This window comes from Aquarana catesbeiana, linkage group LG03 (assembly GCF_042186555.1).
Source record: "Aquarana catesbeiana isolate 2022-GZ linkage group LG03, ASM4218655v1, whole genome shotgun sequence".
In the NCBI taxonomy this organism is placed as follows: Eukaryota; Metazoa; Chordata; class Amphibia; order Anura; family Ranidae; genus Aquarana; species Aquarana catesbeiana.
Genome location: NC_133326.1, coordinates 340535593 through 340679771, shown reverse-complemented (window position 1 = coordinate 340679771; position 144179 = coordinate 340535593). Strand labels below are relative to the sequence as shown.

Genomic DNA, 144179 nt, shown 5'->3' with positions numbered 1-144179 from the left:
ACAATTTATAATATCCTATAGCAGAGATGGCGAACCTTGGCACTCCAGATGTTTTGGAACTACATTTCCCATGGTGTTCAATTACACTGCAGCATGTGTAAGCATCATGGCAAATGTAGACAAAACATCTGGGGTGCCGAGGTTTGCCATCACTGTCCTATATGTTATATAATGTAGGGGGGTTTGGGCAAGTCTATAGCCATATACTGCCAATGTGTTTATCTACTTCCCATGTGATACCCTTTATGAATGCATATTCCATACTGGCTGTGTATAACTCATATATTATCAAATCTTATGCATATCCAAATCCACAAAGAAAGGAAAAAAAAACAAAACAAACACTTCCGTGTAGTCACCTTAAAATGCATGTGCATATGTAGTCACCTAAAAAAGGAAAAAAAAAAACACTTCCGTGTAGTCACCTTAAAATGCATGTGCAAGTGTAGTCACCTAAAAAAGAAAAACAAAAAAAAGAAAAAACACTTCCGTGTAGTCACCTTAAAATGCATGTGCATGTGTAGTCACCTAAAAAAAAATAAATAAAAAAAGAACACTTCAGTGTAGTCACCTAAAAAAGAAAAAAGAAAAAACACTTCCGTGTAGTCACCTTAAAATGTATGTGCATGTGTAGTCACCTTAAAAAAAAAAAAAAAGAAGAAGAAAGAGGGGATGTTTCAACCCTACCCCTCAATGTGCATTTCTTCAAAATACCAGAATCTTTTATCAATTGCACCATTTATCCCAAATTACATCAACAAAATTGCATTAATCACTATTGAAGGTTTAACTCTATAATGTGTGGTAATTATCATGATATATCATGATATATCATAATTAATCATTGTGTTCCAACCTTAATGGGCATGTCCTATACACCCCCCCCCCCCCCCCTCAAAAAACAAAAACAAAAAACAAAACAAAAGGAAAAAACACATCTCCCCCCCACCGTCTTTCATTAATTTATTATATAATCTCTATCAGTCCAGCACATAGCATTTCTCGTTAACTTCTGTCTCTATTTTCCAACAATCAAATTTTAGTCACTTCTCATCTCTACAGTTCATACTTATTGATCCATTTATTTGGTAGTTATCCTCATCCACTCTTGGGCTTGCTCTGGGGTGTTGAAAAAAAAAGTCTTTCCATCGTCCACCACTCTTAATCGAGCTGGATACATCATTGAGAATTAAACTTCTTTTTCCTGGTGTTTTCGTTTAATTTAATTAAATGTTGCACATCGCTTCTGTAGCTCCAGCGAAAAGTCTGGGAATATAGATACTTTGTTATTCCCAAACTGTATGTTTCCCTTTTGTCTTGCCTTCCGCAATACCAGAACTCGATCCTTACAATTTAGCAGTCTTGCTAATAATGGTCTTGCTGGTGCACCTGGTTGTGGTGATCTGGAACTCTATAAGCTCTCTCCACTCCAAATGCGATAGAAAACTCTGCATCCAGAAAGATCGTTTTTATCCATCTCTCCACAAATTGTTCCACATTCAATCCTTCTACTTTCTCTGGCATACCCACAATTCTTATATTATTTCTTCGCATGCGATTTTCCAAATCATCCATTTTTTGTTGCCACAGTACCATCTGTTTTTTCCATTTCTGCTGCTTTTTTACTACTGGGGGGAGTTCATCCTCTAAAGTTGATACTCTATTCTCCACTTCAGTCACTCTCCCCCCGCATATTTTGCAGATCTTGCCTAAGAAGTTCTATATCCTCCTTTAGTTCCTCGATTTTCCCCATTAACATGCCACTGCTCGACTGTATAGTAGCTTGTAATAGAGCATTCATCTGATCCATCGTGAGCTTTTTTGCATTTTGTCAGCCGGGGAGGGGGGGAAGTACTTGCTTTTAATGTTTCAGCTGCCAGCAGCCCGCCATTCCATGTCTGTGGAGGGCTGCGTCCATGCTGATTCTCGGTCCTTGCGTACTCCCGCAGCCGATCCGCCGCTGTTTGTCTGTTCATACCAGCCACCTCACGCCTTCAGCCTTAAGATGATGCCGTTTTAGGTCTCTCAGAGCTGCAATCCCATCACAGGATAATGCCGGATGTTAAAGGCTGGACACAGAGCTCACGCTAACCTCCTACACCTCCATCCTTGTCAGCAGAGCGGAAGCCATGCCCCCAGGATGAGTATTTTAGCTCCTACTTTGTCCAACTCTTTGGTGGTGTGGGATCGAGTGCGAAACAATTCTAAACTAGTTTCCCTATTTCATCCGCTGTCTCATTTGATGCTCAATCCTGCTTTTCCCCCTGGTCAGAATCCTGAGGCCTTTTGCTGGTGGCTTAACAAAGTCCTCTACAGAATTGGCCACTTCCTTACCTCACAAGGCCCTTTTATTCTGGCACACTGTCGGGTGAAGTTGAAAATACCTCCCTCTGAAATATCCAGATTTCATCAAATTTCCCATTTCCTTCATTCCCTGGGACAGTTAGTTACCAAGGGTTTCCAAAGTAACTCCCTATGAATCCTGGTGTACTCAAGTGGCGGGCCTTAGGGGGGATCTCGGCTATCTATAGGCTGCTGGTTGCCTCCCCTGACAAATTCCCTTGTATCATGGACGTACAGTCAGGGGTGGCAGGTGAGGCAGAGCCAGGAACATAAAAAAAAAAAACATAACCCCAAAAAAAATGATCGAGCTTTGAGGTTCGTAGCTTGATAGCTGAAGTCCTACCTCACCGCTGGTCAAAATTTGGGGCTCCTGCCACCTATGGTTCCCGAGATACGAGGTTCCTTGTGCAGCCTGTCAGAAGCTACATACAAAGCGGCCAGTTTAAAGTGGTTGTAAACTCAAAAACAAAAAAACCTGCAAGACAAATGCATAATGAGCTAGTGTGCATCGCATACTAGCTCATTATGAATTACTTACCTTAGATCGATGTTGTTGCAGCGGTCCCCGCACACCGCTAAGACCAGCGACATGTCTCCCAGAGTTATTTCTGGTTTTGCGGGCTCCTAAGCTGTGATTGGCCGGAGCTGCAAGGATGTCACTCCCACGCATGTGCCAGTCACGGCACGGGCCCTGAAGAAACGGCGCAAGCGTATACAGTAACTGTGCAAGTTTAGGAGATATTCACAGTACCTACAGGTAAGCCTTATTATAGGCTAACCTGTAGGTAAAAGTGGTGTAACTAGGTATACATCCACTTTAAATACAAGCTGCCACACTCTGTTTGCAGCAGACTGAGAGGATGACCTCACAGTGCCTCTCACTTCTTGTGAGAGGCACTGAGCTTAATGGACAGCTTGGAACCTTGAACCAATGTTAAAGTACCATTGGCCCCAGCTGTCCAATAAAAATGCTGCAGTGGAGGCTGTCCTCTCACTGCAGTGTCATGGAAGGGGGCATGTGTCTAAAAGACACATGCTCCCTTCCAGCCCAGCCCTCTTAACTAGAAGGAAAAAACATTGGTTTATCGGTATATGAGTTACCTACAAGCCCATGTTTTTCCCACACAGTTAAGAAGGAGAATTAGAATCTTACACTGCTGAAAAGGTACTGTTATAATCAAGCTAAATCATATATTATTATGCTATATGTTATAACATAATAATTTATTAGTTATCTATGTACTGTGAAATTACTGGTTGGAAGTTAAAACGTTAGTAATTTGTCCGTTAAGCCACTGCTTGAGTACAGTTTTTGAAAACATAGTAAATTACCTTAAAAACAATATATAATAGTTATTTGTATATTACTGTCTTATGGTAATTAAAGAAGTCCAGCCTGATCCCGTTTGGCTGGGCTTCTCCTCTGGGTCACAGGAGTGCAATCCGTTTTGCACTCCTGTGACACATTTTCAGTGTAGAGCGTTCTGAAGTCATCGCTCCAATGAGTGTGGAGGATCAGAGCAGGAGAGATGCTGACTGACAGGCAGCATTTCTCTGCTCTAGGGGGAGTGAGAACCGAGCCACCAAACATCGCCGATGGCTCGGTTCTCATTCCTCCTAGAGCAGAGAGATGATGCAGAGTGTAGAGACGCCAGGGGACAGCTGCAGCATCGGTCTGATGCTCCATCCACCTAGGTAAGTATGAATCTACAAAAAAACGAAAACCCATACTTCTTTTTTAAACCCTTGCCAACCAGGCCAATTCTGACACTTCTCTCCTACACGTAAAAATCATTCTTTCTTTGCTAGAAAATTACTCAGAACCCCCAAACATTATATATATATATTGTTTTAGCAGACACCCTGGGGAATAAAACTGTGGTCGTTGTAACTTTTTATGTTACACGGTATTTGCGCAGCAATTTTTCAAATGCTTTTTTTTTTGGAAAGAAACTGTTTCATGAATAAAAAATAAAACACTAAAGTTAGCCCGATTTTTTTGCATACTATGAAAGATGATGTTACGCCGAGTGAATAGATACTTAACATGTCACGCTTTAGAATTGAGCACACTTGTGGAATGGCACCAAACTTCAGTACTTAAAAATCTCCATAGGTGACGCTTTAAAATTTTTTACAGGTTACATGTTTAGAGTTACAGAGGAGGTTTAGTGCTAGAATTATTGCTTTTGCTCTAACGATCGTGGCGTATGTAACCTGTGTGTATCTGGCTCTGATACTAGCCAGTGCCTCACCGCATGTCCCTGCCTTATATGCAGGTGTGGGATACGGATTTGGCTTCTGATAAGGACTTGGAGTACTGGCACTCTTCCCTCCGCTTAGCATGTAAGGGCTTAATGAATGTCTCTCTTATGGAAGCAAATGTAAAGGTAATGACCAGGTGGTACATGGTTCCCTATCGTTTATCGCAGCTTTACCTGTCATCCTAGCCCCTGTGTTTTTTCCTGACTGTCACTCATTGGGTACTAAGTATCATATCTGGTGGGAGTGCCTGAAACTTCTGGGTTTTTGGAATAAGGTATTCGCCTTGATACGTAAAGTGTCGGGGATCCCCGTTTCTCAGCAACCTCATATTGCTCTTTTGAATGAATGTAGAAAACCTATCCTTGTCAAAGCGAAGATTATTCTTCTTTATGTTCCTAACTGCCAAACTTACCATAGCCTGGTCATGGAAGAAGTCTTCTGTGTCTATGTCTATGTATAGGTGGAAGGTATCTTGGATTATGCTAAATGAACAACTGACAAGTGTCGTTAATGATACCACTACGTTTTGAGGCCATTTGGAGTCCTTGGGCTGAGTATGTTCATGTCCAGCTCTAGGCCTCTTGGTTCTGTTATATTTGATCCCTCTGGAGCTGTATATGGCCCCCTTCTCTCCCCTGTCCTTTCTTTCTCTCCTCCGGCTCTTTGTTCTAAGTTTACTTCTTCTTCCTCCTTTTTTTTTCCTTCTTATTTTTCTTTTCTTCTTCCCTAGTGTTCTCGACTACAAGGGATTTACTTTGTGGTTTGATACAGCCTGACATTATTTGGTTTTACCGGTTTACGCTATGATTTATTTACCTAGAGTCAACCAGAGTCAACCAGAGAGGCTAGAGTCACGGGCAGGCAGCATGAGAGGCTTGAGTCAGCCAGAGCTTTGCATTTCTAAAATGTACAGGTATGTTAAGTTTATAATTTGCTTCAACTTTGGGCTACCTAGAGAATCGAAGGTTGGCCCTGGATTGTCATATGCACATGTTTATGTTCTAGTCATTTTACTGTGTCTCCATTAATATGTACTATGGCTCTGGCTATTGTTGTGCTTGCTCTGTTAATACTTTTCAATAAAAATGATTGAAAGTAGAATAAAAAGTACAAGGAATCTTCAAAAGGCATACAAAAAAAAAAAAAAACAGTACTTTATTTAGTAGGGCTTATGTACATGGTCACCTGTAAACCTTACAATGTAAATCATGGAGGTATTTTTACCCCTGGGAACTACAGATAATGCATGCAGCTGCCCAATAGACATACGCAAATGGCTGTACATGGCTGTGTTCACCCGGCAGAAACGGTTCCTTGCGCCCCCCCGCCTGGGACAACACAGTAGCTTCACCATCAATATTGACTGTAGATTTAAAATCCTTCTCTCCCTCCCGCAGCTTTCAGCTGCCTTATTGAAATCTATACAGGGGGTATCGATGCTTGTATCTCCCCCCGAGGCCCCACGATCACCCCTGGTTGTCCCCGTATCCTCCTCCAGGCCCCCTTTGTGTCCTCCGTGCTCCTCCAGGCACCTCCAGTCCCCCTCCGTGCTCTGTTCCTGTCCCCCTCTGTGCTCCGCTCCGGTCCCCCTCCATGCTCCACTCCTGTCCCCCTCTATGCTCCGCTCCTGTCCCCCTCCGTGCTCCGCTTCTGTCCCCCTTCATGTTTACTCTGCTCAGTTTATGAATGGACAGGAGCCTCTGTCTCCTCTACATTCATCTTCAGTGCAGATGAGGCTGCAGAGAAAGTAACTGGGGAATCTCTGTCCTCAGTCCCTTTTCTTTTCTCAAAAGGGAGATATCAGGGGTCTGTTAAGACCCCTGATATCTCACGAAAGCCCCCCAACCGCCCCCCCAACAGGGCTGATTAACTAGTTGCCTCCCACCGTCAAATGACGGCGGGGCGGTGCGGCTCTCATTCTGGAATGCCGTCGTATTATGTTGCTAGGACACAGCGCCTGATATCTTACGAAAGACCGCCAACCGGTCCCCAACGAGGCTGATTAACTAGTTGCCGCCCACTGTCAAATGACGACGGGGCGGTGCGGCTCTCGTTCTGGGATGCCATCATATTATGTTGCTAGGACACGGTGTGACCCTGATCTCTGTAAAGAGCCACGGCTCTTTAACCATGTGATCAGCTGTGTCCAATCACAACCGGTCACATGTAAACACTGAGATGCAGGTATCAGTGCCCACCAGTGCTGCCTATCAGTGCCCCCCAGTGCCGCCTATCAGTGCCCACCAGTGCCACCTAACAGTGCCCATCAGTGCCGCCTATCAGTGCTCATCAGTGCCACATATCAGTGCCACCTATCAGTGCCCATAAGTGTGGCATATTAGTGCCTCCTCATCAGTGCCCATAAGTGCCACCTCATCAGTACCCATAAGTGCCACCTCATCAATGCCCACTAGTTCAACCTATCAGTGCTCATCAGTACTGCCTCAACAGCGCACATCAGTGAAGGAGAAAAATTACTTAGTTACAAAATTTACTGACAGAAACTAAGTAAAAAAAAAAATTTTTTCAACATTTTTGGTCAAAAAAGAAAAAAAACAGCAGTGATTAAATACCACTAAAAGAAAGCTCTATTTGTGTGAAGAAAATGATAAAAAATGTGTTTGGGTACAGTGTAGCATGACCGCACAATTGTCATTCAAGTGCGACAGCGCCGAAAGCTGAAAAATGGCTTGGGCAGGAAGGGGGTGCAAGTGCCCTTTAGGCAAGTGGTTAAAAAAAAAAAAAAAAGAATTGAAATAAATATTTAAAATTTAACATTTTAAAAATAATAAAAAATTAATTAAAAAAACACCCTGACCCCCCCCCCCCCCCCCTCCAAAAAAAGAAAGCATTATAAATAAAAAAAAAATAGGAAAAAGTGATTGGCTGTAAATACTTTCTGGATGCACTGTACTTCCAATAGGAAATCATGTCTAAAGGGATGAAAGCACAGCAGCTTTCTGCATTAGAGCCCTGCAGATACAGCAGCTGATAATTATGAAACCACTCCCGTTAGATTCACTTACCACATGGACACAGACAAACACACAGGGATTTCCTCAGAATAACAAAAGGTAGGAATCTGCAATAAAGTTTGTTAAAATCCTTGTAATGCACATATATCACCCAGAGGGGAATGTTTTTTTTCTCAACAAAAGTGGAGTTACTCTTTAAGAATTGATGAGCTGCAATATATACTTTTTTGGGGTTTTAATACCACTTTACATGCTGGTAACACAATTATACTGTTTAAGATCTTCAGTGTGCTCTGAGCCTTATTCTCCAGGTTACAATGACTAAAGTGTAATCTCCACATTGTATTGCAGGCTTTTCCTTGTTACACAGTCGGTTGTGAGTGTTGGAACACAGGGTGTAGTGTGTGTCCCCAAATACAGGGTGTAGTGTGTGTCTCTATACACAGGATGTAGTGTGTGTCTCTATACACAGGGTGTAGTGTGTGTCTCTATACACAGGGTGTAGTGTGTGTCTCTATACACAGGGTGTAGTGTGTGTCTCTATACATAGGGTGTAGTGTGTGTCCCTATACACAGTGTGTAGTGTGTGTGTCCCCAAACACAGGGTGTAGTGTGTGTCTCTATACACAGGGTGTAGTGTGTGTCCCTATACACAGGGTGTAGTGTGTGTCCCCAAACACAGAGTGTAGTGTGTGTCTCTATATATAGTGTGTAGTGTGTGTCCCCAAACACAGGGTGTCGTGTGTATCTCTATACACAGGGTGTAGTGTGTGTCCCTATACACAGGGTGTAGTGTGTGTCCCCAAACACAGAGTGTAGTGTGTGTCTCTATACATAGTGTGTAGTGTGTGTCCCCAAACACAGGGTGTAGTGTGTGTCCCTATACACAGTGTGTAGTGTGTCCCCCCAAACACAGGTTGTAGTGTGTGTCTCTATACACAGTGTACAGTGTGTCCCCCCAAACACAGGTTATAGTGTGTGTCCCTATACACACCGTGTGTAGTGTGTGTCCCCAAACACAAGGTGTAGTGTGTGTCCTTATACACAGTGTGTAGTGTGTGTCCCTATACACAGTGTGTAGTGTGTGTCCCTATACACAGTGTGCAGTGTGTGTCCCCAAACACAATGTGTAGTGTGTGTCCCCATACACAGGGTATAGTGTGTAGCCCAGTGCAGTGTGTAGCCCATACACAGGGTGTAGTGTGTGTCCCTATACACAGTGTGTAGTGTGTGTCCCCTGTAACGAGCCCCTTGCTCGCTCGGTTCCACTCTCCCGACACTCCTCTGCAGCTATTGAATCAGATTGCAACGTCTGATGGTTCTGTCATCCAATGCTCCGGGATTAGAACTTCAGCTATGTGCCATTCTAACCCAGTTGTGATAGCTCAGAACAAACACCAGGCAGGCTGTATGTAGTTCAAACAGGACTCTATTTACAATACACATTCTAGCAGGCAACAGACAGACAGGTGCTGGAATTTACATCAGCATCTCCTAGCAGTTTCTGTCCCAGCATTTAACAGTAGGCGTCCCAACGGTATGAATCAGTCACTATTCCAATATGGCAAATCCAGGGTCCCCAGAGTCTGTGTATCCTGGGGGACCAGGACCCGAATCCACAGTAATACCACCTCAAGGGTCCCCAGGCATACAGCTCACAAAGAGCACCGTTCCCCCAAATGCAAGGGCCCACGATCGATCAGCAAGAGGCTAGCATACAGTCCCCTCCAAAAGTCTCTCTCCCGGCTAGGTCTGTCACATTTCTCCCCTTTCGGCAGGAGACTAACACAGGAGGAGACCCCAGACGGGTTGACTCCGAAGTTAGTTAGTAGTTCCAGTCCTCTAATGCCTGTACCCACACAGTACCCCAAACAAATTGTTCCAAACAAAGCATTACTCACCCAGCCAACCTCTGCCTCTCTCAGAGAACATATCTGCCGCTGGGGAGAGGCCTGGACTGACCCTTCTCCCTGGAGTCCTTTCTGCCGCTGGAGAGAAGACAGGGTGTCTGGGCTCACTCCGTCATGCTGTTGGGGATCTGGGCCGACTGCCCAGCATCCCTGGGGTATACAGGTGGAGACTGAAGTCCCATCCACCTTCACAGGAAATCCATCCTCTGTAAGTTGAGGGCAGAGCCCAGCAGTACTCGGCCCTGTTGCCAGCCCTTCTGCTGGAAACCCCACACCATCTGCTCCGGCTAACTGTTGGGGAGGGACGACGAACACCTCCTCTCCCTTCTCCCCCTGTATCCTGATCTGCTTCTGGGAAGTGACCACCTCCTTCTCACCCTGAGCCTCCGGAACCGACGCAGGTGTAGGGCAGAGATCTTGGATCCTCTGTCCGGTTGCCAGCGCTTCAGCTAGGGAAGTTCCTTGTAACTTCACAGATACTTCTGTTGGTGCTGGGCAGAGCACAGTGAAGTTTGGCCCTAATAACAGCTCTTCTTCTGCTGGAGGCTCACCAGGTTGTTCTTCCTCAGCAGAAAAGTCTATCAAATCCCCTGTCTCTGCAACTGGTGTCTGGGGATAAAGGTTCACCATCTCCTCTCCGTGGAACCCAGAAGATGCTATCAGTGCTGGGCAGAGCACAGTGAAGTTTGGCCCTGATAACAGCTCTTCTTCTGCTGGAGGTTCACGAGGTTGTTCTTCCTCAGCAGAAAAGTCTATCAAATCCCCTGTCTCTGCAACTGGTGTCTGGGGATAAAGGTTCACCATCTCCTCTCTGTGGAACCCAGAAGATGCTATCAGTGCTGGGCAGAGGTTAGCAGAGCTCTGCCCTGTTGTCAGCACTTCAGGTTTGGGAACGGCAATCTTCAGATTTTCCACTGCTGATTCTCTGGCATTCTGCTGGACAGGCACATTCCTCCATACAAGATCATCCAATGCAGAAACAGGTTCATCAAGGTCAGTCAGCACTTGCTGCATCCGCCATAAGACCTCCGCCTCCATAGCTGCGGGTGCAGGTTGGCAAAGCACACCGTTACTTTGCCACATTGTCAACTCTTCAGCCAGGATTTCAGAGTTGTCAACTGGTATTTTCTGATAGTCCCAGGCAAAGGGAGCACCACCCTGCTGCTGAGCAGAGTCTAACAGCTGTTTGTAGGCGATCTCCAGCTCCCATTCCTGAACGGCCAGAAACTCCAAATCTTCCTGTGCCCAGTGCACTTCTGAGACATTCAGTCTCCGCTCTCTGTGCTCCATTATTTCCTCCAAACGCCACTCCCGATCACTCCCAAAGTCAGGGTCCCTGGACAGCCTCCAGTACATCAATCCCAGGCCATCATAGTCAAAGCCTTCCGTGGGGCTGTCATCCACTGTCCACGGGCACACTTGGGCTACATACCACTGGAGGGCTCTGTAGCTCTCGTCCAACCGCATTTCTGCCCGGATCAGCCTGCTTAACTCGGCTGTCCACTCCTGGTTCGGCTGTTCCCCCAAAAACAGCAATTGTACTTCATACTGCGACCAGTACCTTACATGGATGGAGGGGAGAACTTTTCCCTGGTTTCGTGCTCACGGGCTAGCGCTTCCTTCCAGAGTTCGCAGCGGATAGAATCAAACCATCCTAGCAGGACCTGCTCTGATACTGGTCCTCTGTGCTGTATCTGCTTCTCTCGCAACCTCCTTCTGAATTCCTCATCCATGGTGGCTGGTATTTCTCCTCTCCTGCTATCCTGCTACCTTGGATCCAGGTGATGGTTTGGATGTGTTCACGGCAAAGAAAGCACGATCCCACCATTCCCTCCACGGCTCTCAAGTAAGTCTTTCAGCGTGGCTCTCCTGCAGGCTGCCAACCAATGTAACAAGCCCCTTGCTCGCTCGGTTCCACTCTCCCGACACTCCTCTGCAGCTATTGAATCAGATTGCAATGTCTGATGGTTCGGTCATCCAATCCTCCAGGATTAGAACTTCAGCTATGTGCCATTCTAACCCAGTTGTGATAGCTCAGAACAAACACCAGGCAGGCTGTATGTAAGTTCAAACAGGACTCTATTTACAATACACATTCTAGCAGGCAACAGACAGACAGGTGCTGGAATTTACATCAGCATCTCCTAGCAGTATCAGTCCCAGCATTTAACAGTAGGAGTCCTAACGGTATGATTCAGTCACTATTCCAATATGGCAAATCCAGGATCCCCAGAGTCTGTGTGTCCTGGGGGACCAGGACCCGAATCCACAATAATACCACCTCCAGGGTCCCCAGGCATACAGCTAACAAAGAGCATCGTTCCCCCAAATGCAAGGGCCCACGATCGATCGGCAAGAGGCTAGCATACAGTCCCCTCCAAAAGTCTCTCTCCCGGCTAGGTCTGTCACATCCCCAAACACAGGGTGTAGTGTGTAGCCCATACATAGTGTGTAGTGTGTGTCCCTATACACAGTGTGTAGTGTGCGTCCCCAAACACAGGGTGCAGTATGTGTCTCTATACACAGTGTGTAGTGTGCGTCCCCAAACACAGGGTGTAGTGTGTGTCCAAACACAATGTGTAGTGTGTGTCCCCATACACAGGGTGAAGTGTGTAGCCCATACACAGGGTATAGTGCAGGGATATGCAATTAGTGGACCTCCAGCTGTTGCAAAACAAGTCCCATCATGCCTCTGCCTCTGGGTGTCATGCTTGTGGCTGTCAGAGTCTTGCTATGCCTCATGGGACTTGTAGTTCTGCAACAGCTGGAGGTCCGCTAATTGCATATCCCTGGTGTAGTGTATAGAGGGTGTAGTGTGTGTCCCTATACACAGTGTGTAGTGTGTGTCCCATACATACTGTTTAGTGTGTGTCCCTATACACAGTGTGTAGTGTGTGTCTCCAAACACAGGGTGTAGTGGGTGTCTCTATACACAGTGTGTAGTGTGTGTCCCCATACACAGTGTGTAGTGTGTGTGCCCATACACAGGGTGTAGTGTGTAGCCCATACACAGTGTGTAGTGTGTGTGCCTATACACAGGGTGTACTGTGTTTCCCCATACACAGGGTGTAGTGTATAGCCCATACACAGGGTGTAGTGTGTGTCCACATACACAGGGTGTACTGTGTGGCCCATACACAGGGTGTACTGTGTGTCCCCATACACAGGGTGTAGTGTGTGTCCCATACATAGTGTGTAGTGTGTGTCCCCATATACAGGGTGTAATGTATAGAGGGTGTAGTGTGAGTCCCCATACACAGGGCGTACTGTGTGTCCCCATACACAGGGTGTAGTGTGTGTCCCATACATAGTGTGAAGTGTCATAGTGTGCTGTGTGTGTCCCCATACACAGGGTGTAGTGTGTGTCCCATACATAGTGTGTAGTGTGTGTGTCCCCATACACAGGGTGTAGTGTGTGTCCCATACATAGTGTGTAGTGTGTGTCCCCATACACAGTGTGTAGTGTGTGTCCCCATACACAGTGTGTAGTGTGTGTCTCTATACACAGGGTGTAGTGTGTAGCCCATACACAGGGTGTAGTGTGTGTCCCATACATTGTGTGTAGTGTGTGTCCTCATACACAGGGTGTAGTGTGTGTCCCATACATAGTGTGTAGTGTGTGTCTCTATACACAGGGTGTAGTGTGTGTCCCCATACACAGTGTGTAGTGTGTGTCCCCATACACAGTATGTAGTGTGTGTGTCCCCATACACAGTGTGTAGTGTGTGTCCCCATACACAGTGTGTAGTGTGTATCTCTATACACAGGGTGTAGTGTGTAGCCCATACACAGTGTGTAGTGTGTGTCTCTATACACAGGGTGTAGTGTGTGTCTCCAAACACAGGGTGTAGTGTGTGTCTCTATACACAGTGTGTAGTGTGTAGCCCATACATAGTGCGTAGTGTGTGTCCCCATACACAGGGTGTAGTGTGTGTCCCATACATAGTGTGTAGTGTCATAGTAAGCTGTGTGTGTCCCCATACAAAGGGTGTAGTGTGTGTCCCATACATAGTGTGTAGTGTGTGTCCCCATACACAGCGTGTAGTGTGTGTCCCATACATAGTATGTAGTGTGTGTCCCATACATAGTATGTAGTGTGTGTCCCCATACACAGGGTGTAATGTGTGTCCCATACATAGTGTGTAGTGTGTGTCCCCATACACAGGGTGTAGTGTGTGTCCAAACCCAATGTGTAGTGTGTGTCCCCATACACAGGGTGTAGTGTGTAGCCCATACACAGGGTATAGTGCAGGGATATGCAATTAGCGGACCTCCAGCTGTTGCAAAACTACAAGTCCCATCATGCCTCTGCCTCTGGGGGTCATGCTTGTGGCTGTCAGCGTCTCGCTATGCCTAATGGGACTTGTAGTTCTGCAACAGCTGGTGGTCCGCTAATTGCATATCCCTGGTGTAGTGTATAGAGGGTGTAGTGTGTGTCCCTATACACAGTGTGTAGTGTGTGTCCCCAAACACAGGGTGTAGTGTGTGTCCCATACATAGTGTGTCGTGTGTGTCCCTATACACAGTGTGTAGTGTGTGTCTCCAAACACAGGGTGTAGTGGGTGTCTCTATACACAGTGTGTAGTGTGTGTCCCATACATAGTGTGTAGTGTGTGTGTCTATACACAGGGTGTAGTGTGTAGCCCATACACAGTGTGTAGTGTGTGTCCCCATACACAGGGTGTACTGTGTTTCCCCATACACAGGGTGTAGTGTGTAGCCCATACACAGGGTGTAGTGTGTGTCCCCATACACAGGGTGTACTGTGTGTCCCCATACACAGGGTGTAGTGTGTGTCCCATACATATTGTGTAGTGTGTGTCCCCATACACAGGGTGTAGTGTATAGAGGGTGTAGTGTGTGTCCCCATACACAGGGTGTACTGTGTGTCCCCATACACAGGGTGTAGTGTGTGTCCCATACATAGTGTGTAGTATCATAGTGTGCTGTGTGTGTCCCCATACACAGGGTGTAGTGTGTGTCCCATACATAGTGTGTGTCCCCATACACAGGGTGTAGTGTGTGTCCCATACACAGTGTGTAGTGTGTGTCCCCATACACAGTGTGTAGTGTGTGTCCCCATACACAGTGTGTAGTGTGTGTCCCTATACACAGTGTGCAGTGTTTGTCCCCAAACACAATGTGTAGTGTGTGTCCCCATACACAGGGTATAGTGTGTAGCCCAGTGCAGTGTGTAGCCCATACACAGGGTGTAGTGTGTAGCCCATACACAGGGTGTAGCCCACACACAGGGTGTAGTGTATAGAGGGTGTAGTGTGTGTCCCTATACACAGTGTGTAGTGTGTGTCCCCTGTAACGAGCCCCTTGCTCGCTCGGTTCCACTCTCCCGACACTCCTCAGCAGCTATTGAATCAGATTGCAACGTCTGATGGTTCGGTCATCCAATGCTCCGGGATTAGAACTTCAGCTATGTGCTGTTCTAACGCAGTTGTGATAGCTCAGAACAAACACCAGGCAGGATGTATGTAGTTCAAACAGGACTCTATTTACAATACACATTCTAGCAGGCAACAGACAGACAGGTGCTGGAATTTACATCAGCATCTCCTAGCAGTATCTGTCCCAGCATTTAACAGTAGGAGTCCCAACGGTATGAATCAGTCACTATTCCAATATGGCAAATCCAGGGTCCCCAGAGTCTGTGTGTCCTGGGGGACCAGGACCCGAATCCACAGTAATACCACCTCAAGGGTCCCCAGGCATACAGCTCACAAAGAGCACCGTTCCCCCAAATGCAAGGGCCCACGATCGATCGGCAAGAGGCTAGCATACAGTCTCCTCCAAAAGTCTCTCTCCCGGCTAGGTCTGTCACATTTTTCCCCTTTAGGCAGGAGACTAACACAGGAGGAGACCCCAGACGGGTTGACTCCGAAGTTAGTCAGTAGTTCCAGTCCTCTAATGCCTGTACCCACACAGTACCCCAAACAAATTGTTCCAAACAAAGCATTACTCACCCAGCCAACCTCTGCCTCTCTCAGAGAACATATCTGCCGCTGGGGAGAGGCCTGGACTGACCCTTCTCCCTGGAGTCCTTTCTGCCGCTGGAGAGAAGACAGGGTGTCTGGGCTCACTCCGTCATGCTGTTGGGGATCTGGGCTGACTGCCCAGCATCCCTGGGGTATACAGGTGGAGACTGAAGTCCCATCCACCTTCACAGGAAATCCATCCTCTGTAAGTTGAGGGCAGAGCCCAGCAGTACTCGGCCCTGTTGCCAGCCCTTCTGCTGGAAACCCCACACCATCTGCTCCGGCTAACTGTTGGGGAGGGACGACGAACACCTCCTCTCCCTTCTCCCCCTGTATCCTGATCTGCTGCTGGGAAGTGACCACCTCCTTCTCACCCTGAGCCTCCGGAACCGACGCAGGTGTAGGGCAGAGATCTTGGATCCTCTGTCCAGTTGCCAGCGCTTCAGCTAGGGAAGTTCTTTGTAACTTCACAGATACTTCTGTTGGTGCTGGGCAGAGCACAGTGAAGTTTGGCCCTAATAACAGCTCTTCTTCTGCTGGAGGCTCACCAGGTTGTTCTTCCTCAGCAGAAAAGTCTATCAAATCCCCTGTCTCTGCAACTGGTGTCTGGGGATAAAGGTTCACCATCTCCTCTCCGTGGAACCCAGAAGATGCTATCAGTGCTGGGCAGAGGTTAGCAGAGCTCTGCCCTGTTGTCAGCACTTCAGGTTTGTGGACGGCAATCTTCAGATTTTCCACTGCCGATTCTCTGGCATTCTGCTGGACAGGCACATTCCTCCATACAAGATCATCCAATGCAGAAACAGGTTCATCAAGGTCAGTCAGCACTTGCTGCATCCGCCATAAGACCTCCGCCTCCATAGCTGCGGGTGCAGGTTGGCAAAGCACACCGTTACTTTGCCACATTGTCAACTCTTCAGCCAGGATTTCAGAGTTGTCAACTGGTATTTCCTGATAGTCCCAGGCAAAGGGAGCACCACCCTGCTGCTGAGCAGAGTCTAACAGCTGTTTGTAGGCGATCTCCAGCTCCCATTTCTGAACGGCCAGAAACTCCAAATCTTCCTGTGCCCAGTGCACTTCTGAGACATTCAGTCTCCGCTCTCTGTGCTCCATTATTTCCTCCAAACGCCTCTCACGATCACTCCCAAAGTCAGGGTCCCTGGACAGCCTCCAGTACAACAATCCCAGGCCATCATAGTCAAAGCCTTCCGTGGGGCTGTCATCCGCTGTTCACGGGCACACTTGGGCTACATACCACTGGAGGGCTCTGTAGCTCTCGTCCAACCGCATTTCTGCCCGGATCAGCCTGCTTAACTCGGCTGTCCACTCCTGGTTCGGCTGTTCCCCCAAAAACAGCAATTGTACTTCATACTGCGACCAGTACCTTACATGGATGGAGGGGAGAACTTTTCCCTGGTTTCGCTGCTCACGGGCTAGCGCTTCCTTCCAGAGTTCGCAGCGGATAGAATCAAACCATCCTAGCAGGACCTGCTCTGATACTGGTCCTCTGTGCTGTATCTGCTTCTCTCGCAACCTCCTTCTGAATTCCTCATCCGTGGTGGCTGGTATTTCTCCTCTCCTGCTATCCTGCTACCTTGGATCCAGGTGATGGTTTGGATGTGTTCACGGCAAGGAAGCACGATCCCACCATTCCCTTCACGGCTCTCAAGTAAGTCTTTCAGCGTGGCTCTCCTGCAGGCTGGTTTGGAGTGTCCCAGTAACTGGAGAGCAAATCCCACGGCTGCCAACCAATGTAACAAGCCCCGTGCTCGCTCGGTTCCACTCTCCTGACACTCCTCTGCAGCTATTGAATCAGATTGCAACGTCTGATGGTTCGGTCATCCAATGCTCCGGGATTAGAACTTTAGCTATGTGCCGTTCTAACCCAGTTGCGATAGCTCAGAACACACACCAGGCAGGCTGTATGTAAGTTCAAACAGGACTCTATTTACAATACACATTCTAGCAGGCAACAGACAGACAGGTGCTGGAATTTACATCAGCATCTCCTAGCAGTATCAGTCCCAGCATTTAACAGTAGGAGTCCCAACGGTATGATTCAGTCACTATTCCAATATGGCAAATCCAGGGTCCCCAGAGTCTGTGTGTCCTGGGGGACCAGGACCCTAATCCACAGTAATACCACCTCCAGGGTCCCCAGGCATACAGCTCACAAAGAGCACCGTTCCCACAAATGCAAGGGCCCACGATCGATCGGCAAGAGGCTAGCATACAGTCCCCTCCAAAAGTCTCTCTCCCGGCTAGGTCTGTCACATCCCCAAACACAGGGTGTAGTGTGTAGCCCATACATAGTGTGTAGTGTGTGTCCCTATACACAGTGTGTAGTGTGCGTCCCCAAGCACAGGGTGCAGTATGTGTCTCTATACACAGTGTGTAGTATGTGTCCCCAAACACAGGGTGTAGTGTGTGTCCAAACACAATGTGTAGTGTGTGTCCCCATACACAGGGTGTAGGGTGTAGTGTGTAGCCCATACACAGGGTATAGTGCAGGGATATGCAATTAGTGGACCTCCAGCTGTTGCAAAACAAGTCCCATCATCCCTCTGCCTCTGGGTGTCATGCTTGTGGCTGTCAAAGTCTTGCCATGCCTCATGGGACTTGTAGTTCTGCAACAGCTGGAGATCCGCTAATTGCATATCCCTGGTGTAGTGTATAGAGGGTGTAGTGTGTGTCACTATACACAGTGTGTAGTGTGCGTCCCCAAACACAGGGTGCAGTATGTGTCTCTATAAACAGTGTGTAGTGTGCGTCCCCAAACACAGGGTGTAGTGTGTGTCCCCATACACAGGGTGTAGGGTGTAGTGTGTAGCCCATACAAAGGGTATAGTGCATGGATATGCAATTAGTGGACCTCCAGCTGTTGCAAAACAAGTCCCATCATGCCTCTGCCTCTGGGTGTCATGCTTGTGGCTGTCAGAGTCTTGCCATGCCTCATGGGACTTGTAGTTCTGCAACAGCTGGAGGTCCGCTAATTGCATATCCCTGGTGTAGTGTATAGAGGGTGTAGTGTGTGTCCCTATACACAGTGTGTAGTGTGTGTCCCCAAACACAGGGTGTAGTGTGTGTCCCATACATAGTGTTTAGTGTGTGTCCCTATACACAGTGTGTAGTGTGTGTCTCCAAACACAGGGTGTAGTGGGTGTCTCTATACACAGTGTGTAGTGTGTGTCCCCATACACAGTGTGTAGTGTGTGTGCCTATACACAGGGTGTAGTGTGAAGCACATACACAGTATGTAGTGTGTGTCCCCATACACAGGGTGTACTGTGTTTCCCCATACACAGGGTGTAGTGTATAGCCCATACACAGGGTGTAGTGTGTGTCCCCATACACAGGGTGTACTGTGTGGCCCATAAACAGGGTGTAGTGTGTGTCCCATACATAGTGTGTAGTGTGTGTCCCCATACACAGGGTGTAGTGTATAGAGGGTGTAGTGTGTGTCCCCATACACAGGGTGTACTGTGTGTCCCCATACACAGGGTGTAGTGTGTGTCCCATACATAGTGTGTAGTGTGTGTCCCCATACACAGGGTGTAGTGTGTGTCCCATACATAGTGTGTAGTGTGTGTCCCCATACACAGTGTGTAGTTTGTGTCCCCATACACAGTGTGTAGTGTGTGTCTCTATACATAGTGTGTAGTGTGTGTCCCCATACACAGGGTGTAGTGTATAGAGGGTGTAGTGTGTGTCCCCATACACAGGGTGTACTGTGTGTCCCCATACACAGGGTGTAGTGTGTGTCCCATACATTGTGTGTAGTGTGTGTCCCCATACACAGGGTGTAGTGTGTGTCCTATACATAGTGTGTAGTGTGTGTCTCTATACACAGGGTGTAGTGTGTGTCCCCATACACAGTGTGTAGTGTGTGTCCCCATACACAGTATGTAGTGTGTGTCCCTATACACAGTGTGTAGTGTGTGTCCCCATACACAGTGTGTAGTGTGTATCTCTATACACAGGGTGTAGTGTGTAGCCCATACATAGTGTGTAGTGTGTATCCCCATACACAGGGTGTAGTGTGTGTCCCCATACACAGTGTGTAGTGTGTGTCTCTATACACAGGGTGTAGTGTGTGTCCCCATACACAAGGTGTAGTGTGTGTCCCATACATAGTGTGTAGTGTGTGTCCCATACATAGTGTGTAGTGTCATAGTGAGCTGTGTGTCTCCCCATACAAAGGGTGTAGTGTGTGTCCCATACATAGTGTGTAGTGTGTGTCCCCATACACAGGGTGTAGTGTGTGTCCCATACATAGTGTGTAGTGTGTGTCCCCATACACAGGGTGTAGTGTGTGTCCAAACCCAATGTGTAGTGTGTGTCCCCATACACAGGGTGTAGTGTGTAGCCCATACACAGGGTATAGTGCAGGGATATGCAATTAGCGGACCTCCAGCTGTTGCAAAACTACAAGTCCCATCATGCCTCTGCCTCTGGGGGTCATGCTTGTGGCTGTCAGAGTCTTGCTATGTCTAATGGAACTTGTAGTTCTGCAACAGCCGGAGGTCCGCTAATTGCATATCCCTGGTGTAGTGTATAGAGGGTGTAGTGTGTGTCCCTATACACAGTGTGTAGTGTGTGTCCCCAAACACAGGGTGTAGTGTGTGTCCCATACATAGTGTGTCGTGTGTGTCCCTATACACAGTGTGTAGTGTGTGTCTCCAAACACAGGGTGTAGTGGGTGTCTCTATACACAGTGTGTAGTGTGTGTCCCATACATAGTGTGTAGTGTGTGTGTCTATACACAGGGTGTAGTGTGTAGCCCATACACAGTGTGTAGTGTGTGTGCCCATACACAGGGTGTACTGTGTTTCCCCATACACAGGGTGTAGTGTGTAGCCCATACACAGTGTGTAGTGTGTGTCCCCAAACACAGGGTGTAGTGTGTGTCCCATACATAGTGTTTAGTGTGTGTCCCTATACACAGTGTGTAGTGTGTGTCTCCAAACACAGGGTGTAGTGGGTGTCTCTATACACAGTGTGTAGTGTGTGTCCCCATACACAGTGTGTAGTGTGTGTGTCTATACACAGGGTGTAGTGTGTAGCCCATACACAGTGTGTAGTGTGTGTACCCATACACAGGGTGTAGTGTGTAGCCCATACACAGTGTGTAGTGTGTGTCCCCATACACAGGGTGTACTGTGTTTCCCCATACACAGGGTGTAGTGTATAGCCCATACACAGGGTGTAGTGTGTGTCCCCATACACAGGGTGTACTGTGTGGCCCATAAACAGGGTGTAGTGTGTGTCCCATACATAGTGTGTAGTGTGTGTCCCCATACACAGGGTGTAGTGTATAGAGGGTGTAGTGTGTGTCCCCATACACAGGGTGTACTGTGTGTCCCCATACACAGGGTGTAGTGTGTGTCCCATACATAGTGTGAAGTGTCATAGTGTGCTGTGTGTGTCCCCATACACAGGGTGTAGTGTGTGTCCCATACATAGTGTGTAGTGTGTGTCCCCATACACAGGGTGTAGTGTGTGTCCCATACATAGTGTGTAGTGTGTGTCCCCATACACAGTGTGTAGTTTGTGTCCCCATACACAGTGTGTAGTGTGTGTCTCTATACACAGGATGTAGTGTGTAGCCCATACACAGGGTGTAGTGTGTGTCCCATACATTGTGTGTAGTGTGTGTCCCCATACACAGGGTGTAGTGTGTGTCCTATACATAGTGTGTAGTGTGTGTCTCTATACACAGGGTGTAGTGTGTGTCCCCATACACAGTGTGTAGTGTGTGTCCCCATACACAGTATGTAGTGTGTGTCCCCATACACAGTGTGTAGTGTGTGTCCCCATACACAGTGTGTAGTGTGTGTCTCTATACACAGGGTGTAGTGTGTGTCTCCAAACACAGGGTGTAGTGTGTGTCTCTATACACAGTGTGTAGTGTGTAGCCCATACATAGTGTGTAGTGTGTGTCCCCATACACAAGGTGTAGTGTGTGTCCCATACATAGTGTGTAGTGTCATAGTGAGCTGTGTGTCTCCCCATACAAAGGGTGTAGTGTGTGTCCCATACATAGTGTGTAGTGTGTGTCCCCATACACAGGGTGTAGTGTGTGTCCAATACATAGTATGTAGTGTGTGTCCCCATACACAGGGTGTAGTGTGTGTCCCATACATAGTGTGTAGTGTGTGTCCCCATACACAGGGTGTAGTGTGTAGCCCATACACAGGGTATAGTGCAGGGATATGCAATTAGCGGACCTCCAGCTGTTGCAAAACTACAAGTCCCATCATGCCTCTGCCTCTGGGGGTCATGCTTGTGGCTATCAGAGTCTTGCTATGCCTAATGGAACTTGTAGTTCTGCAACAGCCGGAGGTCCGCTAATTGCATATCCCTGGTGTAGTGTATAGAGGGTGTAGTGTTGTCCCTATACACAGTGTGTAGTGTGTGTCCCCAAACACAGGGTGTAGTGTGTGTCCCATACATAGTGTGTCGTGTGTGTCCCTATACACAGTGTGTAGTGTGTGTCTCCAAACACAGGGTGTAGTGGGTGTCTCTATACACAGTGTGTAGTGTGTGTCCCATACATAGTGTGTAGTGTGTGTGTCTATACACAGGGTGTAGTGTGTAGCCCATACACAGTGTGTAGTGTGTGTCCCCATACACAGGGTGTACTGTGTTTCCCCATACACAGGGTGTAGTGTGTAGCCCATACACAGGGTGTAGTGTGTGTCCCCATACACAGGGTGTACTGTGTGTCCCCATACACAGGGTGTAGTGTGTGTCCCATACATAGTGTGTAGTGTGTGTCCCCAATCCCATACACAGGGTGTAGTGTATAGAGGGTGTAGTGTGTGTCCCCATACACTGGGTGTACTGTGTGTCCCCATACACAGGGTGTAGTGTGTGTCCCATACATAGTATGTAGTATCATAGTGTGCTGTGTGTGTCCCCATACACAGGGTGTACTGTGTGTCCCCATACACAGGGTGTAGTGTGTGTCCCATACATAGTGTGTAGTGTGTGTCCCCATACACAGTGTGTAGTGTGTGTCTCTATACACAGGGTGTAGTGTGTAGCCCATACACAGGGTGTAGTGTGTGTCCCATACATTGTGTATAGTGTGTGTCCCCATACACAGGGTGTAGTGTGTGTCCCATACATAGTGTGTAGTGTGTGTCCCCATACACAGTGTGTAGTGTGTGTCCCCATACACAGTATGTAGTGTGTGTCCCCATACACAGTGTGTAGTGTGTGTCCCCATACACAGTGTGTAGTGTGCATCTCTATACACAGGGTGTAGTGTGTAGCCCATACATAGTGTGTAGTGTGTGTCCCCATACACAGGGTGTAGTGTGTGTCCCCATACACAGTGTGTAGTGTGTGTCTCTATACACAGTGTCTATTGTGTGTCTCCAAACACAGGGTGTAGTGTGTGTCTCTATACACAGTGTGTAGCCCATACATAATGCGTAGTGTCATAGTGTGCTGTTTGTCCCCCCATACACAGGGTGTAGTGTGTGTCCCATACATAGTGTGTGTAGTGTGTGCCCCCATACACAGGGTGTAGTGTGTGTCCCATACATAGTGTATAGTGTGTGTCCCCATACACAGTATGTAGTGTGTGTCCCCATACACAGTGTGTAGCATGTGTCCCCATACACAGGGTGTAGTGTGTGTCCCATACACAGGGTGTAGTGTGTGTCCCATACACAGGGTGTAGTGTGTGTCCCCATACACAGGGTGTAGCGTGTGTCCTCATACACAGGGTGTAGTGTGTGTCCCCGTACACAGGGTGTAGTGTCTATACACAGGGTTTAGTGTGTGTCCCATACATAGTGTGTAGCGTGTGTCCCCATACACATGGTGTAGTGTGTGTCCCATACACAGGGTGTAGCGTGTGTCCCCATACACAGGGTGTAGTGTGTGTCCCATACATAGTGTGTAGCGTGTGTCCCCATACACAGGGTGTAGTGTGTGTCCCATACATAGTGTGTAGCGTGTGTCCCCATACACAGGGTGTAGTGTGTGTCCCATACACAGGGTGTAGTGTGTGTCCCATACACAGGGTGTAGTGTGTGTCCCCGTACACAGGGTGTAGTGTCTATACACAGGGTTTAGTGTGTGTCCCATACATAGTGTGTAGCGTGTGTCCCCATACACATGGTGTAGTGTGTGTCCCATACACAGGGTGTAGTGTGTGTCCCATACACAGGGTGTAGTGTGTGTCCCATACACAGGGTGTAGTGTGTGTCCCATACACAGGGTGTAGTGTGTGTCCCCATACACAGGGTGTAGCGTGTGTCCCCATACACAGTGTGTAGTGTGTGTCCCATACATAGTGTGTAGTGTGTGTCCCCATACACAGGGTGTAGTGTGTGTCCCATACATAGTGTGTAGTGTGTGTCCCCATACACAGGGTGTAGTGTGTGTTCCATACATAGTGTGTAGTGTCATAGTGAGCTGTGTGTCTCCCCATACAAAGGGTGTAGTGTGTGTCCCATACATAGTGTGTAGTGTGTGTCCCCATACACAGGGTGTAGTGTGTGTCCAATACATAGTATGTAGTGTGTGTCCCCATACACAGGGTGTAGTGTGTGTCCCATACATAGTGTGTAGTGTGTGTCCCCATACACAGGGTGTAGTGTGTGTCCCATACACAGGGTGTAGTGTGTGTCCCCGTACACAGGGTGTAGTGTCTATACACAGGGTTTAGTGTGTGTCCCATACATAGTGTGTAGCGTGTGTCCCCATACACATGGTGTAGTGTGTGTCCCATACATAGTGTGTAGCGTGTGTCCCCATACACAGGGTGTAGTGTGTGTCCCATACATAGTGTGTAGCGTGTGTCCCCATACACAGGGTGTAGTGTGTGTCCCATACATAGTGTGTAGCGTGTGTCCCCATATACAGGGTGTAGTGTGTGTCCCATACACAGGGTGTAGTGTGTGTCCCATACACAGGGTGTAGTGTGTGTCCCCATACACAGGGTGTAGCGTGTGTCCCCATACACAGGGTGTAGTGTGTGTCCCATACATAGTGTGTAGTGTGTGTCCCCATACACAGGGTGTAGTGTGTGTCCCATACATAGTGTGTAGCGTGTGTCCCCATACACAGGGTGTAGTGTGTGTCCCATACACAGGGTGTAGTGTGTGTCCCCGTACACAGGGTGTAGTGTGTGTCCCATACATAGTGTGTAGTGTGTGTCCCCATACACAGGGTGTAGTGTGTGTCCCATACATAGTGTGTAGCGTGTGTCCCCATACACAGGGTGTAGTGTGTGTCCCATACATAGTGTGTAGCGTGTGTCCCCATACACAGGGTGTAGTGTGTGTCCCATACATAGTGTGTAGCGTGTGTCCCCATATACAGGGTGTAGTGTGTGTCCCATACACAGGGTGTAGTGTGTGTCCCATACACAGGGTGTAGTGTGTGTCCCCATACACAGGGTGTAGCGTGTGTCCCCATACACAGGGTGTAGTGTGTGTCCCATACATAGTGTGTAGTGTGTGTCCCCATACACAGGGTGTAGTGTGTGTCCCATACATAGTGTGTAGCGTGTGTCCCCATACACAGGGTGTAGTGTGTGTCCCATACACAGGGTGTAGTGTGTGTCCCCGTACACAGGGTGTAGTGTGTGTCCCATACATAGTGTGTAGTGTGTGTCCCCATACACAGGGTGTAGTGTGTGTCCCATACATAGTGTGTAGCGTGTGTCCCCATACACAGGGTGTAGTGTGTGTCCCATACATAGTGTGTAGCGTGTGTCCCCATACACAGGGTGTAGTGTGTGTCCCATACACAGGGTGTAGTGTGTGTCCCCGTACACAGGGTGTAGTGTGTGTCCCATACACAGGGTGTAGTGTGTGTCCCATACACAGGGTGTAGTGTGTGTCCCATACACAGGGTGTAGTGTGTGTCCCCATACACAGGGTGTAGCGTGTGTCCCCATACACAGGGTGTAGTGTGTGTCTAATACATAGTGTGTAGTGTGTGTCCCCATACACAGGGTGTAGTGTGTGTCCCATACACAGGGTGTAGTGTGTGTCTAATACATAGTGTGTAGTGTGTGTCCCCATACACAGGGTGTAGTGTGTGTCCCCGTACACAGGGTGTAGTGTCTATACACAGGGTTTAGTGTGTGTCCCATACATAGTGTGTAGCGTGTGTCCCCATACACATGGTGTAGTGTGTGTCCCATACATAGTGTGTAGCGTGTGTCCCCATACACAGGGTGTAGTGTGTGTCCCATACACAGGGTGTAGTGTGTGTCTAATACATAGTGTGTAGTGTGTGTCCCCATACACAGGGTGTAGTGTGTGTCCCATACATAGTGTGTAGTGTGTGTCCTCATACACAGGGTGTAGTGTGTGTCTAATACATAGTGTGTAGTGTGTGTCCCCATACACAGGGTGTAGTGTGTGTCCCATACATAGTGTGTGTCCTCATACACAGGGTGTAGTGTGTGTCTAATACATAGTGTGTAGTGTGTGTCCCCATACACAGGGTGTAGTGTGTGTCCCATACATAGTGTGTAGCGTGTGTCCCCATACACAGGGTGTAGTGTGTGTCCCCATACACAGGGTGTAGTGTGTGTCCCGATACACAGGGTGTAGTGTCTATACACAGTGAGTAGTGTGTGTCCCATACATAGTGTACACCTCCCAGTCGGAGTGGGAGTAGTTAGTCATCATCATCACTTGTTGCTCGGCTCTCCGCCTCCTGGCCGGCCCAATGACAGCTGATTGCTCCTTCCAGGGCCCTGGCAGCCCCCTCTGATCACTGTGCCCAGAGCGGGGAGCCCGGTGAGTAGCAGGGTCCGATCACTGCGGGGAGGTGAGGGGGGCATAGGGAGAGTGGAGGGGACAGGCTCAGTCCTGTGTGGGACTTGTCATTACCACTGTGCATACAACTTCCAGCAACTACTGCTGGAGGGGAGGACCAGATGACATCCAGTTCAGCACTTGTCTGCTCCGCACTGATGCCAGGCTCAGGGAAAAGTGGACTTGGCAACCTCCCTGGCAGTCTGATTTCCATAGATCGCTGGTGTGTGATCGCAGATATGGGGCTGCCTGGTGCTGCCAGGGAGGGGGCGAGGCTATACTCTGCTAAGTGACAGCTCAGCTGCACGACCACTGCACACTGTGATAGCTCATATACTCCCAGTCCCACTGATCACTGTACTAGCTTATATACTCACACTGATCACTGTACTAGCTCATATACCCACACTGATCACTGTACTAGCTCATATACCCACACTGATCACTGTACTAGCTCAAATACCCACACTTATCACTGTACTAGCTCATATACCCACACTGATCACTGTACTAGCTCATATACTCACACTGATCACTGTACTAGCTCATATACCCACACTGATCACTGTACTAGCTCATATACCCACACTGATCACTGTACTAGCTCAAATACCCACACTTATCACTGTACTAGCTCATATACCCACACTGATCACTGTACTAGCTCATATACTCACACTGATCACTGTACTAGCTCATATACTCCCACTGATCACTGTACTAGCTCATATACTCCCACTGATCACTGTACTAGCTCATATACTCACACTGATCGCTGTGACAACTCATATACCCACACTGATCACTGTACTAGCTCATATACCCACACTGATCGCTGTACCAACTCATATACTCACACTGATCACTGCGCCAGCTCATATACTCACACTGATCAATGTGACAACCATATACCCACACTAATTGCTGTACTAGCTCATATACTCTTGCTGATCGCTGTGCCAGCTCATATACTCACACTGATCGATGTGACAACCATATAACCACACTAATTGCTGTACTAGCTCATATACTCACACTGATTGCTGTGCCAGCTTATATACTCCCACTGATCGTTGTGCCAGCTCATATACTCACACTGATCGCTGTAATAGTTCATATATTCACACTGATCTCTGTGCCAGCTCATATACCCACACTGATCGCTGTACCAGCTCATATACTCACACTGATCGCTGTGACAACTCATATACCCACACTGATCGCTGTGCCAGCTCATATACTCACACTGATCGCTGTACTAGCTCATATACTCACACTGATTGCTGTACCAGCTCATATACTCACACTGATCGCTATACCAGCTCATATACTCACACTGATCGCTGTGCCAGCTCATATACTCTCACTGATCGCTGTGCCAGCTCATATACTCACACTGATCGCTGTGACAACTCATATACCCACACTGATCGCTTTACTAGCTCATATACTCACACTCATCGCTGTGCCATCTCATATACTCACACTCATTGCTGTACTAGCTCATGTACTCACACTAATCGCTGTGCCAGCTCATATACCCAAACTGATCGCTGCGCCAGCTCATATACTCACACTGATCGCTGCGCCAGCTCATATACCCACACTGATCGCTGTGCCAGCTAATATAGTCTCACTGATCACTGTACCAGCTTATATACTCACACTGATCGCTGTGATAGCTCATATACCCACACTGATCGCTGTGACAACTCATATACCCACACTGATCTCTGTGCCAGCTCATATACTCACACTGATCGCTGTGCCAGCTCATATACTCACACTGATCGCTGTGCCAGCTCATATACTCACACTGATCGCTGTGCCAGCTCATATACTCACACTGATCGCTGTGACAACCATATACCCACACTAATTGCTGTACTAGCTCATATACTCACACTGATCGCTGTGCCAGCTTATATACTCACATTCATCGCTGTACCATCTCATATACTCACACTTATCGCTGTACTAGCTCATGTACTCACACTAATCGCTGTGCCAGCTCATATACCCACACTGATCGCTGTGCCAGCTCATATACCCACCTGATCGCTGTACCAGCTCATATACTCACACTGATTGCTGTGCCAGCTCATATACCCACTCTGATTGCTGTGACAGCTCATATACTCTCACTGATCGCTGTGCCAGCTCATATACTCACACTGATCACTGCGCCAGCTCATATACTCACACTGATCGATGTGACAACCATATACCCACACTGATTGCTGTACTAGCTCATATATTCACACTGATCTCTGTGCCAGCTCATATACCCACACTGATCGCTGTACCAGCTCATATACTCACACTGATCGCTGTGCCAGCTCATATACTCACACTGATCGCTGTACTAGCTCATATACTCACATTGATTTCTGTACCAGCTCATATACTCACACTGATTGCTGTACCAGCTCATATACTCACACTGATCGCTGTGACAACTCATATACCCACACTGATCGCTGTACTAGCTCATATACTCACACTGATCGTTGTGCCAGCTTATATACTCACACTCATCGCTGTGCCATCTCATATACTCACACTGATCGCTGTACTAGCTCATGTACTCACACTAATCGCTGTGCCAGCTCATATACCCACACTGATTGCTGCGCCAGCTAATATAGTCTCACTGATCACTGTACCAGCTCATATACTCACACTGATCACTGTGATAGCTCATATACCCACACTGATCGCTGTGACAACTCATATACCCACACTGATCTCTGTGCCAGCTCATATACTCACACTGATCGCTGTGCCAGCTCATATACTCACACTGATCGCTGTGCCAGCTCATATACTCACACTGATCGCTGTGACAACCATATACCCACACTAATTGCTGTACTAGCTCATATACTCACACTGATCGCTGTGCCAGCTTATATACTCACACTCATCGCTGTGTCATCTCATATACTCACACTTATCGCTGTACTAGCTCATGTACTCACACTAATCGCTGTGCCAGCTCATATACCCACCTGATCGCTGTACCAGCTCATATACTCACACTGATCGCTGTGACAACTCATATACCCACACTGATCACTGTGACAGCTCATATACTCTCGCTGATCGCTGTGCCAGCTCATATACTCACACTGATCACTGCGCCAGCTCATATACTCACACTGATCGATGTGACAACCATATACCCACACTGATTGCTGTACTAGCTCATATACTCACACTGATCGCTGTGCCAGCTCATATACTCACACTGATCGCTGTACTAGTTCATATATTCACACTGATCTCTGTGCCAGCTCATATACCCACACTGATCGCTGTACCAGCTCATATACTCACACTGATCGCTGTGACAACTCATATACCCACACTGATCGCTGTGCCAGCTCATATACTCACACTGATCGCTGTACTAGCTCATATACTCACACTGATCGCTGTACTAGCTCATATACTCACACTGATTTCTGTACCAGCTCATATACTCACACTGATTGCTGTACCAGCTCATATACTCACACTGATTTCTGTACCAGCTCATATACTCACACTGATTGCTGTGACAACTCATATACCCACACTGATCGCTCTACTAGCTCATATACTCACACTGATCGTTGTGCCAGCTTATATACTCACATTCATCGCTGTGCCATCTCATATACTCACACTGATCGCTGTACTAGCTCATGTACTCACACTAATCGCTGTGCCAGCTCATATACTCACACTGATCGCTGCGCCAGCTCATATACTCACACTGATCGCTGCGCCAGCTCATATACCCACACTGATCGCTGTGCCAGCTAATATAGTCTCACTGATCACTGTACCAGCTCATATACTCACACTGATCACTGTGATAGCTCATATACCCACACTGATCACTGTGACAACTCATATACCCACACTGATCTCTGTGCCAGCTCATATACTCACACTGATCGCTGTGCCAGCTCATATACTCACACTGATTGCTGTGCCAGCTCATATACTCTCACTGATCGCTGTGCCAGCTCATATACTCTCACTGATCGCTGTGACAACCATATACCCACACTAATTGCTGTACTAGCTCATATACTCACACTGATCGCTGTACTAGCTCATATACTCACACTGATTGCTGTGACAGCTCATATACCCACACTGATCGCTGTGACAGCTCATATACTCACACTGATCGCTGTGACAACCATATACCCACACTGATTGCTGTACTAGCTCATATACTCACACTGATCACTGTGCCAGCTCATTTACCCACCCTGATCGCTGTGACAGCTCATATACTCACACTGATCGCTGTGCCAGCTCATATACTCACACTGATCGCTGTGCCAGCTCATATACTCACACTGATCCCTGTGACAACCATATACCCACAATGATTGCTGTACTAGCTCATATACCCACACTGATCGCTGTGATAGCTCATATACTCACACTGATCGCTGTGCCAGCTCATATACTCACACTGATCGCTGTGCCAGCTCATATACTCACACTGATCGCTGTGACAACCATATACCCACACTGATTGCTGTACTAGCTCATATACTCACACTGATCGCTGTGCCAGCTCATATACCCACACTGATCGCTGTGACAACTCATATACTCACACTGATCGCTGCACTAGCTCATATACTCACACTGATCGCTGTGACAACTTATATACCCACACTGATCGCTGTACTAGCTCATATACTCACACTGATCGCTGTGCCAGCTTATATACTCACACTGATTGTTGTGCCAGCTCATATACTCACACTGATTGCTGTACTAGCTCATATACTCACACTGATCGCTGTGCCAGCTCATATACCCACACTGATCGATGTGACAGCTCATATACTCTCACTGATCGCTGTGCCAGCTCATATACCCACACTGAACGCTGTGCCAGCTAACATAGTCTCACTGATCGCTGTACCAGCTCATATACTCACACTGATCGCTGTGACAACTCATATACCCACACTGCTCTATGTGCCAGCTCATATACTCACACTGATCGCTGTGCCAGCTCATATACTCACACTGATCCCTGTGACAACCATATACCCACAATGATTGCTGTACTAGCTCATATACCCACACTGATCGCTGTGATAGCTCATATACTCACACTGATCGCTGTGCCAGCTCATATACTCACACTGATCGCTGTGCCAGCTCATATACTCACACTGATCGCTGTGACAACCATATACCCACACTGATTGCTGTACTAGCTCATATACTCACACTGATCGCTGTGCCAGCTCATATACCCACACTGATCGCTGTGACAACTCATATACTCACACTGATCGCTGCACTAGCTCATATACTCACACTGATCGCTGTGACAACTTATATACCCACACTGATCGCTGTACTAGCTCATATACTCACACTGATCGCTGTGCCAGCTTATATACTCACACTGATTGTTGTGCCAGCTCATATACTCACACTGATTGCTGTACTAGCTCATATACTCACACTGATCGCTGTGCCAGCTCATATACCCACACTGATCGATGTGACAGCTCATATACTCTCACTGATCGCTGTGCCAGCTCATATACTCACACTGAAGGCTGTGCCAGCTCATATACTCACACTGATTGCTGCGCCAGCTCATATACCCACACTGAACGCTGTGCCAGCTAACATAGTCTCACTGATCGCTGTACCAGCTCATATACTCACACTGATCGCTGTGACAACTCATATACCCACACTGCTCTATGTGCCAGCTCATATACTCACACTGATCGCTGTGCCAGCTCATATACTCACACTGATCACTGCGCCAGCTCATATACTCACACTGATTGCTGTACTAGCTCATATACTCACACTGATCGCTGTGCCAGCTCATATACCCACACTGATCGATGTGACAGCTCATATACTCTCACTGATCGCTGTGCCAGCTCATATACTCACACTGAAGGCTGTGCCAGCTCATATACTCACACTGATTGCTGCGCCAGCTCATATACCCACACTGAACGCTGTGCCAGCTAATATAGTCTCACTGATCGCTGTACCAGCTCATATACTCACACTGATCGCTGTGACAACTCATATACCCACACTGCTCTATGTGCCAGCTCATATACTAACACTGATCACTGTGCCAGTTCGTATACCCACACTGATCACTGCGCCAGCTCATATACTCTCACTGATCGCTGTGCCAGCTCATATACTCACACTGATCGCTGTGCCAGCTTATATACTCACACTGATCACTGTGCCAGCTCATGTACTCACATTGGATCATTGATCATACTCCTCATCCAGCAACTTTCATCACAAACAGGATCATTGTTTTGTCATTTATACTTTGTATATTTACTATTTGCAGCTTCATCTAAGTTTTTCTTTTTTTTTTTTTTATGCACATGGGGTCTTATTATACCATACTTGATGTCTGTCATTATGCATATAAGTCTGATAAAATATGTTTTCTTACTACATCTACTAATTCTACTAAATTACTGATTTTTTCATACATAAAGGGGTTGATTTACTGAATCTAAAAAGAAAACAAAAAGAATTGCTAAGCTGCAAATTCATACATTTTGTTTTTGGGCTTAGAGTGCAAAATCTAGCGCAGCTCTGCATATAAACCAATGAACTTCCAGGTTTTTGTCAAAGCTTATTTGGACAAGCTGAAGTTAGAAGCTGATTGGCTACCATGCACAGCTGCACCAGATTTTGTGCCCTCTAGTTTTAGTAAATCAACCCCCTAAGTGTATTTAAGGGCCAGTTCACACCACATGCAGTCTAGTGCATTTTCTTTCTGCATCAAAAATGCATGGACAGTAGGTTGTATGGTTTTCAATGGTATGGTTCACACCAGTGCTTGCAGTTCCAGTGCGTTCCAGTTCCAGAAAATAAAGTAGTGCTGCATTTTTCATTCACTTGACTGTACTGGAACGCTGTAAAACACATCAAAAATACACTGAAATGCACCCAAATGCACCAAAAATGCACCGGAACACACCTGTCCCTATTTAAAGTTAATAAAAAAGAGAAGGGAAAAAAATGCACTGGACTGCATCAAAAACGCACTGGAACGCATCAGAAACACTCATGCAGAAAAGCATCTGAAACGCATCTGGACTGCGTTTTTATGGTGTAAACTGGTATATTGCAGCTTGCCAATTCTTAGATGTGACGGCTGCATTTGTTTTCTTTTTAGTTTTAGTAAATCAACCCCTTTATTTATGATCACGTCATATAGAAAACATTTGCTTTTTACGTGCCCTTGTGGAGATCGCCTTTATTTTAGTGTGAACAAGCCCTGATCATGGCTTTTTTTCTTTTATGTTTACTGGGTGATCTGACTTTGTCTGTTATTTTTCAACTTTTAAGTGGTTGTAAACCCCCCCTGCAAAAAAAAAAGACAAACAAACTCTGTTAGACAAAGGCATAATGCGCTAGTATTTATAGCATTCTAGCTGATTATGAAATACTTACCTTAGATCAAAGCTGTTGCAGTGGCCACCGCTGTGACCGGCAGTTATTTCCGGTTCACTGTGATTGGCCGGAGCCGTGATGACTTCACTCCCGCACTTACGCACGGGAGCCGCCGGTCACGGCACGGCTGCTGAAGAAACGTACGAGCAAGCCGTCTCTTGCATGATGACGTCGGCACAAGCGTATATGGTAAATATCTCCTAAACTGTGCAGGTTTAGGAGATATTTACAGTACCTACAGGTAAGCCTTAATATAGGCTCATTTGTAGGTACACGTGGTGTAACTAGGTTTACAATCACTTTAAGCTCTGCTTAACACTGAATGCAGCTTTATGCTACTTCAACGTGATTTCAAAGCCGCTGGTCAGTGCGATTTCATGTGTTGCCGCCATCTGTGCTATTTTGTGCACAGATATAAAGGCAAATCGCACTTGAAATTGCCACAAATTAGTGCAGGAACCTTTTTCAAATTGGTGCAAGTCAGAGTCGCATTGATTTGAATGGTTCCACAAGCACAAATAGGGTGCAAATTGTCATGCGATTTTGAACTGTCGAATTGCATGACAAGTCGCACCGCTGTGAACAGGGGCAAACTGAACCAACTGGCCAGACAAATTAGCAGTTAGAGGGTAGACACAAACCATTTACAACTGGCAGGGGTGCTTACAATGGTCAGCATGTTTTCATTTATAGAAAACCTTTATCCTAAAAGGAACGACATAGACTGTTTGCTGTAGCTGCTTATAGGGTACTGGCTCAAAGTACTGATTTTTGAACATCAGTATTCCTGGTCAAAACTTCTTGCATTTATTTTGCGTGTATTTGTGTGTATTTGCGCGTGTAGGAGTAAAATAAATTCTAGCTCTCAGAATGGAATTTTAACCTCTTTAAATCAACATTTTATGCACCTCTGTGCGTAAAATACTGACCAGCAACTCAGATTGCTGTATTATTTTTTATTGCATGTTACATGCCTGTGTGTACAGCCACATTGAAAACAATGGGCAGCACACTACCATCTGCCCATAACGACAACCAGCCGGAGTTCTAACCTCTCTATCCAAATCTAGGAAAAAAAATTGTTGCCTTTTTATACTTATCATAGCCAAGTAGGTCCCTGAAGTTATTATGTTACCATATGACCTTCTTTTTATTAGTGTTTAGCTACATTGTTTATTTGTTTATTCTGGAAGTTAGACATCATTCTCAATTGAGTGTACAGTATATTATACTTAAAGCGGTTGCATATCCGCAAAATTTTTTTTTTTTTTTTTTTTTTTACCCCTGTAAAGCAAAAGGCATAATGAGCTAGTATGCACCGCATACTAGCTCATTATGAAATACTTACCTTAGAACGAGGCGTCGGTATCTTACCTGGTCCACGCCGAGGGAGCTGTCATGTTGCTTCGGCGTGTCTTCCGGGTATCGCGGTTCCTGCGCTGTGAGTGGCTGGAGCCGTGATGTCATCACTCGCGCGCATGAGCGCGGGAGATTTCTTACCCGGCAAGGTCCGGCAGTTGCTGGGCCTTCAGCCGAGAATCCCCTGTGCGCATGTGCCGCTGCAGTCAGTGGCACATAGCGAGGGGAATATCTCCTAAACCGTACAGGTTTAGGAGATTTTTTTTTTACCTACAGGTAAGCCTTATTATAGGCTTACCTGTAGGTAAAAGTTACAAAAAACACTATACAACCGCTTTAATTGATAAGAGGGTATTGAAGAAAGGTGTGTTTATATACACTTCAATAGGCCAGAAAATGCATAGAAAAATTGGCATGCCACAATTTTAAAACCGCACCACAACACAACACACAGATCTGGTTTAAGGTGTTCCTATTACACATATTTTTTTTTTGCGTTCCGACATGTACGGTATGTTAAAATGCTAAAGTGTGAACCAGACCTACTTTTAAGCAGCTGTGCTGTTATCTTAAAGGTGTTTGTAATTTTAGCCACTTCAATACCGAGCACTCTCCCCCACTTCCTGCCCAGGCCAATTTTCAACTTTCAGCGCTGTCGCACTTTGAATGACAATTGCGCGGTCATGCAGCACCGTACCCAGATGAAATTTGTAGCATTTTTTTTCTTTCTTTCTTTTCCAATAATTTGTATTGAAAAAAGTTTTAGGCAAACAATGAGGTACAAAATAGTACAAGTACATATTAAACCAAGGTGTTACAGCAAAAATGATCGAAATCAACACAATCTTGTTGCGATAAAACGATACCATATCATAACTACCGTCTACAGCCCTCTACGCCCAAGGGGAATAGGTAAAAACATATAAAACGGCATTTCGACTCTGCCAAATTGCTCATTATTTACAGACATTATGTCGAAATCAGGGTGATATTACAACACCGACTTTTTATGAAAACAAATGTTTGCGTGTTTCAGGGGACACGTGGTAGCATATCAGAGTTGTATACAGGCAGTGCAACGGTCAAGCTGATCTGTACACTATAGGCATAATATGTTAAGTATCAACATATATGGCAATTTAGAAACAATATTCCTATCTGGTGCCTGTATCACTCCGACAAACACCACATTTCCAAACATGGGCCAGGATAAAATGATAAGCCCTTTCATACAGAAAAAAAAAAAAAAAAAAAAAGAACAGTTCAAAATTGTAACTCATGGTAGAAATCGAATGGAGGAGGATGAGAAAGAGGAGAAGAGAGAAGATTTACCACTGATCCCCACGCTCCAGACCACCAGCCCCACCACCCCTATGTGGACTGATCTAGGGGTTCCAGACCTTTTCAAAGGGATGTTGTTGGTCACAAAGGATACTAGCTAATGTCTCATTGATCATGATTAGGGATGAGCGAATTAACGTAAGTTAGACTTGAACATCGGATGTTTGTTTGTTCTAAAACTAACTGAACATATGGGGCGTTTGCGGGAAATTTGAGCACCGTGGAACGCCCCATAATGCACTGCGAGATCGCAGTGCATTGCTGTATGATGATTGACCAAAGCATGCACCTGACCTGCATGCTTTGGCCAATCACAGCACGCTCTGCTGAGAGAGCCATAATTGGCCAAAGGCAGGGTGCCTTTGGCCAATCATGGCTCAGGGGGACTAAGCCCACGTCCCACATTATATAAGGCTGCTTATATAGCGGCCGTGTATAGTGTGTGGACGGAGATAGATTGAGCTAGATTAGGCAGGCAGGTTAGTTAGTGGCAGTGTATTTGATATATATATATATATATATATATATATATACAGTCTAGTATATATACAGTATATGTACTTTGCATTTAGTGTATACTCTATATTCAGTCAATGCAGGCAGTGTAGTTTATATAACACAGTGTATTGAAGTGGTTAAGGGGAACCCTGCGCTAATTTTTTTTTTTTAAAGTGGCGTAGGGCCCAAAATCCATACCAGGCTTTTCAGAACTGAGGTGGATTTTAAGGGGAACCCCGTGCCAAAATGTAAAAAAAAGATGGCGTGAGGGTCCCTGATATCAGAGGGGGCCTATATACCAGCTGTCAAAGCTAAAAGACGGCAGTTGGCGGGACGCCTCGCATGGAAGCAGAGTTTTTCCATTTTTTTTTCTTCTCTGGACCGTCAGCACCGTGATTGACAATGGATTTACATTGCGGAACACTTTTTTTTTTTTTTTTTTTAACCTCCCTGGCGGTATGATTATTTCATATTTTTAATGCTGAAAGCGGTACCATTAGGCGTTTTATATTGTAGGCCTGTAATTCTTAGGAATAACTCACTTAAATCTGTCCAAACCAGAGTCTAGTAGACATCCCGGGTATGATAAAGTTTGAAACACGAAATCATAAATTATAATATAATAAATAACTATAAATAATTATACCAAATAATAATATAATAATAATAAAAATTATTCAATAATGTAATCAAATCAAAAACACTGAAATTTGCTCAGTTGCAGAATTGTCGCTGTCATTACTTTCAGTGTTTGTTGACGGATCTCCGCACAAATCACTATCACTTAATTCTGTGAGTGATTCTAATTTATTATCGCTGTTTTCTAGCTGGTCTAAAACCACTTTTGATGTAAAGGGACGGTTTTGGTTGCTATGGACAATCCCCAGTTTCCAGGCACTGGAGAAACCACTAGGGACAAAAGGGATGTGAAATAATTACATACAGTAATGTAATCAGTAAGATTACAGTGTACTGTATGTATTGTGTGTGTTTCACTTTTTGAATTTGGTGCCGTTCTCCATCCCCATGCGTCTCAACGCTCGCAGGGAATGGAGCCCGGCTCCGTGATGAATCGAGCGGAGGACGAGCCGCTCACACTGCGGGGAGACATCGCAGGATCCTGGGGACAAGGTAAGTAAGCTCTTCCTGGATCCTGCGATGCAATCCCGAGTCTGGTCCGGGGTTACCGCTTTTGGATCTGAAATTCCACCAAGAGCCAGACTCGGGAATACCGCCAGGGGGGTTAATAAAGGAATTGTCAAAAACTGTCTCCTGTCGTTTTTACTTTTTTGACATTTTTTGGTGAATGGGTAGGGGTACAATGTACCTGATACCCATTCACATAAGGGGGGCAGGATCTGGGGGTCCCCTTGTTAAAGGTGACTTCCAGATTCCGATAAGCCCCCCACCCACAGACCCCACAACCACCGGGCAAGGGTTGTGAGGATGAGGCCCTTGTCCCCATCAAAAGCACCCTCCATCAAAAGGGACCCCCAAAAGCACCCTCCACATGTTGAGGGACCCCCATGCCATTTTTTTATTTTGGCGTGGAGTTCCCCTAATATCCATACCAAACCCTGGGGGGGGGGGACCCACGCTGTTTTTTTCAATGATTTTTTATGTATATTGCCGGGAGCCGACAAAATATTACAGCTGCAAGCAATTTTCAATGACAGTTTTTCCTTTAGAAATGAAAATTTTCTGCGATACTGTTATAAACATGGGAAAGATGTGCTACTTTACAGGCAGACTAAGGGGACCTCTCAGGCACGATATTTAAAGGAATATTTAATTTTTATTGTTTCACTTTAAGCATTATTAAAATCACTGCTCCCGAAAAAACGTCCATTTTAAAAACTTTATTTGCATTGATACATGTCCCCTGGGGCAGTACCCAGGTTACCATATGCTTTTTATGGCAATAACTTGCAAATAAGCCTTTAAAATTAACACTTTTGATTTTTCATGTTATTGTCAAATAAACTTTAACGGTGTTCGCATGCTCGCACTAATTTTTTGTCTGTTCGCATTGTTTGCTGCGAACCGAACCAAGGCGTGTTCGGCTCATCCCTAATCATGATCCAGGAGATTTTGTTTTTCATTATGGTAATCTTAGCTGCCAGAAAGATAAAGAAGGCGAGAGTCCTGAGATTTTCAGGTAACTCACTTGATAGGTCAGAAAATAGTGCCGTCTTAACATTTTTAGGAATATTTAATCTGCTCACTGAATACACCAGGTTGAATATTCTTGTCCAGTACCGTTTTACTTTTGGGCATGTCCACCAAATGTGGAGCATGCTTCCTTCCTGACCACAGCCCCTGAAACAGAGGGTACATTTTTGCCAACCTTGTGGATACAAGGTACCATCGTGATAATACCTTATAATTACGCCTCCACCAGGGAAGTATTTAAAATTCCCCTGTGCACCATGATCGACCACCGGAACCAGATGTCCTCATCTATAGTTTCCCCCAGATCTGACTCCCAAGCTAGTTGGTAAGAGAAGACTTTAGAACCCTGTTCTGCAAACAGAGTATACAACTCTGATATGCTACCACGTGTCCCCGAACCACGCAAACATTTGTTTTCATAAAAAGTCTGTGTTGTAATATCACCCTGATCTCGACACAATGTCTGTATATAGTGAGTAGTTTGGCAGAGTCGAAATGTCTCCTATGGGGGCATTTTTAAGTCTCCAGAAAATACGAGGGATTTCTAATTCCTTTATGGTCTATAAAATGAGCTATTCTGTGGAGGCCTTTGTTAACCCACCATGTGAACTGTTGCGGATGTTGCCCAGTGGAAAATTGTGGATTTCTGAAAATGGGGACCACTAAGGTTTTTTTTTTTTCACCCAAATAGAGCTTTCTTTTGGTTGTATTTAATCACCACTAAGTTTTTTTATTTTTTGATAAATAAATGAAAAAAAGCCCAAAAATGTTGCAAATAAATAATCTTTCTACCTAAATTTAGGCCAGACTGTAATCTGCAACATTTCTTTGGTGAAAATAACCCAAATCAGTGTATGTTATTTAGTCTTTAGGAAAGTTATAGACAGTGGTGGCCTGTAATGCAGGGTACAGGGGCACCGCCCCCCTATCCATACGTCCAGCCCCCTAATCTACATGTGGGGCGCCGGACGCATGGATTCCAATGTTTTTTTTTTGTTTTTTTCTTGAAGCATGTGATTAGAGCCTGAGGTTTCAATAAAGGGTGGGCACAGGGCGGAAAGCACTGCACCGTGAGCCCACCAAGTTGTGTGACTATAGCAAATTACTATTTGCTAATGTCTTCTTGATTCTTCTCCCAGCCAATCAGAAAGTGGGTCCTGAGACCTGTCACCCGATTGGCCGAGAGGAGAAGTGATCCTATTGGCCGCCAAGGAGGAGGAAGGAGGAGACACGCGGCGGAAGCTGCCGTGATGCCGAGGAGACTCAGGGGAATCCTCCGGCTGTCACTCGGGGGGTTGCCTAGATGAGGTAGGTGCAAGGCCTGTGACCAATCGATTGCGGGGGTTGGGGGTGCATTGTTTGCCCCCATCCCCCCCAAAAAATATACCACCAGCCACCACTGGTTATAGAGTCCACAAACTACACTATATATCTGCAAATTGATCAATCCTGATGTACTGACGGCCTCATCTCATTTCTTGAGACCCGAAAACTCCAGGACAGTACCAAAACCCCCCAAATGACCCCTGTTTTGAAAGAAGACAGTCCAAGGTATTTAGCAAGAGGCAATGTAAGTTTTTTGAAGTTGTAATATGTTTTTTGGGCAAATGAAGAAATGTAAAAAAATATTTTTTTTCACATACTGTCACCAGTACAATACACCGTCATCATATAACTGGTGTGGCAGTGATCAGGGACACCGACTTGTGACAGTATGTAAAAATAAATACTATATATATTTTTTTCCCATTTTTGTTCTTTTTTACTATTTTTTTAATGATTTTTTAATACACTGTGACCAGAGCAATATAGTGTTACCATAGTATCACTATACTACTCTAGGGAAGTCATCAGGATTTTGTATTTTTTTTTTACACATTATGATGACTTATACCAGTGAACTTCACTGATATAAGCAACCATTTTTACTGAATGAAACCATTCATTCAGTGCTTACTATTTTCATTAGCTGTGATTGGCCGCAGCTAATCACATGATACAGATGAGCTCTGATTGGCCCCTTGTGTACCATGAGAGCACTGTGACCAATCACAGCTAGCAACACAAGTGTACACAATGAATGGCTTGAAAGGAAGCCATCCATTGTGTACAACTGTCATGTGCTCTGCTGTGATAGGTCACAGTGATCACATGGTACTAGCAGCTGGCTGGTACACTGGATCAGTGATCGGCTGTGTCAGATGGACCCAGCTGGTGACAGATTGTGCCAGAGTGTGGACCGTGGGACGCAAGCGACTACGTCATATGGCATCCACCCAAAACGATGAATGTCCTGCCCAGCCATCATATTAAAACAGGCTGGGCAAGAAGTGGTTAAGGGCTTGTTCAGACATGGGGGGTAGAAGCATGCAGTTGAGCCATGGTTTTACCGCCCCTCTACCACCCACCTAAACATGGGCATGAAGCTGTACACATGCCACGGCTGCAGGAAAAATTAAATCACGTGTTGCGTTCAGCAGGTGGTACCACAATTAAATGTGACCCAATTAAGTGAATGGGGCTGGGCAGCAATCGCCCCGGAAGTGGGTCGGCATTTTTAGGGTTAAAACAGAAAGTGAGTAGGTGAAATGCCGCCTTGTCTCCACCTGTCAAACTCCTCCGAAGAGCATGTCACTGCAGGCAGAGGGGGCGACAGGAAATGCTGCACTTAGGGATGAGTCCTATAGTTGTAGTATGACTTTCCGCAGTGTACAGTGTAGTATGACTTTACGCAGTGAACTATAAGAAGCTGGCAAGACATTAAAGAGGATGTAAACCCGAAATTTTTTTTTATCCACTTCCCTACCCGCTTATAGTCAAATGACGTCCACAGATGGGATCTCCCATCCTGGGTGGACGTCATATGAGGGCCTCGGGTTCCCGGCCGCCTAGGGGGTGCGCGCGCCCGCCGCGTTGCTCGGGACCCGGTGCGTGTGCCCGGCGGCCGCGATGTCCGCCGGGCACCCGCGATTGCCTGTTAACCGGGCCGGACCGTGGATCTCTGTGTGTAAACACACAGATCCACAGCCTGTCAGCTCAGAGGAGACCGATCTGTGTTCCCAGTACAGCGGAACACTGATCGGTCTCCTCCCCTTGTGTGTCCCCGCCCCCTACAGTTAGAAGCATTCCCTAGGAAACACATTTAACCCCTCCCCGCCCCCTAGTGGTTAACCCCTTCACTGCCTGTCACATTTACACAGTAATCAATGCAATTTTATAGCATTGATCGCTGTATAAATGTGAATGGTCCCAAAAATGTGTCAAAAGTGTCCGATGTGTCTGCCATAATGTCGCAGTCACAAAAAAAAATCGCGATCGCCGCTATTATTAGTAAAAAAAATAAATAAATAATTTTTTTAAAAAAATGCCATAAATCTATCCTGTATTTTATAGACGCTATAACTTTTGTGCAAACCAATCAATATACGCTTATTGCGATTTTTTTTACCAAAAATATGTAGAAGAATACGTATCGGCCGAAACTGAGGAAAAAATTTGTTTTTTTTTTTTTAAAATTGGGATATTTATTATAGCAAAAAGTAAAAAATATTGTGTTTTTTTCAGAATTGTCGCTCTTCTTTTGTTTATAGCGCAAAAAATAAAAACCGCAGAGGTGATCAAATACCACCAAAAGAAAGCTCTATTTGTGGGGAAAAAAGGACGTTAATTTTGTTTGGGTACAACGTCGCACGACCGCGCAATTGTCGTTTAAAGTGCGACAGCGCTGAAAACTAAAAATTGGTCTGGGAAGGAAGGGGGTGAAAAGGCCCGGTATTGAACCTGTCACGGGCATGGCCAGAGCGGAGGCTGTTGGAGAGGACTGTGTGCAAGCCTGTTGCCCACCGATTATGGGCCCTAGCATTTGAGGTGAATGAGAAATCCAGTCTGAACTGTATTAATCGGACTCAGTCATGTATATATTGTATGGGGACTCCTTACTGTATATTTGTGTCCCTGAAGAGGGAGGGGGCATTCCTCCAGCAGCCCCCTGCTGATAAGACTGATTCATTCTGCTGGGACACATCCTGTGAGGAGATGCTGGTGTTATCAACATGTGTTTATGTTAATTGAGAGAGCTGATCACATTAGCCACCAGCCCTGGCTAATAGACGAATGGTCTAGGCTGAGGAGGGGGGAGATTGTTGTTTGTATTGTTAATTGTATTAATGTGTGAAGCTCGGTGCCCACAAGACTGTCATCTGGTCTGGGTACATTTTGTAGTAAATTAGGTCATGTTAATTAGGTTAGCTTTGAGTCATCCCTGCTGTATAAAGGTCTGTGAGATCTCAAAATAAAGGTAGTTCTGATGTACTCCAAGACTGGTGTTGTCTAGTTCTTGGGGTTCCTATGGCCAGATCCATTGGACTCGTGTTCCAGAACTTAGGAAGCGGTATATGACGGAAACACTCAAGCGGAGTGTGGGGCGTTCCGTGACAGAACCCATCATACAGTAGAGTATAAGATTTCCTATCATTTGAGCCCAGTCTTGCCACAGAGAATTAATCCAGCTCTGAGCAATCCTATTTATTGTTCAGTGAGATAAATCTTGACAGAGAAAAACTTTGTCAAATCCTCCCCCTTGCTGTGAGTGACAGGTGATTTACATATCTCGTGCACCAGCCTAAGACACATGTATTATTTTTTAATTCCCTCCCCCACTCCTTTCTTCAGCAGCTCTGCAAGGATTGGCTGTTTCACACCTCAGCATGATTTGGCAACCAAGTCATATGGTTACTTTCCTGTCTTTTCACTGGATGTTAGAGATCATAGCAGAAGTTCAGTGTTAGAAATAAACAGGAGAAAATGCATATTGGCAAGGGGAGTGTAGAGGTGGGCGGTGAGTCTACTGACATCACAACTCCACCCACGAGCTCCAGACAACAGACCCACCCACAGAATCTGCAGTTTTTCGGGTTTAATAACAGACAGAGGGGAGACATTTGACAGGTAAAGATACATGCAGGAGGCATGTATATCCTATAGATAACCCCTATGGCAGTAGTTTGGAAAGGATGACATAGGGTTTACATCCACTTTAAGGCCCGGTTCACACTGATGCGACATGCACTCCGACTTTGAGAACACATGTCGCATGACAAGTCGCACCCCATTAAGTGCAATGGAACCGTTCTAATGGGAGCAACTTGGGTCGTGAGCAGGGGCGTTGCTAGGTCTAGGGCTAGAGCCCATAGCAGCGTAGTAAAGAAAGTCATACGCTTGGGCGGGCATACACATGCATGTACAGTAATATATGTGTGGGTGTATATATATCCCCAGAGAGCCCCCCGCTTACATCAGGGTCCCCAGAGAGCCCCCCTTACATCACCTTACATCAGGGTCCCCAGAGAGCCTCCTCCTTACATCATAGTCCTCAGAGAGCCTCCCCCTTCCATCAGGGTACCCAGAGGACCCCCCCACTTACATCAGGGTTTCCAGAGAGGCCCCCTTACATTAGGGTCCCCAGAGAGCCTCCCCCTTAAATCTGGGTCCCTAGAGAGCCTAGGCCTTAAAATCAGGGTCCCCAGAGAACCTCTCCCTTACATCAGGGTCCCCAGAGAGCCCTCCCACTTACATAAGGGTCCCCAGAGAGCCTCTCCTCCCCTTGGGGACCCCTGCAAAGACTCGGGGCTATTGGCCTCAGATTCTGGGCTATAGCCCCAAAAGCCACCCCCTAGCAACGCCCCTGGTCGTGAGGTTCCTTCACTACTTTTGGTGTGACTTCAGCACAACTTGCATTGACTTCTGTTAAAGAAGTCATATGCAAGTCGTGCTGAAGTTGCGCTAGGTTTTTGGCTTCAAAGTCGGGCAAAAGTCACATGACTTTGAAGTCCTGGCAGTGTGAACTGGGCCTCAAAGTGAACTATCATCAGATATGTTTTTTAAAGTAAATACCAAAATTTGTTTTAAGATTAGCCTCTGCTAATCCCTTGGACAGCAAAATGTAGACTAAAACTAGCCATGCACTAATAGATTTACTCACGTTCGTACAAATATTCTCATTAAGGGCTCTTTCACACAGGTGTTACATTTTAAAGCAGCCTAAAAGCACATTAACGCACCTATAACATTAATGAGCATTTAGGCTTAATGTACACAGGACGTTTTACAACCTCTCCTGTAACGATTTAACTTGACAGATAGTAACCGATGTTTAAAAACAGCAGTTTTGCCATGTTTACATGCCGTGTTTACCCGGGTTTGCGTTTAGAAGCGTTTTTTTTTTTCAAATAGTCAAAAATAAAAAAACGCCTGTAAACGAAATGCATCTAAACGTGAGTTAAAACTGTATTTTGTGTATCTTTTGGAAATGCCACTTGCCAGTAAATTTTTGTGTAACATGTCAGTAAATTTCTATCTGGTAGGTTGGCAACATGCAGGTCAGTAGAGCTTGAAGGGACTAACTTTATTTCATTGGTGGGAAGTCTATTAGATTTTGTAGACCTCATGTGTGCCTTCTTGAATCTTTTCAAGGCTGCATTCAACAGTTTTTATATTTTTTGAAGCCCAATGAGATACTGGTGCTATGGCCGCAATTTATCAGCACTGGACATTTCCACGAGGCCTGATGCACACACACAGTTTAAGGCTGAAAAAACTCACTAGGGTAAAATGCCAGTATTATTTTTCTGCACCCTGGGAGGCACTGGTCCTAGAAGTGAATGGCTGTAGGCACTTGTATTTGGTTATACACCAATGCTGGCCCTAGAAGTGAATGGCTGTAGGCACCTGTATTCGGTTATACACCAATGCTGGCCCTAGAAGTGAATGGCTGTAGGCACTTGTATTCGGTTTTACACCAATGCTGGCCCTAGAAGTGAATGGCTCTAGGCACTTGTATTCGGTTTTACACCAATGCTGGCCCTAGAAGTGAATGGCTGTAGGCACCTGTATTCGGTTTTACACCAATGCTGGCACTAGAAGTGAATGGCTGTAGGCACTTGTATTTGGTTATACACCAATGCTGGCACTAGAAGTGAATGGCTGTAGGCACCTGTATTCGGTTATACACCAATGCTGGCCCTAGAAGTGAATGGCTGTAGGCACCTGTATTCGGTTATACACCAATTCTGGCCCTAGAAGTGAATGGCTGTAGGCACCTGTATTCGGTTATACACCAATTCTGGCGCTAGAAGTGAATGGCTAGAAAAGTTCTAGAAAGTTCTCCTTTATTCAGTAGCAAAGGCACAGATTATGGAGGGGTATATTTAACCTAGACTGTGTGACATGATAACACAAGCAGCCATCACATGCACTTTGCAGTCCCTTCTTTCGTTTTTGTTCATGCTCTGGCTGACACATATTGCCATAAAAGAAATTCACGTCTTTTCCTTGTTCTGGAATTGTTTGTTATTGTTTGTAACCTGAATGTTAGGATTGTGCTTGCTGAATATGGACTTGTAATGGTGATTCAGCAACTTGTATTTCATAAATTTGTTTGCATTCAGTGACACTTGGTCACCAGAGTTCAGTGACATCTAGTCCATTGTTTGTTTCTAGGTTGCATGAGGGAATTAGAATAGAATGTGCAATTTCATCAGCTATGTACCTACTGCCTGTAGGTTTAGTGTTCTTTCTTTAATGAATGTTTTGCAAAACAAATTCTTCCATGTACTATAACAGAGCGGTCCCAGTTCCCAACATTTACACAATTCTTTGGGTTCCTGGACATGCCCAAGGAAGATACGTTTCTCTGCTTCCCTCTCTCATAGCTCACAGAGGCCACACCTGATGAGGCAGAGGTAGCTGGGTTAGTGATCTAGTGAGGGCCTCTTTTGTCAGAAAGAAGTGCCAGAGCGAGCGGGCCGGAGCCTAAAAGCGCTCATTTTCTTCAAAAGACCCATCTGCTGTGGAGAGGCCCTCTCCAGAGTATTGCAGTTCCAGTGGGGTGGGCTTTATCCTCACACCTCAGATCCCTCCAGCTGTTCCCCTGTGTTACCAGAGCTGCCTGGGACTTTACTGTGAGTGACACTGTTTATGAGGATAATTGCAAGTAGATGTTTGTGTTCTGTACTGTTTTACTGAAGTAGTGATTTGCAGCTAGACTGTGGGGCTGATTTACTAAAACTGGAGAGTGCAAAAACTGATGCAGATCTGCATAGAAACCAATCGGCTTAAATTATTTTTGTCAAAGTTTAAAATAGAACTATGGGCAAAACTTTTTTTTTTTATATTTTGGATAGAGTAATGCCCCATACACACGGTCGGAATTTCGGCCCACAAAAGACTGATGAGATTTTTTCGTCGGAAAATGCGACCGTGTGCATGCTCCATCGGTCTTTTGCTGGCAGAATTCCAGCCAGCAAAAGATTGAGAGCACGCTCTCAATTTTTCGGTCGGGAAAAGTTCCTACCCAAAAACGCGATCGTCTGTGGCAATTCCAACGCGCAAAATCCCTACGCATACTCAGAAACAATTCGACACATGCTCGGAAGCATTGAACGTCATTTTCTCGGCTCGTTGTAGTGTTGTATGTCACCGCATTCTTGACGGTCGTAATTTCAGCAAACTTTTGCGTGACCGTCCGTGTGTATGCAAGGCAAACTTGAGTGGAATCCCGTCGGAAAAGCCGTCATATCTTTTTCCAACGAGAAAAAAGATCGTGTGTACGCGGCATTAGGGAGGGTTATGACCCCTATCAGATTTTTTTTTGTTATCTCTGTCCCATTGCGGAGATTTCCCTTCACTTCTTGTCCTGTAGCCAAACAGGAAGTGAGAGGAAATTCCTGCAAATTAAAGTGATTGTGAAGGATCGTTTTTCATTTTTTTAAATAACAAACATGTCATACTTACCTCCACTGTGCAGTTAGTTTTGCACAGAGTGGCCTCGAACATCCTCTTCTGGGGTCCCCCGGCAGGATCATATAACCCCCTAGGAGAAGCGCTCTCCTGGGTTACCTTGCGGGCGCACTCCCGAGTCCAGCATTTGTGTCCACTGACATAGGATGCATTATGGTCAAAAAACATGAGGGTTTACAACCCCTTTAAGGGAATTTCTTGAGGACCCCCAGGTCATCTGAACTAGTATCCCCACTGAAAGATTTCCCCTCTATTACTTTTCTGGGGACAATCCAAAATTTGGGATTTTTTTTTACTTTCCCCATCTCCTTAATGGGGGCACAGGCAGAAATAAAAACCTGCCAGGGGTCCTAATCCCTCTCCACTCCATCCAAAACCAAACAAAAACGTTTTGCTTTTAGTTATACTTTAATTGAAGTTAGAAGCTGATTGGCTACCATGCACAGCTGCACCAGATTTTGCATTCCCCTGTCTATTGTTATAGAGCAGGGATATGCAATTAGCAGACGTCCAGCTGTTGTAAGACTACAAGTCCCATGAGGCATAGCAAGACTCTGACAGCCACAAGCATGACACCCAGCGGCAGAGGCATGATGGGACTTGTAGTTTTGCAACAGCCAGAGGTCCGCTAATTGCATATCCCTGTTATAGTATTATAGAGTGCTATGCAACCACATGTTACCTTGATGGAGTCACAGAGACAATGCCGTGAAGAGTTCAGCTTTCATATGTTTATGCATCTTTCATGTTATAGAATCTTGTAGAAACTGTGCTATGCAACCACATGTTACCTTGATGGAGTCACAGAAACAATGCTGTGAAGATTTCATGTTTGTGCAGCTTTCATATGTTTATGCAGCTTTCATGTTATAGAGTCCTACAGAGAATGTGCTAAGCAACCAAATAATACTTTAATGGAGTCACAGAGACATTGCTGTGAGGAGTCCATGTTTGTACAGTGTTTATTATCCTGCAGTGCCATCCTGAACCAGTTGTGCATTATTGCTTCTTAATTCACACCTGTGAAGTAAGTTGCAAGTTAAGCTCATAACACATGTGATTATACAATAGTACAGGGGTCTGCCTGATTGGATACAAGTTGATTGGATAGTTTAGGTAGGTCCAGGGGTGGACTGACAACTCATGGGCCCCCGGGCAATAGGAGATTATGGGGCCCCCAGGCAATCAAAGATTATGGGGACACACAGTATACACACAGTATACAATCACACAGTATACACAGACATTTTTCTATTGGCTGAGAAGGTACTGGAGAGGTGGGGCAGCTATAATCTCTGAATATTTTTGACCAAAAAGATGTCGGTAAGGGACATTTCAGAGACAGATGTAAAAAAGAAACACAGATTTTTACATACTGTCCCTGGTTTTACTGAGGCTGGCAACCCTGATGGGGCTCCCTAGTGGCCCAGGGCCCTCGGGCAGTGCCCGAGTGGCCGAATGGTTAGTCTGCCCCTGGGTAGGTCCTCATATTACATAGTTTCGGCAGATCTAAAGATGATTCTACAGAAATGATATGGTCAGATTTTAAAGTGTATGGTTAACCAAACAGTTTCTGTCTGATTATTCAACGATTACTCATTCTGTTAACGGTGAATCTGGGATTGTGTCTCTTCAATTTAGGCATAGTAGCTCTCTTCTGGCTTATTATGAACGGTCATACATTAGTCCACCAAGCTAAAAAAAAAAAACAGCAGGCGTGGTGCTTCAGTCTTGTTTTCAAAGGAGTTGGGTAGCAGTAGGTGTCACGTATTCATTGTTTTTATCAAGCAAATTGCCTTATGTGTAAGATATTTACTAGATAGAGATTTTGCTGAAAGAAGTTTGATATGATTTCACAAATATTTGTCCTGTGCAAACCTAAGAAAGTGATCCAGAAACCATAATTTGACATTTTAAATAAAATATTGTCAGATACTTTTTTCTAGTTAGATGGCTTGTATGTATTTGAAAAACAAATGCATGACTGGTAAAGAATTAGTTGGCCATTGTAGGATTGACGTGCTCAGTTTAGGGTACTTTTAGGCAACTTTCACACTATTTTTAGCGCCGCTTTACCGGCATTTTAGCGCTGCTATTTGGCTGCTATCGGGGTGGTTATAACCCCCGCTAGCGGGCGAAAAAGGGTTAAAACCGCCCACAAAGCGACGCTGCAGCGGCGCTGCAGCAGTTTGGCGGCACTGCCCCATTGTTTTCAATGGGCAGGGGTGCTTTAGGAGCGGTGTATACACTGCTTCTACAGCGCTGCAAAGATGTGGCTTGCAGGACTTTTTTTACTGTCCTGCAAGCGCACACTGAAGAGACAGGAGAGGTTCTTTACAGGCGCTATGCAGGCGCTATTTTTAGAGCTGTAGCGCCTGTAAAGCGCCTCAGTGTGAAAGTAGCCTTACACTGAGGCAGTTTTCACTAATTTTAGTGCTAAAAATAGCACCCGTAAAGCGCCTGAAAACTGCCTCTTATGCCTCCCCAGTGTGAAAGCCTAAGTGCTTTCACACTGGGGCGGTGTGCTTGTGGGACGGGAAAAAAATTCCTGCAAGCAGCATCTTTGGGGCGGTGTGGGAGCGGTGTATACAGCGCTCCTACACCACCCCTGCCCATTGGAATGAATGGGCAGCGCTTCGGAAGCGCTGCAACATAGGCGCTATTAACTAGAGGTCGACCGATATGGGTTTTTCTCTGGCCGATGCGGATGATTAGAAATCGCGGCGGTCGATGGCCGATATATGATGCCGATTTTTTTGGGTCGATATGTTAAGCGGATTTTTTATTTTTTTTTCCCTTCATCTCATAAAATCTAACAGTTAGACCCCTTTCACAATGGGGTGTTTTTCTGGCGCTTTTCAGTGCCTGCAAAGTGCCTGCAAAATGGCTCCCCTGCAGTCTCAGTGTGAAAGCCCGAGTGCGATGCGCTGGCAGGATGTTAAAAAAGTCCTGCAAGCAGCATCTTTGGATGCTACCGCTCCTCCACCATTCCCGCCCATTGAAATGAATGCGCACCGCTGCCAAAGCGCCTGCAAAGCGGTTCGCAGCTGCGCTTCACGGGCGCATTCAACCCCTTCCTCGGGCGCTAGCTAGGTTAAAAGCGCACCGCTAGCAGCCGAATAGAGCCGCTAAAATGACGGTAAAGCGCCGCTAAAACTAGCAGCGTTTTACTGTCAACGCCTGCCTGCTCCAGTGTGAAAGCAGCCTTAAGTAATAAGTGATACAGAAAATTTCTTACATTTAAACAGGTAATCAAAACTTTTGGACGAAAACCAAATGGGCTAACTTTACTGCTTAGTTTTTTTTTAATTCATTAGTGTATTTTTTCCCAAAAAAATTGCGTTTGAAAGACCGCTGCGCAAACACCGTGTGACATAAAATATTGCAGCAACCGCTATTTTATTCCCTAGAGTCTCTAATAAAAAAATATATATAATTTTTGGGGGTTCTAAGCATAGGCGTGCACAAGGGGTGTGCCAGGTGTGCCTGGGCACACCCTAATCCTGGAGTTGGCAACCCATCAATTGTGGGCAGACGACAAGTAAGCCGCGATCCTTACTTGCTGACCCCCAGAACCTGGACAGGATAGGCGGCTGGAGTGGAAATTAAGGGACCAATCTGTATCTTCTTCTGCAGCAGCTGAAAGTAGGCTTCTCCTGCTCTTCCTTTAGCCGATATTTAGCTGCCACGGGAGGAAAATACAGGGGATTGGTAGGTACCAATGTATGTCACCCGTCTTGTCCCAGTCCCTTTTCTTTCTGGCCCCCCCCCCCTATTGTGTTAGGATGACGAGTGGGAAAGAGGCAAGTTAATATGTCATAAAGGCATATGTGTTGGAGCTTTGAGGTGCACACCCTAATACAATAGGCTGCGCACACCTATGGTTCTAAGTGATTTTCTAGCAGAAAATACAGGATTTTTACTTGTAAGCAACAAATGTCAGAAAAGATTTAGTCTTTAAATGGTTAAACTGAGAACTCCTCCACAGGAGTTCAGTTCATTGACAAGTGGAAACATTGTATCTTTTTAGTTTCTTTCATCAGACTTGGCAGGCTGCCCAGAGAGGAGAGAAGTCACTTCACAGAAGACTTCAGGCAACTTGCATTGACTTCCATTACAGAAGTAATTTGCAAGTCGCGCTGAAGTTATAATCGGCCGATGCCGATTAATTAAAAAACGCCAAATATCGGCCGATATATCGGTCGACCTCTACTATTAACCCCTTCTTCGGTCGCTAGCGGGAGTTAAAAGTGCCTGGTGGCCGAAAAACGCAGCTAAAGCAACGGTAAAGCGTGGCGGTAAACTGCTAACAGGCCCGCCGCCCCAGTGTGAAACTACCCTTAGTGAGCTCTCCTCCCTAGAAAAAGAGGGTCCACTTCTTTCTGTCAGTGGGGTTGATTTACAACAGACGGTGTACTTTGCAAGTGCAGTTGCACTCTGCAAGGGCATTTGCTTGAGAATGTAGTAAATGAGGAGAAGCTCTGCTGACTTCCATCATCCAATCATGTGCAAGCAGAAATGCTGTTTTTTTTTTTTCCTTGCATGTGATGGGGTACTCTTTGCAAAATGAAGCTTCACCTCATTTACTAAACCCTGGAGCAAATGCGCCTGCGGGGTGAAACTGCACTTGTAAAGTGCACAGTTTATTTCCCTATACTAAATCAACCCTGATGAGTTTTATTGCTCCCATTGTATTATCAATACTTTTGCTGTTCTTCCAACGTAACATAAGAAAAATCCAACAAGAAGATTGAAAACCCAAATGTCCAATGCAGGTGGTTGGACCTAAATTGACCCTTTTATTAACCACTTCCCGACCGCCGCACGACTATGTACGTCCTAAGTTTGAAGGGGTATATCGTTGTTATGGCAGCAGCTAGCTGCCATAACCCCGGTATCCCCGTTTTCGTGTGGCGGCCGGCTTTCAGATAAAAGTGGTCCCTGCGGTGGATTCGCAGCGAGATCACTTTTATCGGTGGCGGGAGAGGGGCCCCCCCCTCCCGCCGCGATCCGGTGCCCTCTGCCGCTTACCGGAGCCGTCGGTAGCGGCGGAGGCGATCGCGTCCTGTGCCGTTGTGTGTCTGGAGACGAGTGAGGCCAAGATGGCGCTCACTCGTCTCCATGACACTGCTGGGCGGAAGCAACGTCAAAACGTCACTTCCGTCCACGCCTCTTAAAGGCATATTTTTTCAAATGTCATTTTTCTAAATGACTTTTTTTTTTTTATTGCATTTTAGTGTAAATATGAGATCTGAGGTCTTTTTGACCCCAGATCTCATATTTAAGAGGTCCTGCTATGCTTTTTTCTATTACAAGGGATGTTTACATTCCTTGTAATAGAAATAAAAGTGACACAATTTTTTTTTTTTTTTAAACAGTGTAAAAATAAATAAAATATTGTAAAATAAATAATAAAAATAAAAAAAAAAAATTTTAAAACCCCCCTGTCCCGACGAGCTCACGCGCAGAAGCGAACGCATACGCGAGTAGCGCCCGCATATGAAAACGGTGGTCAAACCACACATGTGAGGTATCGCCGCGACCGGTAGAGCGAGAGCAATAATTCTAGCCCTAGACCTCCTCTGTAGCGCAAAATATGCAACCTGTAGAATTTTTTAAACGTCGCCTACGGAGATTTTTGAGGGTAAAAGTTTGACGCTATTCCACGAGCGGGCGCAATTTTCAAGCATGACATGTTGGGTATCAATTTACTTGGCGTAACATTATATTTCACAATATAAAAAAAAATTGGGATAACTTTACTGTTGTTTTATTTTTTTATTCAAAAAAGTGAATTTTTTCCAAAAAAAGTGCGCTTATAAGACCGCTGCGCAAATACGGTGCAAAAAAAAGTATTCCAATGACCGCCATTGTATTCTATAGGGTGTTAGAAGAAAAACCATATATAATGTTTGGGGGTTCTAAGTAATTTTCTAGCAGAAAAACCTGTTTTAAACATGTAAACACCTAAAATCCAAAACGAGGCTGGTCTTAAAGTGGTTAAGTACACTAAAGCAAACTTATGCTAGCCTGTAAAGCAGTGGTCTCCAAACTGTAGCCCTGGGGCCAGATGTGGCCCTTTGTTTGCCTTTATCCGGCCCTTGAGGCATTATTCCTGCCACTGGCACCAACAATGGGGCACTATTTCTTCCACTGACACCAACGATGGGGCATAATTCCTTCCACTGACAAAAAAAAAATGGGGCACTATTCCTCCCACTGACACCAACTATTTTCTCCCCTAATACCAAAGATAGGGCATTGTTTACTCCCACTGGGCACAGTCTGCCCCCCCTAAAGTCTGAAGGACAGTAAACTGGCCCTTTATTTAGAAAGTTTGGAGACCCCTGCTATATACCAATATAGGGGCCATTTTTCCCACTGATCCCCAGTCAGTTTTGTCAGGAGTTCCCCTAGACCAGTGGACTCCAAACTGCAGCCCGCAGGCCAAATATGGCCCTTTGCATGCCTTTATCTGGCCCTTGGGGACCTTTCCATCTAATACAGTGGCTTGCGAAAGTATTCGGCCCCCTTGAACTTTTCAACCTTTTGCCACATTTCAGGCTTCAAACATAAAGATATAACATTTTTATTTTTTGTGAAGAATCACCAACAAGTGGGACACAATTGTGAAGTGGAACGAAATCTTTTGGATTTTTGAAACTTTTTTAACTAATAAAAAAAGTGGGGTGTGCAAAATTATTCGGCCCCCTTGCGTTAATACTTTGTAGAGCCACCTTTTGCTGCGATTACAGCTGCAAGTCGCTTGGGGTATGTCTCTATCAGTTTTGCTTCGAGAGACTGAAATTCTTGCCCATTCTTCCTTGCAAAACAGCTCGAGCTCAGTGAGGTTGGATGGAGAGCGTTTGTGAACAGCAGTTTTCAGCTCTTTCAACATATTCTCGATTGGATTCAGGTCTGGAGTTTGACTTGGCCATTCTAACACCTGGATACGTTTATTTGTGAACCATTCCTTTGTAGATTTTGCTGTATGTTTGGGATCATTGTCTTGTTGGAAGATAAATCTCCGTCCCAGTTTCAGGTCTTTTGCAGACTCCAACAGGTTTTCATCCAGAATGGTCCTGTATTTGGCTGCATCCATCTTCCCCTCAATTTTAACCATCTTCCCTGTCCCTGCTGAAGAAAAGCAGGCCCAAACCATGATGCTGCCACCACCATGTTTGACAGTGGGGATGGTGTGTTGAGTGTGATGAGCTGTGTTGCTTTTACGCCAAACATATCATTTTGCATTGTGGCCAAAAAGTTCGATTTTGGTTTCATCGGACCAGAGCACCTTCTTCCACATGTTTGGTGTGTCTCCCAGGTGGCTTGTGGCAAACTTTAGACAAGACTTTTTATGGATATCTTTGAGAAATGGCTTTCTTCTTGCCACTCTTCCATAAAGGCCAGATTTGTGCAGTGTATGACTGATTGTTGTCCTATGGACAGACTCTCCCACCTCAGCTGTAGTTCTCTGCAGTTCATCCAGAGTGATCATGGGCCTCTTGGCTGCATCTCTGATCAGTCTTCTCCTTGTCTGAGCTGAAAGTTTAGAGGGACAGCCAGGTCTTGGTAGATTTGCAGTGGTCTGATACTCCTTCCATTTCAAAATGATCGCTTGCGCAGTGCTCCTTGGGATGTTTAAAGCTTGGGAAATCTTTTTGTATCCAAATCCGGCTTTAAACTTCTCCACAACAGTATTACGGACCTGCCTGGTGTGTTCCTTGGTCTTCATGATGCTCTCTGCGCTTTCAACAAAACCCTGAGACTATCACAGAGCAGGTGCATTTATACAGAGACTTGATTACACACAGGTGGATTCTATTTATCACCATCAGTCATTTAGGACAACATTGGATCATTCAGAGATCCTCACTGAACTTCTGGAGTGAGTTTGCTGCACTGAAAGTAAAGGGGCCGAATAATTTTGCACGCACCACTTTTCAGTTTTTTAATTGCTAAAAAAGTTTAAAATATCTGATAGATTTCGTTCCACTTCACAATTGTGTCCCACTTGTTGGTGATTCTTCACAAAAAATAAAAATTTTATATCTTTATGTTTGAAGCCTGAAATGTGGCAAAAGGTTGAAAAGTTCAAGGGGGCCTAATACTTTCGCAAGCCACTGTAACACCAATGTTGGGGCACCATTCCTCCCACAGACACCAATGATGGGGCACCATTACTCCTGCTGACACCAATGATGGGGCGCCATTACTCCCACTGACACCAATGATAGGGCAGTATTTCTCCCTTGAATACCAACAATGGGACGTTATTTCTCCTACTAGAACCAAGGATGGGGCATCGTTTTCTGCCACCGACACTATGGCATTTTCTATTCCCACTGGCCACAGTCCAAACCTCCTAAAGCCTGAAGGACAGTAAACTGGCCCCTTGTTTGGAAAGTTTGGAGACCCCTGCTGTAAAGGAAGAAGATTTATAATTACCTTTCTGGTAGTGTCTTAAAACTCTCCATCTCCTGAGGTTTTCTGGCCGCTGTGGGTATCTGGTGCTCTTAGTTGTGTCAGATACCTGGTCCCCCTCCGTGTGCTGCATTTCTTTTTGTTGGTTCCTATGCCAATACAAGATGGAAGGGCCAGAAGGAAGAACCATAGCTTACGGTGAAGGACCAAGTTTTCCAAACACATAGGATCACCAAGATCTCCTTTTCTTGGTCTCCAAGAGGTCTAAGTGGCTGTGAGTTCTTTAGAAGTTATAGGTAATCCTGTCGATCACTGTTCACATATCTCACTATACTACTTCCTCATTTAGCTTTTCTGTTTCTTTGATCACCTCCCTACTATTTAGACAGATTCCTCTGCTTGTATTTTATTTCTCTCTTTTGTAAGGACAATAAAGTATGAATCAGTGAGGTTAATTTACTAAAGGCAAATAGGCTGTTCACTTTACAAGAAAATTTTCTCCAGAGCTTAGTGAATGTGCTCAAATTTCACTTTGCAAGAATACCCAATCACATACAAGGAAAAACAAAAAACAAAAAAAAAACACATTTTGCTTTAACATGATTAGATGATGGAGGTCAGCAGAGCTTCACCTCATTTACTTAAGCTCTAGGTAAAAAGTCCATTGCAAAGTGAACAGTCTGTTTGTTTAGTAAATCAACCCCAGAGTGTGGAGGTTATCAAAGGCCAACAATTACATTAAGGCCCCTGGCTACACAACTAGCCTAAAGTGTACCTGTTATCACATTTAAAGGGTAACTCCACTTTCGTGGGAGAAAAAAAAAATCAAATAAAGAAAAAATAATATAGCGTGCACAATTGCGATCCAAGTCATATTGTAATTGAATGCTATTAAAAATTACCTTTCCTTTTCAATCTTTAGCCGCTATAATTTTCTGTAAATGCAGTGCAATATGGCTACCTGGAATTGTTCTGTACACAGAAAGTGTACTGACCACGCCCCAGAAAAATCATTTCCTGCTTGTGTGATTGGCTCACCAATTAAATTTAAAACAAAGACACTGGGGTGGAAAGTATTCTTATTTACTTAAAAAGTAGTCAACACAAAGTGAACGGTCCTAATTAAGGCAAATGTGTTCACTTTGAATAGCCGATCATGCTAGAACATGATTGGATATTTAAAGTGAACACAGGTGTCACGGAACGTCCCACACTCCGCTTGAGTGCTTCTGTCAGTATACCGCTTCCTAAATTCTGGAACACGAGTCCAATGGATCTGGCTATAGGAACCCCCAAGAACTAGACAACACCAGTCTTGGAGTACATCAGGACTAACTTTATTTAGAATCAAAATACAGTCTTATATACAGGAGAAGATGAGGTTCCCCCCTCCTGCTCATATTACTCTAACAATACAAATGTTACCTAATTCACCTAATTAACACGAGCTAATTAACTTTTACCCAGACTAAGTGACTACGTCTCCTAGCTCATGGACTATTCAACACACATTACCATAAACATCAACACAGGGTTAATTAGAACAAACAACAATGAGTTGAATACCCTTAGAACCTGTGAGACTAAACTCATTTACATTAAACACATTATAGCTGACATCAGACAGGTGAGTGGAGTTGATGACATTAGCATCTTCTCACTGTAGGAGTGACATTAGCATCTTCATACTGTAGGAGTCCCAACAGTATGACTCAGTCACTATTGCTACTATGGCAAATACAGGGTCCCCAGAGTCTGTGTGTTTTGGGGGGGACATGGAGCTGAATCCAAAGTAACACCAACCCCAGGGTCCCCAGGCATACAGCTCACAGAGAGCACCATTCCCCCAAATGCCAGGGCCCATAATCTGTTGGCAAGACACTAGCGTTCAGTCCCCTCCAATAGCCTCTATCCCGGGTGAGTCTGTCACAACAGGTTCATCTTATTTGCCAAATTTCAATTTGCAAAGCCTCTCCTCCTTTAGGCTGGCCATACATTATACAATTTCCTGACTCAATTTCCTTTAGATTTACCTTCAACTAAGTAGTGTAAGGGCCTGCCTGATTGCATACAAATTGAAAGTGTTTAGGTTTGACCTCCTATTGGATGGTTTTGGTAAACCTAAAGGAAAATTGTACAAGAAAAATTTATAATGTATGGCCAGTCTAAGTAAGGTAAAATGTGTGTATGGCTATTAAACTATTAAAAAACGTAAACTAACTAATACAAACAGAAAAATAATGTGATGAAAAAACAGATTTGAAATTATATACATGGCAATCAAACTAGATTGTGGCCTTACACAAAAGAATTGCAGAGTCATTTACAGTTCTGGGTACAAGCTTTACAGCTGTGATTGCACTGTAATCCTATATGTCCTCATATTCTGCTAGAAGTAATTTAAATTCTTTGTGCTATGTTTGCTAATCGAGAGGTATTTTTATTGACAAAATAGAGATGATATTACTGCAATAGGACCTGAACACTTTTCATATCTGTGTGAACTTGATGATTGTAATAAGAAATGATTACTGAGATTTCATTTTGCAGAACTGCTTTTATTGTTATAAGTTAACCGCTTGCTGACCAGTGCAAGATGATATACGTCGGCACAATGGCACGGCTGCGCAAATGAGCGTACAGGTACGTCCCCTTTAAGACAGGGCACTGTGGGCGCGCGCCGCGCACTCCGTGACCGTGCCAACGGGTCCCGCGGACCCGATATCCGCCGTTGTGACCCGCGATCGTGTCACAGAGCGGCAGAACGGGGAGATGTAAACAAGGCATTTCCCCGTTCTGCCTAGTGACATGATAGGGATCTACTGCTCCCTGTCAGCAGGAGCAGTGATCGCTGTCATGTCAGAGGTAGCCCACCCCCCCACAGTTAGAATCACTCCCTAGGACACACTTAACCTCTTGATTGCCCCCTAGTGTTTAACCCCTTCCCTGCCGGTGTCATTTACACAGTAATCAGTGCCTTTGTATAGCACTGATCGCTGTATAAATGACAATGGTCCCAAAATAGTGTCAAAATTGTCCGACGTGTCCACCATAATGTTGCAGTCACAATAAAAATCGCAGATTGTCGCCATTACTAATAAAAAAATGAGTAATAAAAATGCCATAAATCTATCCCCTATTTTGTAGACACTATAACTTTTGCGCAAACCAATCAATATATGCTTATTGTGATTTTTTTTTTACCAAAAATATGTAGAAGAATACATATTGGCTTAAACTGAGAAAGAAATTAGTTTTTTTATATATTCGTCGTATGACCGCACAATTTTCAGTTAAAGCGACGCAGTGCCGTATCGCAAAAAGTGCTCTGGTCAGAAAGGGGGTAAATTCTTCTGGGGCTGTATTGGTTAAAATTAATTTCCACCTATATTTATCATGGATCATGGATTACCCTTGACTATCCCATATAACTGGCCCTACAGTGGGCCAAGATAAGTAAGTGCATCAGAGTACAATGAAAACGCTCAGTGGATGAAAAGGGACTGATAAGAATTCACTTGGCTTTATCGTAATAATAAATCCTTCTCTTTTTTAATAGTGTTGTCAGATGTTGGGGGGCAAACTGTCTGACCTCCTTGCTTGAGCCTAGTATGCACGATCAGAAAATTGGAGAAAAATACCGCTTTTGAAGCGATAGTCAGATAATCTGATCTTTACTACACAACTTTCGAGATTATCACAACAGTTCATCCGAAATTATCCGAAGGAACAAGCACAAAAAAAAATTCTTGTACGATACCAGAACTAAAGATTTTCATTAAATCAGTAGTATAGTATTTGTCTGAAAAAAAATCGGTAGAGCAAGACCACGCATGCTCTGAAACGAAAGAATACATTACAATACAATAGAACACATTACATCACTTCCGAAGTTGTATTCTGTCATACGAGAATTTTTGGAACCTAAAGGGGTTGTAAAGGCAAAAGGATTTTTTATCTTAATGCATTCTATGCATTAAGATAAAAAGCCTTCTGTGTGCAGCAGCCCCCCTCAGCCCCCCTAATACTCACCTGAACCCCATCTCTGTCCAGCGATGTCCACACGTCCCTCAGCCATCTGGGACTCTCCCTCCTGCACCATTGGCTCCTGCTGTTGTCAATAAATGTCAGTTAGCCAATCAGAAGAGAGAGGGGGTGGGGCCGAACTGCAGCTCTGTGTGTGAGTGGACACACGGAGCTGCAACTCGGCTTGGGTGCCCCCATAGCAAGCTGCTTGCTGTGGGGGCACTCGACAGAAGGGAGGGACCTAAGAAGAGGAGGATCAAGGCATGTTTGTTATTTAAAAAATACAAGACTTTACAATCACTTTAAGTCACCTCTTCATAATCAATATGAGGCTAGCATGCAAAAAAAAAAACGGACGATCATTCGTCCGATATTCTCATCGTGTGTACGATGCTTTAGCAACAACAGAACAGATTTGAATGGGACCAACTTCTACATGCACTTGGTCGCCTGAAGTGTTAAAATGGAGCTACACTGCGTCTGAGCACCACAAACCAAAAATGTTATTTCATTAATTTTTAATATTCCAAGCAAACTTTCCCATCCATCCATGTATTCATGCTTTATTTAGCTGAGAAATCACTTTGAAAAGCATCTCTAACATTTCCATGGCAGATGATTCATGTAGAATTTACTTTCTGGAATCCATCTGCCCTTAGCTCAGACCTGCAGGCAGGAGGGTGTGCTTAGAGACTCCTGGGATGTATGACATCAATTGCCTAGGCCTGGAAAGCAGGAATTAACTGAAGAAATGTAAAAAAAAAAGTTTAAAACAGGTAAATATGATATACTTTCCTATCTATTTACTAATGCTAGCAGAATAAGAATAAAAAAAATAGTCAATGTTGGGGGGCAGGAGGCGGAGCCTAGCGGAGCAGACATGCATTGTTAGAGCTCCACACCGCTGAGGAGAGAAGAGAAGGACAAAGCGGAGCCTGCAGGCTCAAAAGGTATCCATTTGAACCTTTTTGCCCCAGGGAACAAACTGTGAAAGTTTGGGCAGGAAATATGGTACTGGGAGGAAACCGTGGCAGAAATAAAAATCACCTCACAAAGAGCTCACAGGCACTCACTGCAGCTGAAGCAGCTCCAGTCACCTCACAAGATACAGCATCAGGGCGCTCTCACAGACAGAAAATGTCACAGCAAGACTCTCCATTTGAGTCAGATACAGAACAAATCCTCTCACAAACTTCTCCACAAGCCTCCTCAGTATCCCCAGTAATATTATTACAATTTGAAAAGATGCTTCATAAGGCTTTCAAACAAACCTCAGACCAAATAACAAAAAGCCTAACCAAAGAAATAAGAGAGCTGGGAAACCGCACCGCAGCCTTAGAAATAAAATTGGATGAAATTGAAATTACAACCCAAGAAAATATAACAGAATTGGAACAATTAAAAAAAGAGAATTTAATACTTCAAACTAAGCTCGAAGATTACGAAAATAGAGCCAGACGTTCAAACTTGCGCATAAGGGGAATACCTGAAACTGTGACAGACCTGCAATCTACTATTACTGCTCTATTACAAGAACTAAAGCCAGATATCCCTATTGAACGTTTAGAACTGGACAGAGTACACAGAGCCCTCACAGCCAAAAAGAAAGATGGACCCCCACGTGATATAATCACAAAATTTCATTATTACAGAACGAAAGAACAAATACTAATTGCTGCAAGAGAAAAAAAGGAACTTAATTTTCAAGGACACAATTATCAAATTTTTGCTGACCTATCCCAACTTACTATTACTAAAAGACGATCCATGAAACCCCAACTAATGGAACTGCAACGCCACAACATTATGTATCAATGGGGCTTCCCCTTTTCAGTCAGATTTAACTACCAAGGTACAATTTACAGAAGCAGATCAGCAGATGAACTACAACAAACCCTTTTAAAATTAAATCTGACAGAACCCACAAGCAGCAACACTCCCACACGCAGAAGAATGGCATCATCTTCACCTTCAGCAGCACCCAGAAAATTTCAGAACAAAATGGGAATCATCATTCTCACAAAAGAGGCCGTTATGCCACATCATCCATGGACCAAGAAGATTCAATGGACTTGTTTACTCTTTACTCCAGAATTCACTGGTTTCTTTTCTCTCTATTCATCTCTTCAGTCCACACAGGTTGATCTGCGCAGTCAGCTCTGCATAACAAAAAGTAAGTCAAAACTATTTGATCTATTGCCATGGCACCACTGAATATACTTTCCCTGAATGTTCAGGGAATAAATGTCCCTCAAAAAAGGACCAAAGCCTTCCGTACTTTCCATAACAAGAAGGCTCACATAGTATGCCTCCAAGAAACACACTTCACCAAAGATTCTACTCCAAAATATATTTCTCCTTTTTATCAACAAATTTACACGGCTTCTGCCTGTACCAAGCAAAGGGGAACTCTAATTGCATTTCACCGATCCACACCGTTCACCTTATCATCAGAAATTAAAGACCCAGAAGGTAGATACCTGATACTCATGGGTTATATAATGGATACAGCAATCACGGTGATTTCCTACTACGCTCCTAACAAACAACCTACACCATTCCTCTCACATATATTACAAGTGATTAATACACACAAAATAGGAACAGTGATAATGTGTGGGGATTCGAACCAGGTCCTCCTCCCATTTCTAGATAAATCACCTTTTACACCATCCAAAATAACCGCTAGATTACCTTTTTCTCAACTTCTTTCCAAATACAATCTGGTAGATTCATGGAGAGAAAGTAACCCAATGAAAAAGAAATTCACTTATTTCTCGCACCCTCATCAAACTTTCACCAGAATAGATCATATTTTTCTAACAATAGGAATGATACCAGAAATTATTGCATCAGATATAATTCCGATTCCGTGGTCTGACCATAATGCAGTATACACTACTATAGCCTCAGCCATACCAAAAGCTCATGACCCAACGTGGTACTTACCGGACATAATGCTCAAACACCCACTACATCAGATGGCCATTGAACAAGCTTTAAAGGAATACATATCAATTAATAATACAACAGACATCTCCCCAATAACACTGTGGGAAGCTCATAAGCCTGTCTTGCGTGGTACAATACAAAGACAAATGGCACTATTTAAACGGGAACGCAAAAATCTAGCAAAAAAACTAGAACTCAATTTTAATGCAGCCTACATATCATTTCAAGATAATCCATCTCAGAGTACAAAATCTCATCTGGAAAAATCTAGATTGGAATACGATCTATTTCTCACTGAGTCAGTTGATAAATCCCTCAAACGCTCTAAACACAATTTCTACATGAATACAAACAAACCAGGTACATATTTGGCTCGGGCATTAAATTCAACTAACAAATCTTTCAAACCAATACGTTTGAAATTATCAAAAAATGTTTACACTTGTAATCCAGTTAAAATAGTCCATAAATTTCACTCACATCTCGCAACTTTATACAAGACAAACAATGAATTTAATCCTACAGAGGCTGAATCCTTCTTCTCAAAAATAACCTTACCTGAGTTATCTCAGAATCAAAAAAGCAGTTTGGATGAGCCTATAACTATAGATGAAGTTGCTAACGCCATAAAAGACCTAAAACTTAACAAAAGACCAGGCCCAGACGGCTACTCGGCTTTATACTATAAAACATTCTCAGACATACTCTCTCCCATTCTCACTGAAACTTTTAACAAACTTCTAGATGGACATTCTTTTCGGCAAGAAACACTAATGGCAATTGTTTGTATGATCCCAAAACCCCTTTCTGATGATACTTCCTGTGTGAATTATCGGCCTATCTCTCTGTTAAACCTCGATATTAAATTATTAGCAAAAATAATAGCAAAACGCCTCAATAGCATTATAGGAAAATTAATACATAGAGATCAAGTAGGCTTCATACCAAATAGACAGGCAGGCGATAATATACGCAGGGCAGTGTTATTGGCACATATTGCTAAAAAATGGAAAATCCCTTTATGTTTTCTATCTCTCGATATTAAGAGGGCATTTGACACAGTATCCTGGCAATATATGCAATATTCATTACAAAAATGGGGTTTTGGACCCCACTTTTTAACATGGATCAAAGCATTATATAATAAACCCAAAGCCTATATAAAATATGCTGGATACAAATCTGAAGCCTTTAATATCGAAAGAGGTACCCGACAGGGTTGCCCATTATCTCCCTTATTATTTGCCCTTATACTCGAACCCATGGCCCAATACATCAGAACAAACCAAACTATAACTGGCATTGAAGTAGGAGGTATTACACACAAATTATGTATATTTGCAGACGATATATTACTTTTTCTATCATCACCACAGGTCTCTGGTCCTAACTTAATACCAGCTCTTGATGGATTTGCAGCCCTATCCGGCCTTATGATTAATCCTAAGAAATGCCTAGTGCTTAATATTTCACTCACAAACATGGAATTGATCCCGGCTAGGGCTGCACTCCCATTCACATGGGCAGAAAAATCAATCCCATATCTTGGAATTCATTTAACAGCATCTCATTCTGACTTATTCTCAACCAATTATCCTCCTGTATTAAGACAGATCACAAATCTAATAAAACAATGGTCGCAACTTCCTTTATCCTGGATGGGGAAGATTAATGCAATCAAAATGACTATTCTACCCAAATTGCTTTATCTATTCAGAGTCCTCCCTATTCCAATTCCTTCCTATTTTTTGAGAATAGTACAAAAAAGAGCAACTTCGTTTATATGGGGCTCTTCTAAACCACGTATACCTATACACACACTACATCTTCCCAAAAATAAAGGAGGCCTGGGATACCCTAATTTTACTAACTACTACAGAGCAGCACATTTGGCCAGTCTGTCCAAATACCATGCAAAACAGGAAATCCCATTATGGGTATTTATAGAGGCTTCAGAAAATGACCTTCTATTAATATCAAATTTATTATGGCTTGATCCTAAAGACCGCTTTAAAATTCATAATCCCATAACTAAACACTTCTTATCTCTCTGGGATAAACTAAAAACCAAATATCAGTTACAATCTCCACACAATCCTCTCCTTTCTTTTATCAGAAATCCGGCCTTTTATCCGGCATGGATCTACCCAAATTCTTTTAAAGCTTGGACAACATCAGGCATTCAGACACTAAATGACTTCATAGCATCTAAATCATTCCTTTCATTCCCATCGCTTAGAGAAAAATATGATCTACCAAACTCTGAGATATTTAGATATCTCCAAATCAAAAATTTCTATACACCATTCCTAAAGGGGGATACACCATTATCCCAATTATCCATTTTTGAATCAATCTGTACAAAAGATCCATTTGCTAAAGGTACAATTTCATCACTTTATAATCAATTATATGGAGTAGCAAATCTTAATAGACCCTCTTACGTTCAGAGGTGGGAGGAGGACCTGGGACGAACTTTAGAAGACACGGACTGGTCTAACATATGGCTCACATCTAAGTCATCTTCACCCAACATCTTAGCACTGGAGACAAATTATAAAGTCCTAACTCGCTGGTACCTTGTACCCGCTAGAGTGGCAAAATATTCACCTAATACCTCAGCTCTTTGTTTTCGAGGATTCCCAGAAATGGGCACATATTTACACATATGGTGGACGTGCCCAGTAATCCAAACCTTCTGGAAGGAAGTCTTCGTGATTGCATCTAAAATATTTAAAAAAATAATACAACCAGATCCATATTTAACTTTACTTAATCTAAAACCGGAATGGTTAACACTCTCTCAATTCAAACTAATGATCCAACTAATAACGGCTGCAAAACAAACAGTGGCCAAGGCATGGAAATCTCCTACATTGGTACTAGCAGAAACAATTCACAGAATGAATAATACAATGTCCCATGCTAAGATGGTAGCCATCGATCAAAATCAAATTCCAAAATTTGAAAAACTTTGGCATCCTTGGATAAAACAACAGTTCCTGTCAAACTTCAATGACTCTGTCCTGTTGCCATGGTAACAGATTAAATGACTTACAGAGACACCCATTCTAAGGCTTAAAAGAGAACTAAAAAGAATAATAAACTGACGAGCGGGACAACCTTGTGGACCATACCTCTACCTTTCAACCCTTTTTCTTCTTTCTCTTTCCTTTTCTCCACCTTACGATTAAAGCTCATTATCAGAATTTATTTGACCTATATACACTCTACTTGTAAACAATATGTATAGTAGGTATAAATCATTTAAATACCTACAAAAGTAACTAAGGAAATGATATATATCTTTAATTTAGGTTTACGTGAACCCAATGTTTAATATTTGAAATTTCATGATATTTACCTATATAAACCCTACTGTAAAACAATGAGCTTACTTTATAGATCCTTGTAAACTTACTTTATGTATCTTTATAACATTGTATACTCAATAAACTTCTTTTGACAAGAAAAAAATAGTCAATGTTAACTGAGAGAGTGAAGTTCCACTTTAAATACAAGTTTATACACAAGCAAATGAAGAAGGTGCATCAGCCTAGTGCATTACTGTATATCAATTTATTAAATAAAAAAGGCATACTACTGTACTCACAAAAGAAAAATAAACATAAGCTTGCATCGTGCAGGAGACCACCAGACGCATGACCATCAGATAGGGCGCAACTCTTTATTATTTAACCGCTTGCCGACCACCCCACATATATGTACTGTGGGGCGGTGGCTCCTACAGGCAGAATCACATAAAGCTACGTGACAATTTTTACTTCCGGATCTGCGACGTGCACGTGCGGCGCCGGCTCCTGTTGTGATTCGACACAGCGGGAGCTAATCAGTGGGTCTGGCGGACCCGATGTCCGCCAGTACCCGCCGATCATTCACCGGCAGCATGACAGTCTGCCTATGTAAACAAGGTAAACAAGGCAGATCGCCGATCTGTGACAAGGGAAGACAGAGATCCTGTGTTTCTGCTAAGCTGTCTTCCCACAGTACCAGCACCCCCCACACAGTTAGTAAGCACTCCCTAGGGACACATTTAACCCTTTGATTGCTCCTGATGTTTACCCCTTCCCTGCCAGTGTCATTAGTATGGTGTATACTTTTTTAGCACTGATCACTGTATTAGTGTCACTGGTCCCCAAAAAAATGTCAAAAGTGTCACATTCACACCTGAGCGTAGCGTTTTTGAGCGTTTCTTCCGGCGTTTGGGTCGCGCGTTTTTTCGGGCATATTTGCGCGTTTCCATGCAGCGTTGTCCGGCGTTTTTGAGCTTTGGCATTTTTTTCATTAGCCAATAGGAAAAATGATCATCTGTTTCATCATTTGTTGCTATGTTGTTAGATTTTGTCATCTGCTTCCTGCTCCAAAAATGCCCAAATCAGCCCGATTTGCGCGACAAAAAAGGGTCCAGAACTTGTTTGAGTTTCAGGCGTAGGGCTTCAGGTGACTTGGAGTGGAGATGTGAACCATCTCCATAGAGAATAATGGATTTTTTCCCCTCAAGCGTTTTGTAGCTTCAGGCTTCAAGCTACAAAACGCTCAGGTGTGAATGGGCTCTTAGTGTCCGATTTGTCCGCTGCTTTGTCGCAGTCCCGCTATAAGTTGCCAATTGCCACCATTGTTAGTGAAAAAATAAATAAATACAATTTCCATAAATATATCCGATAGTTTGTAGACGCTATAACTTTTGTGCAAACCAATCAATATACACTTTTACAAAAAAAAAAAAAAGCAGAATACAAATTGGCCTAAACTGATGAAGAAATTTGATTTTTTTAAAAAAATTATTGAATATATTTTATAGCAGAAAATAAATAATAGTGTTCTTTTTTCAAAACTGTCGGACTTTTTTGTTCATAGCGCAAAAAATAAAAACTGTAGAAGCGATTAAATACCACCAAAAGAAAGCTCTATTTGTGAAAGAAAAAGGACATAATTTTTTTGGTATAGCGCCGCACGACCGCGCAATTGTCAAAGTAACGCAGTGATGTATCGCAAAAAATGGCCTGGTCATGAAGGGAGGTAAGCCTTCAGAGGCTGAAGTGGTTAATAAAGAGTTACACAGTAATGCACTAGGCTGGTGCACCTTCACCCTTTGCTTGTGTTTTAGTATTGATTTCTCTGAACCAAAGAGGGCAGCGAGGCTTCAGTGCTTGTATTGGTGTTTCCAAATGGTGGAAACGTACAGTGGTCCATTTGGTTGCCCAAGGTGGAAGATTGTCCATTCACGCCCCATGAAGATTGGGCTGGCAGGAAAAGTGTCATACCTGTAGCACAGATATTGTTATATTTACAAGTTTATACACATTAAAAAGGTTTAGTGAGACTTTTTTAAGTTAATTGTTGACATGGATATTAATAGCTTAACATGTCTGCTCAAAATAATTTACATTTTTTAGGTAACTGAGGCCTTTGCAATATTACTGAGAAATGCTGTCAGGATTTACTATAAGGTATACATGGACATTTGTCAGGGGCAGTAAAGTAACGGAGCAGCACCAAAATACAACCTGTCTCATTTTTATTTACTTTTGCTTTGTATGTATAAGTCCAAATTCCTGGAAGATCATGTAACGCACAGTAATCTCCTTTTCCATTTACATTGTTGATGACTAGGGATGAGCCCGATGTTCGCCCATTGGCCGAATTTAGAACATTATGTGGTGTTCGCAGGAAATTCGAGCGCCCGCGGAACGCTCCATATTGCACTGCGAGATCACAGTGCATTGACAGCTGCTGATTGGCCAAAGCATGCACCTGACCTGCATGCTTTGGCCAATTACAGCACGCTCTGCTGTGAGAGCTATGATTGGCCAAAAGCAGGGTGCCTTTGGCCAATCATGGCTCAAGTGGCTAAGTCTTTGCCCCACACTATGTAAGGCTGCTTATATGGCAGCCGTACATAGTGTAATGAATGAGAGCAGCAAAATGACATTTCTAAAGCAAAAAATTTGGTAATTTAAATGGATTTTAAGGGGAACCCTGCACTAAAATAAATAAAATGGAGTGGGGGTCCCCCCAAAATCCATTCCAGACTCTTATCCGAGCACGCAACCTGGCAGGCCCCTTTTTTTCACCCAAAAAAGTGTCAAAAAAGTAAAAATGACAGGAGACAGTTTTGGACAATTCCTTTATTAAAAAATAAAAAAATGTCCCGCGATTTAAATCCATCTTCAATCACAGCGCTGACGTTCCTGAGAAAAAAACAAAAAAAAACCCCGGAAAAACTCCGCCTCAGTGGGAGGCGTCCCGCTGACTGCAGCCTATTTGCCATGACAGCTGTTATATAGCTGAGGGCAGGGCCACCCGGTGACGTAAACGGGTGACCTCATCTCCTCTGATGTCACGTTACGTCACATGACATCAGAAGGGGGCAAGGTCACCCGGTTATGTCACCGGGTGGCCCTGCCCTCAGCTATATAACAGCTGTCAAAGCAAAAACACGGCAGTCGCAGTTTTTCTATTTGTTGTTTCTCTGGACCGTCGGACACTGTGATTGAAGATGGATGGACATGGGACAAGGTGTTTTGGGGGGGACCCCAAAGCACCCTCTCCATGTTGAGGGCATGTGGTCTGGTACAGTTCAGGAGGGAGGGGTTGCTCTATCGTTCCCCCCCTTTTCCTACAGCCTGCCAGGTTGCGTGCTCGGATAAGGGTCTGGTATAGATTTTGGGGGGCCCCCACGCAATTTTTTTATTTTGGCGCAAGGTTCCCCTTAAAATTCATACCAGACCTGAAGGGCCTGGTATGGATTTTGGGGGGGACCCCACACCATTTTATTTTAACTTTGGAGAGGGGTTCCCCTTAATATCTATACCAGACTTGAAGGGCCTGGTATGGATTTTGGGGGGGACCCTACGCCATTATTTTTTAAATTTTGATGTGGGGTTCCCCTTTATATTCATACCAGACCCAAAGGGCCTGTTAATGGACTAGGGGGACAGTTTTTTTCAATGATTTTCATCTATATTGCCAGGATTCGACAATACATTACAGCCGCGACAGTTTTAAATGACAATTTTTCCTTTAGAAATGTCATTTTGCTGTGGTACTGTTATGAACATGGAAAAGTTGCACTAATTTACAGACAGACTAAGGAGACCCCCCAGGCATGATATTTAAAGGAATATTTAATTTTTATTGTTTCACTTTAAGCATTATTAAAATCACTGCTCCTGAAAAAACTGCAGTTTTTAAAACTTTTTTTTGCATTGAGACATGTCCCCTGGGGCAGGACCCAGGTCCCCAAACACTTTTTATGGCAATATAACTTGCATATAAACCTTTAAAATGAGCATTTTTTATTTTTCACGTTCGCTTTTGTTCTTTCACGCTCACGCAAATTTTCTGCCTGTTCGCATGTTCTGCTGCGAACCGAGTTGGGGGGGGGGTATTGTTCGGCTCATCCCTATTTATGACACAAAGGTTGGAGCATGAATGAAAAGGTGAGTGCCTAGAATGGGGGTAAGCATCCTGTAGATCGTGATCTACCAGTAGATCAGATGATTGGTGGATCATGGTCTGGGCTGTAGTAGGAAGCAGGAACCGCATTGCCTCCATAGTGATAGCTTCTGTCCCATGCGCAGTGGCCCCATTTACTTGAATGGGTCATGATTGGCAGGCGTTAGCATGCACCAAAAGCAATAGGGAGTTTTATTGCCTCTCTCGGCGTGGGGGGGGGGGGGATGGTTTGAATCTCGGACGGTTCCTGTTGAACCAACCAAGATTCAAGCAGTGTATGGCCAGTCTAAGAAACTGTCAGTTTAATGGAAGCATGAGTTTTGGGTGGACTGATCCTTTGGAGAGTTAATCCAGCATGCAACAAGGCACAGTTGCAATTGCCATTATTTTGATTTATTCAAATGTGCCATTTTACAACACAATAGTTCTGGCAGCTGCATGATAACTCTGCAAATTGAACCTTGTTTTCTACATTTTCCCTATCACTGTAACAGTTTTGAGAAAAGTGTACTCCACCCTGAAGTGTCTATGAAGATAACATCCTTTTCTTTGACTTACTGTAACTGATCTCAGATTAACATTAGTCATGGCCTGTTGTCTGCTTCTTAGCCTAATGACAATGCTCACTGGACTTTTAACCAATTTAAAGGGCGAGCAGTTTCATAAGTTGGTTGTAAAGCTTTATAAAAATGATGGTTCCATAAATAAAGGGCTTCCTCTACAGAGAAAATGATACAACAGCCCGTAGTATTCCAAACTAAAAACGGGACAGACATTATTGGCAATAGCATGAAATGTGTGTGCATATTGTGTGGGGTTATTTAACTATTTATCGCCTGTCTTTTTAAGAATGTTCTGACTTTTTGACTTTTAAAAGTCCCATGGGCAATTTCAGTGTTTAAAAAATAAAAACATTGTATCCCTAATATTTCTGTTAGTATAGATTTCGTTAATGTTTTTGTCTGGAATAAGGGTTAAACCCAACTCTGGGCCCTGTTCCCTGCCTCCGAAACACCTCTCTTTTTTCCTTGGATGCTCTCCATATGTATATTATGTTTTTTTATTATTTACAGTACTTGACAAGCAGGATTCTCTTCTTCGTCTATTCTCTGGTGCTGAGTCATCCTCAGTCATGCAGAGAGTGGTGTTGACATGATGATGATGAGTGGGTGGGTCCATGATGCCCTACACTTAAAGTATAGATAACAATCACAGTCTGCGCTAATAGATATTGAGGCGACTTGCAAGGAATCCATACATGCAAACTCCTGACAGATCTAAGATAGATGCAGCCCAAACTTTTGGGCATGGGGTGATCCTGCCAGATCTCTCAATTAGGGCAAAGTCTCACTAACTCCTAAAAGTCCACTCGCTCTACCTATTTATATTCACCTTCACTTCCCTCCTTTGCCACTCTGTAGCCCTTGTGAAATATTGGATATAGTAGAGCATATGACCTCCTGCATGCATTGGTTTGGCCTTTCAGTGAGGTAGGAAGTAATGTCATCAACATCAGATGTGTAAGCTCCGATACCATCCTACATAGAGATTACACAAGGTTAGGATTCAGCACTCAGCAACAGAGGAACAAATCAGTGGAGAGCAAATGGAAGGTGTGTATCAATGGGCAAATGGGTAGGGTAGGGGGCTTTGGGAATACTTTGTTACTTTGTCCTATAGCTTTTTAAAGGGAAACATGCATTTTCAATGAGTACGTATTCATATTTGTTGTAACGATTCATGTCAGAATACTGTCAAATGTGTCCTTTTTTGTCATGCTTGATGTTCCAGATTCTGATTCTTGTCTTTCATATATTGTTTCCTCTTGTAGTGTTCCCTTTCTCTTTAGCAAGTCACCAAACTTGCTAAATAACAGGCGTAAATAAAGACTATTGTCTCAGTCTGTTTAGACTAATGCCCCGTACACACGGTCGGACTTTGTTCGGACATTCCGACAACAAAATCCATGGTTTTTTTCCGACGGATGTTGGCTCAAACTTGTCTTGCATACACACAGTCACACAAAGTTGTTGGAAAATCCGATCATTCTGAACGCGGTGACGTAAAACACGTACGTCGGGACTATAAATGGGGCAGTGGCCAATAGCTTTCATCTCTTTATTTATTCTGAGCATGCGTGGCACTTTGTCCATCGGATTTGTGTACACACGATCGGAATTTCCAACAACGGATTTTGTTGTCGGAAAATTTTATATCCTGCTCTCAAACTTTGTGTGTCGGAAAATCCGATGGAAAATGTGTGATGGAGCCTACACACAGTCAGAATTTCCGACAACAAGGTCCTATCACACATTTTCCATCGGAAAATCCGACCGTGTGTACAGGGCATAAGAGAGGGAAAAGGTAGTTATTGTCCAGCACTAAAAAAGAGGAAGTAAAACTGCATATGTAATGAGCATATATTGCTGTTCTCAGGTACAGTTCATACAAGGTTTTTAGAACAAGGCTTTTAGTGCCCGCCCCTAGTGGCCACACAAAGAAGCGACGTAACATGACGGCGATTCGCGCAGCCGTGCCACAGTACAACTGCAGCGGCTGGTCGGCAAGCGGTTAAAAGAAACCTGTCCTGAGAGAAATATGGGGAGAGACATTGCCAAGCATCTTCTTCCTGGTTGATGTGTGGAACCTCTGGTTTTGGTACTTTGTGTCACTGTGTAGAACAAGTATACTAATTTGTAAGGTTTGAGAAAAGTCTGACACCGGTATTTGCAAACTTGTTTATGTCGGGCATCTAACATTTTCAGAAGGAGATATCAACACATGCATGGATATCTTTCATGTTTCTCTGATAAGAGGGCGACATTAAACAGGTCCTGTACTGTGAGAAACACGTAGGACTCCATTGGCAACTTTGAAAAAACACTTTTTTCTCTATCTAATCCACCATAAAAATATGCAGTGTTTCCATGTATGCAGAAGCATGTAACCTCCTCTCCTTATGCAGTGCTCAGGCCTGGTGGTCGATTGCTAGGCCCGAACACTGTATGTGAAAAGGTGTATACTTCACCAATCCTGTGTAAGTTCCAACAGGACCTGATACAGAGTTTACACAGGGTTAGAACAGCAGAGAGCGGTAGGGAAGGTGAATATAAGTGACTTTGGGGGAAGGGGGGTGGGATGGGCTAGTAGTATCCTCTGTCACTTTGTAAGTAACGAAGAAAAGAAAGTATTTTTTCAACATAATTCAGATTTTAGTAAAATGCCACATGAAAGGTAGTTAGCTTCTTTATTTTGCAATGCCAGCTGGCTGTTTAACAGCCACACAACTGACCTTGTTTGTTGACACAAGATCTACAGGAAACACCATTTGTGCTTTGGTAAAGCAGGCTGAGAACAATATTTGAATGCCATAAATATACAGTAAACATTAGTGGCACCCACGACAAAGATCTGTCTTTGATTGTGTATAACGTATTTCAGATACAATACATTTATGATCTTGCACGATTGAGATTACAGTCTAAAAGGAAATAGCAGTAGACTCTGACACTGTTGTAGAAATGAATAGTAGGAGCTGTCATCCTGCCACATGACACACATGAAGCACTGTATATACATTCTGGAACATAGAGCAGTCACAAGTATATATATATTACTATCAGTTTTTCATTGTCCTTATTCTTAAAGCACCTTATGCCTAGGGGAAGAAATGACATTCGAGAACCCTGATAGGAGGAAGTGGTGAAAAAAAAAAAGATCAAATAGACTTAAGCCTTGACAAAAATGTGAGAAATGGATCTGTTAGAAAAGGAGAAACAGTTAGATCAGCGTTCTCCAAACTGTGGCCCGTGGGCCGGATGTGGCCCTTTGCATGGCTTTGTCTGGCCCTTGGGGCATTGTTCCTGTGACTGATGTGAGGCACTATTCCTTTCACTGACATCAACAATGAGGCACTATTTCTGCCCCTGATACCAACAATGGGGTACTATTCCTCCCACTGATACCAACAATGAGGCACTATTCCTCCCACTGATACCAACAATGAGGCACTATTCCTCCCACTGACACCAACAATAGGGCACTATTCCTTCCACTGACATCAACAATAAGGCACCATTTCTGTCCCCGATACCAACAATAGGGCACTATTTCTGCCCCTGACACCAACAATGAGGCACTATTCCTCCCAATGATACCAACAATGGGGCACTATTCCTCCCACTGACACCAACAATAGGGCAATATTCCTTTCACTGACACCAATGATGGAACACTATTCCTCCCACTAATACCAACAATGAGGCACTATTCCTCCCACTGATACCAACAATGGGGCACTATTCTTCCCACTGACACCAACAATGGGGCACTATTCCTCCCACTGACACCAACAATAGGGCAATATTCCTTTCACTGTCACCAATGATGGAACACTATTCCTCCCACTGATATCAACAATGAGGCACTATTCCTCCCACTGATACCAACAATGGGGCACTATTCTTCCCACTGACACCAACAATGGGGCACTATTCCTCCCACTGACACCAACAATAGAGGAACTTTTCCTCCTACTAATACCAACAATGGGACACTATTCTTCCCACTGACACCAACAATGGGGCACTATTCCTCCCACTGACACCAACAATAGAGGAACTATTCCTCCCACTAATACTGTAATGAGCCCCTTACCCGCTCGGTTCCACTCTCCCGACACTCCTCTGCAGCTATTGAATCAGATTGCAACGCCTGATGGTTCGGTCATCCAATGCTCCGGGATTAGAACTTCAGCTATGTGCCGTTCTAACCCAGTTGTGATAGCTCAGAACAAACACCAGGCAGGATGTATGTAAGTTCAAACAGGAATCTATCTTTATTGACAAAATACAGGCTTTTATACACTCAAAGTGGAGGTGCAGACCTCCTGCTCATATTACTCTAACAATACAGCTGTAACCTAATTAACCTAATTAACATGAGCTAATTAACTAATCCCTTTAGACAGCCTAGATGACTCAGACATGACTGTTAGGTCAGACTGGCAGTCTTGTAGTTCAGAAAATCCAATCAAAATTATCACAATCAACATAGACTCTTCTTCACACAATAGCAGAGTTAATTAACACAAATAACAATGGGGATCTAATGACTCTTAGATCCCATAGTAGACTTTTTTACAATACACATTTTAGCAGACAATAGGCAGACAGGTGTTGGAATTTACATCAGCATCTCCTAACAGTATCTGTCCCAGCATTATGAATCGGCCACTATTCCAATATGGCAAATCCAGGGTCCCCAGAGTCTGTGTGTCCTGGGGGACCAGGACCCGAATCCACAGTAATACCACCTCAAGAGTCCCCAGGCATACAGCTCACAAAGAGCACTGTTCCCCCAAATGCAAGGGCCCCCGATCGATCGGCAAGAGGCTAGCATACAGTCCCCTCCAAAAGTCTCTCTCCCGGCTAGGTCTGTCACATTTCTCCCCTTTTGGCAGGAGACTAACACAGGAGGAGACCCCAGACGGGTTGATTCTGAAGTTAGTCAGTAGTTCCAGTCCTCTAATGCCTGTACCCACACAGTACCCCAAACAAATTGTTCCAAAAAAAGCATTACTCACCCAGCCAACCTCTGCCTCTCTCAGAGAACATATCTGCCGCTGGGGAGAGGCCTGGACTGGCCCTTCTCCCTGGAGTCCTTTCTGCCGCTGGAGAGAAGACAGGGTGTCTGGGCTCACTCCGTCATGCTGTTGGGGATCTGGGCCGACTGCCCAGCATCCCTGGGGTATACAGGTGGAGACTAAAGTCCCATCCACCTTCACAGGACATCCATGCTCTGTTAGTTGAGGGCAAAGTCCAGCAGTACTCGGCCCTGTTGCCAGCCCTTCTGCTGGAAACCCCACACCATCTGCTCCGGCTAACTGTTGGGGAGGGACAACGAACACCTCCTCTCCCTTCTCCCCCTGTATCCTGATCTGCTGCTGGGAAGTGACCACCTCCTTCTCACCCTGAGCCTCCGGAACCGCCGCAGGTGTAGGGCAGAGATCTTGGACCCTCTGTCCGGTTGCCAGCACTTCAGCTGGGGAAGTTCCTTGTAACTTCACAGATACTTCTGTTGGTGCTGGGCAGAGCATAGTGAAGTTTGGACCTAATAACAGCTCCTCTTCTGCTGGAGGCTCACCAGGTTGTTCTTCCTCAGCAGAAAAGTCTATCAAATCCCCTGTCTCTGCAACTGGTGTCTGGGGATAAAGGTTCACCATCTCCTGTCCCTGCAACCCAGAAGATGCTATCAGTGCTGGGCACAGCACAGTGAAGTTTGGCCCTAATAACAGCTCTTCTTCTAATGGAGGCTCACCAGGTTGTTCTTCCTCAGCAGAAAAGTCTATCAAATCCCCTGTCTCTGCAACTGGTGTCTGGGGATAAAGGTTCACCATCTCCTCTCAGTGGAACCCAGAAGATGCTATCAGTGCTGGGCAGAGGTTAGCAGAGCTCTGCCCTGTTGTCAGCACTTCAGGTTTGGGGACAGCAATCTTCAGATTTTCCACTGCCGATTCTCTGGCCTTCTGCTGGACAGGCACATTCCTCCATCCAAGATCATCCAATGCAGAAACAGGTTCATCAAGGTCAGTCAGCACTTGCTGCATCCGCCATAAGACCTCCGCCTCCATAGCTGCGGGGGCAGGTTGGCAAAGTACACCATTACTCTGCCACATTGTCAACTCTTCAGCCAGGATTTCAGAGTTGTCAACTGGTATTTCATGATAGTCCCAGGCAAAGGGACCACCACCCTGCTGCTGAGCAGAGTCTAACAGCTGTTTGTAGGCGATCTCCAACTCCCATTCCTGAACGGCCAGAAACTCCAAATCTTCCAGTGCCCAGTGCACTTCTGAGACATTCAGTCTCCGCTCTCTGTGCTCCATTATTTCTTCCAAACGCCACTCCCGATCACTTCCAAAGTCAGGGTCCCTGGACAGCCTCCAGTATAACAATCCCAGGCCATCATAGTCAAAGCCTTCCGTGGGGCTGTCATCCGCTGTCCATGGGCACACTTGGGCTACATACCACTGGAGGGCTCTGTAGCTCTCGTCCAACCGCATTTCTGCCCGGATCAGCCTGCTTAACTCGGCTGTGCACTCCTGGTTCGGCTGTTCCCCCAAAAACAGCATTCGCACTTCATACTGCGACCAGTACCTCACATGGACGGAGGGGAGAACTTTTTCCTGGTGTCGCTGCTCACGGGCTAGTGCTTCCTTCCAGAGTTCACAGCGGATAGAATCAAACCATCCTAGCAGGACCTGCTCTGATACTGGTCCTCTGTGCTGTATCTCCTCTTGCAACCTCCTTCTGAATTCCTCATCCATGGTGGCTGGTATTTCTCCTCTCCTGCTATCCTGCTACCTTGGATCCAGGTGATGGTTTGGATGTGTTCACAGCAAGGAAGCACGATCTCACCATTCCCTCCACGGCTCTCAAGTAAGTCTTTCAGCGTGGCTCTCCTGCAGGCTGGTTTGGAGTGTCCCAGTAACTGGAGAGCAAATCCCACGGCTGCCAACCAATGTAACGAGCCCCTTACTCGCTCGGTTCCACTCTCCCGACACTCCTCTGCAGCTATAGAATCAGATTGCAACGCCTGATGGTTCGGTCATCCAATGCTTCGGGATTAGAACTTCAGCTATGTGCCGTTCTAACCCAGTTGTGATAGCTCAGAACAAACACCAGGCAGGCTGTATGTAAGTTCAAACAGGAATCTATCTTTATTGACAAAATACAGGCTTTTATACACTCAAAGTGGAGGTGCAGACCTCTTGCTCATATTACTCTAACAATACAGCTGTAACCTAATTAACATGAGCTAATTAACTAATCCCTTTAGACAGCCTAGATGACTCAGACATGACCGTTACAGTCTTGTAGTTCAGAAAATTCAATCAACATTATCACAATCAACATAGACTCTTCTTCACACAATAGCAGAGTTAATTAACACAAATAACAATGGGGAGCTAATGACTCTTAGATCCCATAGTAGACTTATTTACAATACACATTTTAGCAGACAATAGACAGACAGGTGTTGGAATTTACATCAGCATCTCCTAACAGTATCTGTCCCAGCATTATGAATCGGCCACTATTCCAATATGGCAAATCCAGGGTCCCCAGAGTCTGTGTGTCCTGGGGGACCAGGACCCGAATCCACAGTAATACCACCTCAAGAGTCCCCAGGCATACAGCTCACAAAGAGCACCGTTCCCCCAAATGCAAGGGCCCCCGATCGATCGGCAAGAGGCTAGCATACAGTCCCCTCCAAAAGTCTCTCTCCCGGCTAGGTCTGTCACAAATACCAACAATGGCTACAGCCCGGGCCTCCTAAAGGCTGAGGGACAGTAATCTGGCCCTTTGTTTATAAAGTTTGGAGACCCCTGGAATAGTCAAGGTCTTCTTTGAACTAATCTTCTACATTTGCCATTCAGAGGTAATGAGCAGGTTGTAATTATCATTGAAATGTATGCCATTTCCTGTATTTATGTATTGCAAAATTTACAGAGAACAGTCCCTGTTTCCCAAAAGAAGCTCATATTCATATTCTGCCACACATATATTTTTAAAGCAAATGAAAGCATATCTATGATCAACATGTAAAATCTTAGTAATTTCCACATAGTATTTCAATTATGTCTAGCCTTCTCCTATTAGGACATTTTCACACTGATCGGCTGCAAAAACACATATCACGTTTGCGGCGTGATTTTTAAAGGACACGTAACTCCAAAAGCGCACAAAACATACATTGCGTAAGTGTTTTTGCAGCGATTTTACTGCATTTGCAGTGTGCTTCTTAAAGGACATGTGACTCAAAAACGGCACCAAAAATGCATCGTAGATGCGTATTTGCCATGGTTTTGCTGCGTTATCCATTGCTTTCAATGGGAAGACGCGTTTTTGGTGTGTTTTTTTTTTTAGCTCCCCAAACATGCTTTAAAGATGCTGCAAGCAGGATTTTTTTCACCGCAATGGAAGCGCACCGCCCCAGCGTGAACACATTTTTCTTGAGCTGTAATGCAAAAGCGCTTGAAAAACTCCTCAGTGTAAAAGGGCCCTCCCACACTACCTAACAAAAAAAATGAATAACGTTCTACTTTAAAGTATTCCTCTGTATGCTTTGTGTGTGTGTGTAGCCTTGAACAGTGGTTATTGATATTAGCAAATATTTACAGATGGTTTCCCTCCCTTTACTAACACATGCTAATAGGGATACTGGTCGATTTTTCCCTTTTCAGAACTTGGCAAGTGGTGAGAGTTCACTTGTGCTGTGTGTAAGGGGAAAAACAAGGAAACTGTGTTTTAATGTGGATTTCATAAATTCACCGTAATGAATGGTCCACTGTGACTGACATATTAAAAATGTGGCGGCATTATTTATCCAAACATTATACCTTTTTAGAATGAACACCAGAAAAAAAAAAAAGAAAAAGCCCTGGTTATACATAATACTTCCAATAATTCTTCATAATAAGCTTCTGGTGGATGATTTGAGTGACACACACCCACCCAAAATGGATATTTGTATTGTATTTAACAATTTATAATGATAATTCAAGTGATTCATAGGATTAAGTGCTTTACTGCCAATTAGAATTGTGTTATAGTTAGAGCTGTGCCCCAGTGTTCTGCTTATGACGGATTATTTCCTAGCTATTATTTTATTGTTGCTGACTTCCTAGATTTAATGTATTGGTATTCTCAGCAGCTGTAAATGTAAATGTTATGTTTAAGCAAAATACACAACGGTTGGATAAAGAGCCCTTTCACACTGGGGCGGTGCGGACGTTAGCGGTAAATCGCCGTTAGTTCTATCGGCACTTTACCGGTGTTATAGCAGCGATTTTTGGCCACTAGCAGGACGCTTTTAACCCCTGCCAGCGGCTGAAGTAAGGGTTAATAGCGCCCGTGTTGCGGTTTGCAGGCGCTTCAGCAGCGTTGCCCATTCATTTCAATGGGCAGGGGCAGTGTATACAGCACTCCTGCACCGCCCCAAAGATGCTGTTTGCAGGACTTTTTTCCTGTCCTGTCAGCGCACCGCCCCAGTGTAAAAGCACTCTGGCTTTCACACTGGGGTGGCTTGAGAGGCCCTTTACAGGTGCTATTTTTAGCGTTAAAACACCTGAAAAGCACCCCAGTGTGAAAGGGGTCACAAGAGTGCCCTATACTGTACACTGGAGTTTTCATTCACCTTCTCATTATAACTCCTGGGGCCTCATTTACTAACGTGTAAAATGGGGGTCAAGGGAACTTTTGCTCAAGCGGGGGTCAAGAGAACCACGAGATCAAAGCTCATTTCGCTGTACTTCTCGTGAATTTTATTCTGTACTCCTGTGACCCGTTTTCAGCAGACAGCGGGCTGAAGCCCGCTGTCAGCTGGCATCACAGAGTCGGTCTAGGCTGGGGCAAGATCGTGACAATAAAGTGGGGATCCACCCACAACCCTGGACCAGCACCTGGTGAGCCGCTGAGAGCCTGAGCCAGCCATTCCCAGCTCCTCCACAGCCCAGGGCTCCAGTGAGTGCAGGGGGGGTAGAGCAGAGACAGTCACCAGCTCTCTGCTCACAGAGTTTGATCGCGCGGTTGTCAGTCTTAGAGCCAGTGGGGGCAGATGCAGCATCGGACCGATCTGTATCCACCTAGGTAAGTATGATTTTTGAAAAAAAAAAGCTGAACTTCTCTTTTAAACATCCAGATTATGAAGACTTTTTTTTTAAATACCACTATACATGATTTGATGTTTGAAATTCATACATATCCATTTCTCCTCCTCACTTTACACTTAAACTGGCCATACATTATACAATTTTCTTGTTCAATTTCCTTTAGATTTACCTTCAAATATGTAGTGCAAGGGCCTGCCTGATTGCATACAAATTGAAAGTGTTTAGGTTTGACCTCAGATTATATGGTTTTGGTAAATCTAAAGAACGTTGTACAAGCAAATTGTATTGTGTATGGCCAGCTTTACAAGAACTATGGTTGCTGCCGCTCTCCTGCAGTGTGTGTTGAATAGTGTGTCCCTTGCTGAATACTGTGATTCCTCCCACCCAGCATTAAACCACACTGAACCACAATAAAATAGTACATAAAAACTGGTAGATGGCTACTCCTTTTACAGGGTGTCACCATTTCAATTTGTATACTAGTTACTGGGTTGCTTTAAATTTAGTCTTATGCCGCGTACACACGATCGGACATTCCGACAACAAAATCCTGGATTTATTTCCGACAGATGTTGGCTCAAACTTGTCTTGCATACACACGGTCGCACAAATGTTGTCAGAAATTCCAATCACCAACAATGCGGTGACGTACAACGCGTACGACGAGCCGAGAAAAATTAAGTTCATTAGCCAGTGCGGCTCTTCTGCTTGATTCCGAGCATGCGTGGAACTTTGTGCGTCGGAATTGTGTACACACGATCGGAATTTACGACAACGGATTTTGTTGTCGGAAAATTCGAGATCCAGCTCCCAAATTACATGGTCGGAATTTCCAACAACAAGCTCACATCGAACATTTGTTGTCGGAAATTCCAACCGTGTGTATGCGGCATTAAGCACCTTGTTTTTTTTTTTGTTTTTTGTTTTTTTACTGTAAAGCAGTCGGGCAGCATATAGAGGAATAAATATACAGCTTTTTAAAAAAATTTGCTCTGCTCTCCAGCAGTTGATAGTATGCGGGGGGGTCATGCCAGAGACGTGGCCCACTGCCTTATGTCTGGTAAAAGCAGTCTGATTCTTGTGCATGCTGTCTGCACAGGGTATTGCCACAGCACTTAGCACCTAAAAAGTGTTTTTCAATGTGAATTCAATAAATAGTGAAAAAAGTAGTATAAGGGAAAGAGAAGTATGTCAGTCCCTTATAAAGACTTTTGCAGGGAGTAGACCTGGCATCCACAGTGAAGAGGTTTAAAATGTTAAAATGGTGTATAAGATGTCAGAAGATAATTTGGAACACCGATGTCTATCAATTTTGAGTGAATTAAATTTTAAAGGCTCAGTTCACCTTTTGGACCATGCTTCATGTTACATTCATATACCGTACCATAAACATGATTGCATACCCCATCCCCACAACCCACATCACTCCTCCCTAATCCCTAATTCCTAATTGCAGAGTATGAATGTGTGTAGCTCAGCACAGCCATGTCATCAAGGCCTGGGAATGATACATGGACTTTACTACAAGTCCTATCTGATACCGTGACAGAGGGACTATGTAGAGAGCTATAAGGATTCCTCCTCCTTCTCTCTGCTCTGTAGTATAGCAGCCCTTCCTCCAGCCAGGTTCATACCTCCGTACGGACCTGAAGCTGGGGAAATACATTACCAGTGCCCGTGAAACACTGATCCCGCATGCAATGCTCTGCAAGCTTCATTGCAAATAAGTAGTAAGGGCACATTAACCGCTTCCCGACTAGCCAATGTCATTATACTGCGGCAAGGTGGCTAGTTCCCCCAAATTGCCGTAGCTGTATGTCGGCGCAGGAACTTACCTTTGTGGGCGTGCGCGCGAGCGCCCTTCCATTGGCCAGCAATCGTTCCTCGCAGTGACAGAACGGGGATCTGCCTGTGTAAACAAGGCAGATCTCTGTTCTGACAGGGGAGATGCTAAGCAGGAAGATGGATCTGTGTTTTTCCCCAGTCACACAGTCCCCCATACAGTCAGAGAACACAAACAGGGAACACATTTAACCCCTTGATCGCCCCTGATGTTAACCCCTTCCCTGCCAGTGTCATTAGTACAATAACAGTGCATATTTTTAGCACTGATTACTGTAATAATGTCACTGATTCCCAAAAGAGTGTTAAAAATGTCAGTTAGGTGTCCAATCTGTCCGTCGCAGTCCCTGATTGCCGCCATTACTAGTAAAAAAAAAATAAAAATACTAAAAATGCCATAAATCTATTCCCTATTTTGTAGGCGCATTAACTTTTGCACAAACCAACCAATATACACTTATTGTGATTTTTTTTATCAAAAATATGTAGCAGAATACATATCGGCCTAAACTAATGAATACATTTGTTTTTTTGCACTTTTTTTTTGGAAATGTTTTGTAGCAAAAAGTAAAATATATATATATTTTTTTCAAAACTGTCGCTCTTTTTTTGTTTATAGCGCAAAAAATAAAAACCGCCGAGGTGATCAAATACCACCAAAAGAAAGCTCTATTTGTGGGAAAAAGGGACATCAATTTTGTTTGGGTACAGCGTCGCACAGCCGCGTAATTGTCAGTTAAAGCGGCGTAGTGCGGTATGGAAAAAATGCCCTGGTCAGGAAGGGGGTAAATCCTTCTGGGGCTGAAGTGGTTAATCAAGAGTAATGAATGCATATTGCTAATGCTAAGTTGGCATTGAGCTTTAAAGCTGGAAACACTCTTCAATTCTTTAAACATTCAATGTTCAAAAGCCATGTTGCAAAAGTTGAAAATGAATACATTGTTTGGGAGCCTAAAAACAAAAAGTACATCAATGTGTGACAAACCAAAGAGCTTTTACAAAGACTTTTCCAATTCATTGTTTTAGCTCTGCAGAGTGTAACACCACAATCTAATCTCTTGCATCCTGCATAAGACATTTCTCTTGATAAAATGATAATTTGCCCTTGCTACTTGTCAACGGTAACAAAGAATTCTATGCAGTAAACACTGACTATACATGAATAAAAAAGTCTTTAGTAAAAGAATTAAGGAATAGGAAGATTCCTCTCCAGCATTAAAACACAATTCCACTCCAAATGTTTCCTTTTTTTAGTCTTAAATACAGTGGATGAGGGTTAGAACGATTGTTAGCATTAAAATGCTCTTTTTACCAATATAAATGATTTCTCTTCCTGTTCTGAGGAACAAGAACTGGGGAGAAATTTCCCTCATGGCGGGGAACAACAATAAAACGCAAACAGGTGATCTAACATCTCCCTATTCTGGAAATGTGTTATTATTGCTGTCTTTGTCCTTTTTGAGAGAGATTTCCCCAGGTTTTTTCTTTTCTGTCTGACATGTTAAATAGACAGAAAGTAGGAAGACTTTTCCCTACTTCCTGCACCTGTCAAATACAGTGAAGGAAAAAGTATTTGATCCCCTGCTGATTTTGTATGTTTGCCCACTGACAAAGAAATGATCAGTCTATAATTTTAATGGTAGGTTTATTTTAACAGTGAGAGACAGAATAACAACAACAACAACAGCAAAAAATCCAGAAAAATGCATTTCAATAAAGTTATAAATTGATCTGCATTTTAACCCTTTCATGCCTAAGCCTTTTTCTGACATTTGCTGCTTATAAGTTAAAATCTGTATTTTTTGCTAGAAAATGACTTAGAACCCCTAAGTAATATATATATATCCGTAGAGAATAAAATGGCGAGCTCTGCAATATTTTATGTCACGCTTTATGTCATGTTTCCTAATCTGCCTGTTCCTATTCCGCGGGGTGTTCTGCTCCTAGCTGAGCGGCCCCGTTACCTTCTGGGAACTGTGTGTGATCCCAGAAAACCACGGGGCCATTCACAGATCGCCGCGCCACTCACACGTGCGCAGTAGGAAACTGCCAGTGAAGCCACAAGGCTCCACTGCCTGTTTCCCTTACCTAGGATGGCGGTGCCGGGACTCGAGAGCCGAGGGACGGGTCGGCCTCCAGTGGTAGACCTCGCGGGCACCCAGGACAGGTAAGTCTACTTATTTAAAGTCAGCAGCTACAGTGTTTGTAGCTGCTGACTTTAAAAAATTTTTTTAGCTGGCCGGAATCCCGCTTTAAAAATCTCCATAGGTTAAAATTTTTTACAGGTTATCAGTTTAGAGTTACAGAGGAAGTCTTTTGCTAGAATTATTGCTCTCACTCTAACAATCATGGCAATACCTCACATGTGTGGTTTTAACACCGTTTATATTTGCGTTGCCGACTTACGAATACGTCGCTTCTGTGCGTGAGCACGGAGGGACGGGGTGCTTTAAAAAAAATACTTTCTGATTTATTTATTTTTTTAATTTTTTTTTTTACACAGTTTAAAAAAAAAAAAAAATTCTGATCATTTTTATTGCTGTCACAAGGAATGAAAACATCCCTTGTGACAGTAATAAGCAGTGACAGGTACGCTTTATGGAGGGACCCCAGATCCCTCCTTTGCACTTAAAAGCATTCAAATTGCCAAGTTTGGCTGTTTTGAATGCTGTAATTTTTTAAAATTGTGGCATCTTTAAAGCTCCAGTAATTCGGAAGTGATGTCATGACATCACTTCCGGGTTACTAGAGCTGAGACTCGATCAAAGCCGATTCTAGCTTCATTCAGGTCTTCAGGCAGCCAGCTGACCAGTTGGCTGGTTGCTCAGGAAAGCCCAGGAGAGCCACAGAAGGTGTCAGGAGGAGGGGGGGGGGGGGGTCGTGGCTTTTAGCCACATCGGTTGTTATCCCAAAAAAAGCCAACCGCCGGCTCTAAAAAACGGTACCGGGGTGATGCATGCAGCTGCATGCATCACCCTGGTACAACCCCTTCAAGCTGAAGGCCGCATATTTGCGCATAGTCAGCGTGAAGGGGTTAATGAGTGGAATAAGTATTTCATCCCCTATCAATCAGCAAGATTTGTGGCTCCCAGGTGTCTTCTATACAGGTAACGAGTTTAGATTAGGAGCACTCTCTTAGAATCCGATTCCAATATCTCCACCATGGCCAAGACCAAAGAGCTGTCCAAGGATGTCATGGACAAGATTGTAGACCTACACAAGGCTGGAATGGGCCACAAGACTATCACCAAGCAGCTTGGTGAGAGGTTGACACAGTTGGAGCGATTATTCGCAAATGGAAGAAACACAAAATAACTGTCAATCTCCCTTGGTCTGGGGCTCCATGGAAGATCTCACCTCGTGGAGTTTCATGATCATAAGAATGCTGCCTATGACCCCAAGAACACGATGCCCACCATCAAATATGGAGGTTGAAACATTATTCTTTGGGAGTGTTTTTCTGCTAAGGGGATAGCCTTACCGCATCAAAGGGATGATGGACGGGGCAATGTACCTTCAAATCTTGGGTGAGAACCTCCTTCACTCAGCCAGGGCATTGAAAATGGGTCGTGGATGGGTATTCCAGCATGACATTAAGCCAAAACACACTGCCAAGGCAACAAAGGAGTTGCTCAAGAAGAAGCACATTAAGGTCCTGGAATGGCCTAGCGAGTCTCCAGACCTTAATTCCATAGAAAATATGTGGAGGGAGCTGAAGGTTCGAGATACCAAATGTCAGCCTCAAAACCTTAATGACTTGGAGAGGATCTGCAAAGGAGTAGAGTGGGACAAAATCCTGAGATGTGTGCAAACCTGGTGGCCAACTACAAGAAACGTCTGACCTCTGTGATTGCCAACAAGGGTTTTGCCACCAAGTACTGTCATGTTTTGCGAAGGGGTCAAATACTTATTTCACTCATTAAAATGCAAATCAATTTATAACTTTTTGAAATGCGTTTTTCTGGATATTTTTGTTGTTATTCTGTTTCTCACTGTTAAAATAAACCTACCATTTACAATATAGACTGATCATTTCTTTGTCAGTGGGCAAACGTACAAAATCAGTAGGGGATCAAATACTTTTTTCCCTCACTGTATATGCATACTTGCCAGCAGTCCTGATTTTCCCTGGACAATCCTGAAAATTGGACCCTTGTCCCGATCTGAGCGCGTCCCGATCATAATCCCGATTTTTTGCTTTTGTCCCGAAAATCTGGACTTTTTTTGGACACTGCAGCCTCTGGCTATGAAAACATGGCCGCGAGCTCTCCTACCAGCTAGCAGGTCTTTTTCCCCGTGTGTTCAGTGGAGAGGGGAGGGACCTCCGATCCATGCAGCTAATTGGCTTTTCCATTCAGTGTACAAGTAGACAATTCGCTTGTACACTGAAGCCGATTAGCTGCAAGGATTCAAGGCCCCTCTCCACTGAACACATGGGGAAAGAGACCTGGCAAGTTTGGCCTCCATGATGGAGAGCTGGTCTTTAATGGCGGTGGTTGTTGGAGATCAAATAATGCAGGAGGGACTCTACTGGGGGCACCTGTGATGTAAGGAGGGACTCTACTGGGGGCACCTGTGATGTAAAATGGAACTCTACTGGGGGCACCTGTAATGTAAGGAAGGACTCTACTGGGGGCACCTGTGATGTAAGGAGGAACTCTGCTGGGGGCACCTGATGTAAGGAGAGACTCTGCTGGTGGCACCTGATGTAAGGAGAGACTCTACTGGGGGCACCTGATGTAAGGAGGGACTCTACTGGGAGCACCTGATGTAAGGAGGGACTCTGCTGGGGACACCTGATGTAAGAAAGGACTTTGCTCGAGACACCTGATGAAAGGAGGGACTCTGCTGGGGACACCTGCTGTAAGGAGGGACTCTGCTGGGGACACCTGATGTAAAGAGGGACTCTTTTGGGGACACCTGATGTAAGGAGGGACTCTGCTGGGAATGCCTGATGGAAATCTGGTGGCAGGCGACGTGGCAAGTGACATGCTTAGGGCTGGGAATGCCTGATGTAAGGAGAGACTCTGCTGGGGACACCTGATGTAAGGAGGGACTCTGCTGGGGACACCTGATGTAAGGAGGGACTCTGCTGGGGACACTTGATGTAAGGAGGGACTCTGATAGGAATGCCTGATGTAAGTCAAGACTCTGCTGGGGACACCTGATGTAAGGAGGGACTCTGCTGGGGACACCTGATGTAAGGAGGGACTCTGCTGGGGACACCTGATGTAAGGAGGGACTTTGCTGGGGACACTTAATGTAAGGAGGGACTCTGCTGGGGAGCCCTGATGGCATCTGGTGGCAGGCGACGTGGCAAGTGACATGCTTAGGGCTTCCACTGGTTCTGCATTATGGTTGAACTATTTCATTTTCTATTACAATGTAATAATAGAAATAATGCGCTTCAATCATCCTGACATCACACCAACCATGGTGCTGTGATGAGTGAAACACTAACACCAGGTGTTTGGAGTATCTGTCTCTGCTGATTGTTAAACTTTATTGAATACACATATTGCTATTGTGGTGTGGGATCTGGGCCTGCTGTCCCGCAATCCCTCTTTCTTTACTTTCTTCTCTCTCCTTCCCACCCTATTTCTTTCATTCTTTCTCTCTCTCTCCCTCTCTCTTTCTCCCTCCATTCCTCGTTCATCTCAGACTCAAACTACACCCATTTAAGCCACACCCAATATTTTGTTTAAACCACGCCCATTTAATCGCTGCGGCACATTTTTCTTCCCCCTGCTACGTCACGCCTGCAAACGAATGCCCCGCCACCTAATTATAATAAGACTCCGCCTACAGACAAAAAAGTGTCCCTATACATTTTTTGACAATGTTGGCAACTATATAGATGGAAAGTGGAAAGATTCACTCTTAATTCCTGTTATGTGTGACACATTGTCAGAGTAAGAGGAATCAGGGAGATTTTGACACATTGGGGTTGAGTTACTAAAGGAAAATAGACTGTGGGGTAGATTTACAAAAACTGGCGCACTCCGAATCTGGTGCAGCTGTACATAATAGCCAATCAGCTTCTAACCTCAGCTTGTTCATGTAAGCTTTGGCAATAAAACCTGGTTTCTATGCAGAAGTGAGCCTAATTTTGCACTCTCCAGCTTTAGTAAATAACCCCTGTGCACTTTGCAGGTAAAGCTTCACTTTGCTAAGAATGCCCAATCACATGCAGGGAAAAAAAACAGAATTTTTGCTTGCACCTGATTGGATGATGAAAGTCAGAAGAGCTTCTGCTCATTTACTGAGCCCTGGAGCAAACGCACTTGCAGAGTGCACAGGCTATTTTCCATTAGTAAATCAACCCTATTATCAAAAAGACAGGAAGTGGGGACATTTCCCCACACTTGCTCTTCTGTCCTATCAGATGCACTTAAAGTGAGGGGAAATTTGCCAAAATATAAACAGATTATTTGACACAGATTGTTGCAACACTTTTATCAGATGAGACCTATATATGCAAACCTCAATGCTGACTTAGTGATGTTGAACCTTTAAATAAAAATGAGAAAATTCAAACAAATTGGACCACATGTGGATTCGCATGTAAGAATGTCATGACCATGCCAAAAGTCTTCATAATACCTTCTCATTTACACAGTGCAGGTCCGTGCTTTGATTACCACCTATGGTCCATGGTAGCTCTACTTCATTATTTCCATTTGGTATAATAACAGAAATCATTAAATACAGGTATCTTACTGCAGGATAATGTAAAATTGTGAATGTAAATGTGAATATTATGATCACAGATGAAGATGTTTTCCCACGCTTCATGTGTGGTAGTGTAGAAGTGTTTTGGATACATTTGCTCTTTCTGGGAATGTCCTTAAAATTGTCACAGAGAATAGGTAATATGTGCTGGGTGATTAATTTTCTCTTGCTAAATACACAGAATAGATCTCATTTGACAGAGTATTTATTGACGTTTCTTTGGCTACAGAAGATCCGTTTGTGGCTTCATCCATGATATTTCCTGCTGGCTGGAGATAGGAAGGAAGCGGATTAAATAAAGTTAAATCTGTGTGACAGTAATTACTGTAATAAGCATTAATAAAATAAAGCATGTAAGGAAACATTAATTAAGTAATAATATAGAGCATATCATAAGCTGTATATACTGCATGCTGTGTATATGAGTATTACTGACTATTTGCAGGATATGTTTCCTGGACTTATAGTAATTTACAGTTTATTTTATAATTTCAGGAAATATTTTGAGATGTATAGTGAAGTCAATGACAACATCCAAGCCACTCAAAGGAGCCCACATCCTCCAGGGTCTATACTGCTGGAAGAAAAGAAGAAGAAAACAATTTCTCTACAAAAACATGTAGCCAAAAAGATTAAGCAGACATGTAGCTGCTCACCTGATAAAGCCAAAGACACTCTTTTCGGTTTGCTGCCTGTGCTGCAATGGCTGCCCAAATACAGACTAAAAGAATACTTGCTGGGAGATGCCATGTCTGGACTAATAGTGGGCATCCTGCTTGTTCCGCAATCTATTGCTTATTCACTTCTGGCTAGTCAGGAGCCCGTCTATGGCCTTTACACCTCATTCTTTGCCTGCATTATTTATTTCTTAATGGGAACCTCTAAACATATTCACGTTGGAATATTTGGAGTACTGTGTTTGATGGTGGGTGAAGTTGTGGACCGGGAACTGCAAGCCGCAGGGTATAACAAACTGGAAGGTGATTCCTTAGATGCATTAATAAGAAATGAGACACTGAATATCAATCAGACTTCAACTATGACATGTGATAAAAGCTGTTATGCAATTAGAATAGGAGCTACAGTAACATTTATGGCTGGAGTTTATCAGGTAAGTCTTGGAAGGAAAATGCTTTTATTTCCCCAAAGCAAAGTTGGTTTTGAAGGATAAGGGCGCCTTAAAGTGGAACTTCACTGTCCCAATCAACATTGATTATTTCTGATCCTCATGTTGCTAGCATTCGTAATTAGATAGAAAAGTATATCATATTTACTTGTTTTAACCACTTGAGCCCCAGAAGAATTTACCCCTTTCCTGACCAGAGCACTTTTTGTGATTCGGCACTGCTTCGCTTTAACTGACAATTGCCCAGTTGTGTGACGTTGTACCCAAACTAAATTGACGTCCTTTTTTCCCCACAAATAGAGCTTTCTTTTGGTGGTATTTGATCGCCTCTGCGGTTTTTATTTTTTGCGCTATAAACAAAAAAAGAGCGACAATATTGAAAAAAACGCATTATTTTTTACTTTTTGCTATAATAAATATCCCCCAAAAATATCTAAAAAAAACAATTTTTTTCCTCAGTTTAAGCCGATATGTATTCTTCTACATATCTTTGGTAAAAAAAAAAACGCAATAAGCGTATATTGATTGGTTTGCACAAAAGTCATAGCGTCTACAAAATAGGGGATAGATTTATAGCATTTTTATTATTATTTATTTTTTTTACTAGTAATGGCGAGGATCTGCGATTTTTATTGTGACTGCGACATTATGGCGGACACATCGAACAATTTTGACACATTTTTGGAACTATTGGCATTAATACAGTGATCAGTGTGATTAAAAATGCATTGATTACTGTAAAAATGTCACTGGCAGTGAAGGGGTTAACACTAGGGGCCAGTGAAGGGGTTAACTATGTTCCCTGGGAGGTGATTCTAACTGAAGAGGGAGGGACTAACTACAGGAAGTGACAGATCGTGGTTCCTAGCTAATAGGAACACACACTCGTCCCTGTTCTGTGTCTCCTGGTCACGATCGCTCATGGCCGGTAGCCATTGTGACCGTCGGCCACGAGCATCGGCACCCCCACTGTGCAGCTGGTGTGCACGTGCCTGCTATCCGGACCTCGCGAGATCACGTACAGTAACGTGATTTCGCACAGGGGAGCCAGCCTGCCGCAGTAAAACTGCGGTGGCTGGTCCGGAAGCGGTTAAACTTGTTTTTTTTACATTTTTCAGTTACTTCCTGGTTTCCTGTCTAGACAAATTATTTCATACCTCCCAGGAGTTTTCAGGAGGGGAGGAGAGGTTTTCTCAGGTAGGTACGCTCTCCTGCCTGAATGCCTGAGCTAAGGTCAGGTGGATTCCAGGAAGTAAATGCTACATGAATAATTTGTCCTTACCCAAGATGGCCACAGCCAGAAATGCTAGGGGGTTGTTTTACAAAGCGATTTCTCAACAAAATAAAGCATGGAGATGTGGATGGATGGGTGAGTTTGCTTTGAATTGTATAACATAATTAAATAGTGTTTTTGGTTTGTGGTGTTTAGGTGCAGTGAATATTCGCTTTAAGTAAAGCTTCAGATACAGATATATGGTGAGCTAGCATCTTAGGCCTTGCTTTGGTTAGGTTCACACACTGCTCTACTTCTCTTTCCTGCTGTATGGCACATGCGCCACCATGTACCATAAAAAGAAGCAGTATGTCTCAAGAGTCTCTTGCCTACATCAATTTGGGATGGATTCCCATAGCAAGCAATAACATATGTGCTTCTAGTATAGAACAAATTGAAATTGTACCTTCTAACCTGTGGGTCTTTAATTTTGTTGTGTTCAGCATAACAATCTCTACAGGCCCTTAGGTTCCTGTCTACCCAACATTAGGGATTTTCCATATATGACTATTTTTTTTTCTTTTGAGACTGCTATGTTTTTGCATGATTTCAAAGTACGGGTAATTGTTTTTGCAAATTTTGAACCGGCTGTTCTTTTTCCTGAGAAAGGTGGCTAATAAGAAAGAACTTTCTTAGATGATTAATATTTTCTGTCAAATGCACAATCTTTTTGTATTTTTATTTTGTTATTTTAAGATAGTCAAACATTATACAGTACACAAAACACTTACGTTTCCAAACCCATATCATACAATATATGATCTTTGCAGAAGGAGAGCTTGTTAATGTTAATAGAAATATAATTCGTACTCAAGATCTTTTCCAAACTCGTCTGATGTCTATGGCTAGTCTATATTTGTGCCAATTTGTTGAAGCTTTGCTGATGTATAACTCAGTATTTTTAGAATTTAAAGATTCTTCTTTGGACTTTATGATGTTCTCAGGCTCTCCGTGTAATGTCTGTGGGATTTTTAGCTGAGGTTTGGCTGCCCCCTGGTGCTAATACATACTACAGCATTTCTAATAAGCAATCACAAGGGAGTAAATCAGCTAACCTGTTATATAAATTGTAAATGTAATTGGTTTAAATAAGCAACAGGCAATACATAAACACTTTCAGTGAGTTACTGCGGTGTTAGTTCCTAAAGCCTTACTTTGATTTGCAAGTTCCAGAATCTCACATAGTTGATTCACCATGATCCTTCTCACAGTGCATCTGGATGGGATTGCTTCATCAAGAAACACTTGGTCTTTCAATTGATAACAGGATGGGGTTGTGTTGGGCACTTAGTAGACTGCAGTGTGTGTCAAGGGAGAGGATACAAAATGAGCTTGTACAGATTTAGAACAGTGCACCCCCAGATGGCAGTGGGCATCAGCTATCTGAAACTGCAAAAAAAGCTACACTACAAGTCTGGTGATCTGAGCCCCACTTTGCTCAAGATCTTTGTACTGCAACTCTTCCCATACAATCCAGTGGAAGTTTCCTGGCCTGGGTTGCCCCAGAGTAGCATATTCCCATCCATAATTTTTGTTTGTTTTAATATATATTTATTATAGTCAGCACTGGAGGTATAGTAGCAGTGGGAAAACCTACAGGCATCAGAAAATGGTGGGGAGAAATCCCATAGCTATAGGCTGTATGCCCTTCTTAAAATCAGAGTTTAACAGGCACTGGATAATCTGCTGTCATAGACATTTAAACATTTACAACTTTTTTTATAAATTTTATTTACAGTTTTAACATGGACAGCAATGGAAATTGAGTACCATGTTTGGCAATAAGGAAGTTCCATGCCCAATATCACCTTGTCCCTATGCAAAACCGGACAGAGTTCCTTGCAAAATAAGGCCACCAACTCAGACACTCACCTTGCAGAGATGGCTAGAAGGAATTCCACCTCGTAGGTGAGATCAGAGAGAGGAATATCTCATGTTGTGTGCACATGGGTGGACTTTTCGACTGGACTGGTCCGACGGACCGAATCCATGAGACAATCCGACCATGTGTGGGCTCCATCGGACCTGCAGCGGACTTTTTCGGTCAAAAATCTGATGGACTTTTGATTTGGAACATGTTTCAAATTTGACAGAGAGACTCGAGTCCGGTTGAAAAATCCACTCGTCTGTATGCTAGTCCGACAGACGGAAACCCACGCTAGGGCAGCCGGCTATCAACTTCCTTATTTTAGTCCGGTTGTACGTCATCACGTACAAATCCGTCGGACTTTGGTGTGATCGTGTGTAGGCAAGTCCGTTCGTTCAAAAGTCCGTCGGAAGTCCGTCAAAAGTCCGTCGAAAGTCCGTTGGAAAGAGCGTCGGACCAGTCCGGTCGAAAAGTCCGCCCATGTGTACGCGGCATAATAGGTTGAAAAGGTCATTTCGAAAGTGCAGACAGAACCAGCTTAAGTATTAACCACTTAAATACATGGCACTTATACACCTTCCTGCCCAGACCAATTTTCAGCTTTCAGCGCTGTCGCACTTTGAATGACAATTGCGTGATCATGCTACATTGTACCCAAACGAAATTTTTATCATTTTGTTCCCACAAATAGAGCTTTTTTTATGGTGGTATTTGATCACCACTGGGATTTTTATTTTCTGCTAAACAAATAAAAAAATACCGAAAATTTTGAAATAAAAATCATAGAAAGTAGCATCTGAAATACTCAGCGATAGAAATGGGCCGGACACCACCCTTCAGTTTGCAGCAGAACTCACAAACAGGGGAAAAGTTCTTACCCTAACAGTGAACCCCATTGAAGTCTTAAGGAGCCGAACAGGAAAAATCAAAAGTGCCTATTTTGAAGGCTTATATGCAAGTAATTGGCCATAAAAGGGGTATGGGGGTCAGGGTACTGGCCCGGAGGGTCAGGGTACTGCTCTGGGGGCCATGTATCCATGCAAATTTTTTTTAAAAACAATATTTTTTTCAGGAGCAATATTTTTTTTGTTGCACTTTAAGCGTCATGATTTTCCGGCACCCGGCTATTGGAAAAAAATAAAGAAAAAAACCCTTTGGGTCTGGTATGGATTTTAAGAGAAACCCTGTGCCAAAATAAAAACGGAGTGGGGTCACCCCTAAAATCCATACCAGATAATTATCTGAGCAAGCAGCTTGGCAGGTCAGGAAAAGGGGGTGGGGGACGAGCGAGCTTCCCTCCCTTCCCGAACCGTACCAGGCCACATGCCCTCAACATGGGGGTGCTTTGGGGCAGGCATCTGTGCTTTACCCTACTTTTGCTTACCGACATGCTGGCTGGTTGGTAGTAGAAATATTGACCCCGGTTGCTTGTCTTGCAAGAGGCAGTTTCCATCAGGAATGGCAGTGGATTACTGTCCAGCAGCCACAGAATTACTGAAGTCAAAAAGTGGCCCCTTTGCAGAGCCTACATATGGATGTCTATGATGGTCAAGATTATTATTATTATTATACAGGATTTATATAGCGCCAACAGTCTACGCAGAGCTTTACAAAATGAGGGCAGACATTACAGTTACAATACAATTTAATACAGGAGGAATCTGAAGGCCCTGCTCGTCAGAGCTTACAATCTAGGAGGGAGGGATAAGTGATACAAACAGTAATTGCTGTGGGAGATGAGTTGATTGAGAAAATAAAAGTACAGTTGGGGGCAGAATAGGCATTAAATGATGATTCATTTAATAAGAACCTCACTATCTTCAGTGCAAATGCACTGCCTGCAATGCCAGTACTTCTTCCCATTCTAGGTACTAGTCTGAAGAAAAGTGAAATGGTTAAAGTACATTCGAAGGCTCCTGTATGATAGTCTAAACAAGTGGCAAATCCAGTTACTACATTATATGATGCACAAGCTTCAGAGTAAACGAAAAAACAAAATTTACCCTGAGTCAAATCCTCCTACATCTGTGTTTCACAGAGACATAGTGGCAACTTTGCACTGAATTCAAGAGCAGTGCAGCATTGTTGTCACACCAGTTGTGTTAGGTGGACTTCACTGGCAGGCCATAGTTCCAATTTAAATATGAAATTGCAAAAGGATACACCTGTCTCTCATGGAAGGAGCCACTTCCTGACACACATGCTGAATACTAGTTCTAGTTTCAATATGGTAAAGACTTAAAGGGGTTGTAAACCCTCTTTTTTTTTTTTAAATAACAAACATGTCATACTTACCTCCACTATGCAGTTCATTTTGCACAGAGTGCCCCCAAATCTCCTTTTCTGGGGTTCCACGGTGGCACTGTATCTGTGTCCATTCACACAGAATACAGGATTCGGCCCTGCCCCCCCGGCACCGCGTCATTGGACTTGATTGACAGCAGCGGGAGCCAGTGGCTGTGCTGCTATCAATCTATCCAAACGGGACACGAGACACCAGCTGTGGATGGTGTGCTCGTTCTCGAACAGAGGATGACAGTGTCCAGGTAAGTAAAATGGGGGGCTGGGGGGCTGCAGCACTAAAAAAGGGTTTTCGCCTTAATGCATAGAATGCATTAAGGCGAAAAACCATGAGGGTTTACAACCCCTTTAACATTCACTTTTTTGCAAAGTGTTTTGGAAGACAAAATGCAAGGATCTCATTTCATATCAAAAGCTAACAAGTTTACCTATATTATAAGTATACTCTGAAACAGAAAACAAGAATTGAGGCCCCTTTAAGGATCATCACAGTTCTACTCAAGTGAGGTTATTCCTAAGCAAGCTTTCTTATAAGGTAATGTTTATAGATTTAGACTCATTTGGGTTAATTTACTAATTTGCTAAAGGTAAATAGACTGTGCATTTTGCAAAGTGCAGTTGCACTCTGCAAGTGCAATTGCTCCAGAGCTTAGTAAATGAGCAGAAGCTCTGCTGACTTCCATCATCCAATCATGTGCAAGCAAAAATGCATTTTTGAACTTTTCCTTGCACGTGATTGGGTATTCTTTCCAAAGTGAAGCTTTGCCTCATTTACTAAGCTCTGGAGCAACTGCACAGAATACAGTCTTGTGAAAAAATGCACATCATGGAAATTATTGACTTATGAACAGGCAAACATCCAATCTTTCTTTGAACAGTGCTTATAAAGGTGATTGCCAAAAATAAAAAAAAACACATGGAAAGTTCCATTTTTTCAATCAATAAAAAAAAATATATATATACCAGTAGTTACTATGATGTTCAGTAGAAAAAGTAAGTACATTTATGGCCTTAAAAGCTGGCATTGCCACCTTTAGCAGGAAAGCAACTCCAAAACGTAACATTTCCATCACTTTATTTCACAGTTGGTATGATGCTGTCTTCAGCTTGCTCCAAACACATCTACTGTTACTGTGGTCAGACAACTTAACCTTTGATTCTAGAGGGTATGGTCTTAGCCTATATGCTCCATGACAAATTGTAGTCTTACTCAAATGTTTCTTGTGAACAGCAAATGCTTATCTTAATTGTACTGTACAGGACACAGGCACCGTATTCATAGACCCTGGGTTATAGGTGATTCAGTGATTGGACACTGGCAAAACTCTTGAAAACACGCCCCCTAGGGTGCCTCCACTGTAACACTGCCTCCTTCTGTTTTTGTTAGTGTCCTAAGGTGATAGATCTTTGAGCTCCTGAAATAGCGGAGGTGCAACAAAAGCTCAGGCTAGTGGTAACTTTGTCAGTGCCTCATGTGACCTTCCATCTCAGAGTGCTGGGGCTTCCCAAACACTGAAGCAAGCACAGTTTTTAGCACTAGCCCCTGTATCCGAAGCTGCCTGTATCTCTGGCATGTGGCAAGTGGCCTACCTGACTAAAGAAGAATTTCCTGCATCTATCGAACAATTCTGAAGACAGCTAACTTTATTAATACAGCTGCCAGGCTCCTCCGCTAATCCAGATTCCTTAGTATTTATTCCTACCCTGCCTGTCCTTAGAAAGGTACAGGTGAACCTGGAGGAAACGTTAGAAAGGAGCTTGGAAGCTATCTTTTTCCAGGCCCATGTGCACAGACTACACACAGTCTGCTGATACAGATCTACTTAACTCCATTATTTGTGAGGGCCTTAACGCTATTGATCTCTTTCTGTCTCGTCATACACTTTTGGGTAAAAATAAAGTTGAGAAATCTAAAAACAATTGTCTTGCTCAATTTATGAAGATTGGTACAATCTAAGAACATTTTTCTGGACATAGGGGATTCTCTGTGAGATTTCTGGTGCTAAAAAACACACCCAGCCCTAGCTGGAGTGCAGAGTTATACTCTCAATCATCTTCAGTAACTGATTAGCTCTGGAGTAGGTATGCCCTTTTTTAGTTAGGGTTTGCTGCACCTCTCTCCTGGTGGCTACCTGAAGCCAGGTGACCTAACTTGCTAGATCTTGTTGTCCTTGATCTGATAGGTTGCTGCCCAATGATCTCTTGATTTACAGTGCAATTACTGAATTATTTAAGTTAACATATTATCTATAATTACCTCAGGTAGAGGATGTGGACTTCTTGTCCTGACATGGTTCATTTCTATGTCAAATCACACTCATAAACAACAACAATTATGGACCTATTGTCTGCTAAACAAAAGGATTCATAAGATCTGATATTAAAGGCCAAAACTTTTTTTTGCCTCGACCTTGGCTTTTTTTGATCATTACTCAGTCATCAATACTAGGTCATGGAAGATCTTTCCAACTCCACTCTAGTTGTTTCTACCTATATATATATATTTATAGGGGATTTCAGTGCCCTTCTAAATAGAGTCTTCCTCTTTTCATAAGACCTTCTTCTGTCCTTACCTTACATCTCTGGCACTACAAAGATGTCTTATCTTTCTGTTTTCCTTATTAAAATTTAATTTTTTGAGTTCCTTAAGTCGTTTTTCTTCCTTTAACTTATACAAGATAAACCATTTATAGGCAAATCCACTGTGCACTTGTCAACCGTTGCTTCCTTGTTATGCAAGCAGTACCTCTTATCCATAGAGCGCACTCTGTAACCCAATTTTCTATTGGTCACACTCCTAAATACCCTTGCTACGAGCCTGGGGCTGCCAATGTCCTTTTCTTCTAGGTGTACATATAAATATTTCAAAACTGAATCTCCAAAGAGTAGATCTTTCAACTTTTATTGAATTTTACTTCAATCTCTTTTTCACCATCTTGTGTCTCCTTGAAATATCACTTTGAGGGTGTCTATCCCAACAGAACCCACCCAATGATGTTATCAATACCCATAGTGAATCCCTCTTTCTGACTGGCTTCTAGGCAGTCTTCATGCCTTAGACATTCCTGATGTTGATGTTCCTGATGCCCCTGTAAGGGGAATTTGTTTCTTTTCTCTTGATAATTGTGTAGCATTATTCTATGTATATCCTTCTTGCAGGGTAGGGGAGGGTTACACCCTTGTTCCTGTCAACATATAGGCAAAAGCCTTTTTATCAGGGGTTCATCTCAGGTAGCACACCCCAATGACAGCCTGGATGAATTCTCATTCTCGGGTTCTTTGTGGTGAAATTCTGTATTCTTCCCATCAGCAGTACCTGGACAGGTAAACTGTTTGAGAAGTATACTCCTCTTTAAATCATGTTACAAAGGCGAACCTTATTCAACAGCCTTGTGGTTAATTCTGGAGCAGTCTGTCATCAACTTTACATGGATGCTATAGTTACAGTTACATAGTAGGTGAGGTCGAAAAAAGACACAAGTTCATCAAGTCCAACCTATGTGTGTGATTATATGTCAGTATTATCAGGCAAAATTCAGCTTCCCTAACAATGACTGCAACTCCTGTAACAGCACCTTGCGCCTGCTAGCTGTACCATTGACCTCCCCCCCTCAGGGCCACAAGTTTGTTCACTGGCAGACGGCACTCCATGGCCACCGAATCAATCGTTATACCTAGAAAAACCAGCTCAGTCGCTGGGCCTTCCGTTTTGTCAAAGGAATGCCGAAATGGTCCGCTATGTGTTGCAGGGTCCCCAGTAACACTGCGTAAATGGTGGAATTTGGCGGGCCAATGCACAGGAAATCATCCAGATAGTGGATGATGGAATTCAGGCCGCATATGTCCCTTACAACCCATTCGATAAAAGAACTAAAGGTCTTGAACAGAGCACAGGAACACTGCATCGGTAGACAACGATCGACACAATACGAACCCTGCCACTGACAGCGCAACAGGTGAACACTTTCAGGATGAACCGGAGGCAGGCGAAAAGCCGCCACCATGTTCGTTTTGGCTAACAAAGAACCCCGGCCATACTTGCGTACCTAGGAAACAGCCGCATCAAACAATGTATAGGTAACCACACAGGCTTGTGGGTCGATACCATCATTGACTGAGCCCCCTTTCGGGTAGGAGAGATGATGTATCAGGCGGTACTTGCCAGGTTCTTTTTTGGGAACCACCCCTAGGGGGGTCACTACCAGGCCCGGAAACGGCTGATCGGAAAAAGGGCCGCTCATCCTACCCAGGGAAATTTCTTTACTAAGCTTTTCCGACACTACTTCCGGGTACTGGAGCGCCAAACGTAAATTATTGGACAGGGGCGGAACAACCGTCAAAGTGCACGGGATAAGAAATCCCTCCGTAAACCCCCCCAAGGAGTCGGGCAGACTCTCGATCCGGGTACCTACTTAGGAAAGGAAACATCCTTTCCTTCCTCACCGGGGTCATCCCTCTTTCCCAACGTATCACCTGTCCGACCTTTTCCAGATTTAAAACAGCGGGCGAGTGAATGGCCCCCGCCGCATCCGGAACATTCATATTTAAAACAACAGGTACCACCAAAGCAGCAGGAACTGTCGTTAAACTGTTAACAGACCCCTAGAGACCAATGTACCAGAGGTACTCGAGCGGCCAGCCCCCCCTGAAAAAACTGATTATACACCCTGGCCGGAGTCATTCGTTTCATCCAGAGGCCAATATCCTTGCGATCCAAGCGAATGGTGGGCAGGACAGCCTTCCGTTGCCGGAATTGCGCGTCATACCAGAGTCACGCCACCGTAAACCCTATTGGCCTCCCCAATGGCGTCCAGGTAGCAAAAAAGAGCCAAACAATTGTCTGGCACTTTTTCACCGATCACACTGGCCAAAATCACAAAAGCTTGCAACCAATTGGCAAATGTGCGAGGGATGACGCGATACCTCCTCTTCTCCTCTTCCTATTTTTTGCTTTCGTCTCACCCGGTCTAGGTTCAACTTTTCAAGGGGAAGCAAAGAAAAAATTTCCACATACTTCCTATTTTTTGCTTTCGTCTCACCCGGTCTAGGTTCAACTTTTCAAGGGGAAGCAAAGAAAAAATTTCCACATACTTCCCTTTCCAAATCTTATCCCTCACCTCGGGCTTAAGGTGGGTGCCTAGTGGGCCCTCGAAGCACTCACACTTTCCCCGAATCCGCCAACCTCACTTTCTTTGCGTCTTTTTCACCCTCCTTCGCCTTCTCCACCCCCGTGGTCACGCTGTCTTTTTCTGCCGTAACCCCCGCCTCGGACACCACCTGTACCGGGGAAGGGAGGGGGACTCCTGGCGCTGACTCCTCCGTTGACCTCTGCTGATCTCACAGCATCTCCGTCACCACCCCTTGCACCACTCCCCCCTCAAGTTTGTGTAACAGCTCCTTCAGGCTGACTAACACATCTCGGGCAAGCCCCTCCCCTCCGCTGCCGCAGGCGAACCTTGCGCAGCCAACATGCCGGAAGCTCACGGTGTCCTCCGCGCCGTTCCTGACCTTCCTCAGGTGCTGATGTCATCAGCGCGCATCCCAGGTCTCCCAGGCCTGGTCTCCCAGGCCCCGACCGTGACCTGATGAAGCCACGGATGAAGCTGCTGGGCACTGGCAGGCTGCATATGACAGGCACTGGTGGGGCTGCTGGGCACTGGCAAACTGCATATGATGGGCACTGGTGGGGCTGCTGGGCACTGGTGAGGCTGCATATGATGGGCACTGGTGAGTCTACTGGGCACTGGCTGGCTGCATATCACGGGCACTGTTAAGGCTGCTGGGCACTGGCAGGCTGCATATGACGGGCACTGGTGGGGCTGTTGGGCACTGGCAAGCTGCATATGATGGGCTCTGGCAGGCTGCATATGACGGGTACTGGTGGGGCTGCTGGGCACTGGTAGGCTGCATATGTGATGGGCACTGGGAAGCTGTATATGATGGGCACTGGCAGGCTGCATATGACGGCACTAGTGGGGCTGCTGGGCACTGGCATGCTGCATATGATGGGCACTGGCAGGCTGCATATGACGGAAACTGGTGGGGCTGCTGGGCACTGGTGAGGCTGCATATAATGGGCACTGGCAGGTTGCATATGATGGGCATTGTGGGGCTGCTGGGCACTGGTGAGGCTGCATATGATGGGCACTGGCAGGCTGCATATGACGGGCACTGGTGGAGCTGCTGGGCACTGGTGAGGCTGCTTATGACGGGCACTGGCAGGCTGCTTATGACGGGCACTGGTGAGGCTGCTGGGCCCTGGTGAGGCTGCATGTGATGGGCACTGGCAGGCTGCATATGATGGGCATTGGTGGGGCTGCTGGGCACTGGTGAGGCTTCATATGATGAGCCACTGCTGGGGCTGCTGGGCACTATCAGGGTACAGCAACCCTCCCCCCACTGCTCTCCACACCCCCCTTGCGGCTCTGACAGCCCCCCCCGGCTCGCGGTCCTGACGCCCCCCCGCTCGCGGCTCTGACAGCTCCCCTCCGCTTGCGGCTCTGATACCGCCAGTCCTGAGTCCACCAGAGCAGCCGTGGCAGCGGGGATGTCCGTCCTCGTGTCTCCCCTGTGCCATCTCTTCCTAAGCGCCAGGCATCCAGTAGGATGCCTTGGTGCTTTGACCAATTGGAAAACAGGTCTGACTACCTGCCTCCCTGATTGCCGAGGAGGAGCGTTAGTGTGAAAATAGCAAAAATTCATTCGCTATTGTTAAATTCGATTTAGGGGTCTTAGAACAAGACAGATGATGAGATAGTGAGTCCAGATCTTAAGATAAGATAGGTGCTTTTATTCACTGCAGTGGAGAAATACAACACAGTTCTCGGCTACTATAGCGAGCAAAAGTGAAAGTGTTTCTGAGCTTACATCTACAGGTTATACAATTTATACTTTATGAATATGCATAAGCACTAGGCATGTTATAGGTGTGATCATATAGTTTAGTCCAATCAGCATTCATATTGTCTTAATAGCAAGGTTAAATGGGTGGTTACATCATGTGACTCTCAAAAAAAAAGACATTTCAGCAATATTTGGTCAGTTCAGACAGGTTTTGATAAGGAAGTCAGCTTTCTGGGTTCTTATCAGTCACATATCCTGTAGTTTCGTTTTCCGAGGAATTGAAACAAAGAAAAAGAAGAACATCTAGGGAATGTAAACAAATCAAGCATATTATCAATTCTTAAAGTGACAGTCGGTTTATATATATATATATATATATATAAAACTCAACATTATCAGACCCCTATAATTCTACTCACTATCGTCACATAATTGGATGGGATCAGGGCGCACTCTCTGTGCTCCGAGCCCACCCTATTTTGAAGCCTATGCCTCTGGCTCTAATCAGGTGCTTCAAAAAGTACCACCCCCGCCATAGGAATCCATGCGTCCGGCGTCCTGAAAGGGGCCGGGCGCATGGATGGGGGGGTGGCACCCGTGCCCCCACAATGCACGGCCACCCCTGCTAGATACCCTTACCACCCTTCGCTGATTTCGTGCCTACTCAGCTGCGGTCCTTTCTTTACATTTATAAGAATTTCCCCTCACTGTCTGTGTTGTGCTCAGTAGTATGGCTTGCTGGCTGCAGAATGAGGGGTGTGATTTATGTTGAAGTGGGCAAGTTCACATTTACGTGTACAAGCCTAGTGTACCCTCCCACATTCACTCCTATCCCAAGGATTCATGGGAAATGTAGGCTGATTACAGAGAGAGAAGAGGATATGATTAAATCAGTCATATCTCTTAAACGGTAAGAAATAACTGTTTAGTGTTTTGTGTGGGGGGTATACTAATGGGGGATTTTTTGCCGATCCCAGAGTTCTGCTTTAAGTGTGGGGACCTATTGCACATTCCTGTTGCCTGTTTTTGCTAAGTCCTTTAACTTGTTGACATCCCAGCATCTATCAATACTATGCCTGTGTCCTGTACCGTGCAAATAAGATAAGAGGAATTTTTACTTATTGTAAATTACACATCTTGAAGTACAGTACAGGGCAGAGGACACCCTCCCCTCTATTCTGTGGTTAAAGTGACTACAAATGAATAAAAAAAAAGTAACAAACAGGTTTATACTTACCTGCTCTGTGCAATGAAATTGTACAGAGTGGCCCCGAACCTTCTCTTCTTGGGTCTTCCACCGGCGCTCCTGGCTCCTTTTCTCCATTGAGTGCCCCCATAAGAGGCTACTTCCTATGGGGGCACTCGTGCAAGCTTCTTCCCTGTGCCCTGCTGTCTACATCTATTGACTCGGCCCCGCCTCCTGCTTCCTCATCATAAAAGCAGCCTAGTAATGGGCCACTAAGAATGTGAGGGCTGGTGGAGTGAGTTTATTGACAGTTGCTTTAGGCCCCAGCACTATATAAAAAGAAAGGCTAAAACCGGGGGGGTTACCATGTTGCAGTATGTAGCAATATCAACCCAATGGGGCTTGTGCGTGCTTCCTTTTACAGCAGTAACTTGCTTTTTTTTAATATAATGTTTATTTCCAAAACAGAATGACAATGGACTAACAACTATAAATGGCATGTATGTTTACATCTCAATATTATAGGGTGTGGCAGCTAACCTGTAGGAGTCTAGTTTTATGACTAGTTTGCTGTAAACAATTAGGAAAGGTATATTAAAGTCAGCAAAAACATAATTGCCTACTACACAGTAATTAGGAGATCTCTCAGCATCCGGCAGCTGTATGCTGGGACCCTAACCTAACCTAAGCGAGTGATCAGCACCCACAGTTCAGAGCTGCTAGAGGCCAAGTGGCCTGAAGCTAGGTTTAGGTCATAGGAACTAGAGAACCACAAAGTCTCCTTGCTATAGAACAGGGACAGGGAGGTTATCACACACTCTAAGAGCCCTTTCACACTGGGGCGGTTTGCAGGCGCTATTGCGCTAATAATAGCGCCTGCAAACCGACCCGAAAGTGCCGCTACTTTCATTCCAGTGTGAAAGCCCCGAGGGCTTTCACACTGGAGCGATGCGCTGGCAGGACGGTAAAAAAAGTCCTGCCAGCAGCATCTTCAGAGCGGTGAAGGAGCGGAGTGTATACCGCTCCTTCACCGCTCCTGCCCATTGAAATCAATGGGACGGTGCGGCTATACCGCCGGCAAAGCGCCTCTGCAGAGGCGCTTTGCGGTGGTATTTAACTCTTTCTCGGCCGCTAGCGGGGGGTAAAACCGCCCCGCTAGCGGCCGCATACCGACGGTAAAACGCCGCTAATAATAGCGGCGTTTTACCGCCGACGCTGCCCCCGCCCCAGTGTGAAAGGGCTCTAATACCATGTGCCACTCTCCCATGCATTTTCTGATTCTTTTTTTTTAAATAACTTAAACTATGTAGGGAATTCCATAAAGCTGCTGTGCCACTTGTCTGGCATTATTCGCTCTTGTTACTGTATTGAGCCAAATTCATGAAGCATTTGCCACACTTTTGGTTCTGACAGTGGCTTGTGCACCAAATTCAAGTAGTTCTAAAGTGCTCCACTTTTAAATTGTATTGCATTGAATGCACCACATTCAAAATTGGAGCCAATTCCAACCAACTCTTTTTTGGCGTACACAGAGAAAAACTGACTCAGATTTTCCGAAAGTGTCTTGAGTGCATTCTAAAGAAACAAATGATCCAAGGTCTTGTGTTACCCCAACATCACCTCCATCCCTAATTCAATACATATATACAAGGGGTTCACCCTGGGACTTTGAGTGAAGTGAATATGGTTAGTCATGAAACATATCATGGAAGTGAAATAATGTAGATTTATTACAATTGTTGCGCATCTGAAACACAACAGCAATAACTACAGGCCGATAAAATATGCGTATAATGTGAACATGAGACAATCCACATACATGGTACAACAATATATACCATAGTTGCCAACAGTCCCGATTTTCCCGGGACAATCCCGATTTTGGGACCCTTGTCCCGATTTAATTTTGTCCCGGGTGTTTTCCCGAATTTTTGGGGTTTGTCCCGAGAAAATCGTGAGTGTTTTTGTAAAAAACGGCAACGGCTCCACAAAAATGGCTGCCGTTGCCTCCACGAGTCAGTCACAAAGTTCCCCTTGTGTTCAGTGCAGGGGAGAGGGGCAGCCAATCCGCTTCTCTCTTCAGTGTACAAATAGAAAATTCTATTGTACACTGAAGCCTATTGGCTGGAGGGATTGGCAACCCCTCCCCGCTCTACACTGAACACAAGGAAGACGTGATCAGCCTCCACTGCCATCACCCTCCGCCCCCGTGTGTCCAACGGAGCTCTGAGGAATAGTGGGAGTGACGGGAGGGAAGAAGGGAGGCTTTCATCTGGCTGTTCAGGAGTTGTCTGACCTGTGAGTAGTGGCCTGTCAGTGTAGTGGGGGAGAAGAGAGATAGGGGGAGGGGGTGTACTCAGTGTATGGGAGGCTTGGAGCTTTCCCTGCAGTACACTTCTCAAAGGCTGAGGTCCAGCATGGATGGACTGGGGCTCCGCTGGCTGGGGACATTGATGGTCCTGGCTCCCCTCTTGCACACCATGTCACCACCATACCTGCACCCCTCTCCCCCCGTGTCACCACCATACCTGATTCCCCCCTCCCCCCTGTGTCACCAACATACCTGCACCCCCCTCCCCCCTGTGTCACCACCATACCTGCACCCCCCTCTCCCCCCCTGTGTCACCACCATACCTGCACCCCCCTCTCCCCCCCTGTGTCACCACCATACCTGCACCCCCCTCTCCCCCCCTGTGTCACCACCATACCTGCACCGCCCTCTCCCCCCCCTGTGTCACCACCATACCTGCACCGCCCTCTCCCCCCCCTGTGTCACCACCATACCTGCACCCCCCTCTCCCCCCCTGTGTCACCACCATACCTGCACCCCCCTCTCCCCCCCTGTGTCACCACCATACCTGCACCGCCCTCTCCCCCCCCTGTGTCACCACCATACCTGCACCGCCCTCTCCCCCCCCTGTGTCACCACCATACCTGCACCCCCCTCTCCCCCCCCTGTGTCACCACCATACCTGCACCCCCCTCTCCCCCCCCTGTGTCACCACCATACCTGCACCCCCCTCTCCCCCCCCTGTGTCACCACCATACCTGCACCCCCCTCTCCCCCCCCTGTGTCACCACCATACCTGCACCGCCCTCTCCCCCCCGTGTCACCACCATACCTGCACCCCCCCTCTCCCCCCCTGTGTCACCACCATACCTGCACCCCCCTCTCCCCCCCTGTGTCACCACCATACCTGCACCCCCCTCTCCCCCCCTGTGTCACCACCATATCTGCACCCCCCTCTCCCCCCCTGTGTCACCACCATACCTGCACCCCCCTCTCCCCCCCTGTGTCACCACCATACCTGCACCCCCCTCTCCCCCCCCTGTGTCACCACCATACCTGCACCCCCCCTCTCCCCCCCGTGTCACCACCATACCTGCACCCCCCTCTCCCCCCCTGTGTCACCACCATACCTGCACCCCCCTCTCCCCCCCTGTGTCACCACCATACCTGCACCCCCCTCTCCCCCCCTGTGTCACCACCATACCTGCACCCCCCTCTCCCCCCCTGTGTCACCACCATACCTGCACCCCCCTCTCCCCCCCTGTGTCACCACCATACCTGCACCCCCCTGTGTCACCACCATACCTGCACCCCCCTCTCCCCCCTGTGTCACCAACATACCTGCACCCCCCTCTCCCCCCTGTGTCACCAACATACCTGCACCCCCTTCTCCCCCCTCTGCTGGGGGCACCTTATGTAAGGACAGACTCTGCTGGGGGAACCTGATGGCATCTGGTGGCAGGTGACGTGGCAGGTGACACGCTCAGGGGTCCCACTGATTCTGCATTATGGTGAGTTGAATGATTTCATTATTTATATTACAATGTAATAATAGTAATAATGCGCTTCAATCATCCTGACATTATAACAACCATGGTGCCGGGATGATTGAAGTGCTAACACCAGGTGTTTGGAGTATCTTTATCTGCTGATTATTAAACTCTGGAATACACATTGCTATTATGGTGTAGGATCTGGGTCTGCTGTCCCTCCATCCCTCTACCCCCCTTTCCCTCTGCATCCCTCATTCATCTCAGACTCTAACCACACCCCATTTAGCCACGCCCATGTAAGCCACGCCCACTATTTCACGTAAACCACGCCCATTTTTTTTCGCGGCGCGCTTTGCGCGCCGCATTTTTCCTTTTTCCTATGCCACGCCTACTAACGCATGCCCCGCCCCCTAATTATAGCCTGACTCCGCCTACAGCCAAAAAAAGTGTCCCGAATTTTTTTTTCCCAATGTTGGCAACTATGATATACCAATGTACAAACATCAGAGAAATTTGCAAGCATGAGTAGTACAGTACCCGACGACGTTTCGCAAGACCACACTCACTCTTCAGGGGTAAATGCTTTGCTAAATCTGTAATACAGGTAGTAAATCAAATGAATGAGTGTATGTTGCATCAAATAGGCAGGAAGGTGAGTAATCATTGGGGTCAGGCTAGGGACCCCATACTCACCAACGGCTTTCACCTTGTACCAACAACCATGCCACGTTCAAGGTCATTTAAATCCCATTTTTTTCCCCCATTCTGATGCTCAGTTTGAAATTCAGTAAGTCGTCTTCAACGTGTCTAAATGCCTAAATGCACAAAGTTACTGCCATTTTATTGGCTGATTATCAATTTTATGTTACCAAGCAATTGAACTGGTGTACCTAATAAAGTGGCCAGATAAATGCATGTTTAGCTTTGCTTTAAAGGGGTAGTTCACTTTCACTGAGTTTTGTCGAAAAACATCTTCACAATTACAGCATCCTCCGCTGCTCTTTTTATTGCCTTGCCCTCCCCTCTCCGTCCTGAAGCTGGCAGGACATATGGAGTGTTGAATGCATGGCTCTATAAACTCATGAATGAGAACTTGGCTTCGGTCCCTAACCACACATGCAGCTCAGCTTTCTGTATTGGTAGGAAATTGCTTGTTATGAATTTCCAGGGCCATGCATCCAAAGCTCAGTGCATCCTGCCATCTGCAGTACACAGAAGGGAGAGCAATAAAATGCTGAAAAAGTGAGCATTCTTTTATATATCAGAGCACTGCATGTTAACATTGGGGAACAGTAATGCTTGGGGATGCTTTGGACAAAAGTCACTAAAAGCCAACTAACCCTTTAAAGAGGAAGTAAACCCTAATGGGTTTTACTTCTTTTTTGCTCCTTGCAAACCCTGCAAATTAAAAGCATATTGGGCTGGTATGCATCGCATACTAGCCCATTATGTGACACTTACCTGCAAACGAAGCCCTCACTGTCCCCTGTGAAGGCCGCTTCCATTTTCGCCCCTCTTCCGTCCGGGGCCGCGGACTTCTGTCTGTGACTGGCCGGAGCCGCGTGATGTCACTCACTTGCGCGTGAAGAAACGGCACAGAGGTCTGTTTCTTCACAGCGCATGGGTCGATGACATCATCGGCGCACTACAAGGGAAATATCTCCTAAAAGGCGCACGTTTAGGAGATATTTCCACTACCTATAGGTAAAAGTCACATAAAAGGGTTTACAACCACTTTAAGGATACAGACAAGAGCCATATATGTTGCCAGTTTGTTTTAGTAAGCAAATTAAACTGAAATCTAACGCTTTATAATAGTAATGCTGTTCCCAGGCATTTATTGTATAATGCATAGAATCAGTGCCACACAATGCATTGCTGTAAATAGGCCTTCAGCATGTTTATCCACTTCTCGTTTAAATATTTTCACCAAGAAATAATTAGCATTAAGTGAAGTTGGTCAAAATCATTAAACTTTAAATTATACCACCCCAAGGATATTTATAAACTCCATGGCATATTTGGATTAAAGCCTTATATTATAGCTGTGTATTTTGGACTGCAGGAGGAAACAGGTAATAATGATAACCTAAAACTCCATACAGATGGGGTCTCGATAATAACAAATTCAAGAAACCCAGCACCATTTGGCCCATGTGCTGAGCACTAAACCATTGAGCAGACAAAACCCAACAAAAACAAACTCCACTTTTATTTTTTTAGCAGCCCATTTTTTTTCAATTTGTTGTACAAACAATTTGCTATGATGAACAATATTTTACTGTGAGATAGGTGCAATTTAACCAATGTCTTTCCAATGTCATTTTAAGTTTCTATTGCAAATAAACATAATATACAATATAAATTTTGGTTAGCCTTTCAGCTAGGTTTTATTATAGTATATTTTGTGCCTGATCTGCTATATGAAGATCACTTTTAGACAAGGCAGCCTTATTTCATATAGGATCAAGTAAAGAACAAGACAGTTTTGCATCGCTAATGCTGTAATCTGGTTAAGTTACTTTGTTATTCTATATATAGCCTGCAAATCATTTAATCAACACTGCAGCTTCTGGCCCCAGCCACATAACAGTAATCGTGTTTCTGGAATACTCCATTTAAACCCATGGGGCACAATATACTTTGGGAAAACTTCTCTGTTATTTGCATGTATATTGCTCTTCTAGTTTAATCTAAAAAGGCCTACAGCTTTTATAATGAAACAGTAATTTAAGACCTATGAAAGCACAAATAATATTGGGAATTTTTTTAATGGCTTCTTTTCTACATGGGGCACTGTAGGAGGCTACCCCAGCAAAGAGATTATGCAGAATAAAAAAAAAAATTGATTGGCTAGTTAGGACCCATGCATGATTAATTCAACAATCCTTTTTGTATTTACAGATAATTATGGTAGTTTTGGTGTGAATATTCATCAACTCTTATCTCTGCCCTGCATAATAGGGAAAACATATTTAGTGGTAATTATTTTCTAATTAGTCAATTTTAGTCAAAACAACCCGACAGTCCACCTACACTGTTATGCAGAATTTCAATATGGATTTAATGTAGTAATAATTGCCAGACAACCTACAGTTTGAATAGTTACAAAGACAATACTTTATAATGTACAAAAGGGGCATACCAGAACATAAAGGGAAGAATGAAGTTCACAATGGATTGAGGAGGATATAAGAAGTATACACATGACAAATTAATTTCATTTGCGAGAATTTCCAACCAAAAAAACATACCCACATCCAGTACATTGGCACATACTTTGTATACTTGAGAGGTTTAATTTCTTTATGTATATAAACACAACCACTATCACAAAAATATTTTTGGGATCACTATATGCAGGTAAAGAGACATTGGGGTTGATTTACTAAAGACAAATATATTGTGCACTAGAAGTGCACTTGCAGAGCACTTGGAAGTGTGCTTCAAGTGCACTGCAAGTGCAGTTGCTCTAGATCTGAGGGGAAGCTCTGAAATGAGGGGACGCTTTGCTAATTTCTATCATCCACTCATGTGCAAGCAAAAATGCAGTTTTTATTTTCCTTGCATGTTCCCATCAGATCTAGAGCAACTGCACTTGCAGTGCACAGACTATTTACCTTTAGTAAACCTACCCCACTAATCTCTTGCCCATGCATGCAAAGTGACAGCAGCTATACTTGTAGGGTCTCTTCTGTTGTAAAAATTCTACCTGCCAGCATTTTTCATTTTATTTAGGTTCAGTAATAAATCTTTAGTAATACATCTGTCCTAAAACTTTTGCGAACTGTTGCACATGGCTGCCCCAGAATACAGACGTTTACACGTTTGTAAAACTTTCACTAAGTCTTTGCTAAAGGAGACTTTGCCTGATTTGCTTGCTAAATGTACCTTATAGTCTTCACCAGGGGCTCAACCCATAACAGAAGAGTTTTGATTTAAAAATCTAAAAAAAACTTTAGAAATGAAATTACCATATTACAGCTTATATATTTTAGTAATTGGGCTTTAGTTTACTTAACCACTTGCTGCCCGCCATATAGCAATATGACGTCGGCAAAGTGGTTTAATTATCCTGACCGGACATCATATGATGCGATTAGGATAACTAGCCTGTGCACGCCCAGTCTGACACACCGCAACTCCGATCTAGGTAAAGAGTCTCTGACTGAGCCTCTTTACCATGTGATCAGCAGTGTTCAATCACAGCTGATCACGATGTAAACAGTAAAAACCGCGTATTGGCTTTTCCTCACTCGCGTCTGTCAGACGCGAGTAGAGGACAGCTGATCGGCTGCTCCTCTGACGGGGGGGTCTGTGCTGATTGATTATCAGCACAGCCCCTCTGAGCATGCCCACCCAGGACCAACAGGGATGCCACCAGGACCACCAGGGATGCCCACCACTTGTGACCACCAGGTATGCCATCCATGGCCACCAAGGATGCCAATCAGTGCCCACAATTGATGCCAATCAGTGCCCATCACTAATGCCTGCCAGTGCCTCCTTATCAGTGATGACCATCAGTGCCACCTATCAGTGTACATCAGTGCTGCCTATCAGTGCCCATTAGTGCCGCCATTTAGTGCCCATCAGCGTCGCCTATCAGTGCCCATCAGTGTCACCTATCAGTGCCCATCAGTGCCGCCTATCAATGCCCATCAGTGCTGCATATCAGTGCCCATCAGTGCCGCCTATCAGTGCCCATCAGTGCCACCTATCAGTGCCCATCCTTAGTGCCCATCAGTGCCACCTCATCAATGCCACTTCATCGGTGCCACCTCATCAGTGCCACCTTATCAGTGCCCATCAGTGAAGGAGAAAGCTTACTTATTTACAAAGTTTTGTAACAGAAACTAAAAATAGTGATGGTGAAGAGGTGATCAAATATGACCAAAAGAAAGCTCTATTTGTGGAAAAAAAATGATAAAAATTTTGTTTGGGTACAGTGTAGCATGACCGCACAATTGTCATTTAAAAAGCGACAGCTCTGAAAGCTGAAAATTGATTTGGGCAGGAAGGGGGGAAAATGTCTGGTATTGAAGTGGTTAAATACAACTATTTGTTAAGCGCGCTGGAAAAAAAGGTGGCCTTCAACGCCCGGCTGCATCACATGTATCCACGGCAGCAGAAGATTGTGTGCTGACAGCAAGTGCACTGTGCACTCCCAGCACATTGACTTAGCTGTTACAGACAGCTCTTGGTCAAGGCTTCTGTTCAGGAGCCAGTGGAACAGGCTCCTGATCATGTGGCTGTCAGTCACGGCGGTTATATGATATAGAAGCCATGGTGCTGGGAGGTGGTGTTAAGGGTTTGAATCAGAAGTTCAACCAAAAAGAAGATAACAATGAATAAGCCTCCAAAAGATACACGGGCAAAACCAGCTTTTGTATAAATAGATGACTCCCGCGCTGTCAGAAAATAAGAATATAAGAATATAAGAATATGAAGACCTAGGGTACACTGCAGCAAACACCTGATAAACTGATCCTTGACAGAAAGAAAGAGAAATGAATAAATAATTATGTTGCACTGTGTAAACGTAGATACAAAAAGGGCAATAAATGTCAAATAATTACATTACCAAGTGAAAAGATAGCATAAAAGGTGTGCTAATAAATAATTATAAAACATATAACATGAATCAACCAATTATTAAACAAGTAAAGCAAAGTGACAAAGTCCATGTACACAGTCAGGCAAACGTAATCCAAATTGTAGAAAATCAAACAATGTGATCCTGAAAAAAGTCTGTGGCGGTCTAAAAGATTTTTTACATACAAAGTGAATCCCTCCACCGTGAAAAATGGCAAATAGCCGGTGTTGAGCAAATCTTCTGTGATGGCACCTGTGTGTGTGCAAGCCTCTCACCTTACTGCTGTAAGGTATACAGCATGAATCAATCACAGGTGACAGTCTTCAGTGGTTCCCTCTTGATTTAATGACATAATCCTTCTCTGATGGTCTCAATATGCTGGGGTTAATGCACAAAAAAAAAAATGCCCATAGCAAAATCCCATTAAAAGAAGGGGGGGGGTGGATGTGGCAGACAAATATGGTCACTTTTTGAATGTGAAAATAGGCAACAATCTACTGGGCTTGTATGCTTCCATCCAATCTTGGTGACGCTTATTGTCCAAAACCCTTCACTAACTGGCTCGGTGTGTGGGGTTTAAACATGGGAAAGAGAGATGCCCATAGCGTAATCCCGTTTAAAAAGTTAAATAGCAACCTGCAACAAACCACGAGCGTCGCACTCGTATCCTTCCATCAAATCTTGATGATACCTATTGCTCCAATCCTGATGCGTGTCGTCACATCAAGTGACTTCATCAGGGAATGTGACGACCACAACAATAAGGATATGCGCTCACACCTCCATGTTATAAGAGGACTAATAGATCAGCGTTACTAACTCTGGATTTTCATTTTCTTTTTTAATTCACTAATCGCTTTTGGAGGATTACTGGTAAATTGTTTACTGCATATGTTGTGTGTGTTATTTTGTTTCACATACTAATTGAAAAGTTGAAAAAGGGAATAGTTTTGGGTAGTCTCACTCATAATGCTGCACAATTTATGTTTTTTATAAATGTGTGTTGCTATAAACTTATTTTTTCAGGATTGGATAGTTTCTCCAGTGGCCCATCCATTAGGGCGCACGGGTGCTGCCCCCCCATCTCTCTCTCTCTCTCTCTCTCGTTCTCTCTCTCTCTATCTCTCTCTTTATATATATATATATATATATATATATATATATATATATATATACACACAGTATCTCACAAAAGTGAGTACACCCCTCACATTTTTGTAAATATTTTTTTTTTTTTTTTATTCCAACACTGAGGAAATTACACTTTGCTACAATGTAAGGTAGTGAGCTTACAGCTTGTCTAACAGTGTAAATTTGCTGTCCCCTCAAAGTAACTCAACACACAGCCATTCATGTCTAAACCGCTGGCAACAAAAGTGAGTACACCCCTAAGTGAAAATGTCCAAATTGGGCCCAAAGTGTCAATATTTTGTGTGGTCACCATTATTTTGCAGCACTGCCTTAACCCTCTTGGGCATGGAGTTCACCAGAGCTTCACAGGTTGCCACTGGAGACCTCTTCCACTCCTCCATGACAACATCACGGAGCTGGTGGATGTTAGAGACCTTGCGCTCCTCCACCTTCCGTTTGAGGATGCCCCACAGATGCTCAATAGGGTTTAGGTCTGGAGACATGCTTGACCAGTCCATAACCTTTATCCTCAGCTTCTTTAGCAAGGCAGTGGTCATCTTGGTGTGTTTGGGGTCGTTATCATGTTGGAATACTGCCCTGCGTCCCATTCTCCGAAGGGAGGGGATCATGCTTGGCTTCATTATGTCACAGTACATGTTGGCATTCATAGTTCCCTCAATGAACTGTAGCTCCCCAGTGTCGGCAGCACTTATGCACCCCCAGACCATGACACTCCTACCACCATGCTTGACTGTAGGCAAGACACACCTGTCTTTGTACTCCTCACCTGGTTGCTGCCACAAACGCTTGACATCATCTGAACCAAATAAGTTTATCTTGGTCTCATCAGACCACAGGACATGGTTCCAGTATTTCATGTCCTTAGTCTGCTTGTCTTTAGCAAACTGCAGGCTTTCTTGTGCATCATCTTTAGAAGAGGCTTTCTTCTGGGACATCAGCCATGCAGACCAATTTGATGCAGTGTGCGGCATATGGTCTGAGCACTGACCCCCCACCCCCTTCAACCTCTGCAGCAATGCTGGCAGCACTCATACGTCTATTTCCCAAAGACAGCCTCTGGATATGACGCTGAGCATGTGCACTCAACTTCTTTGGTCTGCTGTATGGTCTTGGCCACCGACCTGCAGCTCAGTTTCAGGGTCTTGGCAATCTTCTTATAGCCTAGGTTATCTTTATGTACAGTAACAATTCTTTTTTTCAGATCCTCAAAGAGTTCTTTGCCATGAGGTGCCATGTTGAACTTCCAGTGACCAGTATGAGAGAGTGAGAGAGATAACACCAAATTTAACACACTTGCTCCCCATTCACACCTGAGACCTTGTAACACTAACGAGTCACATGATACTGGGGAGGGAAAATGGATAATTGGGCCCAATTTGGATATTTTCACTTAGGGGTGTACTCACTTTTGTTGCCAGCGGTTTAGACATTAATGGCTGTGTGTTGAGTTATTTTGAGGGGACAGCAAATTTACACTGTTATACAAGCTGTACACTCACTACTTTACATTTTAGCAAAGTGTAATTTCTTCAGTGTTGAAAAGACATGAAAAGATATAATAAAATATTTACAGAAATGTGAGGGGTGTACTCACTTTTGTGAGCTACTGTGTATATATATATAATTATAGATAAAAGAGGGCATGAATGAATAAGTATGAAATGTAAATGAATTGATGAAAGAGTGGGGGAACGGGTGGGTGGGAACCCAGAAACGAACCAAGGATTAATGGAGGAGGAGGAGGGGTATATATAGCCCTCAGACTCCTCCTACAAATACAGTCTAGCCTGCGGCCAGCCTTCTAACTTGTAGTCAGAGTGTTCACTTGGAAATGCGATAATCCTAACTACCAAGACCTGAGGTGTGCCTTGGCCTGGCTGGACAGTATGCCTAAAGGAGGGAAAAAAGAGACACAAAGTAGGCGTGATGTGAAGCTACAATGAAAGGTCAGCAACAACCATCAGTCCAGAAAATAGCAAATGCCCTGATAAGAAGGAAAGGGGCGTACGTAACTGCTAAAACAGTAGGATCTCCAGCGCCCCATGTACCTGATGATAAAGAAGGGACCCCCTGTTCAGGACCTACGAAAGTTGCCTCCGATCCTGACAGATAACCAGAAAAGGGGTTTAGGATATGAGCCTAATTAGGAAAGAAACCTGGACATGAGAACAAACTATTTGTAGTGAGAGGACGCATGGAGAAATGGGGAAAGGGAGAAAGAGCTGACCAGAGGAATATTGCAGAGAAGAACATGTACTTGATCTGACACCGTTACTGTGGTACAGAAATATGAACACCAACCCCTGGCTTGTCCATCTATACTAATTATGGGGAAATTGTGAGTGTAGTAAAAGGGGAACCTAGAGCACTAAATGGGAACCGTGCCAAAGGTGGAGACAGGAAGTCTGACCGTTAACTGGTAGCTGGCCAAAGAGAACATCCCTGACTAACTCTGAATACGCCTAACCTGGCATAGAGAGGGTGAGCTACAAAAAATGCACAGACTGACAGGAGTTTGTAGGGGTCTGAAATGGTGGTCACCTGATAGCTACTTGAAGTGTTGGCAGAAGAGGCCAAATTGCAGAGGCAATATGCAGCGAAAGCCATAGACATGAACCTATGAAACCTTCCCACCCTTGGTAAAAGCCCACAGAATACTCTGGATAAAGAACCATGGGCAGATTGAACACCTGTGACCAGGCTTGCACCCAGTACCACATGCCACTGTGAAGAAATTCCAGTATCACCTGCCGGCGCCCTGAGAAGAGCAGGAGCCGGGGTCGCAGCTGACACCTCCGCTCTAGCCGAGCGGGCTATGAACCCCTCCATCCTAACTAACAATTGTATCATGGACTTTGAGAGCGCATTGAGTACCGCGTGAAAACTGGAATAAGAATCATGCATGGAAACATGTAATGCGCTGGCGGATGGAAGATGTTGGGACGGAGTTGAGAATAACAACCTAAAAAGTACTGCCCCCCCGGCTGAGGCCGGGAAAGGGGTACCAGTGATAAAACCCAGCTATGAGTTTGGTAAGGTTCCACCCCTTGATGATGGAGTGCTGCCATGCACTGAACCCTCATGTGGCATAGGAGATGAATGAGTCTTGTAGCTTCCGAAACACGCGACATGCCCTGATCCAAGGAAACACAAACTAGAGAAATGGGAACAGCCAACCCACAACACCCCTATGTACCTAACAAGTATGAGGATGTAAGTGCAGAAATTACAAGACCAACAGCGCATGAATGTGAACCTAATGACACCACCCTAGTGTATGCAATGAGCGAGCCCGAGCCACCTGCGGCACCATGACAGGTAATTAAAAACGAACACTCAGGGCTGAGGTACCCACAGACTGTGGTGGGTAGTAGTAAAGGTGTATTGGTGAACGTGCATGTGTGACGTATGGTATACGGGCGAGAAGATTGTGGGACGACAATCAATTAAAAACTAAACCTCAGCATGTATGGATCCGTAGACGTGACAGACCCTGGATGTGAGCCCTAGCTAACAGGAATGCTACGACAGGAAACAGACAGGTAGCAAACTGAGCCCTCAGGGCTAGCGCACCCACAGACCATAGTGGGTAGTTGTACAAGTGTAATGAAATGAACGTGCATCATAAGACATGTGTTATGGGCGAGGAGATTGTGGACAACAATCATGGAAACGAAACCTCAGCCCATATAGATCTGTAGACGTGAAAGATCCTGAGATGTGAGCACTGCTAACTAAACCCAGGTGTACGAAGTACACTGAACTAAAAGGTACGATGACATGGAAACAATGAAGATGAAACGGCTATTGGTGTATGCCATGGCTGTATGGCACCGGCAAGCCACGACAGAACATGCTGGACTGCTATGACAGAAATGCTATGACAGAACCTGTTGGACATGACCGCTATGACAGAAAAGCGCTGAGACCGACCATGCTAGGACAGCACCCATGTGACAGAACACGCTACGATTGGCACGATATGACTGAATACGTAGTGACAGCCCCGCTAAGACAGAACACGCTATGACAGGAATGCTGTGACTGGAAACATGACAGCACCCGCTGAGACTGCAAACATGACAGCACCCGCTTAGATTGGAACGCTGAGACTGAAAATGCTGTGACAGAACCTCTGTGACTGGAAACGCTATGACCGAAATGCTATGACTGAAAAAAAAAAACGCTGTGACAGGACCTGCTAAAGCGGAACCTTCGTAACAGAACCGCTGACCGTAGTGACAACCTGCTGTGGCAGACTTGCGGATAGAACCGCTGAGGACAGAACATGGGAGAAGCGGGCAGCCCCCTCATGGAGCCGGATCAGCACGAGGAACAGAACCCAGAAATGAACCAACAAGGATTAATGGAGGAGGAGGAGGGGTAAATATAGCCCTCAGACTCCTCCTACAAGTACAGGCTAGCCAGCCTTCTAACATGTATATATGTGTGTGTGTGTGTTTTTTTTCCCTTGTCTCTCTCTCCTCTCTTTCTTCTCTTCCCTCCTTTCTCATGCTCTCCTCTCTACTACTCATTTGGGTTGTAAAGTGACTGTGTAGATAAGGGGGAATAAAGGAGAGGTGTAGATAGAGAAGCAGGGAAACTCACTGCCATGTAGCTGTGAACAAGCTCTGCTCTAGTCCTGAGGGGGAGGGGCTGTCAGAGAGGAGTGCAGAGCGCGCAGGGTGAGAGAGAGAACAGCAAGGCATCATGGGATTCAGGAAGTCACACAGGACAAACGTCCTGTGTGAGAAGGTACGTTTAACCACTTGCTGACCGCCGCACGACGATGTACGATGTACAATGGCACGGGCAGGCATAAGGATTTATATATAAGTCCTTGCCTGCCCGCGGGCGGGGGGTCCCATCGGCCCCCCCCTCCGGTACCCGAAGCAATCAGCTTCTGTCCAGGAGCGATCAGACGTGAGGAGGAGGCCATCCATTCGTGGCCCCCCCCCTTGCGATCGCTCCCTGCCAATGAGAATCTTCCTCTGCCTCTGTATACAGTAGTAAACAGAGGCAGAGGAAATGATGTAATCTCTCCTCGGCTCGGTATTTTCCGTTTCAGCGACAAGGAGAGAAGACATCGATGTGAGTGCACAAACACTACACACACAGTAGAACCTGCCAGGCATACTGTCACCCCCTCCCATCACCCCCCGATCACCCCCCAATCACCCCCTCCATCACACTGACACCAAGCAGTTTTTTTTTTCTGATTACTGCATTGGTGTCAGTTTGTGACAGTTAGTGTGGTAGGGCAGTTAGTGTTAGCCCCCTTTAGGTCTAGGGTACCCCCCTAACGCCCCCTAATAAAGTTTTAATCCCTTGATCGCCCCCCGTCGCCAGTGTCACTAAGCGATCATTTTTCTGATCGCTGTATTAGTGTCACTGGTGACGCTAGTTAGAGAGGTAAATATATAGGTTCGCCGTCAGCGTTTTATAGCGTCAGGGACCCCCATATACTACCTAATAAAGGTTTTAACCCCTTGATTGCCCCCTAGTTAACCCTTTCACCAGTGATCACCGTATAAGTGTTATGGGTGACGCTGGTTATTTAGTTTATTTTTTATAGTGTCAGGGCACCCACCGTTTATTACCTAATAAAGGTTTAGCCCCCTGATCGCCCAGCGGTGATATAACTTAGGTTTTAGGGTCAGATAGGGTCTGCGTCGCCCCAGGCAGCATCAGGTTAGCGCCAGTACCGCTAACACCCACGCATGCAGCATTCACCTCCCTTAGTGGTATAGTATCTGAACGGATCAATATCTGGTCCGATCAGATCTATACTAGCGTCCCCAGCAGTTTAGGGTTCCCAAAAATGCAGTGTTAGCGGGATCAGCCCAGATACCTGCTAGCACCTGCGCTTTGCCCCTCCGCCCGGCCCAGCCCAGCCCACCCAAGTGCAGTATCGATCGATCACTGTCACTTACAAAACACTAAACGCATAACTGCAGCGTTCGCAGAGTCAGGCCTGATCCCTGCGATCGCTAACAGTTTTTTTGGTAGCGTTTTGGTGAACTGGCAAGCAGCAGCCCCAGGCAGTGTCAGGTTAGCGCCAGTACCGCTAACACCCACGCACGCACCTTACACCTCCCTTAGTGGTATAGTATCTGAACGGATGAATATCTGATCCGATCAGATCTATACTAGTGTCCCCAGCAGTTTAGGGTTCCCAAAAACGCAGTGTTAGCAGGATCAGCCCAGATACCTGCTAGCACCTGCGTTTTGCCCCTCCGCCCGGCCCGGCCCAGCCCACCCAAGTGCAGTATCGATCGATCACTGTCACTTACAAAACACTAAACGCATAACTGCAGCATTCGCAGAGTCAGGCCTGATCCCTGCGATCGCTAACAGTTTTTTTGGTAGCGTTTTGGGGAACTGGCAAGCACCAGCGGCCTAGTACACCCCGGTCGTAGTCAAACCAGCACTGCAGTAACACTTGGTGATGTGGCGAGTCCCATAAATGCAGTTCAAGCTGGTGAGGTGGCAAGCACAAGTAGTGTCCCGCTGCCACCAAGAAGAAGACAAACACAGGCCTGTTGTGCCCATAGTGCCCTTCCTGCTGCATTCGCCAATCCTAATTGGGAACCCACCACTTCTGCAGCACCCGGACTTCCCCCATTCACATCCCCAACCAAATGCAGTCGGCTGCATGAGAAGCATTTTCTTTATGTCCTCCTGAGTACCCCTACCCAACGAACCCCCCCCAAAAAATATGTTGTGTCTGCAGCAAGCGCGGATATAGGCGTGACACCCGCTATTATTGTCCCTCCTGTCCTGACAATCCTGGTCTTTGCATTGGTGAATGTTTTGAACGCTACCATACACTAGTTGAGTATTAGCGTAGGGTACAGCATTGCACAGACTAGGCACACTTTCACAGGGTCTCCCAAGATGCCATCGCATTTTGAGAGACCCGAACCTAGAACCGGTTACAGTTACAAAAGTTACAAGTGATATATGCCGAAGCATGGGGGCAGCAGGGGTGGAGGAGCGATCTGCTCCTACCTTTTGCGGGAGAATATGCTTCGGCATATATAAATGGTGCATGTATGCCCATCATTAGAAGTGGGTGGATGAAGGGAGGTATTCTAATGGTGGGCATACCCACCGATCAATCTCTTTTTTTCGTTCAGCCCACAGGCTGCATGAAAAAAAAAAGATTACAATATATGCCCAACAAGGACCAGCAACGTACTGGTATGTTGCTGGACTTTGAGTGGTTATACCAGAATGATGCCTGCAGACTTAGATTTCGCCGGATGTAAACAGCACCATTGGGAAATTGGGAAGGCATTTTATCACACCGATCTTTGTAAACAGCAATTGCATCATGCATGTGAGGTATCACAGCGAAGGTCAGATCGAGGGCAGTAATTTTAGCAGTAGATCTCCTCTGTAAATCTAAAGTGGTAACCTGTAAAGGCTTTTAAAAGCTTTTAAAAGTGTATTCAGTTTGTCGCCACTGCACGTTTGTGCGCAATTTTAAAGTGTAACGAGCCCCTTGCTCGCTCGGTTCCACTCTCCCGACACTCCTCTGCAGCTATTAAATCAGATTGCAACGTCTGATGGTTCAGTCATCCAATACTCCGGGATTAGAACTACAGCTCTGTGCCGTTCTAACCCAGTTGTGATAGCTCAGAACAAACACCAGGCAGGCTGTATGTAAGTTCAACCAGGAATCTCTTTTATTGCAAAATACAGGCTTTTATACACTCAAAGTGGAGGTGCAGACCTCCTGCTCATATTACTCTAACAATACAGCTGTAACCTAATTAACCTTAATTAACATGAGCTAATTAACTAATCCCTTTAGACAGCCTAGATGACTCAGACATGACTGTTAGGCCAGACTGGCCGTCTTGTAGTTCAGAAAATCCAATCAACATTATCACAATCAACATAGATTCTTCTTCACACAATAGCAGAGTTAATTAACACAAATAACAATGGGGATCTAATGACTCTTAGATCCCATACTATAGACTTATTTACAATACACATTTTAGCAGACAATAGACAGACAGGTGTTGGAATTTACATCAGCATCTCCTAACAGTATCTGTCCCAGCATTATGAATCAGCCACTATTCCAATATGGCAAATCCAGGGTCCCCAGAGTCTGTGTGTCCTAGGGGACCAGGACCCGAATCCACAGGAATACCACCTCAAAGGTCCCCAGGCATACAGCTCACAAAGAGCACCGTTCCCCCAAATGCAAGGGCCCACGATCGATCGGCAAGAGGCTAGCATACAGTCCCCTCCAAAAGTCTCTCTCCTGGCTAGGTCTGTCACATTTCTCCCCTTTTGGCAGGAGACTAACACAGGAGGAGACCCCAGACGGGTTGACTCCGAAGTTAGTCAGTAGTTCCAGTCCTCTAATGCCTGTACCCACACAGTACCCCAAACAAATTGTTCCAAACAAAACATTACTCACCCAGCCAACCTCTGCCTCTCTCAGAGAACATATCTGCCGCTGGGGAGAGGCCTGGTCTGGCCCTTCTCCCTGGAGTCCTTTCTGCCGCTGGAGAGAAGACAGGGTGTCTGGGCTCACTCCGTCATGCTGTTGGGGATCTGGGCCGACTGCCCAGCATCCCTGGGGTATACAGGTGGAGACTGAAGTCCCATCCACCTTCACAGGAAATCCATCCTCTGTTAGTTGAGGGCAGAGGCCAGCAGTACTCGGCCCTGTTGCCAGCCCTTCTGCTGGAAACCCCACACCATCTGCTCTGGCTAACTGTTGGGGAGGGACGACGAACACCTCCCCTCCCTTCTCCCCCTGTATCCTGATCAGCTACTGGGAAGTGACCACCTCCTTGTCACCCTGAGCCTCCGGAACCACCGCAGGTGTAGGGCAGAGATCTTGGACCCTCTGTCCGGTTGCCAGCGCTTCAGCTGGGGGAGTTCCTTGTAACTTCACAGATACTTCTGTTGGTGCTGGGCAGAGCATAGTGAAGTTTGGCCCTAATAACAGCTTCTCTTCTGCTGGAGGCTCACCAGGTTGTTCTTCCTCAGCAGAAAAGTCTATCAAATCCCCTGTCTCTGCAACTGGTGTCTGGGGATAAAGGTTCACCATCTCCTGTCCCTGGAACCCAGAAGATGCTATCAGTGCTGGGCATAGCACAGTGAAGTTTGGCCCTAATAACAGCTCTTCTTCTGCTGGAGGCTCACCAGGTTGTTCTTCCTCAGCAGAAATGTCTATCAAATCCCCTGTCTCTGCAACTGGTATCTGGGGATAAAGGTTCACCATCTCCTCTCCGTGGAACCCAGAAGATGCTATCAGTGCTGGGCAGAGGTTAGCAGAGCTCTGCCCTGTTGTCAGCACTTCAGGTTTGGGGATGGCAATCTTCAGATTTTCCACTGCCGATTCTCTGGCATTCTGCTGGACAGGCACATTCCTCCATCCAAGATCATCCAATGCAGAAACAGGTTCATCAAGGTCAGTCAGCACTTGCTGCATCCGCCATAAGACCTCCCCCTCCATAGCTGCGGGTGCAGGTTGGCAAAGCACACCGTTACTCTGCCACATTGTCAACTCTTCAGCCAGGATTTCAGAGTTGTCAACTGGTATTTCATGATAGTCCCAGGCAAAGGGAGCACAACCCTGCTGCTGAGCAGAGTCTAACAGCTGTTTGTAGGTGATCTCCAATTCCCATTCCTGAACGGCCAGAAACTCCAAATCTTCCTGTGCCCAGTGCACTTCTGAGACATTCAGTCTCCGTTCTCTGTGCTCCATTATTTCCTCCAAACGCCACTCCCGATCACTTCCAAAGTGAGGGTCCCTGGACAGCCTCCAGTATAACAATCCCAGGCCATCGTAGTCAAAGCCTTCCGTGGGGCTGTCATCCGCTGTCCATGGGCACACTTGGGCTACATACCACTGGAGGGCTCTGTAGCTCTCGTCCAACCGCATTTCTGCCCGGATCAGCCTGCTTAACTCGGCTGTCCACTCCTGGTTCAGCTGTTCCCCCAAAAACAGCATTCGCACTTCATACTGCGACCAGTACCTCACATGGATGGAGGGGAGAACTTTTCCCTGGTGTCTCTGCTCACGGGCTAGCGCTTCCTTCCAGAGTTCACAGCGCATAGAATCAAATCATCCTAGCTGGACCTGCTCTGATACTGGTCCTCTGTGCTGTATCTCCTCTCGCAACCTCCTTCTGAATTCCTCATCCACGGTGGCTGGTATTTCTCCTCTCCTGCTATCCTGCTACCTTGGATCCAGGTGATGGTTTGGATGTGTTCACGGCAAGGAAGCACAATCCCACCATTCCCTCCACGGCTCTCAAGTAAGTCTTTCAGCGTGGCTCTCCTGCAAGCTGGTTTGGAGTTTCCCAGTAACTGGAGAGCAAATCCCACGGCTGCCAACCAATGTAACGAACCCCTTGCTCACTCGGTTCCACTCTCCCGACACTCCTCTGCAGCTATTGAATCAGATTGCAACGTCTGATGGTTCGGTCATCCAATGCTCCTGGATTAGAACTACAGCTCTGTGCCGTTCTAACCCAGTTGTGATAGCTCAGAACAAACACCAGGCAGGCTGTATGTAAGTTCAACCAGGAATCTCATTTATTGCAAAATACAGGCTTTTATACACTCAAAGTGGAGGTGCAGACCTCCTGCTCATATTACACTAACAATACAGCTGTAACCTAATTAACCTTAATTAACATGAGCTAATTAACTAATCCCTTTAGACAGCCTAGACGACTCAGACATGACCGTTAGGCCAGACTGGCCGTCTTGTAGTTCAGAAAATCCAATCAACATTATCACAATCAACATAGATTCTTCTTCCCACAATAGCAGAGTTAATTAACACAAATAACAATGGGAATCTAATGACTCTTAGATCCCATACTATAGACTTATTTACAATACACATTTTAGCAGACAATAGACAGACAGGTGTTGGAATTTACATCAGCATCTCCTAACAGTATCTGTCCCAGCATTATGAATCAGCCACTATTCCAATATGGCAAATACAGGGTCCTCAGAGTCTGTGTGTCCTGGGGGACCAGGACCCGAATCCACAGTAATACCACCTCAAGGGTCCCCAGGCATACAGCTCACAAAGAGCACCGTTCCCCCAAATGCAAGGGCCCCCGATCGATCGGCAAGAGGCTAGCATACGGTCCCCTCCAAAAGTCTCTCTCGGCTAGGTCTGTCACATAAAGCATGTCATGTTTGGTATCCATGTACTCGGCCTAAGATCATCTTTTTTATTTCATCAAACATTTGGGCAATATAGTGTGTTTTAGTGCATTACAATTTTAAAAAGTGTGTTTTTTCCCAAAAAAATGCATTTGAAAAATCGCTGCGCAAATACTATGTGAAAAAAAAAATGAAACACCCACCATTTTAATCTGTAGGGCATTTGCTTTAAAAAAATATATAATGTTTGGGGGTTCAAAGTAATTTTCTTGCAAAAAAATAATTTTTTCATGTAAACAAAAAGTGTCAGAAAGGGCTTTGTCTTCAAGTGGTTAGAAGAGTGGGTGATGTGTGACATAAGCTTATAAATGTTGTGCATAAAATGCCAGGACAGTTCAAAACCTCCTCAAATGACCCCATTTTGGAAAGTAGACACCCCAAGCTACTTGCTGAGAGGCATGTCGAGTCCATGGAATATTTTATATTGTGACACAAGTTGGGGGAAAAAGACAAATTTTTTTTTTTTCCTTGCACAGAGTTGTCACTAAATGATATATTGCTCAAACATGCCATGGGAATATGTGAAATTACACCCCAAAATACATTCTGTTGCTTCTCCTGAGTATGGGGATACCACATGTGTGAGACTTTCTGGGAGCCTAGCCTCGTACGGGACTCCGAAAACCAAGCACCGCCTTCAGGCTTTCTAAGGGCGTAAATTTTCACTCTTCACTGCCTATCACAGTTTCAGAGGCCATGGAATGCCCAGGTGGCAAAACCCCCCCAAATGACCCTATTTTGTCACAAAGTTTTGAAAATTGAAAAAAGAAAAAAAAAATTTTTTTCTTGTCTTTCTTTATTTTCAAAAACAAATGAGAGCTGCAAAATACTCACCATGCCTCTCAGCAAATAGCTTGGGGTGTCTACTTTCCAAAATGGGGTCATTGGGGGGGGGGGGGTTGTGCCACCTGGGCATTCCATGGCCTCCGAAACTGTGATAGGCAGTGAAGAGTGAAATCAAAAATTTACGCCCTTAGAAATCCTGAAGGCGGTGATTGGTTTTCAGAGCCCCGTATGCAGCTAGGCTCCCAAAAAGTCTTACGCATGTGGCATCCCTATACTCAGGAGAAGCAGCTAAATGTATTTTGGGGTGCAATTCCACATATGCCCATGGCCTGTGTGAGCAATATATCATTTAGTGATAACTTTGTGCAAAAAAAAAAAAAAAAAATTGTCACAACATGCCCCTCAGCTAATAGCTTGAGGTGTCTACTTTCAAAAATGGGGTCATTTGGGGGGGGGGGGGGTTGTGCCATCTGGGCATTTTATGGCCTTCAAAACTCTGATAGGTAGTGAGGAGTGAAATCAAAAATTTGCGCCCTTAGAAATCCCGGAGGCGATGATTGGTTTTCGGGGCCCTGTACCCGGCTAGGCTCCCAAAAAGTCCCACATATGTATTCAGGAGAAGCAGCTGAATATATTTTAGGGTGCAATTCCACATATGCCCATGGCCTGTGTCAGCAATATATCATTTAGTGACAACTGTCAACTGTTTGTAAATTTTTTTTTTTTTTGTCATTATTCAATTACTTGGGACAAAAAAAATTAATATTCAATGAGCTCAACATGCCTCTCAGCAATTTCCTTGGAGTGTCTACTTTCCAAAATTGGGTCATTTGGGGGGGTTTTGTACTGCCCTGCCATTTTAGCACCTCAAGAAATGACATAGGCAGTCATAAATTAAAGGCTGTGTAAATTCCAGAAAATGCACCCTAGTTTGTAGGCGCTATAACTTTTGCGCAAACCAATAAATATACACTTATTGACATTTTTTTTACCAAAGACATGTGGCCGAATACATTTTGGCCTAAATGTATGACTAAAATTGAGTTTATTTGATTTTTTTTATAACAAAAAGTAGAAAATATCATTTTTTTTTTGAAATTTTCGGTCTTTTTCCATTTATAGAGCAAAAAATAAAAACGGCAGAGGTGATCAAATACCATCAAAAGAAAGCTCTAGAGATTTGTGGGAAGAAAAGGACGCAAATTTTGTTTGGGTACAGCATTGCATGACTGCGCAATTAGCAGTTAAAGCAACGCAGTGTCAAATTGTAAAAAGTTCTCTGGTCAGGAAGGGGGTAAATCCTTCCGGGGCTGAAGTGGTTAAGGGTAATCTAAATGCATCCTTTGAAATACCTACAACCGGAAGTAGCAGCTTTGCAGGGACTAAAGATAATGAAAGGAGCTGCTTTTTTAAATCTACACAGTTCTTATTGTAAATAGGGGCCCCCTTATCTGAAACATAGGAAGTTTTTTAAAGATGACCTAACCCTTTAAGCTGCTGACTTTGCCAGTGCTTCCTCTGTTTTTTTTAATGTTTTTTTTAACAGGACTTGGTTGTCCTGGGACCCAAAAAACCTTGATGCTAAAGCATATGATTCATAACTGAAAGCTTTCTCATTCTCATTTAATCTTCAGAGAACCCAAAGCTTCAATACTTTCCTCTTATAACAAATGTTGTCAATATGGAAAGGATAAAACTTACTGTTGTGCAGTAAGTTAAGTGGCATAACAATTTTTGCAGGTTGTTGGGTATACATCTTTTTTTATATCTAATAACTATTATTATTTCATTATTGTTATTATTACACTGAAATTTGACTATTAATATTGTGTCCCCTTCTTAAATTTCAGGTACTAATGGGAATCTTTCAAGTGGGATTTATTTCCGTGTACCTGTCAGACTCCTTGCTTAGTGGATTTGCAACAGGTGCATCATTCACAATCCTTACATCTCAAGTAAAATATCTTTTAGGCCTAAGTTTACCACGTGTCGGTGGAATTGGCTCTTCCATCTGTACTTGGATTCATATCTTTGAGAACATTCACCTGACCAACATTTGTGATCTTGTTACCAGCATTTTGTGTCTTTTAGTTCTGATTCCAACCAAAGAACTCAATGAATGCTTCAAGTCCAAGCTCAAGGCTCCAATCCCTGTCGAACTATTTGTAGTTGTCGGGGCCACTCTTGCCTCCCACTTTGGTCATCTCAAAGAAAACTATGGCTCAAGCATTGCAGGGGAGATCCCTACTGGATTTCTAATGCCAAAGCCACCAGAATGGAACCTTGTTCCCAATGTTGCATTAGGGGCTTTGTCCATTGCAATAATAGGATTTGCAATCACGGTCTCCCTCTCTGAGATGTTTGCTAAGAAACATGGGTATGAGGTCAAGGCCAATCAGGAAATGTATGCTATTGGATTCTGCAATATCATCCCATCATTTTTCCATTGCTTTACCACAAGTGCTGCCCTTGCCAAAACACTAGTTAAAGAGTCTACTGGCTGCAAAACTCAAGTCTCAGGAATCATGACCTCTCTGGTCATTCTCCTTGTCCTCTTGGTAATAGCTCCTCTTTTCTATTCACTTCAGAAATGTGTTTTGGGTGTCATAACCATAGTGAATTTAAGAGGTGCCCTCAAAAAATTTTTAGATTTACCCAAGATGTGGAAAGTAAATAAAATAGACACTGTCATCTGGCTGGTTACCATGTTTTCATCTGCATTAATTAGCACTGAGCTCGGACTTTTGATTGGCATTGCATTTTCTATGCTCTGCGTCATTATAAGATCTCAAACATCTATATCATCTTTGTTAGGTAGGGTGGAAGCTTCTGAAGTTTATGAGTCTATGGCTGTCTACCAGAATCTCAACACCACCAAAGGTATCCAGGTTTTTCGATTTGAGGCCCCGCTGTATTATGTGAACAAACAATCTTTTAAATCAGCACTGTATAAACATGTTGGAGTGGACCCGGTTTTGGTTGCTTTAGCAGAAAAGAAAGCAGCAAAGAAGAAAGAGAAGCTAAAAAAGCAAGAAGGCAGCCCTGCTGAGATGGAAACTTGTTTGCAACTCTACCAGGAGCAAATGCCCCTACATTCCCTAGTTATTGATTGTAGTGCAATTCAGTTTATAGACACAGCAGGCCTAAACACTTTGAAAGACGTCCTAAAAGATTATAATGACATTGGCATTCGTGTTTTGCTAGCTCAATGTAATATGTCTGTGAGAAATTCACTTAGAAATGGTGACTATTTTAAAAAGGAAGAAGGTACCATGGCATTTTACAGCATCCATCAAGCTGTGCAGTTTGCACTATATGCACAGGAGCAAACAGATGCTTGTGTGAATGGGTCAGCTGTTTAACTACACATCTGCATTGAAGTTCCAGCAGGTGGTGCTGTATGTTAAATTATGTACTACAAAAGTGGGCAGTGAATACACAAACTAAGGCAAGGCACAATTACTTTTAAACTTGATACAGTATATATATATAAAATAGTTAACAAAGAAATTCCAACCCTGACTTCCTACAGTTTTTTCAAATGTCACAGCATATAAATAAAGTGGAACACAGACAGCAATTAAAACTGGGACAGAGGCTATATTCTACCTCACACTGTTCAAACTTGGAAAAAATAACTGGCTAGAGTTCCACTTTATTTACAGTTAATTCTTTATCATCTGGGTACTTTGAATAGCACCTTGTCACACTTGGCTATGGTACATCAATGGAGATCAGCCACTCAGTGGGCAGTTGAAGGAATTGTACATGCACTTGGGTTCTGATCTTCAAGCTCCGCTTTTACCACTGATGAGGCATCTAAAGGCCTCTGTACGTGTTTGTTAAAAATTTTGCAGACACTCTGGAACCCGTATTAAAATACCATAAACAGAAGTAACTACTCTTGACAGCCATGTAGGAATGCACTTATTGCTTGTCATTGCATCACAAAGGTTTCAATAACATCACTGCAGCCATGAGGCCAAAGGCAAAGCTGTAGAACCTAAAGCACATTATGCATATTTGACCGATATAACAATCATTCTGCGTTATGTGAGCCTTCAGGATGTATGTCACTTAAAAACTTGGGCATTATTGTCGTCCTATTAACAAGCTAGCACCCAGTTTTAAGATCAAATTGCAGATTGTTTAGTTATTCAGTCTTTAAAAACAAAATGGTTGAATTACTAAAGACGAAAAAGTTGTTCTCTTTACAAGGGAATTTTTCCTAGGCTGAATGTGGTAAAAATTCACTTTGCAAAGAATAGCTAGCCAAATGCAAGGAAAATTAAAACAATATTTTTGCTTGCATAAGATTGGTTGATGGAAGTCAGCATAGCTTTACCTCATTCGCTAAGCAAAAGTGAAAATTCTCTTGCAAAGTGAATAGTCTATTAACTTTAGCCGATCAACCCCGATATTTCATTTTATTGATTGTTTGAGACCACAAATCTGTGATATTACGCCAGTGTGTGGGTGAAATATTCAGTGGGGAGATTAATACGACTGAAGCAGAGAGAATCTGGAGGAAATGTGCATGGCAAGCAATCAGCATCAATCTTCATCTTGAAAATAAAAGATAGAAGCTGACCATGCATTTGTTGCATATGCACATCTGTTCCATATTCTGGCCGTTAAAGTTTTGATAAAGTCCCCTCAATCTGTCAGTAATGCATCAACATTTTACTCTGACTGTTTACTCAGGACTGTTCAACATACATGTTCATTAAGATATTATTTTTATATGCACTTACTTGATTTTCATTGAATTTAAATTATTTATGTGTCATTGCATAATAGTTGCAGGGCTCAATTCACAAAGTTTAATACAAGGATAGGACTTGTATATTAAACATGTAACTGCATTTTTAAAAATTTAATTGAACTAAGCACACAGATTTAACTGTTACTTTCAAGTCATGCTTTGAACGATAACTGTGACGGTTGCCAGTAGTTGATCAAATGTGCAGCACCATGACATCAACTGTAGATCAAATAAAGGTTAAAGTGGAAATCTGACCTAAAAAAACAAAAACATTTGGTAAACATGCAGGATTTTTAATGCAAAAGAGACATACTGGGGGAGATTTACTAAAACTGGTGCACACAGAATCTGGTGCAGCTGTGCATAGCAGCCAGTCAGCTTCCAACTTCAGCTTGTTCAATTAATCTTTGACAATAAAACCTGTAACCAGCTTCTGTGTGCACCAGTTTTAGTAAATCTCCAACACTATTAACTGCTGGTATGTCCTGTACACTGAATTGTGCACTCACAGCTCAGTGTACAAATTGCACCAATGTCGAGATGAACGAACTCCCATGTGTGGGAGTGATGTCGTTTTGGCTGGGCCAATGAAAATGGTCAAAGATCAGAAACTGATCCAGCCGAAGATGACAGCAGCTGGCGGGGAGCTCCGGGACACTGCAGCGCTGGAGTGTAGGTAAGTATAGTTCCACTTTAGGATGGCAGCTTTCTTGGCTTTAAAGCATAGGATGGGTTAGTTTCAGTTTAACTTAAGATAACTGTCAATTTTCAAAAAAAGGTATCCTTATTCTTGATTTGTGAACTTTTTTGAATAATGAGCATACTAGTACCCTTTTCTCTGATGTGAAAAAAAATGATAATAGAAAGGTGATTCATTTTAGAATTAAATGTATAAATATAGAGACTTCACAAACTGCGTAACACCATCCCAACAGCTATTGTATGTCTACAGGTATATAAAAAATCATGACTTGCCACAACTCGAAATCATTCAGCACATGTTACATTTAAATAATTATTTTGTATGATTATTTTAAATACCACCTCTTTAAAGGACTTGAGAATCTGTTGTAGTCTGATATTATATTTAGGGCTATGCTAACCAGTCCCAATGAACTGGTAATGTACAACTAAATGAGACACATGGCCATTTTAGAGCTCATGCTAAATTTCCTGACTCCAAGGATAAACATCACAGATCTACTGCACCTTCTTTAAACTGCTCCAGTTAAGATAGAAATCACCATTACATTTACATAATCAATTGATGAGCATTTGGTGTTAGTTTGCCTGATCTGCAGCAATGTATGAAATAACTGTTATTAACTGCTTATTCCAAGAGACAGAGATGACTGGGATGAGACCCACTCTGGTTTAACCTGCCAGCTCCAGCAGCAATATTTCCTTTCTCTTCACCCCTTAGCTCTGGGGTAGGCAACCTCAGCCTTCTAGATGTTTTAAAACTACATAGTCCTATGAGAGATTGCAAGACCTTAACAATCAGAGGCATGACTCCTAGAGGCAGAGACATGATGGGATTTGTGGTTTCACCACAGCTGGAGAGCCAAAGTTGCCTACCCCTGCCTTAGCTGCTCCATTTGAGATAAGAGAGTAAGTCTTTTGCAGGCTCCAAGTGGTGAGTTTACAGAGTGATGGGAATTGTGTCACCTCCTCCTTGTGGCAGGACTGGGTGTCTGAGTGGCCAACCAACATTCATCAGTGCTGTCATGTGACAGGAAGGTGGAGTTAGTTACATGCCCCCCATACCTGGTAGTACTCCCAGCTGCTAAACCCAGTGAGGTTGGAGGAAAGGCAGTGTAGTATAAGTAGATGGTGGGACCAACATTAAAGCATACTTTTTGGTGTGCCCTGCATGGGAATAGCACAGATTCACTTTAAATTGCTTTCTACACATAATAATGTTTGCCTTGAATACCAAACTCTAAAATGCTTTACCTTGTTATTAAAATCATGCATGAACTCCTTACATTGTGAAAGCTAGCAGATCTCCAAATGGTTATGCTAAGTTTTTGAAAACTAGTGTTTTTGAAAACCACACATATCTATATATATACACATTCTTTCAAGCGCAGTGTCTCAAAAAAAATGCCTGAATAAATAAAAATCAGTCTCTTTTTGGTAAAATTGTTACCTTGTAAGGCTACTTGTACAAAGCCTTGCAGTTTTGAGAAGGACCAAAAAAGCTGCCTATGCACTATGCAAATTCAATTAATGGGTGGCCCCCCAAGGAAGCCAAGCAGAAAGTTGTTGGCCGAACATCAGCTACATCCAATCACATGTAGTCACTGTTTTGTATTTTACCAGCCAGTGAGACAGCTGTTAAAATACAGTAGGCACTGTATAGTACAGATAGAGGAATCGGTGAAATTTGTTTTTTTGTTCATTCTGCAGGCTGATCTTAAAAAAAACAACAATCTATCAGTGTATGACCAGCTTTAGATTTGTATACATAGATACACTGTAGCAGCGTACTTGCTGATTAGATTTTTCGTATTGGAAAAGTATCAGTAAAAGTATGTTCAATCATTTTAAGGCAAGAAAGTTGTTGCTTTTTCTCTGTATTTTATCAGGCCTTGAATCAACTAGCAGGAAGAAATGGAATATGTGTGACAGAATGTGGCCCCTAAAATGGCAAATGTTAGACCCAAAAACGAACCTGAAATGGTGACTTTGGGTTAATGTCTCAGTCTCCTAGACATAATGTGGATCTATACTCAAATATTTATTTATTTATTTATTACAGGTATATTAACTTTGTTATTTATTTAGAAGAAGCACATGTTTCCTCCAAGTTCAGTCTCTCAGAATCCCCAGCTATTTCCCTCTAGAGAGAATGCAAAACAAAAAGCAAAGATGTTAAAAGTCTTGCTATGGTAGATCAAAAGGGCTAAAAACCTTATTTTAATGGAGAAAACATTATTGCAGTTGCCATTTATTGCTGACTGCATGTCTGAAGGTCTATGAATGTGGTCACTTGATCCCTGCTGAAGGGACATTTTAGCCAGTTTTAACTTTCTTCTGCCTCTGATCTAAAATCATGTGATCAGGTACCTAGACTTTACGTTTTTTGACCAGTTCTGGAAGGATCCTGAAGCAGCATATGTAAAAAGATAGGCATTTCAGCCTATTTATTTATCAATTCCAGTAAGAATGTTAATATAGCTCGAATGTAATACTTAGATATGGGTCTACTGTAATGAAATGAGTGTTGCCTCTCTGGATCCTTTCCCAGGTGCCCAGGCAGACCTTTAACTAATATACCTGCATAGTTATAATATATTATATGCTGTTACATCAAATATAGTAAGGTTGCTTATAACTTAGGCATTATTATAGGAATTATTGCTTTTTTTATGTGCATGCCAATGGGAAGCTATATGTGAAAAGTGGGTTGGATCCTGGAGTTTGGCTTTAAGCTAATAACCAAAGCAAGTCCTTAACTCGCACTCTCACCCAGCGCTTAAACCCCAAAGCATAACTTTAGACTTAAAGAGAACAAGTCATCAATGGGCCTTTGTAATTAAATCTGAATGTGACATTAATCCATGATGCAGCTCCAGCATTTGGGACAACCTCATACAAATTTATGAGGGCTTAGTGTGTAGGTGCATCCAGCGACAAAAAGGATTTCTGCCCAAAGTGAACAGTGCATAGGATGCGGCTATGCTACAGGGTACAGGGGTAAGTAAGAATCTGGGGAGGGAAGTGTTAGTGTACTGTTTCAGTACTGTTTTTTTTTACTTTAAATTGTCCTTTAAATTTGTTTTTTTTAATTAGGTTCAATTTGTTAAACATCACTTATGAGCCTTGCAATTGGGCGGGATGCAAGTTGGCCTCCATTGAGGTTTTACAGCCTGACACTGAGTTTGTATTTCTGCTCTGACTGAAAGAGAATACTACTAAATACTGGGCACATAAGCAGTCAATTCCCAATTACCAGTACTATCACATTGGAATCAGTGACACCCCCCCCCCCCAATAGGAAAGTACCAGGTATTTTTCATTGCTGCCTGAAGTAAAATATAGAGGTGAGGAATTGAAAGGGGAGGCATGGGCTCTGGGTTGCCATTAAAGTAAACCTGTTCTATTTGGCAAAGGTTGTGTTTGCTTTAAAAAATACATTCTTACAAAGCCACATACTTAGCTGGTTGTCTTTAAACCTAACAGTTAAAATAAAATTGCTAACCCTTGACCCTAACACTGACTTAAAGGATACTCCACTTTTGTGGAAAAAATAATATAACATCTAGAATTACTACATATGCCATATTGTAATTGAATGTTGTTAAAAATGTCCTTTCCGTTATTGCAGCGCTGTAATTCTCTGTAAAATGCAATGCAATATGGCAACCTGGAGGCATTCTGTACACTGTCGGTGTATAGAAAAAAACATCTCCAAAAATGTAATTTCCTACTTGAGTACATGGCTCACTGATTTTCCCAGTAGTCTGCAGATACAATAAGATAGAAGTCAGATTTTAGGCATCTCTGCAACAAAAAAAATAATTTTTGGTGAGCTACTCCCTGAAGGTTAATTACGTTTAAAGGGATGTAGACCCTGTAGCTTTTCTCATCAGAACACTGAAAGTACAACACCTGATTATAATGAACCAGGCCCTCCAATTCAGAAACCAAATCCAAATCAGTAGCCAAAGATCCTGGTCAACAGAATCTTCAGCAAAAGTTTGTTAAAATACTTACAATGTGCATTGATCCTCCAGAGGGGATGTTTTTTTTTCTCAACAAAATTGGAGTTACTCTTTAACTTAACCCCTAAACGAATGCATAAAACTGAACTCCAGGCAAACCGCTAAGTACACCAATAATTATGAAATACACACATGTGAGCAGGCACATCTTTTATGCCATAAGATGTAATTCTGTCCTTGTAATGCATCCACTGCTGTTGGACAGTGCAGCCAAGAGGATGGCACCACTTTGTTGAGGAATATAATAGTGCAATTTCCCTGCACACGGCCTGCTGCTTATTCAGTGAAGGAGCAGCAACACACTGATAAGTGATCACTTCTGCTCATTCTACTCTCTCTCCCTATTGCATGTTTCCTGTTAGCACATGTACATGCAGGAGAGCCTGATTGGCTTCTAGTGCTGCCCCTCCCTCACCTAATCTGAATGCTGCTATGCAGGAAATGATACCAAGTTGGATGCATGTGATAATATGTTTAACCACTTCAGCCCCAGAAGATTTACCCCCTTAATGACCAGGCCATTTTTTGCAATACGGCACTGACGTTCTTTTTTCCCCACAAATAGAGATTTCTTCTGGTGGTATTTGATCACCTCTGCGGTTTTTATTTTTTGCGCTATAAACAAAGAAAGAGCAACCATTTTGAAACAAAAAAACTAATTTCTTTTACTTTTTTCTATAATAAATATCCAAAAAAAAAAATTAAAATAAAAAAGTCTTCCTCAGTTTAGGCTGATATGTATTCTTCTACATATTTTTGGTAAAAAAAAAATCGCAATAAGTGTATATTGATTGGTTTGCACAAAAGTTATAGCGTCTACAAAATAGGGGATAGATTTATGGCATTACTAACCGCATAACTGCGGCGGCTGGTCCTCAAGTGGTTAAAGTAGTTGTAACCCCAAAAAAAAGAGATCCTGTTCCCTTTTAGCAGATTAAACAGCACAGTGCTTGTGCTGCCCCTTTCTAAGCTGTAAAGACCTGGTTGATCCTGGATGTTCCTGTGTCCCCCTCTATGTGCTGACCACAGTAATCATGTCTGCTGATCCCTGATTACAGTGGTCAGTTTATGTTGCTCCATCATCCTGCTGCTCTCCTCTCTCCCCCTCCCCTCCCTCCCTGCCTGTCAGCTCCTTTTTTCTGGGTGAGATGCCCCACCCCTCTCCTCCTGCCGCTATTAGTAGCTGGCAGTAAAGTTAAATAAATATTACTGCCAGCCCCTCTGTTTTATCAAGACATAACACACTGTGTACCTGTTAGTGTAATACGATGTCTGTAATTACCTTATCTCAGATATTTTCTGGCCGGTCAAGTAACCTCCGCCCACTCTCCTCCTGGCCATAAAAGATCTGAGTAAAGGTAATTACAGCCATTGTTTTACACAACAGGCAATGTGTTATGTCTTGATAAAACAGAGGGGCTGGCAGTGAATTTTTTATTTGACAACTGTTTTAATTTTTCAGGGGAATACGCAAGTGCCTTACTGCGGCATTCAAACATGCCGACTGAAATCAATGTGATTATATGAACACTTACATGAACAAATTTGCTATAGAGTATCCGTGAGAACTAGATATTGTACTCCTGAGAATTTACCTGTATTTATACATAAGCTGCCTTTGCTGAATTCCTTTTATAAAATATTAGTTGCTGACACATGAAAAGTATCTAGAATGTAAAGTTATGGCATACTCATTTTGGGTCAGTAACTCCAGCCAGGAAAGCCAGGAAACCAGCATTTTAATAAGAAGTTTAACAACGCCTTTTATAGATTATATATTTTTATTATTCATAGATTTATATAAGAATACACTATTGAAATAGTTTAATTATATAGTATAATGTTATGTAAAAGCTCCTCTGAAATTGATTGTACTATCTATTTTCAATAAAACTGAATTAGTAATTGATTTTTTTAAATTAACTAGCTCAGTGACTGTGAGCTTGTCAATCGTATTTCAGTCATGATAAACTGTAGCAATACAAATAATATTTTTACAAAAAACATAACTCTAGACAACAAGATTCAGCTGCATCTGTTCAGACTAATAGGCCAAGCTGTTAATAATATCATTATTTTTTATTAGAATAAAAAATGTAGTTTTTAAATTATATACTTTCTTATAGCTTACATGTTACATGAACTGCTTGTTTTGAAGTTTTGAAGCATAGCACTGCAAATATTTTTTTGTTTTGTTATAGTTGTCATTTCATGTGTGCCTTTAAAAGAATAAAATATTTTATATGTATACCATTTTAGAGTACGGATTTCTTCTTATTATATGATCATAAAGGACTGAACTCTTTACAGAGTCAATGCATCCAAAGCTGATATGCCAGTTTTTCATAGATGTTGTATAGCAGGCATGTCAAACAAGATGAAACAGGGTCCTAAATTTAAAGGGTAAAATTGTCTAACATGGGCCGCATTATGTCTACTGAGCAGTGGCGGCTGGTGCTCAAAATTTTTGGGGGGGTGCAAACAAACTGAAAAGTTCTGAAAAAAAAACCCATTAATCGCTGCTACTGTGCTATCAAACGCAGCCACTGTGGCCATCAAACGCAGCCACTGTGCCAATCAAACACAGCCACTGTGCCATATCAAATGCTCCCACTGTGCCATAAAATGCTGCAACTATGCCATCAAATGCTGCCACTGTGCCCCATCAAATACAGCTACTGTGCCCATCTTATGCAGCCACTGTGCCCATCAAATGCAGCCTCACTGTGCCCCATCAAATGCAGCCTCAATGTGTCCCATCAAATGCAGCCTCACTGTGTCCCATCAAATGCAGTCTTACTGTCCCATCAAATGCAGCCTCACTGTGTCCCATCAAATGCAGAAAAAATGTACAAACGGAAACTGCGCTATAAAAATATATGTGTGAAATTACATGACAGGTATTCCCAAATCATAAAGCTAAGTAAAATTATGCAGGATCAAACAAGTGTCTGACTAATAATAAGTGCATATACAAATTATGGCCAAAACACTTATAGTGAAAGTGAAGTTAAAACACCAAGTCCATAACAGGATAGCCAGATGTCCGATAGATGGTGAGAAGAGACCCTCGATCGCTGTTCATAGGATGCAGCCTGTGTCCCATCAAATGCAGCCTCACTGTCCCATCAAATGTAGCCTCACTGTCCCATCAAATGCAGCCTCACTGTCCCATCAAATGCAGCCGGTGTCCCATCAAATGCAGCCTCACTGTCCCATTAAATGCAGCCTCACTGTCCCATCAAATGCAGCCTCACTGTCCCATCAAATGCAGCCTCACTGTCCCATCAAATGCAGCTTGTGTCCCATCAAATTCAGCCTCACTGTCCCATCAAATGTAGCCTCACTGTCCCATCAAATGCAGCCTCACTGTCCCATCAAATGCAGCCGGTGTCCCATCAAATGCAGCCTCATTGTCCCATCAAATGCAGCCTGTGTCTTATCAAAAGCAGCCTCACTGTCCCATCAAATGCAGCCTCACTGTGTCCCATCAAATGCAGCCTGTGTACCATCAAATGCAGCCTCACTGTCCCATCAAATGCAGCCTCACTGTCCCATCAAATGTAGCCTCACTGTCCCATCAAATGCAGCCTCACTGTGTCCCATCAAATGCATCCTCGCTGTCCCATCAAATGCAGCCTCACTCTGTCCCATCAAATGCAGCCTGTATCCCATCAAATGCAGCCTCACTGTGTCCCATCAAATGCAGCCTCACTGTCCCATCAAATGCAGCTTGTGTCCCATCAAATGCAGCCTCACTGTCCCATCAAATGTAGCCTCACTGTCCCATCAAATGCAGCCTCACTGTGTCCCATCAAATGCAGCCTCACTGTGTCCCATCAAATGCAGCCTCACTGTCCCATCAAATGCAGCCTCACTGTCCCATCAAATGCAGCCTGTGTCCCATCAAATGCAGCCTCACTGTGTCCCATCAAATGCAGCCTCACCGTGTCCCATCAAATGCAGCCTCACTGTCCCATCAAATGCAGCCTCACTGTGGCCCATCAAATGCAGCCTCACTGTCCCATCAAACCCCCCGCCCCCCCGTTCTCCGTGGGAGGTACGGACCAGCACTTACCTTGCTGTGGTGTCCTCTCCTCCTGCTGTGTCTCCTTCAGTGGGCACTGGCAGCGGCGGTGGTGGAGTCTGCTCCTCATACTTCCTCTGCTCGGGCGCAATAGGAGAGAGAAAAACGGAAGTGACATCTAACTCGGATGTCAATCAAACCACCCGGCCATAGTAATACATACTATAGGCGCCGGGCAGAAGCTGTTCGGCGCGATGGAATAAGCCGCAAGGCGAGACAAAAGACCACAAATGAAGCGCCTCGTCTGCAATCTCGTGATTGCATAGACGTGGCGCTTCCCATAGTGCACTGTGTCCGGCGCCCGAACACAGTGCACTTAAGTGGAAAAGAGGTTGGGGAAATTGGCGCTGCCCTGTTAGCAGTATTTATTGCTTACAAATTCAAAGTGATGATAAAAGTGATTAAATACACATACTAAAAGTGATCGTGAAATATCTATGCGATTATCAAGCACCTATGCAATCAGGTGACAAAAGCATGTATGAGGGGAAATACGCTTATAATTTGTCCCCTGGGTGAACGAACCCTTACGCATGTGCAAAGGTAGATGCAGAGAGCAAATAATTTAGGTTAAATTAAAAAATAAAAAATAACAAAATATATATATATATAAGCCCTCTGGAGATAAACGTGCAACTCCTCTGTGTTATATAAGTGTGTGATGAGTCTCATGTGTTCCAACAGGTGAAATGAATTTACACTTGCCCATCTTGCAATATAAAGTTGTACATTTACAACACCCCAACTTTCAACGTAAATTTATATAATGGTGTACCACCCCCTGTTTTGGGGCTACCAGCATCCGTGAAAACACTATTTTGGGGCTACCAGCATCCGTGAAAAAACATATAAATTAGTTAAAACATATCAGCAGCATGTGTAGTAATTAAAGTTCACTGTGTCTAATAGGTAAACAATAAATTCCTGAGACTCTATGTTACTATATACTAGACCCCCTCAAGGCTCATATATGATTTAAAATAGAATCCATACAGGCAAAAATGTTATAAGCAATATATGTATAAAGTCTCTATGGTGAAACCAGGCGGAATTGAATGTCTATTTGGAGAAACAGGAGTTCTATAGAAGCCCAGGGTCGGTCAGCATGCAGTTATAAATGCCAAGGAGTAATAAATGGTGACTTCCGTGCATGTACAAGCTGGTGACTCCAAGTGCTCCCCCCCGTGCTCCCCCACTCACCAGAATCAGTCACCCCCACAGGGGTACTGTGCAGAGGAGTGGGTGTCTCTTTTAGATGTCCTGCTTAAGCTTCGCTGCTCCGTGCGATCGCTCCGGTGGTCCAATTCAGGGGTCCCCACCTAGTGGTCCAGGCCTGGGTTCCTTCACAACTCCCCACCTCCACTCTGCTATATCGTCCTCATATAAAGAAATAAACAGGGGGCTTCCGTAGTGAAGTATGTCCAGTTTATTAACAAATATAAAAGTTCTTAAAAGCAATTGACCCAATACAAACACGGCTGTGAGCAAAGGATGGGATCAGGAAGCAAGTCCAAGCGTGCGTCCCACCTTGCGTTCCGGCCAGATCTTCCGGGTATGACGTGTGAGCGTGACTCCGCTTTACGCGTTTCGTCATCAGACGTTCTCAAAGACAGTGTCATCTCCTGTTGAGTTACATACAGTCAGGTCCATAAATATTGGGACATTGACACAATTCTAATCTTTTTGGCTCTATACACCACCACAATTGATTTGAAATGAAACGAACAAGATGTGCTTTAACTGCAGACTTTCAGCTTTGATTTGAGGATATTTACATCCAACTCAGGTGAACAGTTTAGGAATTACAACAGTTTGTATATGTGCCTCCTACTTTTTAAGGGTCCAAAGGTAATGGGACAGATTACAATCATCCATCAAACTTTCACTTTTTAATACTTGGTTGCAAATCCTTTGCAGTCAATTACAGCCTGAAGTCTGGAACACATAGACATCACCAGACACTGGGTTTCATCCCTGGTGATGCTCTGCCAGGCCTCTACTGCAACTGTCTTCAGTTCCTGCTTGTTCTTGGGGCATTTCCCCTTCAGTTTTGTCTTCAGCAAGTGAAATGCATGCTCAATCGGATTCAGGTCAGGTGATTGACTTGGCCATTGCATAACATTACACTTCTTTCCCTTAAAAAACTCTTTGGTTGCTTTCGCAGTATGCTTCGGGTCATTGTCCATCTGCACTGTGAAGCGCCGTCCAATGAGTTCTGAAGCATTTTGCTGAATATGAGCAGATAATATTGCCTGAAACACTTCAGAATTCATCCTGCTGCTTTTGTCAGCAGTCACATCATCAATAAATACAAGAAAACCAGTTCCATTGGCAGCCATACATGCCCACGCCATGACACTACCACCACCATGCTTCACTGATGAGGTGGTATGCTTTGGATCATAAGCAGTTCCTTTCCTTCTCCATACTCTTCTCTTCCCATCACTCTGGTACAAGTTGATCTTGGTCTCATTTGTCCATAGGATGTTGTTCCAGAACTGTGAAGGCTTTTTTAGATGTTGTTTGGCAAACTCTATTCTGACATTCCTGTTTTTGAGGCTCACCAATGGTTTACATCTTGTGGTGAACCCTCTGTATTCACTCTGGTGAAGTCTTCTCTTGATTGTTGACTTTGACACACATACACCTATACACCTACCTCCTGAGAGTGTTCTTGATCTGGCCAACTGTTGTGAAGGGTGTTTTCTTCACCAGGGAAAGAATTCTTCGGTCATCCACCACAGTTGTTTTCCTTGGTCTTTTGGTGTTGCTGAGCTCACCATTGCGTTCTTTCTTTTTAAGGATGTTCCAAACAGTTGATTTGGCCACACCTAATGTTTTTGCTGTCTCTCAGATAGTGACAGCTCTTTGGATGTCATATTGAGAGTTGACAGCAACAGATTCCAAATGCATATAGCACACTTGAAATGAACTCTGGACCTTTTATCTGCTCCTTGTAAACGGCATAATGAGGGAATAACACACACCTGGCCATGGAACAGCTGAGCAGCCAATTGTCCCATTACTTTTGGTCCCTTAAAAAGTGGGAGGCACATATACAAACTGTTGTAATTCCTACACTGTTCACCTGATTTTGATGTAAATACCCTAAAATTAAAGCTGGACGTCTGCAGTTAACATCTTGTTTGTTTCATTTCAAATCCATTGTGGTGGTGTATAAAGCCAAAAAGATTAGAATTGTGTTGATGACCCAATATTTATGGACCTGACTGTAGGTGGATGGGATCAGTGGTATAGCTAGCACATCTGGCACCCAGGGCTGGTAATTTTTTTGCACCCCCCCCCCCAAGAAAAATGATAAGTGACAATATAGCGGTCCCGCGCCAAAACTGTGGGTGTGGTCAGATTGCATCAACAGTGGGAGCTGCTTAAAAGGCCATATGCTTTAATGACTG

General features: G+C 44.2%; 1 protein-coding gene across 2 annotated transcripts; it reads left to right on the top strand.

Moving 5' to 3' along the window:
* The first annotated feature begins 26120 nt into the window (after nucleotides 1-26120).
* On the top strand, nucleotides 26121-138929 carry SLC26A2 (solute carrier family 26 member 2). 2 transcript variants are annotated; one of them, XM_073620558.1, is made up of 3 exons: nucleotides 26121-26252; nucleotides 90544-91159; nucleotides 129032-138929. In XM_073620558.1, the coding sequence occupies exons 2-3, from the start codon at nucleotides 90557-90559 to the stop codon at nucleotides 130541-130543; spliced, it is 2115 nt and encodes a 704-aa protein (XP_073476659.1). In that variant the 5' UTR covers nucleotides 26121-26252; nucleotides 90544-90556; the 3' UTR covers nucleotides 130544-138929. The 2 variants fall into 2 exon arrangements, with proteins under 2 accessions (XP_073476659.1, XP_073476660.1); XM_073620559.1 differs by lacking the exon at nucleotides 26121-26252 and adding an exon at nucleotides 46627-47083.
* Nucleotides 138930-144179: the final 5250 nt, after the last annotated feature.

Excerpts from the sequence above, each read along its gene's own strand:
- SLC26A2 (XM_073620558.1), top strand. The coding sequence starts at position 90,557 with ATGTATAGTGAAGTCAATGACAACATCCAAGCCACTCAAAGGAGCCCA. Across the intron at positions 91,160-129,031 it reads TTATGGCTGGAGTTTATCAG|GTACTAATGGGAATCTTTCA; the intron begins GTAAGTCTTGGA and ends CTTAAATTTCAG.